Source organism: Oryza glaberrima, chromosome 10 (assembly GCF_000147395.1).
Source record: "Oryza glaberrima chromosome 10, OglaRS2, whole genome shotgun sequence".
Taxonomy (NCBI): domain Eukaryota; kingdom Viridiplantae; phylum Streptophyta; class Magnoliopsida; order Poales; family Poaceae; genus Oryza; species Oryza glaberrima.
Window position 1 is genome coordinate 17,072,494 of NC_068335.1, and position 124,008 is coordinate 17,196,501.

General features: G+C 43.3%; 7 protein-coding genes and 2 pseudogenes across 7 annotated transcripts; 4 read left to right on the top strand and 5 right to left on the bottom strand.

The window, feature by feature from the left end:
- Positions 1 to 4,787: 4,787 nt before the first annotated feature.
- LOC127752969 (3-ketoacyl-CoA synthase 12-like) lies at positions 4,788 to 12,214 on the top strand. The gene is made up of 3 exons (XM_052278420.1): positions 4,788 to 4,962; positions 5,847 to 7,760; positions 10,866 to 12,214. Exons 2-3 carry the CDS (start codon positions 7,189 to 7,191, stop codon positions 11,689 to 11,691), a joined length of 1,398 nt encoding a protein of 465 aa, XP_052134380.1. The 5' UTR covers positions 4,788 to 4,962; positions 5,847 to 7,188; the 3' UTR covers positions 11,692 to 12,214.
- A 10,253-nt stretch (positions 12,215 to 22,467) lies between these two features.
- Positions 22,468 to 23,996, top strand: LOC127785918 (uncharacterized; annotated as a pseudogene).
- Positions 23,997 to 25,933: 1,937 nt separating this feature from the next.
- Positions 25,934 to 34,078, bottom strand: LOC127786362 (uncharacterized). Its single transcript, XM_052313746.1, has 18 exons — positions 33,492 to 34,078; positions 33,296 to 33,406; positions 33,113 to 33,169; positions 32,906 to 32,982; positions 32,699 to 32,798; positions 31,955 to 32,028; positions 31,250 to 31,350; positions 30,917 to 31,020; positions 30,241 to 30,294; positions 29,903 to 29,958; positions 29,780 to 29,818; positions 29,548 to 29,689; positions 29,260 to 29,444; positions 28,627 to 28,694; positions 28,337 to 28,409; positions 28,136 to 28,197; positions 26,698 to 27,979; positions 25,934 to 26,460 (listed from the first exon to the last, which is right to left on the bottom strand). Exons 1-18 carry the CDS (start codon positions 33,570 to 33,572, stop codon positions 26,202 to 26,204), a joined length of 2,925 nt encoding a protein of 974 aa, XP_052169706.1. The 5' UTR covers positions 33,573 to 34,078; the 3' UTR covers positions 25,934 to 26,201.
- A 14,006-nt stretch (positions 34,079 to 48,084) lies between these two features.
- Positions 48,085 to 53,719, top strand: LOC127785605 (putative disease resistance protein RGA3). The gene is made up of 3 exons (XM_052313002.1): positions 48,085 to 48,478; positions 48,581 to 53,506; positions 53,596 to 53,719. Exons 1-2 carry the CDS (start codon positions 48,170 to 48,172, stop codon positions 53,162 to 53,164), a joined length of 4,893 nt encoding a protein of 1,630 aa, XP_052168962.1. The 5' UTR covers positions 48,085 to 48,169; the 3' UTR covers positions 53,165 to 53,506; positions 53,596 to 53,719.
- A 6,994-nt stretch (positions 53,720 to 60,713) lies between these two features.
- On the bottom strand, positions 60,714 to 65,529 carry LOC127786165 (long-chain-alcohol oxidase FAO1-like). The gene is made up of 4 exons (XM_052313495.1): positions 65,446 to 65,529; positions 65,084 to 65,367; positions 63,921 to 64,193; positions 60,714 to 62,634 (listed from the first exon to the last, which is right to left on the bottom strand). The coding sequence occupies exons 2-4, from the start codon at positions 65,354 to 65,356 to the stop codon at positions 60,796 to 60,798; spliced, it is 2,385 nt and encodes a 794-aa protein (XP_052169455.1). The 5' UTR covers positions 65,357 to 65,367; positions 65,446 to 65,529; the 3' UTR covers positions 60,714 to 60,795.
- Positions 65,530 to 74,476: 8,947 nt separating this feature from the next.
- LOC127753328 (uncharacterized) lies at positions 74,477 to 78,560 on the bottom strand. The gene is made up of 14 exons (XM_052278809.1): positions 78,423 to 78,560; positions 78,060 to 78,226; positions 77,739 to 77,960; positions 77,518 to 77,654; positions 77,146 to 77,388; positions 76,842 to 76,990; positions 76,215 to 76,279; positions 76,040 to 76,108; positions 75,784 to 75,957; positions 75,566 to 75,702; positions 75,210 to 75,494; positions 74,919 to 75,061; positions 74,774 to 74,827; positions 74,477 to 74,666 (listed from the first exon to the last, which is right to left on the bottom strand). Coding segments are annotated over exons 1-14 (1,938 nt in total). The 5' UTR covers positions 78,425 to 78,560; the 3' UTR covers positions 74,477 to 74,575.
- A 6,032-nt stretch (positions 78,561 to 84,592) lies between these two features.
- LOC127785919 (uncharacterized) lies at positions 84,593 to 89,638 on the top strand (annotated as a pseudogene).
- Positions 89,639 to 101,744: 12,106 nt separating this feature from the next.
- Positions 101,745 to 106,609, bottom strand: LOC127785674 (long-chain-alcohol oxidase FAO1-like). The gene is made up of 2 exons (XM_052313068.1): positions 105,997 to 106,609; positions 101,745 to 103,610 (listed from the first exon to the last, which is right to left on the bottom strand). Exons 1-2 carry the CDS (start codon positions 106,540 to 106,542, stop codon positions 101,874 to 101,876), a joined length of 2,283 nt encoding a protein of 760 aa, XP_052169028.1. The 5' UTR covers positions 106,543 to 106,609; the 3' UTR covers positions 101,745 to 101,873.
- A 4,578-nt stretch (positions 106,610 to 111,187) lies between these two features.
- Positions 111,188 to 118,062, bottom strand: LOC127752810 (long-chain-alcohol oxidase FAO1-like). Its single transcript, XM_052278227.1, has 3 exons — positions 117,606 to 118,062; positions 117,192 to 117,485; positions 111,188 to 113,101 (listed from the first exon to the last, which is right to left on the bottom strand). Exons 1-3 carry the CDS (start codon positions 117,825 to 117,827, stop codon positions 111,335 to 111,337), a joined length of 2,283 nt encoding a protein of 760 aa, XP_052134187.1. The 5' UTR covers positions 117,828 to 118,062; the 3' UTR covers positions 111,188 to 111,334.
- Between the last annotated feature and the right edge of the window lie 5,946 nt (positions 118,063 to 124,008).

Below are 124,008 nucleotides of genomic sequence, written 5' to 3' on the forward strand. Positions count from 1 at the left end.
TTATACTGATAGTTTGATACTGATTGTGACATGTGCGACAACTCAGGCTTTTTCCTCCTCTGTGCTACTGCATACTCCATATGCTTCAGCTGAATAAGCAAAAAAAAAAAAGTTGATCTTTTTCAGGTTAGTTAGCATGCAGATTGCAGAGCCAGCAGACCCTGATCTGTTGGTATTTAGAGCAAACCGACTATACAGTTCGACTGCAAACATCATGTGGCAGGGAAATTTGTATCATCTTCTGTACAACTACAGTAACAGTTGTAGTACAGTGTAGCTAGGTATGATGCTTTGCATGCATGCAGATGAGCTAAAAAGGTTTTATGATGTGATCCTTGATGATCCGGATGAGTCCTGATCACTCTGCTTTACACAACTTTTTTATTTAAAAGTTGATGTTGATTTTGAATTTAGAAAATTGATCTTTAAGAACTAGTAACAGTGATCATAAACTTGGAGCTGATTGAGCAGCAGAAGTGATGAAGATATCCCATAAATTTAACTATAAAATTCAAATAATACTTATCTAGTCAATAATATTTATTGCTTTCATGAAACACAATATAAACACATACGGTTATGTACAGACACATACACTTATCTCTATAACTAGCATGCACACCTTATCCTGGCTATGTCCCTAATTTCCTATGAGTACCTCCGATCCAGTTTATATGTGTTGAGATTGACAAAGTTGTCTTCTACCAGTTAAAAGATTTGTTAACTGAAAGGAGTAGATAGCTGCGCGCGCGCGCGCACATATACTCTCTCTATATATATATATATATATATATATATATATATATATATATATATATATATATATATATATATATATATATATATATATATATATATATATATATATGAGATATCCATATGGGACTCCATGTAGCACCATATTAATTTACATACACATATATATATATATGTGTGTGTGTCGATGTAATATGTATACATGCATCAATGGAATGGATGGCGATGAATCATATGATCGGTTCTGTTTAAATCTCTGAAGATGAAGATTAATATTAAGTGTTTTACGTAAAATGAGATAGTAATAATTTGTGATTATTACAAACTTAAAAAATGGATTAATCTGATACTTTAGAACAATTTTCATATAGAAAATTTTCACACGAAACGTACCGTTTAGCAGTTTGAAAAACGTGCCACGAAAATCCAAAACTTAATCCCCCCCTCTATTGGGTCCTCTAACAGGACCGATCGTTGCGCGTGAATTGATCGATCGATCGAACGGTAGGTGCGATCAAGTTACTGCACCCAACTTGGAGAGCGTAAGCCTGTACTACACTGCACATTGCCCTCTCTGCAAGCGAGAGCAAAGCGCGTGGTTCAGGCCGAGTTTAGTTTCAAACTTTTTCTTCAAATTTTAAACTTTTTTAACACATCAAAATTTTTCTACACACATAAATTTTCAACTTTTTCGTCACATCATTTCAATTTCAACCAAACTTTCAGTTTTAGTGTGAACTAAACACACCCTTACACTGTTTGTTGCCGGCCGGCCGCGTGATGCTCGTGCCGAGCATTGAAGCCGGCGGCGGCGTCGATCTCGCCGGCGAGACAGCTGCCGCCGCCGCATGTAGCCATAGCTAAGCTACGCCTTTCGCAGCAGCAACTAGCAAGTAGCCAAATTGCCAAGTTGTTGCTGCATCACTGCATGCATTATACTCTCTCCGTTTCAGAAAAAGACAAACCCTGATTTTCTATGTCAACATTTGACTGTCCGTCTTATATGAAATTTTTTTATAATTAGTATTTTCATTGTTGTTAGATGATAAAACATAATTAATACTTTATGCGTGACTTATCTTTTTAATTTTTTTCATAATTTTTTTCAAATAAGACGAACGGTCAAACGTTAGACACGAAAACTAGGGATTGTCTTTTTTTTTTTTCGGAGGGAGTATTACACATACCCAGCCTTTCTGTGAAGTCTGAACCTAGCTTTGCTTTTAGCTAGCAACGGGAGTGATGATGGCTATGCATTGCATATGGCTGCATGCGTACAATAGCTGGTCTGCGCCGGCCATTGAAACGGGACCAAAATGATGTCAGAGTATCAGAGCGACCAGTGGATCGGAGAGAAATTGAATCATCTATGCGTCTCTAGTGTAGTGTTGTGTAGTGTAGCATCTGCATCAGCTGCACGGATGCATTTGTTGGGGCCTTGTTGGAGATACTGCTATGATCGATGCAATTCAAACATCGTACACACACTTCAATTCGTTTTTCTTATCTGACAAATCTGACCGACTTGTCACAATACGATATGTATGTAGGCCGTGTTTAGTTTTCCCCCTATTTCTAATTTTCCATCACATCATATCACGTTAAAAACTTTCCCACACACATAAACTTCTAACTTTTTTTTTCCAAACTCCCAACTTTCTTCAAACTTTTAACTTTTCTCAGAAACTAAACACACCCTTAATTACTATCTTTTCTAGTACGACTACCCTTAAACCAGCGTTTTCACTTTCAATTTCAGGACCTGTTTGGATCCTCTGGCAAGTTTTTTCACTCTGTCACATCGAATGTTTGGGCACATGTATGAAGTATTAAATATAAAAAAACTAATTACACAGATTGCGTGTAAATTGCGAGATGAATCTTTTAAGCCTAATTGCTTCATGAGTTGACAACGTGGTGCTACTGTAAACATTTGCTAATGACGGATTAATTAGGCTTAATAAATTCATCTCGCAGTTTATAGGTGGAATCTGTAATTTATTTTGTTATTAGACTACGTTTAATACTTTAAATGTGTGTCCGTATATCTGACGTGACATGGGAAAAATTTTCACCACCAGATCAACACAGCCTTAGTTAAAATTTCGGTAGCACGGAAGTCTATGAAATTTTGAGATTTCCGGCACAAAATTATTTGAATTTTTTTTAAAAAAATTACTGAATCTGATAAGCTTTGACTAAATCATAAAGAAATTGAGAAAATCTGGAAATTTCGGGCTAGCTAATTACTTGCTGGGGTTGGGGGGGGGGGTTAGAAATTAGCGAAATTGCAATCACTTCCTTAAACTGTCCTGAATTGTTGATTAAGATGTGAATAAATACACGTACATATAATACATTTATACTTCCTTTGTCCAAAATAAGTTTATGTTTCATCCATCCACATGTACTAATCAATACAAAACCAAAAATATTAGAATATCCTTATTTTATCAAATCCTAATGTAATTATTCTCCACGTATTTTCTACTTAACAAACTTGAATACAATGAACATAAAAAGAAATAAACTTATTCTGCGAGGAAAGTCCATGACTTTGTGAAAGATGGTATGGTCGGCATCTCCATTGGTGGAAGAACATACGTACATGTGTGCAGGATCGGAACACACCATTGGTGCAAATTAAGCTGCGTGCACATGGGGAATACGTGCATACGTAATCAAGTTGACGGACACATGTACATAAAAAAACGATAATTAATTACTTTATTCTCTCAACGCCCATCCGTCTGTTCGTCTCCATGCTGTGCCATCGATTCGCACCATCCTCATCATCAATTTGGCCGTACTAGTGATCGAAGGAGGGTCAGCCGCTAAGCCAAATTGGCAATCAGTGACATACTACCTCCATATTTTAATCTCCATTTTTTAATATATAACGCCGTTGACTTTTTATCCAACGTTTAACCATTCGCTTTATTAATTATCATTTATTTTATTATGACTTGATTCGTTATCAAATATTCTTAAAGCATGATATAAATATGAAATATTTACATAAAATTTTTGAATAAAACGAATGGTCAAACATTGGTCGAAAAGTCAACGGCGTCGTACAGGTAGCCTAGTTTAGGATTAACGTGAAATTGGCAAGCAGTGACATAGTTTCCAGAAGTAAGGAGCTAAAGCTAGGCTGCTAAAACAGAGCAACGAATAGCTGGGCTATCCCATCCGGCCATCACCCTGCAATGCATTGAACAACAAAAGGATGATGGATTTCCTAAAGATAGGAAGGAAACGGGTAGATCTAGACTGTCAAATATTCTAGATACAATGAACAAAAAATTCGAATGATTTGAACCCAAAAACATATGAATGTTACACATGCAGTCTCAAAATTTAAATAAATTATCGGCTGTAGGCGGATAGGGAGAGGCACTCCTCGGTGGCAGGCGGAGAAATGAACCAGCACCGACACATATATACCCGATCACTACTGAAACAATTTTGTGAAATTTGCTTAAAAATGCTACTATATTTTCCTTAGCTCAATAGTAGGATTTTTTTTTTTCTGACTCCACTCCTGAACAGAGAGGAAGTGCTCTCCCATTTTCTATCATCAGAAAGGTATAGGCTACCAGAACAGAGCAACAGAAATGTAAACAAAGACTAAGCTGATCAGATACACAATCAGGCTGCCAGAACAACAAAAAATACAGACAAAAGCATCCAGCTCCCCAGCTGGGACATATCCAACATTTCCTTTGGTCTAGAACAGCATCAGCTCTGTACAAATGCATGATCACAAATAACAAAGAGTATGGGAACAGTCACCCTTGCTTCAGAGATATGATTTCTTATGGAATATAATCAAGTACGTACTTCTGTACTAATGATCAATGGTACACACGTTACATATAGGTGGTTGTACTAAGCTTTCGCGAAACCTGCATGGAGGCATGGAGACATAGAACAAAACACTGTTGTTCTCTAGCTTATAGAACCTCTCGATTGCAGATGGACACTCCAAATATGTCGATCGATCTAGCCCTATATATATGCAATGAGTGTTAATATATGCGCACAAACTATAAGGTAGCAGCACTGAATGCTATACTGCATGCTGAAGAACATGGCGAGCACCTGACTAAACACTGCAAGCGAGAGCAGCACAGAATTAACTTAGCTAGCTAGCCAAGCTCGATCAGTCAAGCTGGAGGACGAATTGTGGGTGCCATCACCCAAGTAAGTATATATATATATATATATATGTTCACTGCGTCGAGCTTATTCGGGTTAATTGATTGGGAATTGGGATTGAAACCTCAATTTTTGGCCTGAGCCCCCAAAAAATCCTGGAAATGGTATAGATATTAGGGACAATTATGTTCAGTTTCAACTCTAGTCGTAAATTTACCCCTACCTTTTTCAACTTTATAATTTTCTCCTCATTTTCTCAACTGAAGCTTGTGCGTGCCACTATTCCGTATTAGGATTTAACGGTGTGAAAATTCATGTCAGGATTGTGTTTGCACTCATTTGTTTAACCGAAAATGTGAAACTTCATGTCAAAACAGGGACAAAATTCATGTTAAAAGGCTTGATATCAAAATAAGGGTAAAAATACAAAGTCCTCAGAAAAGTAGGGGCAAATCTATAAATATAACGACTGTATGTCTTTGACACTGGAATAGGGTAAACACAAAGCTTTAGTTAAAAAAAATGAATACAATCACAAAATTGTAAAAGTAAATGTAAAATCACCATTGAAGTTTAATTTAAAACATGGATAAGAATATGATTGTCCCTATAATATCAACATGCTTTCTACATAATATTATTTGAAAATATTACTAGAATGGTACGTAGGTCTGGTTGAAAATGGTAAAATGTTAGTTTTTTTTTTCTTTGGGTCGGCTTGGCCTTGACAATTTAAATTGAGCCCGTGCATTTTCAAACTACCGTGCCCGGGGTTTAATGAAGGTTCCAAAAGCATTCAGTCACCAAATACCGCTCTCAAGCGGTTTTATTGATAACGGTGATAAATGCTCTGTTACAACAAAAACCGGTAAAATTTAGATAAATTTTGCTAGAATTTTAAATTTGAATTTGAATTTTGAAATTGGCAGGTTCACCAAGCAGTTTCTCAATTCTTCCAGATACTAAAGGGGCAGCAACAGCGATAATCGAGTGGTTACCATTGTATTTTCAAACCCTGCAGTGCATTGAACAAGTTTGCACCCCCAAGTGCTTTTTCCTCGACTTAAATTTGAGTATATATATATCGCAGTGGATCATGGAAATCATGTTTTGCTTGATTTTGTATGTTTGGTACCTAAAATAGTCCGCTGCCTTTCCCATTCGACACTAAGTTTGAAACATATATATTGTTGCTCGTAGGGTATATATATATATATGAAATTAATGTAGTGGGACACAAAAAAAAAGGTATTTTGTGTGACCTAATAAAACATTATTATCAAAATTAATATATTTTGTATATGTCCACAAATGAAGGAAGACTTAAGTCCCCGTTCTTTTATTATTACAGACACCAAATTATGCGAGGCACACTTCCCAAACACTCTCGATTTTTGAGAAAACTTTCTTCATCAGCATTTCTTGAAAAAAAATACCTTTTCTAAATCAACTTAAGTTATACGGTGGTTCTCTCAAACTCAGTTTCACCTATTACCATTTTTAAACATGCTCTTAGGTTAAGTTTGGTAGACAACAGCCCTGACCTGCATACCTTGTTGGTCTCTTCATCCTAAAAATCTAAAGATCAATCATAAATATTCATATTTTTTTAAAAAAATAGGTAAGGAGGAGTACTTAAGGGTAGTGGTGCAGTTACATATATATGACTATTCACCAATATTTAAATCCGTGTCTAAATTTTGCGCGCATGCACGTACATTTTCTATAGACTCTAATAACAATCTCCGTAAGGAAAGAAACATTGTGTTTGGTGTACACGTCGTCTTTCATTAAAAAATAATTTTGAAGACAAAAGGTTAAAAATAAACCTGCACTACTAATTTTAATTTAAATGAAAAAAAAGAATCTTCTCATGAGCCATGCATGATCCCTCTTTATTTTTTCAATAAAATAAAATAAAGATCCATGAGCCACTCCACCTTAGCTCCTATAAAGACTCCCCCCTCTCCCCTCCCCTTTCCTCTAAACCCCTTCCAATAATCCCTCACCAACCCATACCCCCACACTCCCTCTCACACTCCACTCTAGCTAGCTAAGCTACCTTCTTACTCCATTTGAGCAAACCAAAGCTCATCTAGAGAGAGAGAGAGAGATCTAGAGAGAGAAACCAGCAACCACTCTTCCTCCATCTCCATGAGCAAGAGACCAGATCGTTCGTTCTAGATTGTTCTAGCTAGATAGCTTCATCGTCAACCTTGGCAACGCCAAGAAAATTAACCAGCAAGAACACAAGAAGCGGCGGCGGCGGCGATGGAGGTGGCGACGATGCTGACGCTGACGCTGCTGGCGTACTCGGCGGCGATGCTGGCGCGGCTGCTGGTGGCGCGGTCCCGGCGGCGGCGGTGCTACCTCCTCGACTACGTGTGCTACAAGGCGACCGACGACCGGAAGCTCCCCACCGACCTGTGCGGCGAGATCATCCAGCGGAACAAGCTGCTGGGACTGGAGGAGTACAAGTTCCTCCTCAAGGTCATCGTCAACTCCGGCATCGGCGAGGAGACCTACGGGCCCCGGAACATCATCGGCGGCGGCGACGCCCGCCCCGACCGCCTCGCCGAGGGGATGGAGGAGATGGACGAGACGTTCCACGCCGTGCTCGACGAGCTGTTCGCGCGCTCGTCCGCGGCGGGCGGCGGCGGCGTCCGCCCCGCCGACGTCGACCTCCTCGTCGTCAACGTGTCCATGTTCTCGCCGGCGCCGTCGCTCTCCGCCCGCGTCGTGCGCCGCTACAACCTCCGGGAGGACGTGAAGGTGTACAACCTCACCGGCATGGGATGCAGCGCCACCCTCATCGCCCTCGACCTCGTCAACAACTTCCTCAGGTTTGATTTGATTATAATTAAATCTCTCCTCTTCTTCTCTCCAGGTTTAATTAATCTTGTTCTTGGTATTATGCTATGTTTTCAAATGCTTGTCAATATATAGTTTCTCATATTTAAATTTTAAATCATTTGTTTTTAAAAGATGTCGTATTATTAAAGCATACGTACGTTGTATACTTAAACATGAGACATCGTACACTCTGGCGATCTAAAAATTAATTACTAGTGACAGTGCTGGTCAACAGTGACGAGGATTATTTGGGAATTAAGGATGGTATAAAAATACCATTGTATTCTCTATTTGCAGCTGAAAAAAATCACAAAAGTACAATGCATTTAATTCTCAATTTACAAACTGAAAAAAAATCAAAATGAAAAAAATACCGGGATCATCATAAATTCGCTGCACCGCTGGATCGATCGTTCTTGATTGATCCAACGGCCGGTACACGTGTGGGGATGGTTTGAAGTACATGGTTAATGTTGTGCAGGTAGCTCAAGAAAGCCTTGAGTTGGGTTTACCTGTCAGTAAAAATGGTCCCTACAAACAAGTGATCATCAGTAATTTCTAGCGATGCTTTTGTCTACTGTGCATCATGTTCTCTGGTCACACGCCATTCAATCGATCCGAGCTACTACCACGATCAGATCGAAGAGTTATTGCATGCGTTTCCTTTTTTTTTATTTGTCATGGGTTTTTAATTTTTCTTTTCTGATTATATATATAGAATAACACAACAAATATATAGTACCAATTATATGCATGCACTTTATATGCTCACAAGTACACAACCATGGTTAGTCAGTGATACAGCTGTTTAGATAATGGAGCTAGTTAGTACTACTGCTTAATTAAGTTAGGTCTCTTTCTGTTACCTTTCTATTTTTTGTGCAGAAAAAAGAAAAGAGCTCCTGACCAATTTTAGCTATCACTTCCCCCAAAAAAGAGCAGTACTGAAATTAATTACCAGTGGTGGTTAGGAATTTAATTAAGAAACTGTGTGAAAGTAGGAATAAAATGAAGAAAGGAGCCGAGGTAAAAAAAAGAGTACACACCAAATTAATTAGATGTTCACAAACATTTTACAAATTAATCACAATTCTCAAATAAAAGGGAGTTATCCCAACTATCCTTATTAAATCTACTTCATATGGTGCATATTAGTAATCTATAAAGATGCTTGTGCATGTACCATTATCATTTATCATACAGCATGCTACCCTTATTAAATCTACTACAAGTAGTGCATATTAGTATACTATAAGGATGTACATGCATGTACCATTACCATTTAGGCATTGTTTAGTTCCAAACTTTTTCTTCAAACTTCCAACTTTTCTATCACATCAAAACTTTCCTACACATATAAACTTCCAACTTTTCCATCACATCGTTCCAATTTCAACCAAACTTCCAATTTTGACGTGAACTAAACACACCCTTATTAGAAGGCACGAATTTTGGTCCATTATATATATACATATAGAGAGATATTCGTTTTGAAAATATCGTATTAGACCGTTTCCGATCGTCAAAATATTAAGATTTAATTATGGGCAAATGCATAATAGATTTTCTTTTCAGGCTTTCAGTCTCTCCACCATGTTTTCATAAATTTCATAAAAACCTATAATAACATGAAGGAGAATACAGTGATGATTGTTGTAGTAGAACAGTAGAAGTACACACTCTTTGGTACTACACTCCAATACTCCATCGCTCATCGACAGAGAAGTAAATGGGATCGTGAAGCTAGAGCTGCACTGCACTGCACTGGACTGAGCTTTCAACCACACTGCATGTGAGCCAGCTGCTCTGCTCCATACTGCCCCCATAGCTTAATACTTACAGCTAGCTAGCTCCTTCTTCTTCCTCCTCCTCCATTAATGGCGGCTCAGCAAGTTTGGTTTGCCTTTATAAGAGCAGCTACCTTACCCCTAGCCTAGCCACCCTGTAAGCAGCAAGCATCAATATTGTACTGACGTGGATCATGTCTTCTTCTTCCTCCTATGGAACGTAGGAGTGGTACAGTACGTAGTAATGGTAGATAGACACTGCCTTTCACCGGTTTGGGCCTTTGGGATCCATGGTTGCCGGTTTCAGTGGTGAAAGCCAGTGGCTTTTCAGTTGGAGAAAAATCGGAGAGTATGGTTACCCCACCGACCGTAGTCCGACCTGACAGGTCAGCAAAAGCGGGCGGTGAGGTGGCGCATGCGTGGAAATGGTGTGCCCACGTGTATAAAGCATGGGCCGAGGTTTGGTCTAGGAATAACAACTGAGATCTATCAATTGACGGAGTAAAAAAAATATAGAGGTCAACAGTTTAGATCGATTGTCCGTTTGATCTAGTTGGTCAATATATTTAAGTTTCTAAGTAAATGCAAGGATTTTTATTTTTCTTGTGGAGAAGGCATTTTTCTAAATTTATTTACATTTAGACACCAATACATTATGTATTGGAATACTATTATGCCTCTATCCAGTCTCCATCTCTCCGATCAATTAACGGATCAACCGATATTGCAACAAAACATACATGGCTTGCATTTTAGGATTCATGGTGCATAATCTCCATGCATGGATGAAGTAGTAATTTGGAGTGTAAACTTTGAACATACTCTATCTATTCAGACATATTTGACATTTAGCATAAATTTCGGTTGAACTAACAATAACTTTTAAAATGCCTATTTTTTTTATTAAAAAAAGTATATGTAGATTCACCATAGAAATGTAAGCAGTAAGATTATTATAAGCTCATTAGATTTTGTAAACACATTGTAATAAAAAAATCCACAGTCAAATTCTTAAAAATCTGACTAATTAAATCTTATTCTAAACATGAGATTTGTTTTCTTGGGAACAAAATAAAAGGCCCACCCTTTTGCTTATTCATGGAATAAGCGAAACGAAGTGATCTTTGAATAAACTTTTATATACATGTTCTTAACGATCTAAAAGCAAAGGTTGAAGAATAAACTTCGATGAAAAAAAACCTTAAAATCACCTTCAAATTTAAGATTAAAAATTTAAATTTTGGCTTGTAAGTAGTATAAGCATAAGCGAAAAGACGAGGTCCTAAATTGTTGGAATGCATATGGCAGGACGCACGCGAACAAGGTGGCGCTGGTGATGACGTCGGAGTCGATCGCCCCAAACTGGTACGCCGGGAACAAGCGCAGCTTCATGCTGGGCAACTGCCTCTTCCGCTCCGGCGGCTGCGCCTACTTCCTCACCAACGACCCCCGCCACCGCCGCCACGCCAAGCTCCGCCTCCGCCACCTCGTCCGCACCCACACCGGCGCCTCCGATGACGCCTACTCCTGCGCCCTCCAGATGGAGGACGACGCCGGCCGCCCGGGATTCCACCTCGGCAAGGACCTCCCCCGCGCCGCCGTCCACGCCTTCGTCAAGAACCTCCGCCTCCTCGCCCCCCGCGTCCTCCCCCTCCCCGAGCTCCTCCGCCTCGCCTTCGCCACCTTCCTCTCCTCCGGCCGCCGCAGCGGCGGCAAGAAGACCTCGCCGTCGCAGCAGCCGCTCACCATCCGCATGAAGGCCGGCGTCGACCACTTCTGCGTGCACACCGGCGGCGCCGCGGTGATCGACGGCGTCGGCAAGGGGCTCACCCTGACGGAGCACGACCTCGAGCCGTCGCGGATGACGCTGCACAGGTTCGGGAACACGTCGGCGAGCAGCGTCTGGTACGTGCTCGGCTACATGGAGGCCAAGCGCCGCCTCCGCCCCGGCGACCGCGTCCTCATGCTCACCTTCGGCGCCGGCTTCAAGTGCAACAGCTGCGTCTGGACCGTCGAGAAGCCCGTCTCCGACGCCGGCGTCTGGAAGGACTGCATCGACCACTACCCTCCCAAGGAGCTCGCCAACCCCTTCATGGAGAAGTACGGCTTCGTCAAGGACATGATGAACTTGTGATCGATCCATCAAATTCCCCAATTAATTCCTCGATCGATCTCTCAAGAACCAATATAATCAATCGATATTGCATGTGCTTGCTTGCGTGCATGGATTAATTAAGCGATCGGTTAGTTAATTAATTTTATCGCCAGTTGCTGCAGCTCTGTTGATGATTAGGATGAACATTATATTTACAGGGAGGGGGAAGAAGAAGTAAGAACAATCAATGAGTTGAACAAAAAAAAAAACTAAGGATTCAATTCATAGGTACATATAGCAGCTTGTGATTCCATAATTTTCTTTTCAGCATGGTGGTAGTATATGGATTTTATTTATTTATCTTTTTTTTTTTTGTTGTTGTTTGTAACTCTCTGTATGTTGCTAGCTACGAGTGTCGTCCTAGCTGGTGGCAGGTGTTGTGTCTTTCATTAATTGTTCATGGTGATGGACTATTTCTATTCAAGGATCAAATTAAATTATTTATATTTTTTTTTTGAAAGGAGGATTATTTATCAGTTCATGGTCATGTGCAAGTCTCATGCTGCAATAAATATCATATACCCTGTAAAGATACAAATAGTATACTATGTACTAGCTACTATAAGGAGTATATGTTTTATTCATATCTTTTGAGAACCAATTCAGACTTGATTAAGGTTTATCCTTTTTTCATTCTAAGTATTTTTCCTAAAACACAATATACATATAGAGGCTCATATATAAACATTAGCACACTCTTATTCAGAGTTAGAGCATCCCAGCAACTCGTCCAAATTTGATCTTCCATATAGCTATATAGATGGTCATAAAAAAAGGAAAAAGTACGAATTACTTCCTCTCAACTATTGCACGCGTTCAATTTACCCCCCTAAATTACAATACCAGATATTTTTAACCCTAAACTTTTCAAATCGGACAAATTACCCCCCTAACTCACCTCGAAGCGGTTTTGATCCAACGTGGCGCACACGTGGCGGTCCAGTCAACCAAAAATAATACTCCTAAAAAATAGTGGCTCCCACTTGTCAGCATCTTCTCCTCTCTTCTACTTTCTTCCACCTTCCCCTCCCATCCATCTCTCTCTCTCTCTCTCTCTCTCACCAAGGAGCAAGGGCCGGGGAACGGCAGCAACGGCGTCACCAGCGTGGGAGGAGACGAGCAGCAGGCAGCGCGCGTCTCGCGACCGCAACGGCACGAGCTAGGGGTGGCGGAGGACGGCGCGACAGTCTAGGCTAGGGCGGCGGCAGCGTTCCCGGGGTGGAAACGGGTCGGCGGCGGGAGACGCTTGGCAGTGCGGCAGGCGGCAATGGTGTGCGAAACGAGGGCGGCAAGATGGGACGCGACCTTGGCTTCCATCGACGCACAGGAGGGCGGCCGGACGTTGTCGTCGTCGTCCTTGATGTGGCCGAGCTCCATCACCATGCCGAAGACTTCCTGCAACCTGCAGATGCTCCTGAGGACCACCTGCATCACGATCTGGACCACGCAGTACTCCATGGACGCCACCGACTCGATCCCTCATCAAACAGAAACTATCCTACCATGATCCATCCAGCCAGAGATCGGTCAAGAACCGAATCCAGTGCTATCAAAGTAAGATCGCAACAAGCAACCATGAATTGATTCTAGAATGCAAAGTACCGATTATCAGAAAAGAACGAGAGCAATGCAATAGATTAAAAGGGAGGCTAGCAGTGACGGCAAAGATGCCAGGTCGGCGGCTGCGGACGAGTGTGGCGCTGGAAGCGCAGGTGCTTCTGGTGGGGGAGGATGCCGCCACGGACGGCGCGGGGACGACACGGGGAGTCGGGGACATCACCACTCCGGCTCCGACGAGGTAGGCAGAATGGGCTACTGTTCCTCGACGTCGAGGCACTTGCACTTGCGGGCGGAGGGTGAGGGGTCAACGAGGACGAGGAGCGCGGCAGCGGCGGCGAGGTGGTGAGTGAGAAGGAGGAGGAGGAGGTGGATGGTGGGAGATGGAGCGGCGTCATCGGTGGCCGTGGCACATGGTGGTGGAGACTGGAGAGAGGTAGGAGGGGAGAGATCTGACGATGGGCCCCACCGACTTTTTTTTAATGAATTGCTGACTGGATTGCCACGTGTCTGCCACGTAGGACCAAAACCACTCCGGATTGACTCAAGGAGGTTATTTGTCTAGTTTTAATAGTTGAGGGTGTAAAATATCTGGTTTTCGAGTTTAAGGGGATAATTCGGTCGACCGTGATAGTTTAGGCGGGTAATTCGTACTTTTTCATAAAAAAAAATTTCCTCCTTTATATTTCTCTCCACTTCTACAGATCATCCATATTACATCATCTATATCACATCCTCAAATATTTTAAGAGTATCTTTTAACTACCATCAATTAATATTAATTTTTCTTTTTTTTCACCATTATCCTTCTCTTTCACTCCAGAAGTCCAGAGAGCTTGAGAGAATGGGAGGACGCGAGCGAAGGACGAAGGAGCGGAGGGGTACGAGCAGCTCGCCGCCGGTGGGAGCGGAGGGGCGGCGCGAGCGGCTCGCTGCCGGCCGGAGCAGAGGGGTGGCGCGGGTGAAGGGGCGGCGCGAGCAGCTCACCGACGGCCAAGCAAAGTGGCGGCGGGAGTGGAAGGGCGGCACGGCCGAAGGTGGTCGACGGCGGGAGCGGCCGACGAAGGTTTGCCTCATCCTCTCTCCTTGATCTACCTTCATTACTTCACCCTCTGCCTCGATCTCAATCCGGATGGGGGTGGGAGAACGGATGGGAGCGGTGGTTGCGGGATGGCGTGAGGAGAGAGAACTCTGGGAATAGCGCATGCGCCATCTATGGAGGCCTAGAGGGGGGTCTAATGGGCGATCGATCGCTAAAGCGATCGCCCAGCGATCGGTCCCCCCCCCCCAGCTCCTATAGACACTCCTCCCACTTCCCCCCTTCCTCCTCTCCTTCTTCTCTTCCTATCACAGTACACCACAAAAAAAATTTAAAAAAACAAAAAGTTAGAAAAATTTATGTATAAAAAATTTGAATTCAAATTCAAATTTGAATCGGGTATGTAAACTTTTGACTTATAGACTTTGGATCTATAAACTTTAGGTGTATAAATTTTAGATGTATAGAAATACTATATATAGAAAATATTTGAATTCAAATTCAAATTTGAATCGGGTCTATAAACTTTAGGTCTATAAACTTTAGGTGTATAAACTTTAGATGTATAGAAATACTATATATGAAAAATATTTGAATTCAAATTTAAATTTGACTCGGATATTTGAATTCAAATTCAAATTTGAATCAGATATAATTCAAATTCAAATTTGAATCGGATATATAAACTTTAGGTCTATAAACTTTAGATGTATAGAAATACTATATATATAAAATATTTGAATTCAAATTCAAATTTGAATCGGATATATAAATTTTTGACTTATAAACTTTTGGTCTCAACTTTAGATGTGTAAACTTGAGGTGTATAAACTTTAGGTGCATAAATTTACTAAAATAGGAAAGTAATACGGTGCCAAAAAAGGAAACCAGGTGGAGGAAGGGAGGGGGAGGAGGGAGGGAATCGATCGCTCGCTCGCTCGCCCAGTAGCATTCCCGAGGCCCAGATGGCGTATCTGTTGGAGCCGTATTTTCTCCCCCCATACACTATTTTCTGGATGGAAGATGGGATGCCGGAATTGATGGGAATGCTCTTAGATCGCAAGTTTTATTTTTTATTCTAGTATTAAGTAAGTGATGCATCATTGGTTGATAGAGATGCAACTCAATATGAATCATTGTGGGCAGCACCCATCAGGGTTTCCCAAACCGCCGGGGCCAGGGTTACCGCGCCCCGGCGGTAAGCACGGTTACCGCGTAGTAACCGCGGTAACCGCGAAAAACCATACAAAACCGTGCAAAATTTATCAAAAATTCAAATTATTTTTTAAATTTATTTGAATTTAAGGAGGTTACAGCGGTATTTATATTACCGTACCCTCGCGGTAAGCCCGGTAACCACGATACGACCTAACCATGTCACGATTCGATCGGTTTTTCCCTTTTAAAAAAAAGTAAGAGATCAACTACACTTCATTTCATTAAGAAAGAAAACAAACCGCCCATATTTCATTTTTTAAAAAAACAAACCGCCCATATAACCAAGGCCTCACGAGCCATTCATTAAAAAAAAAGGCTCACAAGCACTTCGTCAAGAACTTATCCACAATGAGCACACAAGACGACACATAATTATTTTCTTTTTTTAGAAACAACGCAGACACTCACCTTACCCCTATAAGCATCTTCGAAGACTGCGCCTCACTGTTGACAGGTACGTCGCCTATCACTGAAAACACATCGCCATTAAATCCTATAAAATTCGCTCTTATGGGGAGTCGAACCTAAGACCTCATGTGCTACTGAGACTCTTGTAACTATTAGGCTATTAGGCTACAGTACGGTTGTCTCCGCTATAGACCCGCTCTCAATCCTCTGGGCTATGATAAATTGATAATGGGAACAGCTAGCGCCGCCGGACCGGCTGGCCTGCATCTTATGATAGATGTTCCATGATCCAAGCACATCTACCTGTAGTTACTGTACAAACGAAATCATTAGGTTATATAGCTCATTGCCAACTAGCCAAATCCCTACTCATCTTAAATACACAATTACTCCACTAATTAGGACCATCTAAAAATATCTTGAGCTAGCCGCAATGCCAACTCACACACAGAGAATATAGTCCCTCTGATATTTAGAAGGGCTGAATCAGATGTTCCTAATGAGACTGCATCCGCATTATTAACTAATAATACAGCAAATTAATACAAGTACAGTGCGACGTCCCATTCGCAAACAAACAGCAGTGCTCTGATCAATCAATTAACGAAAAAGGGGATATATGATCCCAAATTGATGTGCTGTTGATATGTGCTGCTGTGATGCCACGTGGAGAGGGAGAGCCAGACGGATGGTGATGGTGACACATTCATTTCAAGCCTAATCCTCATTCATTTCGTATCATATATAATCACAATTGCTGATTGATGACAAGTTAATTAACTGTACTATTTATGTTGCCAGCATCGATCGTAGACATGCGGATCGACGCGGTCCCCGAGTGGATGCAAATTAATGCCTGCGCCATTTTCTTTCTGCTATGGTCATCGTCGCTACTTCGTGTTTTAGGTGTAGTTGAGAGGAGTGGAAATTAGACAATTGAGAGTGTCATTAACATATAATTAACTAAGTATTAGTTATTTCTTAAAAGATAATTAATATGAATATTTAAAACATTTTTCTAGAGATTTTTTAAAAATATCATTTAATAATTTAGTAAGCGTGTGAACGGCAATGGGTAAGTTTTTCCTATTTTTGTGCTATTGGCGAAAGCAGCCCTATAGTTTTGTCTGAAAAGTTAAATAACTATAGCTGGTAAGTCTATACAAAATCGTGACAAACATATCAAATTAGTTTAATTAAAATCAACGATAACAATACCTATTTCTTGATATATAGTGTATTAACTTAAGTACAGTAGATGTTAACTATATATTTATAAATTTGCTCCAAGTTAATTTTTTTTTGACGTAGTTCAAGACTAGAACAACTTGCATTTTGGAATGAAGTATCCGGTTTCTTACTGACATTCGTCTCTCTAATTAAGCATGTGCGAAGGAGCACATTTTTTTGTACATATTAATTTGATGTACTTTCTCTGTCATAAAATAACTTTATTTTTCACATACCCTCTATATATATATATATATATATATATATTAATACAAATAAAACAAAAAATCCTAATACAATTTTCTTATGTTTAGTTTTTTGGTTTTTTTGGACGGATGGAGTAAGTTGCTGATGCGCACGCGCCCTGCTCATGTGCGGGTTCACCTGGCCCTAGCCCTGGAGGGAGGAACGGGGCAAAACTTGTAACGAAGAAACTGCTTATCCATATATTATAACACCATAATTTAAGTATAATTAGTATACTATGACATTAATAATAGACACGTTATGACACCAACGAAACGATTTTCTGATCCGCCAATGGCAACGAGACAGCACGGCGACGAGCCAACGACTGACTAGGTAGCGACGAATCAACGACCAACGATGGCAGTGCGGAGACGATGCGGTGCGGCCGCGAGGCAGCATGCCGACGAGGCGCGCGGCCGGCGACGAGACAACACGATGATGAGGGGGACCAGCGACGAGGCGAGCGGGAGGGAGACTGACGCCGTCGTCGTGTTGTGGTGAGGAGGCCACACAACGACGCAGACGAGCGAGCGAGGGGAGTGGACGGGAGGTTGGCTACGGCGCGGGTGGCGCACAACGACGCGGATGAGCGAGGGGATTTCGCTGGATATGCACCATTGAGCATGTATCGATGTATAAGATTGATTGATGATAAGGCATGTGATTGATTTTAAATCATAAGGCATAGGTTTCCTTATATGTGTACATCCCTTCATCCGTTTGGGCCTATGGAGTAACGGGCCATATTAACATAGACATAAACTTTTGGGGCCTCGTAGGGTCACCTGCGGGTCAGCTTTCATCCCCGCCCCGGCCCCGGTTATGTTCGGGGCCCCGACCCGATCGACCCGCGGGGTAAAAATTGTCCCCGGCCCGGTCCGCCCCCACCGGCACGCTAGCACATCTGCAGTTTGCTGTGCCACATGGGGGTTATTATCAGGTCCCGTGTTTAGTTGTTTTGGCAAAAAAAAAAAATAACATATACGGACACATATTTGAAATATTAAACGTAAACTAATAACAAAACAAAATACAGATTCCGCCTATAAACTGTGAGATGAATCTATTAAACCTAATTAATCTGTCATTAGCAAATGTTTACTGTAGCACCACATTGTCAAATCATGGTGTAATTAGGCTCAAAAGATTTTTCTCTCGCAATTTATATACAAAAACTGTGCAATTGGTTTTTTTCATCTGTATTTAATACTCTATAAATATGTTTAAACATTTAATATGTAACGGAAAAGTTGGAAGTTTAAAGGGTAGCCGCGCCGCGTCTTGTCCGTTAACGGCCACGGCACTGAGGCTTTTTGCAGCTATAGCTGTCGTGGCGGCCGTACATATAGGAGACGGACAAGGGGAATAATGGATGCGCCGGCCAGTGGGGAGTGACCGGCGCAAGGACAGCAATGGCCAATGGTTTTGATGGATCACTCCACTGTCCGTCACTTCATGCCCATTGTTTCTTTTGCGACGGACGGCGAAAAGGTCACCAAGCAAGTACGCTAGCTAATTAAAGTCTCAAGATGGAAAAGGTAGTAAAAAAAACAGAGACCTCCAATTAATGATCATTCTGAGCAAAGCTCGATCCAGTAGAATTGAGCGTGCAATTAAAATTTTACAAGTATTTTTATAAACTAATTATTCTTTTATTGATATAAGATTAACATACCTATCAACAACGATAAGCATGTGATGAGACTTCGCCGGTATTAAGATCGATATATCGGCAAAGTCTGTCGAGTATGATCATAAGGGTAAAGTGTATATTTATGTGTTTACAGTAGTGAGTGTATCCTTGTGTTAATAATTATTACGTTTATATTGCGTTCCAAAAAAATAAAAGAAGAAGCGTTTGACGTCTTTGTTTCCGTCTCTTAATTTGAAGAGGAATATATTCGTCGGTATGTGGTTGTGGTGTACTGATATATTAGTGCATTTGTGTCAGGGTTATTGATACCACATACCTAATAGTAGTTGACTAAATATCGGTAGGACCCACCATATACCATGTGTTATATGGAAACAACCTTCGGATGCATAAGAAAGGATGAATAGAGTTCTACATGGAAACGACAAGGACTACTCAGATTGTATCCATATTGTTTTCCCTAGTTCTACTTAGACAAAGGGATATCTATGGGTATAAATACAAGGCCCCCTAGGAGGAGAGGGGACACGGAACAATAGATCAAGATACAAGATCAACATACAAGCCAACATGCGCCAAGACAAGACGCCGGATATCGACTTCAGAGATAAGTATGGCTAGTCCCCTACGGTATCTACGGATACTGTCAGGAGAGACATAGCGCTGTCTTTGATCTCGCCGGATGCGGATTCGAGGAGAAATGCTACCTTGTTGTCGACTACGAGTCACACTTCAGACCGCCAAATCAACAACAGTTAGATAGGCTACCCCAAATACTGTACTGGTGTGATTATGGTGAATAAGAGCAACGACCGGCTTCGGCCAACAGGAGTAGGGTTATTACCTGACAATTCAGGGGGCCCGAACCTGTATAAAAATCCTCGTCCACATCTCTTTTATTACAATCTCGTATATATCCTAGTACTAACGATCCCTATACTATGCAAATGAAATCGCGACATCAAACGTCGGCAATATGAATCCAAAAAAAAAAAGGAGGGTTTGGCTTACTTATCTGGACTGTTTAATTAGCTCATGCGTTGAGATATATGATATCATGATCCAACAAGAGAGGCGGGGCTAGCTGTAGGCATGTATGGATGCACGTTATCTATGGTACTGTTTACTGATATGTAAGTCTCACTTGCACTCTCTCTCTCTCTCGACTGCATGTACCAAGATGCATGCATTCCCTTCATGAGTTGATCATATCAAAATTTGGTCCTGCCAAATGATTGTTACTGTTCAGTAGTTAGCTGTTGATTTGAGCTGGAATTGGAGCTTATGTACGTCGAATTGAATGTGAAGAGGCGGCCGGCGTCGCGTGTGTATATATGCTCACTGCTCAACACCGTCTCTTTTAATTTCGTTCTGCTGTACTAGAGTTACGAGAGACTGTACACCGTACTCGTACATAGGCTGTGTTTAGTTCACGTCAAAATTAAAAATTTGGTTGTAATTAAAATGATGTGACGAAAAAATTAGAAGTTTGTGTGTAGGAAAGTTTTGATGTGACAAAAAAAAAGTTATAAGTTTAAAAAAAAAGTTTAGAACTAAACACAGTCATATTCCCGTAATGGGCAGCTATGATGGGCGTGGCCGTATTTGGTTATGAGGTTGATCAGTAATCAGGCTTAAGACAATTGTCATTAAAATTTTTTTTGGTCAGCATTCGAATATTTTGGAGTAATCACGAGACAGAGCATCACCGAGTTCGATCTTCACGTACCTAAATTGCAACAAGGAAACTTTGAAAAAGACGTGCCATCAACAATCCCATAGCCCCATACTCTCGATTCATAGCCCCCACAACCCACTCCATCTTCTTCCTCTCGTCGCTGCCCCATGCCGTCTTCTCCCGGTTTGTGATAGCTCATGCCGTGTTTTTTTCATTGAGTTGAAAACTTATCTTCCGCGCATATAAAATAGAGCGACTCACTGACACATGATTGATTAAGTATTATCTGGAGTAACTTTTTAAAAAATAAAATATATTAATATGATTTTTAAAACAACTTTCCTATATAAAATTTCTTAAAAAACACAATGCTTAATAGTTTGGAAGGCATGTATGAAGTTGAGAACATTGAGAAAAAAAAAACACATCCGTCACCATCTAACCAGTTCTTTCTTTTATTACTTATTTCTGCCATCACCAAGGCCGTGTTTAGTTTCCTCCCTATTCTCAATTTTCCATCACATCGTATCATATCAAAAACTTTTCTACACACATAAACTTTTAACTTTTTTTTCAAACTCCCAACTTTCTTTCAAACTTTCAACTTTTTTCAGGATCTAAACACGGACTTTTAGGTACATTCTACTGCTAGTATATACTACTAGTATATTTGATCTAATGGTGTAAATTCATCTGATCTTTCTCTCAAATATCCTTCAGTATAAATTATTTAGAGTATATTTATCTTTTTATCTAAAACTCTGAAAAGGGTTGTTTAGTAATTTGAAATTGAGATTTATTTCTTGCGATTTAATTCAATCGGGAGTTCCTGGATCTCGTCGTCCGGGTGTTGTAGCGCTCCCATCGCGCGTGGCGACGGCGCGAGTGGAGGCATAGCGATTCCTTCGACGATCGGATTTAATCTAGTAGATTGAGTTTGCAATGGGCATGATTTGCATAAGAACACTAGGGAAAAAACTGGTCAGGGATAAAACCACATAATAGTGTAAATAGATTTGATCTGTTCACAGCAATGAAGTGGATTATCTCATACATTCTTGGTTCGATCAGTTTCTAAGTGTCTGAATCCCTAACACATACAGTCCTTAATTCATTGAACTTAATTAAGAAAGAACGGCGGCGCGGCGGCACAGATTGTGGTCGTCGGCAGCTCGCAGAAGAAATTAGCGGCGATGATCGCCCATGCGCGCAGCATCGAGAAAGAAAAGGGCTTCGACTAGGTGGGCGGCTATCGACCGGATCTGACCAAGTGAGGAAACACGAATTTAAAAAATTTACTCGGGATATTTGAGAGATAGATCAGATGAATTTACACCATTAGATCAAATATACTACTAGTATATACTAGCAGTGGAATGTACTGTAAAAGTCCTCTTCGTAAATACGAGGAATCAATCGAACAAACCCTTAGAAAGAACATTTTCTCACTTTGCCTGCTCTCTCTGCTTAGGATGTGTTTGGATGGAGGGTTTTGGGTGTATAGGACATGGCGGCCTATTTTTTTAGGTGTTTAGTTGCTGGGCAAAAGTGGGATAGGGCGGCCCGGAGAAGAATATTCCCCCAGATGCAGCCGCCCAATGCTCGGGCGAGCCGGGCGAGCGACCAAAGAGGGTCGCGTCACCCCTCTCCAAGCGAGAACGAAGGCGACGCAGCGGCTGGTGCGTGCGGCGAGGGCGGCGACCAACGCGAGACACGAGAGCCATGACGGCGGGAGGTGAGCTCGACGGCGGTGGGAAGAGGGGTCGACGGTGTGCCCGGAGGCGGCGGCGGCAGGAGGCGAGCTCGGCAGCGGCACGGGATGTGAGCTCGGCGGCGGTGGGAGGAGAGCGAGGCAGCCAAGGCGGAAGAGGGGGCGACGACGAGCGGGAAGAGGGGTGACGGCGAGCCGGCGGCGGCGGCAGGATGCGAGGGCGGCGGCGGCGAGCTCGGCATAGGCCCGGGATGCGAGCTTGGCGGCGGCGGAAGGCGAGCTTGGCGGCCGACGCGGAAGAGGGGGCGACGGCGAGCCCAGGGGCGACGGCGGCAAGAAGCGAGGGCAGCGGCGGCGTGCTTGGAGGCTTTCTCTTTTTTTCCCCTTTTTTCTTTGTTATTTTTCTTTTTTTTTCTGTGTGGATTTGTAATCGGGTTTTGGGTCTCGCCCCACTCACGTTAGGAGAGAAGGTATCCACTAACCCACCGTGGCAGAAAATCAAATATTGATTTTTCTTATTTTGCAAAATATGTTCACTGCGCGGTCTTGGTGGCGCTATGTTCTGCATGCAAGGCTATTTGAAAGTTCTGCATGCAAGGCTTGCTAATCCGCACGCATACAAGGCCGTTTGATCAGGAAGTTGTTAGTGTTCAGGTTGTTACCAAGATATTTATTTAAAACGGCGGCGAGGTAGGTCAGAAGAGGAGGAATTTGTGAGCAGAAGCAGATCAGTTCTGCGGAAATTTGATGGAGCATAATCTTTTGGGGTAGAGGGCAGAAACTCGTCAGCAAGTTCTGTTGCGTCGCCTTCTGCGGCGACAGAAGGCGGAACCTTGTCGACACATGATGTCGCATGCAGAAGGCGGCGATAGCCGTTGGTGCGTCCTTGCCGGCGAGTTCAGGCGAGCACCACAAGCCGACGGTGGAAGAAGGTGGAACCGCGTCGGCGTCTCGGCGAGTGGTGACATGCAGCAGAAGCCGGCGGTGGCGAAAGGCTAATCCTTGCCGACGAGTTCTTTTGCTCAGCACAAGCGGGCGGTGCGGGAGGACGGAGGTCTGTTGAATGGACACGAGTGTGTGCAGAACTCATCAACTGATTGGTACATATCGAAGATTAAAATTGGTTGATGTCTGTTTATAATTTTCCTCTTGTTTGTGTGTTTGGTTCTGACTGTGTGTTGCGTTCTTTGGTCAGGAATGGTTTTGTGCAACTGTGCATTGCATGGCTACTGGTGATAGGAGTGAAGTGATGAATCGCTCTCTCCAGAAATATGACATCCATTTCCAGAAATAGTCACACAGCTTGCAACATGAATTTCAGAAGCTGCGGAGAACCCCCGGCGCCGCAGAAGTTGTTCCGATCAAACATCTAACCAAGGAGAACATTTAGCCAGTTGTTTAATGAGCAGATCATATGGAATAATGGCTTGCTTTCTGCATGACCGTTGATTAGTAGTACGAACTATCTATAGTTATGTATGATATTTTCTATGAGAGAAACGCGACTAATATTTGAGTTGAGTTTTCTGTAACTTCTACTCGTTGGAGTGAAATAAAAATAAGAAGTTTTCCTTCGTTTTTTTTGGCTATTTTAGCTTATTGTGTTATCCAAATTCTCTGTTGTCATCTTTGTCCGCTATGCCCCATCTTTTTGTTTCGTAGTTGCTGACTGTCGTGTGAATTGGAGCAGTACAAGTTCTTCTGCTTCTTCTGCGGATGTAGCAGAACATGGATCGTAGTTTTCTGCTTGTGTTTGTATTTGGGTTTAGAGATGTAGCAGAACATGGCGAACAGCAGAACTGGGAGCAGAACATGACTTATTATCGTCCAGCGTGTTCGTTTCTGGTGAAAACATAAACGAGAGCCACCACCACCTAATACATTCGCACCTGCTGCAGGACTGCAAATGCAAAATATAAAGAAAACGAATTAGGAACAGAAACGATCAAGAAAAGAATCCAAAAGATGAAAAAATAAGCAGCAAACCTTAGAACTGGAATTCTCCATATGCTAGAGCTTTCATCGTTATCTGCTACACAGCCGCCGGTGAGGCTACTAATCTGAGCTCAGTTCGGTTATGAACCATCCAAACGTAGAGAACGATTTTAGATCGATAATGTTCTGCTCTTCCTTCACGACGGGAGAAATATCCTGCTTTCTCGCTGTGGATAAACAAACATAAGTGCAAAAAAACCACCCGGATATATCTCTTGTTAGCTCGTCTCCGATCAAATCTCATATCTACAAACTAGGGAGGCTACGTTCAATTTTTGAATCTGCTGTAGAAGATAAGTTAACCACCGAGAAAACTAAAAACGGGTGGGAATATTCGATTCATTAGACCCGTTAACAGTCATTAGCATTATCTAGTGCTAGCGATCAAATTGAGGGAGGATAGGGAGGGAGTAGCTACTCCCGGTAGTAGTTTCTAATTTTCATATATATATGAATTTGTGATTTGTTGGGAAATTTGTGAATTGTAGTATATATATGAATTTGATGGGGGTATACTCACCCTCTCTAAGTGAGAGGTGACCACACCTGCTCATCCACCCTACTCCCTCGAACCAAACAAAAAATTTAGATCACCAAATCCACCTTCATCAATGCAACCAAACGAAAAACTGTATCGCCACATTCACCCAACCAAACAAAAAACTGGATTGCCATATCCAACAAAATATGGATCGCCATATTCCATCCTGCCTTGACCGTGAACCAAACACACCCTTACTTACTGCAACCGCCGCTCTGATCACTCTCTTCCCCTGTTGCTGGTTCTACCCGTGGCTCAATTATGTTTTTTTACCCAACTTGTCATTATTGTGGATTATTATTATAAATTGTACATGGCGCGTTATTTATGATCTTTATCGTCTATTTATATGTGTTTAGATAATTAACATATATATAAATGTAGTCTATTTATGTGTTTAGATGCTTAACATATATATAAATGTGGGCAATGCTAGAAAGTCTTATAATATGAAACGGAATAAGTACTATTTTGTAATGTTCAAATTACAGCAAACGTCACACCAATTATTTTCCCTCTGCTACAAAATTTTTCACACTTCCTAACTTTCCAAATTTTGTTTGCAATTTTTCAATCCTAAAAATACCTTCTTTGTGCGAACATATGAAATAGATCGATATTTGTTTGGCTACTGTCATTGCTAATTTGCTTTGAAATTTTTTTTTTTGGGTCCAAACCGTGTAGTTTTCGCCAGAAACCAAGCATTTGCACGGCTTCGTCATATTTCAAATTGAATTGGATCTCTTCAACAACGAAAACCACAATTCAGACAGCCAGTTCTTCCCTCACTGAACCGAAAATGACACTGCCGTAGAATAAATCCCTCGCTTAACGATTATATTACGGAATGTCCATCGTAAAATCTATATACACTGTGTTTCTCGGAATTGATACCCGCAAAGGGAAGCTCAGACATCAGTTAAAGAGTCTGTAAACAAAACTTTTTGACGCAGAGCAAAGATGATGATGCTGACGATATGATTTTGTAGTTTACTGTACAATTATACAACAAGAGCTCTTTTCGAGCTGTGAGAGTGTGAGCTACTGAGCTTAGTGGTTCCGTAGATTTATATGCCCTCTGATTTCAAGGAAAACCCCATGAACCCCACTGAAACTTGTAAGGGGCCAAGGAAAAGCCGAAAAGGAAAGTATATATATGTATGTTACTACTCAGTTGTTGCATTTTGCTTCTCTTTTTTTTTTTTGTGGTCAGCATTCACAACGAAATGCAGAGCTAGGGAAACATCTATTGTCGGGTGCTATCTTTCTAACATTAATCTCGTTCATTGCCCGGATCATTTGTGGGGATAGGTGTATCCTGTCCATCAGGTTTACCTTGGGGGCATCAAGGATTGCCTTGGGTGGAGAACGTGCCCATTGCATTGCCCAAATGGCGAGAGGCCGCATGTAGATGAGCGACCTGTAGTGCCCGTCTATGGTCCAGCCTTCCGGTGTTTGGAACCAATACCTGCAACACAGCAAGAAACCCCATGTTATCTATATCACAAAGCAAACGGTGGTTGAAACAAGAGAGCATCAACAATATCTAATTAGTATTTTTAATGAAATTGTCAGTGAGAAGTAGAACGGTATTCATAAGGGAGTGGTTTAAGAGAGGTGCGCCAGAACAAAATCGATGCGAAGCAAGTTGCATTGTTGTGAATTGCGAAATATGAGATTATTCGAAGAACAAGGTAGTGCTTACCCATATCCTTCTTCTGACCAACCAGCAATAAAAATTCCTTCGGCAGTGGTGAATCCTTGATGCTCCATTCCATGGAGCAGCATGTTTGCAGCAACACCGTATGTAACACCGGTCCAGATTTCCCGAGATTGCATGCATGTCTCATCCACTTTCCCATTAGGAGTCATACCATTTACAGCTCCCAATCGTCCTCCTTTAACCTTCATTACATTGAATTCAAATATTTTCTGCAGAGCACTTCTTATTTTATTCTCATCGAAAAGCGGGGGCAAGCCTGAAGAAGCAGCATACCACTGCCCTGCCAGCTGATCCGCCTGAATAGATCGGCTATTACTGCTTGTGCCACTGTCATAATTGAAGTAAGACCCATTCCATAACTTAGCCTCATATACTGCTTTCGCTTGTATGAATTTGAGCTTGTATTTTTCAGCAAATGGCCGATCACCAAGCCGATGAGCCATTGTAGCTGCAGCCTGAAGTGCAGCAAGCCAGAGACCGCCACAGTAAGCACTAATTCCGTGTACAGTCCAAGCATCATAGGTTTGATCAGGAAACCCATCATTCTCAATGAGACCATCACCGTCACGGTCAAATTGATTCATATAGTCCATCGCTGCACAGACGGCAGGCCAAACATCTCTACCAAATGACATATCACCTGTAGCAGCGAAGTCTCTGTATACCTGGAGCACAAACTTTGGATTTAGATCTTTCCATTTGCTTGTATCATGTATGTTGTACGCATTCATTTCATGCCATGGATCATGTGTTCCTAGGTCATGCGGAACGGCACCTTTGACCTTGCGAATTCCAGAAGTACCATCAGCCAAAAATTTCATTCTTCGTCTGTCTTCATAGAGAACAGCATTGGCAAAATCACGTTGGATACTCAACTCTATTTTGGGAAACAGATCAAGCAGAGCAAAAGAAGCGTAGAAATGCACATCATAGGTGCACCACATGATGTATTCCACTCCTTCCAGGTACAAAAATTTGCCAACATTTTCAGGGCCATTCTTGGAAAGCAAGTATGGAATTGGCTCTTGTGACCCAAGTCCGTTGGTTGCCTTAGCCATTTGTGGTCCATGTACTGCTGCATACTTTGACACACTTTGCTCTTCGCCATTAGCCAGGTCACCACCATTAGTGACTTGCTCTGCTGTCAGTTTGACATGGTTATCTTTAACTGATTCCTGTTTAGTGTCTCTAGTGCCCCTTTTTGAAGATTTCTGTTGATTAGAACCAGGACTTGGTTTTCCATCGATAACTGGTGGTTGGCCATCTACAAAGGTGATGCTAAACTCAGGTACCGCAAAGAAGTTTCAAGAGTAAAAGGTGCAATTTTAAAAATTATCCTAACGACATCCAGATTGTAATTTATGATGTACAACTGAACAAGCACAAAAACCACACCATTACAAAGTTGAATGAAGCATACCTGTCCAAACAGTACCCCCAGCTACCAGAAAGTAAAGCTCATTAAAAAGTGTGAACTTGTACCTGCAAGCACCATGAAACCCCAAATATTCTAGTTAAGATTTTGTTTTTCTTTGGGAGATTTAGATGTTTACTGCCATAATTCTTTACTGAAGAAGTAGAACACATCAGTTCAGAAAGAAATATAGAACTAAGGTTGTACCATTCTGGAAGTTTTTCATTCTTGAGTATGGGGTTTTGCCACTTCTCAATCTCCTCTTCCCAAATCCTATATTCTGCAAAAAAACATAGAAGGAACATCCAACAGCATAAGGTCAGAAACCAAGGACCAACATTGCACATCTGTCCCTATCACAGCATCATTTAACTTTGTTGAGAATGTGTGAATTACGACAGAAACAAGTAATTACTGCATTGTGTGTGAATGTGTACAAGATTAAGATGTCTAAGTGACTAGAGAAGATTTATGAAGAGCTGGACAAAAAGACATACTTGTCAAGGCATCGTGTACCAAATTAACAGCTGATCTTTCAGAAGTTCCATAAAATTCAGTGTACCTCCTGCAATATAAGATAGAATATCAATCGATTAGAAGGTATTGTAATGCACACTAATTTTAAGTTTGACATGTGGAATTCACTTGCTAAGTACTCTTAACAGATAGCAGTGAATATATTTTTGTGATATAAAAAAGAAGCTACCATGGGGAAAAGGCTAATTATGTATAAGCAATGTGATAGATAACTAAATAAAACAAGCCACCACAATTGGTCAATGTGAGATATTTAACCATGTTGTAAGATATACTGGTATTTCTGGTATTTCTCTACTAACTAAAAACAATAGGTGTTCATGATGCATTCCCAGCTCTTCACTTCAAGAGATCTTTTCTGAACAGATCTATGAGAACTTGTGCTATTATATGACTTTTTTTGCCCAAGGATTAACAGAACGTATGGTACATTTATTTGGGATCAATTACATGTCATAGCACATGGGGCTATGCCGGTCTAAGATGAATTTGCAGATAGGTCATATAGGTGATCCGGAGTTCAGAAACAAAGAATAACTCACTGTAGATATAAACAAAATCAGCAAAGGTACCCAAACCAAGAGTGTGCTGACCTGTTGTATGTGCAGCCCTTCTGAAACTTTATTTTAGGAGAGGACCAAGCCAAACCAAATACAACAGTACATCTACCATGTGGCTCTACCCAGGTTGATGCTGAGACAGCTGCACAAAGTGTCTCCCCTGAAGATGAAGGCATACTGGTACCAGCTTCGAAATTTTCACGGTCAAAGTGGCCGTTCTGAAGATAAAGTAAAAGGTGAATGAGAGGAATATTTAGTTATGTCAGGAACGTAGAATTGCTGCACTGAACCACTGTTGAAAGAAAGGCTGCCATCAATCACCTGTTTCATTCTATCCCACATTTGCTTGGCTGAATCATGGCCTTCTCCAGAGAGGCCAAATACAGGCAAGACTGTCACATTCACATTCTGAGTTTCACAGGCAGCAATAGCAAAAGTAACCGGAGGATTATCCTTTGCTGTTCTGCAACAAATGCTAGTCTGTTAGCTCGTGCAGGCAACACATGATGCAAGAATATGTGGAACAAGGGAGAAGGTTTGGTTTGACACTTGCTTGTGATGCAGAAGAACTCCTGAAACTCCATCCTCCGCACTGACCATGTTATGAAATCAAGCCATGAGCACCACTGATCTAAAAGTATGAACAGGTATAAAAAAGAATCTACAAATTACTTACATGAAGGGCTCATTAAAATGGCCTCCAGAGTGATGAGAAAAACCTCCGATAGAATTCTGCGTTTAATGAGAGAAAATCATTAATTAGGCACTTGAAGCAGCAACAATAATTTTTCAAGTAAATATCAAGTAAGGATGAGAGTTATACTAATGAAAATGTCCAACATTTTTCATGGGTGTTTTGCCATCATGGTACTATTGTTGCACTAGTATATATAAACTATAAAAACTTATGTGAGCCACAAAGTCTAAAGCACAGTAATGCATAAGTAAACATAAATGGTGATATACTGATAGATGCAGAAAATATATTGTTAGAGAAGATTTAGATGTCCTTACCGCCCATGTCATTAACAGGCTCACTTTCGCACGGTCTTTCCCAGTGTTCACTAGCTATAATAAACACAGAAAACAAAAGGAAGGATGGTCATGTAATTTCATCAGGTTGAGAAGATTAAGAGCATCTCTTCATGTAAATACATATGAAAACTTAATGGGAACATTCAATTCAGTAGAATATTCATTAATCAGTAACTCCTCAAGTAAACAGCATGTCCCATGATCTAAGAACAATCACTGTAATTAAACATTTTTCTATATAACTGTATTCTGAAATGTTTTGACATATATGTTCGCACCAACAATATTATTTTAACAGTGACCATGTTAAAATTCTCCTGTCGACATAAAAAGGCAGGGCTCTCTCTACCTTATGATCCATGTCAGAACTGTTACATGTGGAATATCTTGGCTGAAGTTGCCAGAACATATTTCTTAATATAAATGTTATTGAACCAGTATCAGATTCAAGCAAGAATTAGAGCGAGACATGGTTAATCCCCTAGTTCCACAAACCTAATCCCAACTGTTATCAACACCGATCCACATGTATATTCCATGATATTATCTAAAGGAATATACTTATCAGGAAATATGAAATAAAAAAAGATGAGGGAAATATACCAGCTGAAGAACCTGCCAGCCTAGCATAAAACTAACTTTATGAGTCACTTACAGTGTACACAAAGACAGAAGTTGGGAGGCTGCTATCTTTGTAATCATGAGGAATGAATGGTGATATCTGACGACATGAGATTTTAAGGTCTGGATCCGGTTCACCTGAATACACGGAAAAATTCATAAGATTCTTAAGTTCAAAACATGTCTACTGCTACTAAAAAAAGATATCCATCAAGTTCATAACTCCATATAATAGTATTGAAAATTAATTATGTAATCAACATATAAGCTGGCTTGGCATAAAGCATATCCATCTCTTGGTAGAAAAGAGAAGTGTTTGTGCCATCACAAGATGCAAGCAATGTTCCACAGCTCCATGATGGCATACCATCATAAACAGTCCATGCCCTAGGAAATAAAGCATGATAGGTAGAATGTTGACCGCTCAAGTTCCAGTCCCATGAAGAAATTCCAGAGTCATTACATTTCCTGAAATCAGGTAAGGCATCAAACAAGTGCACTCTATATCAAATTTGTTGAGTCATAACTGAAGCGTGATTGCAACATATATATAGGTACAATAAACTAGAATTCTGTTCACATTATGCACAGCGATGTTTGACTCTTGAGTCACAAATGTACAAGAAAGAATTTGGTATATATCTCACACTCTCTCTGCTATATAATATGCAAGTCGATATTTGAAATAAATTTCTACGCACAGCGCCGTTGGCTTTTGAATCACAAATTAAAATTAAAATTGAAGCGCAAGTCACTTATATAAAGTATGCAAAGTGGATCTGCATTTCAAAAGGCCACATACTATATGGGAAACAAGGCACATCAGAAGAACAAATACAAGGTAACAATGTATGCACTATACAATTGGCTGTGAATACCATTCAATCAACAATAAAGAACTTCTGCAAGTTTTAACTTCAGAAAAGCAATGCAAAATTACAAATCTACTTGTTGAAGCTTACCCTTGTGCAAGATACAGGATTGCAGAATGACGAGCTCAGAAGCTCAGACTTAGTAAATTTGGATAAACTAAAGAAAGACTGTTATTTGCAATATAAATGAAGAAACTTACTTTAAACCTTCATGGTGTCCGGGAGACAATACCGATGAGTACTTTTTGTTCCCCCCATCGCGAGATACAAATATCTAGAACAGCAGGGTACTATGTGTCAGTTCAAGACTCTCACCTTAGTTGTGAGAAAAAAAATAAACAAGCATAGTGACTCGGGAGTACTAAGTCAAAAGATTCAAGATTTTATAAACAGTTGCTGTCATAAATCTTGTATGGAGCCCCTGATGGGCTTGATTGGGTGGCCCATATCCATGGAAGTTTATATACATCGATAGGAAAAATAAGTGTGTAATAACTGGCGAATTGACAAGAACTTGCTAACTGATTACAACAGTCATCAAAAAGTGTCACAAGCAGCAGATGGAACTCGTCCATCCACAAACATTAAACAGTGGAAACAGTCATGCCTTTTTATCTCAACAAAAGTCCCCAAAAACACTCCACTCAACAGTTGATTTCACACTTGAGCACAGCCGCAACAACAAAGATAGCACTTAAAAGATTCTTTTTGACGCATATTTAGTGAATTGCCGTAATATGAGTATGTGAGACACCAGTGATGGGTAGATGTCATAAGACTTTCCCCAAAAATAATACTAGTGACTAGTGAGGGGCTAGGAGCATTTTCAGCAGTCAGAAGAAAATCCTTCAGATAAGCTAGCTATTGGTCCAAAAATTCAATTATGCATCACCATAAACCAAGTTGATTAACCAGCAACAGCAGAAAGAAGAAGAAAGCATTACTGAAAACTGGTTCTCCATGACCGGGGAAGTCTCACATAAACCAGGAATGATATGCCAATTCTTGAACTCTCCCCTGAAACCTCTTGAAATGCTACCACTCCTGCAAAACCAGTGTATTGGTATCAAAATTACAGCATCCATAGTGCAAATAAACAAGCATAAACATGAGATTATTGGAGGTTAAAACATCAATTCAGGCGGACACACCCCATCCCACCAAGCGGTACGCCCTGCGAAGCAGACGGCTTACATTTCTCTTTGGTAAACGGATCAATTGGAGCTTTCTGCAAGCATAGCAGACCCCATTTTATCACCACACACAATTTATATTCATAGATGTTCGGTATAATTTTAGATAAAAGGAAATTCCATTAAGTAATGAAATATAAATAGCATAAGAACAGCCGATGGTACCCTTCCATGAGAAGCCTCCTCTCGGACATACGACCATAGCCTCAGGCCAAGGCTCATCTGAAATTTTTCACATTCCAAAAAACAAATGATTAGCAGATAGCAGCATTAAAAAGGAAACGACGCAGGTGTTACAGAAATCAAACTGCTTGAACAACATGCAGAGAACCAAGCGTTGTAACATACCATCCTCATTGCTTCCATGAAGGTGACGCTGAATTCCTTGAGTAAGTTGGCGTGGCTGTTCAGACGCCGCCGCCATGCCTGCTCCGGAGGCGACCCGCCGTCGAAGTCCAACTGCGAAATCCAAAGCATCCCCAGCAAAATCAAACACGCACCCACAGGAAGCACAAGCCCAAAAGGAACAAGAAATTGGACTCACCAACTGCAGGGCGGTTCGGCCGACGTACTCCTCGGCCGGCCACGAGTTCCTCCGGCAGTGGAAGAGGTTGCCGCTCACCATCCCGTCTCACCCCCAATGCCACCACGCCCCCGATCCAACTCCCGCCGATCGGAGGCACGATCCACGAACAAATCCCCTCCCGCGCCGCGCCGCAATCATGCGCGCGGATCCGATCCCCCAGCGCCGCCCCTCCTCCTCATCGCGCCCTCCTCCGATCCGATGCCGCCCTCTGCTCCCCTCCCCTCCCCACCTCTCGATCGATTCAACCAAACCAGATCAAAACCAAACCGAAGCGGGCAGCCTCTCGCGGAGAGGACTCTCCAGTCTCCACCCACCCGCGCGCGCCGCCGCGGGAGGCAGTTGCTCCACGCGGAGACGAGAAGACCGCGAGGAGGTCAGCGGAGGAGGAGGCTGGACTCCGAAGCGAAGCGAAGCGAGGCGAGGCGAGGCGAGGCGAAGCCGCGGGAGCGGAGGAAGGAAGAGGGTGGAGAAAAGGAAGGTGGTTGCGGTTGCGGCGGTGGCGGTCGGCAAGGGCGGCTGTGTAGGCAGAACGCAGGCAAAGCACGGACGCGCGTGGGGGAAGAAGAAATCAAACGGGCGTGTGCGATTTATAGCGTGGCCGTACCAATTTCCGGGGAGTCCGTCCGTTGCCCATGTTTCGTCGTCAGGTGGTAAAATTGTTGGCGATACCCCGGTAGTTATCCTGCACGGTTCTTTATTACTCACTCTATCCCAAAACAATAGTTTTGAGTTTTTTTTGTCTATAATTACCATTCATCTTATTTAAAAGGTTATGAAATTATTATTTATTTTATCTGTGATTTGTTTTATTATCAAAAGTATTTTAAGTATGACTTATCTATTTTTATATTTACACTATTTTTTAAATAAGACGAATGGTCAAACATTATCAGAAAAAATCAAAACTACACCTAATTTATGATGGGTTATTATTATTATTATTACGAATCTGTGCTGAAGGGTGAAGGTTACGGATGAAGAGGATTGGAATATTTGCATCTTTTCTTTGCGAGGGAATGGGAGTGGGAGGGGGGGAATAATTTCGTGTGGATAGTATTTTGCGTCAATAAACCCGTGGTGACAAGGGTTATGTGTGGTTATACATCAATAAAGTATGAGGGAATATGTTCATATTTAATTGATATTTTAAGTTTGCGTATGCTCGCTTGATGTTAGCCTTAGACACACGAGCATAATGATGGTGAAAAGGGTTTCAAAAGGATGCCTTTTCCTTTTATTTGCTCTACGCTTCGAAAAATTAATTAATACATTTCCTAGAAGAAAAGGTAGCTCATTATTTACACCTCTTATTTAAAATTATGTTTATTTCTTAAAATATTTAATTTATTCATATAATAGGTAGAAATTCACACCAATAATCTAAAATAAACATGACGTTACGTCGTTGGCGACGTAACGGCACATATTCTTAACGTTAATATATGTTCAACATAGTTTATTTTTTAATACTAATTTTTAAGTTATAAGGATAGATATATAAAAGTTTTGGTCTCCAACAACTGTTTTAGTACATAACTAGCTTATAGTCAACCGATAGACCCTTCTATCTTTTGTGGACACGTGATTCCATTTTATTTACGATCAATAACTAAATTAAACGTAACTGTGCTTGGCTATATGCTCTATATCCAAAATCATTATGCAATCACATTATTGCATATAATACTGTACTCATTTTCCAAATTTGGAGAAGTTCCCTTCATACAACAAAAACCAGAGCTATTGGAAAAAACAACTGCTAGGGTCGTTTGAGCATTTTCTCATCTATACCACTTGCTATACACTGCCTATTTTCAACTTCACAAGTCACTGTTCTAGCATCAGTGTGAAAAAAAAAGGGTATTTGTGCATGCTTGTGCAATCTCAAGTTAAAAGTCAATTGCTAACATCTACATATAACTAAACCAACCCACAAATAGTCAACTGATCATCCAAATTATTATTTCTAGTATAGGCTGTCCCTAATTTTATTTCCCTTATATATAGAGTTCCTTCAGAATATGTCCCTGTTGCGAAGACACATCTACTCCTATCAGAAGAGAACCAGTGCGTGCTCTTTGGCTTGCCCTTTTTCCTTTTCTTTTCTTTTTTTTTTTTTGGAGAGAACTCACTTTCGGTTAGTTTCATGATCTTGACAGCGAACTTATTTATCAACCGACATTTTATCTTTTTCTTACTCACATGAATTTATCCTGTGCTTGGTAGAACGACGCGTCTGGGTCAGAGCAAGGATAATAGTGGGCTATAAGCAAGCTATATGCTTATGTGGAAGAGAGAGATAAAGAAAAGTGGGGAGTGTTGGCTCTCATGCAAGAGCTAACTGCACACAAACTCCAAGAAATATGCATTAAATTTATAGTGAGAGAAAGAGAGAGGATGAAGAAAATAAAGATAACCTTATAGCCAACCTACTATACATGTTAGCTTTAACATTGACTAATAATAAGTAGTGAGCTCTACTATTAAACTTGCTCTTAGAAAGGATTATCCCGAAACAGTGACGGTAAGAGCAAGTATAATAGTGAGCTATAAGCTTACTATAAGCTTAGGTGGAGGAGAGAGGTAGTGAAAAATTAAGGATGTTGGCTCTCATGCAAGAGCTAGCTTATCACAAGTTCCAAGACAAATACATTAAATGTATAAGTAAGAGATAAAGAGATGAGAAGAAAATTGTAGCTAATCTTATAGCTAATCTATTATTTGTATATATGTTGGTTTTAAGGTAGGGTAATAGTAAGAAGTGGGCTCTATTATTATCCTTCCTCTAAGTTGCTTTGTTTTCGAGCAAAGTAGCCTTGATGGATACGCATCTCTGACGTTCGATAATTAAAGGATGATATGTACTTTCTTAAAGACTGAATGATACTAGTATGTAGGAGTACTTAATGGGACACTGACATGTGAAATTGAGCCCAAATTTCATTTATCTATATGGAGATAAAGGCTACGTTTAGTTCATACGCAAAAAACTTTTCACATTGTTATATCAAATGTTTGGATATATGTATAGAGTATTAAATATAGAAAAGAATTAATTACATAGATTGCGTGTAAAATAAGAGACATATTTTTTTCTAATTGCTCCATGATTTCACAATGTGGTGCTACAATAAACATTTGCTAATGACGAATTAATTATGCTTAATAAATTCGTCTAGCAGTTTACAAGTATTAGTCTATGTTTTATACTTTAAATATGTGTCCGTATATCCGATGTGACACGCCAAAACTTTTCACCCATATTATATATTCCTCTGTTCCAAAATACAAGTATTTGTAATATTAAAAAATTTGTATAGATCAATCTAAGTATTTCTCTAATACTAATTTAAATGCAAAGAAATCCAAACATTTTCAAGCAATCAGAAGGTTAGGAATGAAACATAAGGCGATTCAAAATTTGACAAACTGTGACTAAAAAGGAATCCCCCCCCCCCTACAACTTTAATATTCAAACAGCCTAAAAATTAGTACTGATGCACTATATTTTAGATTAAAAAATATATATATTCCATTTTAGACTTGAAATTTATACCAGGGATTTATCCAGGAGTTTCAATGGTCGGAAGTTGTCCCGTTCAGCTGGCTCGACCGAGACCAGCCAAAAAGAAAAAAGAAAAAGTACTACTAGTGGTACGAAAAGTACACCAGGAAAAGGTTGGGTGAACCGGGGCGCCGTCCGGTGTCCAGCCATGCAGCCATCCACACCCTTCCCTTCCGTGCACGTCGCCGCGCGTGGCCGCTGCCACGCCACGCCTCGTCACGGGCGGGTGCCGACGCGCCGCCGCCACCCGCCGCGCATGCGCGCCACGGCGGCGGCGTCGTCGCCAGCTCGATCGCTCAGTACTTTGCCGGCAGGCAAGCGAGCAAACGGCCGGATTGACCCCTGTGGTGTTCACTGTTCAGTAAATAATGCCGGCGTTTTGCGATCGGTGGTGGCCATCAATCCCTCATTTTCTGGATTAGATATGGATCTTTGTATAAAGTCGATGAGAAATGAGTAGGAGAGGGGAGAGCTACATACTCGTACTGCTTATTATTCAGTCATGTAAAGGGATTTCGATATATATATATGGCAAAACAAAACTTGTTATTTGGGTTAAACGATCGTACGTAGGGCTGATTTACGGCTTACGGGGAAGGAAGAACGCGGGCGCACAACGTCGGCGTTGTTGACGCAAGAAACCCTGGTGGTGATGGTGGTGGTTGGAATAGCTGACCAAGCGGTAACTAGTACTCTACCAAGTCGACCGCTAAGTCCATCGGTAATTGTTTTCTAGATTGAAATCAGCAGAAAAGTACTGCTACTATTCAAACGACAGCGACACCTGGGACCTCTCGGATCTCCCCCGGCCCTCTTCCAAACGTCATTTTCGAGCTTTTCCTCCTCAAAACGACCGCGCGGCTTTGCACTTTCCGATCATTTTTTTTACCATTTTATCTAGGGACGGTCTATACGTCATTCAACGGAGAACATATTTAAAAATCTTACGAATTTTATATCACAAGATAATATTAAGATTCGTGCGAGCAAGCAAACCTTAACAATCTCCTCATTCTCTCGACTCCGGTTCACTAACACCAACACATTCCACGTCGCCGCCGCCGCCCGGCCTTGCCGACTAGCCGGAAGACGTCAACGGCGCCAGCGAGACCCCACTGACCAGCCTCCTCTCGCTCCTCCCTCTCCTTCCTCGAGCCATCAGTGGCAAGATGCCCTCGCCCTCGTCGTCTTCCGCTTTTCCGGTGGCTCTTTTGTTATCGGATCTGCCACCACCGAGCTCTACAAGCTCGCTATGCCCCCGCCACCAACACCGGCCTCGTGGCACCGTCACCTCCCACGACCATTCCTCTAAGTCGACGACCTCCCATTCTTCCCCTTCCCCTTCTCCTCCCACCTCCACTTCAACCCCCTAATTCATTGGTCCTCCATCGAAATTTCGGGTTATTATGTAGGCAAAATTTGCTACATGGCATCTAAAATTTGTGTAATTGGTCATAGGAGACCGTAAAATTGTGTGATTGCTAAAGGACATCACAAAAATGGTGTAATTGGCTACAGGACACCGAACACATTATTTTATAATTTTCAAGGCAAAGTAGAGAGAGAATTTTTTAAAAAGACAAGTTTACCCCTGATTACCCTTTCTCCCCATGGCTATGAGGAGGCGACGGCAGCTTCAACGGTGGCGAGTGGCAGTGCAAGCAAAGCAGTGACCTGCTGCGATGGGCGGCCCGCACAGGTGGACGTCAGCCACTAGAGTAACGGTCCGGCGCTGGGCCTGTCCCTCGGCAGCGGTGGAGGAGACCAACGCGACGGCACACTGTGGTGGCTGCCGGTGGCCGTATTGCTGCGCTGGAGCCATCGCTGATCCTGAGCATGCTTGACAAACGCGGCAGATGCAGCTGCGACGGTGACCGTGGCCCTACGCATTGCGTCATTATATAGCTGTCCGTCGGCGTGGCGGTGAAGAGGGAGTGTGTGGAGGAGATCAACGGTGAGATGGTGTCGTCGGCGGACGGTCAGGCGAGCAGGACGGCAACGACTATGGTAGCATCCGCAAGAAGCTCCAGTATTGATTTGTATTTGTTCATCCACACAGCACGGCCAACCTGGTACATCACGTATGTCCACGCGTTTTTTTACATTGTATTGATTGGTATTTGATCATCTTTTGTTGGTTGAATACGTGCGGATCACTAAACCAGCGCTTTGTTTATTCGAGCAGAAGCAGAAAGTCCCTTTAGAAAACCAACTGATGCTCAGGCCAAGGCAGGGGCAAACTTGTCTTTTTTTTAATTTCTCTCTCCCCTTTTTACTCGAAAATTATAAAATAATGTTCCTATAACCAATTACACTATTTTATGGTGTCTCTCGGCAATAACACGATCTTACGGTGTCCTCCAGCCAATTACATAAATTTTAGATATCCTATAGCAAAAGAAGGTTGTTGGAGTTGGATAAGAAGTACATGTAACATAAATCACAAAATATATTTAATAAATCAAAATTTATATGGACTTTCTGTTGAAAGAAGGGTTAAGTTAACAACTCCATTTTCTTTTTTAATGGAAAACTCCATTTTCTTCGTCACACAACTAGCAGACACAAGCACCCAATTAGTGGACCCCCTCCGCTTGTGGGTAAAAAAAACGCCGTGAGTTTCCCTCGCACCGTGTGGCCACCCCGCTCGCCCAATGCCGACCAGGTTTCACACCGCGATCTCTCCAGAGGGAGAGAGGAAAAAAAAAAACTACCCGCACACCGAGACGCTCGTGAGTCATGTCGTGTCGCGCGACGCGCCGTGCCGTGACGTCTCTTCATCGGCGCGCCGACCCCGCGAGCGCCGCGCCGCCGGAAAAACGACGTCGTCACGTACGCGCGCGCGGAGTACTCTCTCACAAAAGCGAGTGCTTCTTTTTTTCTTTTTCTTTTGGGGGGCGTAGTGGCATCTGCGTCGTCTCGTCCACACAGCAGATGACGGGACGAGTGGTGGTGTGGTGTGGTGTGGTGTGGTGGCGTCCAGGTCCATCGCGTGCACCGTCGACAACGACGACGACGAGTTCTTTTCTTCTTTATTACTACCTCCATATTTTAATATATGTCGCCGTTAATTTTTTATTCTATGTTTGACTATTCGTCTTATTTAAAAAATTTATGTAATTATCATTTATTTTATTATGACTTAATTTATCATCAAATGTTCTTTAAACATGACATAAATATTTTCATATTTGTACACAAATTTTAAATAAAACGAATGATTAAACGTTAGTTGTGAAGTTAACGGCGTTATACATTAAAATACGGAGGAAGTATCTCGCACAGTAGTATAATTGTAGCTTTTTTTTGGTTTATCTCCTGGCTGAGCTCTCCCGGTTTTTGCGCCCCTCGTCAGCGCCAGAGGACACGGGCCACTACATTTCAGCGTCTTAGCCCTTTATTTCTTTTTTCTCTCTTTTCAATTTGTTCTATATTACACTGTACTTGAGTGAAGAACATACGTAAAATTGCAAAATTGCAATCCACTCAGAAATGGCACGGAGGAACGGACAGAAGAAGCGACGTTGATGTGCGGCTGTTTCTCTATGTCCGGGGACTACAAGTGATAATTGGGGGGTGAGGTTATAATGCATTGCTCGACTGACATTGACAAGTCCCGAAAAAGAAACGGTTACATGTTCGTTATTGCGCACGTCCACATTCGGGAACTGATCGATCGATTTATTATACGTATGTAGCCACGAATACCTCACGACTCCACTCCCTTCCTTCCTTTTAACGCCATCTATCGGATAAACAGGGAAGAGCAAGCTAGAAGCTAATGATAGATTTTTTCTTTCTTTCTTTTCCTCCCATTTGGAGCGGCGGCCAAGAGAATACACATACTGTAACAACATCTTTTTCGTCGAATACTACATATGTAGTGTATAGAGCATCAACGTGGGTACAAAAAGGAAAGGAAGCGGTGCGGCATTGGAAGCAAGCAAGGATCGGAAGCATCCCGTGATCATGCCATCTTCCTAACCTATATATTCGCTATTATATACTCTCTCCGTTTTAAAATGTTTGACACCGTTGACTTTTTAGCACATGTTTAACCATTCGTCTTATTCAAACAAAATTGTGAAATATGTAAAACTATACATGTACATAAAAATATATTTAACAATGAATCAAATGATATGAAAAGAATAAATAACTATTTAAATTTTTTGAATAAGACGAATGGTCAAACACGTACTTAAAAGTCAATGGTGTCAAACATTTTAAAACGGAGTGAGTATATTTTTTATTCCTAATGAGTGGATCGCTGATTAATCTATAATCGTGGCTCAATTAGCCTCCATGAGAGATGACAGCGTCACGGTCGATCGATCTCCGTATCATTCAAGCAGGCATCGCACGTGGAGGAGTGGAAGCTAGTGTGGAACCTTCCCTCCCCTGCCGCCTGCCTGTACACGCCGGCGCTTACAGTACACCCTACAAGCGAAAGAAACCCAAACAAACCAAAAAAAAAAAAAAAAAAGTTGCAGGCAGCGAATGCCCCTCAGCACCCGTGCGCGATCCTGCCGGTGGGTCTCGCGCCCGTGCCGTCCCTGCAGCCGCGCGTACGTACGCACGCCGCGATCGACGAAACACGGGCGCAGTCGTCGTCGTCGTCGTCCCGTTGGTGTTTCAAGCGCGTGCTGTGCGTGCGGCGGCGGCGACACCGTGCGCCCGCGTACGTATCCGCGGGGGACAAGCAGCGGACGGGCCGAGCAAAATCCGGTGTTGTACGCGGGCCGGGCGCGGTGAGGCCGTCCGCTCGATGTAGGCCGTTCCGTTGCGGAATAAGTTCACCGGAGGTCCCTCAATTTAACAGCGAGATTTTTTGAGGTCCCTCAAGGCCTCAACCACAAAACCAGAAATGTTCGCCCCTAAAATTTCACAAACCGTTCACCAGAGGTCCCTTGGCAGTATAGGTGGGTGGTTTCGCTTACGTGGCATCCTAGTCAACAAAAGAAAAAAATTCGTGGGACCCACATGTCAGCTGCAGTTTATTTTTTCTTCTCTTTTCTCTCCTCTTCTCTTTCCTCTCCTCTCTCTTTGCCGGCGGCGGGCGGTGATGGGCAAACACGCAGCTGGAGTAGGTGGAGGGGCGGCGTCAGTGCGCTAGAGCAGGCGGAGCGGCGGTGTCTCCGGGCAAGCGTGGCTGCGGCGGCGGCAAGCGGCGGGCGAGCGCGACGGCGGGCAAGCGGCGGCTCGGGTGGTGCGTGGCCGGAGCAGGCGGAAGCGGCGACATCTCCGGGCGCGGGCGGAGCAGAGGGGCGGGGGACGCGGGGGGCACGGCGGGCGAGCGGCAGCGAGGCGTCGCCTCTTTCGCCCTCTCCCGCCGGCCTCATCTCCCCCCACTCCGTCCGCTCCCGCCGCTGCGGCGCGCCACCTCGCTGGGCTCCTCCGATGAGTGCGACGGCAGCGGCGGCAACTAGCGGCGAGAACGACGTGCTCGTTCGCTCTGTCCGCTTTGCGCGCCGCTCTCGCCGCCGACAACGACGCGACTGGCGGAGTAGGCCGCCACGCTCCTCCTTCGGCCACCTCCGCCGTTGCGGCCCCTTCCTCCACCTGTCGTGCTCGTCCGCTCTGCCTGCAGCCCGCCGCGCTTGCCTTCTGCTCGCTCGCCGCCGTCCAACGTCGCTACGCGTGCCGCCGCGCCGCCCGCCTCCGTTCTGCCCACAGGGCGCGCTCGGTGGATAGCGGGCTCAAGGACGACCTCGTGTTCGGGGACCCCAACGCGCCGCGGTTTGTGCTGTGGGAGGGGAAGCTAAGGCCGGTGCCGTCCAAGCCCGGCGACATGCCGTTCTTCAACCTCATGAGCATCCCCGGCAAGCTCAGGGCCGGCCTCGGCGTGCTCGGCATTCGACCACCACCCCCTTCTGATTCCTCCGCCACCGGCGGCAACATCTCCGTCGGCCGCAAGGATCCCCTCCCGGAGCAGGAGCCCGTCCCGGAACCCGCCCCCACCTCCCGCCGTGGTCGCCTGCAGTCTGCCGGCCATCGCCCCGCCCGTCTCGGTCGTTGAAGAAGACGAGAGAAGAGAAGAAAGGGAAAAAAGAAGGGATGTGGGGCCCGCACCGTTTTCTCTCACTTACATGTGAGCCCCATATACTTTATTTATTTATTTTTGCTGACTAGGATGCCACGTAAGCGAAACCACCCCCTATACTGCCAAGGGACCTCCGGTGAACGGTTTGTGAAATTTTAGGGGCGAACATTTCTGGTTTTGTGGTTGAAGGACCTTAAAAAATCTCGCTGTTAAATTGAGGGACCTCCGGTGAACTTATTCCTTCCGTTGCATCCCGCACGGCTTATGCCGGCCGGCCCAGGGAGGCGACACATAAACCGTTCGGCCTTTTTATTTATATGTAAATAAGGTCCATTTTATATGGATCCATCTAGGGATCGGGCGCCCGATCTTTTAATCAAAAAAATCGGGCGCCTCTTCTAGTCCTCCCAGCTTTTTTACTGCCACCACATAGACGCAAACCACTGCATCAGAAGAAGCCATGCATTCATAGCACTAAACAATAGTAGGATGGTTACAGTATTTTTTACAAACTTCAAACTATTTTTTCTTTTAAGTTACTTATCCAATTCACGATCCGATTACACCGTTGTATTCGTTATAATTAAATCTTTATAACAAGACCACGCATGATTATATTTCGACAAAAAATATTTTAGCTTTTTTATTGATATTTTTTTTGAATGTTACATATGGTCTCTTTTGATATTTCAACCAGTAGTTTTATGATGTTTCAGCTAGTGTACTTGTGATGTTTCACTATGTACGGATCAAATGTTGCAGTAGATTTTGATCTTATAGAAGACGCCCTTGCAACAAATCACGCGCATATTATGGAAACCTTCTATTAAGGAAATCCGTTTTATATTTTGTTCCACCAAAAATGTTTCACATAGTGTACTCATAATGTTTCACTATGTATAGATCTAATGTTGCACTGAACGAAACATTCCATTGCAACAAAAAGCCCACATATTTTGGACACTTCCTATTAAGGGAATTTGGTTTATTTTTTTGTTCCACCGAAAAATGTTTAACCTAGTATACTCACAATGTTTCACTATGTATAGATCTAATGTTGCCGTGAACTGAAACATTCTTTCGCTATTTGCTGAAACATTGTTTTTATACAAGTTGAAACAACATACGATTTAAACGAGTGAAACATTTTCGATCTACTTAGTGAAACCATTCCGATATATCTGGTGGAACATCGTAAAACATTTTAAAAAAATTCAATAATAAGCTAATTTTTTTTCGTCGGAATATATCCATGTGTGGTCTTGTTTTGAAGATTTGATTGCAATGAATTTAATGGTGCAATTGAATTATGATTTGGATAAGTAATTTAAGAGAAAAATCAGTTTAAAGTTCGCTTAAAAAGTTTAACATGCATGCATGATGACGTCACCCCGATTCCTAGTTGCTTCCTGCTCCTCAGTCACTTGCATGTATGTCAGGTAGGCATGACTGAGGATGGGATAACAGCCTAATAACTTTTCCCTTCTATCGGGCGACTGACATCAAGCATTTTCGATTTTATATCCCTCAACTATAATCCGAGTTCCATTTGTCCATTACTAAATTTCAACAGAACTGCTCGTTGGCTTGACTAAATTAGCGTAAAACTATAAATTTAAGGTGTTGCAGTTGCATAACGAAAACTACATATTTAACGTGAAATTTCTCTAAAATATATAGATTTAAGATAGAGTGTCAAAAAATAATAAAGGTTAAGTAGCAATCATCACAAAAAAAAACTACAGGTCCGTAACTTACATAGCTCCTACACAATGGCAGTGCTAAGGATTTAAACTCTACAATCCATAGTTTTGTGATAGCTTCAATATTAAATATGTAGGAGTGAAATACATGGGATGGCGTCACTTAGGTCCGTGTGAAAATTGCACGTTTAGATCCGTGAACTTGGTTTAATATAACCCCGGTCCAATGGTCCTTTGACCACGATTAACCACCAACGTGGCAAGCAACACTGTTGTGCTCAGCTCCCTCCACATATACCTTCGCACATAATTTGCCCTGACTAGTGCATTTCATATACCTTCTCACATAATTTGCCCTGACCAGTGCATTTCACCTAAATCCCTCAAAATATCCCTAAATCGGCTAGGGTTTCGACGGTGAGGTTAGCGGAAGGAGGCCGAGAGGTAGCGGTTGTGGTGGCCTCGGCGGTGAGATTAGCGGCAGGAGGCAGCGCAGTGTAGCGGGGTTAGCGGTGGCATAGTGCGGCCGGATTAGCGGCGGAGACAGCGCAATGCGGCTTGCACTCTAGGCATCTCCATGGATTCTCCAAGCTTATCCTCGCCTTGAAGTCGCTGGAAGAAGGTGTTGTTGATCAAGTGTCCGCTGTGCAAGGATAAGGTTATTTTGGAGCGTAGAGCAATTTTCTATACATGTAAGGAGAAGAATGAGAGGAAAGAACGATTTGAGGATTTTTTTTTGGGATTCTGGTGTCACTATATAGCACCAAGGAGATATATACGACGTGTTGTGATGTGGAGGGGGCTGAGAGTAAAAGTGATGCCTACGTGGCATGCCACGTTGGTGGTCAAATGTAGTCAAAGGACGTTTGGACCGGGGGTGGTACATTAAACCAAGTTCACGGACCTAAGTGACACCACCACATAAGTTTAGGGGCCAGCCATATATTTCACTCAATACGTAGTTTTGTGATACTTGTTCTTTAATATGTATTTTTTTATAACTTTTCCACTCAATCTTTAGTTTGCGATATAGCATTTAAAATTTTTAGTTTTGCAATAGTTTGGTTGACGTATCTATAGTTTTGTGAAATTTAACTGCAAAAGCCGATATTGAGTGTTCCTCAACTTTTAAAACCAGTGCAAATCGAGTCTCTAGTTAGTTTTGTCCTACGACCTGTTGACTTGGTTCTAAGAGGCACATACGTGATGCTTACGTGTCACTGGAAGGAGAATACATGTTAGTGCGCTCTCAACCTTTCCTACTACGGAGTACTTCCTTTGTTTCACAACATAAGACTTTCTAGTATTGCTCATATTCATTTAAATGTTAATGAATCTAGATATATATATATATGTTTAGATTTATTAACATTTATATGTATATAGGCAATGCTAGAAAGTCTTACATTCTGAAACGGAGGGAGCAGGAGTAGGTGAGTGATGGCGCGGCAAGAAGCAACGGCGAGTGACAAAGGAGCAACATTGGCTGTGGTGTGGGAATAAGCAAAGGGAAGTGCATGGCAGTTCTCTAATCACCCTCGCTGCCACCCCCTCCTTCCGACAACCGTGTCTGAGGCATCGCCGCCATGCCAAATCCGATCGAGTATTAATTAGGGACAACAGTGGTGGCCAAAGTGAGAGCAGTGAGGGTCATGCCATCTAGGATGAAATTGGCATCCAAATCATCGAGGAGCTTGATTCGGACTAGTTTTGATAATTGGAGAATACTCCTACTTTACACTCGATTATACGGTTGAAGGATACAAATGAAACTTGATATCCTTCTGGTGAGCAACCGGGAACCGGTCTGCCGGTTTCGGCTGCGTTATATACTGTGAGGAATGTAAAGTGGACTTTTTCCCTTCCGGTGAACACACACGAGGAGTGGTTGCTGGTGGCGGCCCAGGGCGTCACACAAACGTGTGGCCTTTTTATGTTTCACTCAAGTTAGATGATGTGAGCGTTGTTATTATGTATAAACACGATTAATCAGTATTATTTTCATTATTTATGTTGGTCAAGTATGATGTTTGTGATGACCGTGGCACGGAGAAGCCGTACACAATGAGACTCTACAGATGCTTTCCATCGGATGTCAACTCTTGTACTTTGCAATGCTAACAACTAGTGCTAGCTATAGCCTATAGCTCCGGTAGATCATCTTATTTTTTTTAGCGTCTTGGTCTTAATTTCCTGACAACTACCGGAATCATGTAATCGTGACGCATAATATATCACGTTATTGGGACTACGCATCTTGTTAGCTACTTAATTAATTTCGATGGAATCAATTGGTTGACAGACCTTCATTTTGCAATGCAAAATATATTTTTCTCGCAATAAGCAGTTATAAAATTACCTCTACCAAACAGCACATTGGTCGTTGACAATAGCTACTCCCATCTCTATTTAATGTAACGTGCTAATTAAATTAAAAATATTAACCACGAGATACACCTGTATCTACGCGTATAATACAGTCCTATACCAATCCATACCGTACCTTCCCAGTAAAGGAATATTGCAATACGTATATCTCTCTCTGTGTTGCAGTTAATTTTCTTTTCTTTAAATATACTTGTTAATTTGAAGATCATTTCCTAATGTAACCTGCTCGAAATCTTCAACCACAAAATACACCTATTCCAGCTCAGACGCATACCTTCCCATTAAAGATATATTACATACTTATTCTCTCTGCGTTTCAGAGAACAATTCCAAATATAATTGTTTCTTTGAAGATCATTTCCTATCTAATCTAACCTAGTAGTGAAAAAAAATTCCAGCCATAAAATATCTGTATTATACGCATCCTCAGTTCTATGCATCTCAGCCACAAACCTTCCCATCAATTGAAAAACAATTTTTTTATATGTAAATGAAGTAGGAGGTCTGTCCCTTTTATTTTATACCTAGAAGGGAACAATAAAGAACAAACTATTCTAAGATATACCATCACAATACCAGTAGTAAATATTTATCTCTGTATTTCACGGAATTATACTTCCAAATACACACATGTTACTATCGAGTTAATTTCATAATGCGTTGCAGCCTTATCCTGCGATCAATTGATTACACGATTAATTTAGACCTAAACGCAGCATTTGTCGCATCGGGTCATGAGTCATGACGCGAGGCCAGCGACGTAATTACATTCTAAACTTTGTGGTATTTTCACCAATATATTTTCCGTCTGACCTTCGCGCGGCCTGATCCCCTCACGGTCGTCGTCGTCTTCTTCCCAACGACCGATCGATCGATCGATCGTCGCGGCGAGAAGGGGAGATCGCGATCGGAGCCGATTTGATCGGCGGCGGCGGCCATGGCCGTGGTGCTCGGCGCGTTCGTGCCGGACACCGCGGCGCAGTGGCGCAGCGTGGTGAAGGGGGAGGTGGCGCGGCAGCTGGGCGTGGAGGCGGAGGCGAGGAAGCTGGGGGCGAGGCTGGAGAAGGTGGGCGCCGCGGTGCGCGACGCCGAGGCGCGGGTGGCGCGCGGGAGCGACGCCGCGGCGCGGTGGCTCGCCAGGGTGCGCGCCGCGGCGTACGAGGCCGACGTCGCCGTAGACCGGTGCAGGGCCACGGCGCGCCGCCTGACGAGGGGCCGGGAGCAGCAGCTGCAGCAGCATAACCAGGTGAGATCACTAGCCTTGAATTCCGACAAAAGCAAGAACACCTTGGTGGCAATGGCGTCGCAGAGCAGCTAATTTTGCTTCGTGTTGTTCTCCGGCGTGAAGGCGCTCCCATGGCTGCTGTCCACCTGCTGCGACGTGGCCGAGCCGCGCCGTGACATCGCCGCCGACCTCAAGAACGTCAGCCAGAAGCTCAAGTCCATCATCAAGGAGCAGCGGCAGCTGCAGCTCCAGGCATCCGTCGCCGATCACACTGACGACCATCCACGGAAGATCCTGAGGCACCGGAAATCCGAACCCACCGACATCGACATCGTCGGCACGGCAATGGAGGACGACGCGCGCCGCCTCGTGCGCCGGCTGACGCAGCCAGACAGCGGCGGCGTCGTGGCCATCTACGGCCCCGACGGCATTGGCAAGACCACACTGGCGAAGGTGGTGTTCGACAGCGAGAGGGTGAAGCGAAGATTCGAGACGAGGTCATGGGTTCACGTCTCCAGGGGTTGCGTCGAGGACGGCAAGCGAGAGGCCGCGCTGCTCTCGCAGGTCGTCGAGGCCGTCGTCGACGGCGGCAGCGCCACGACGGGCGCCGAGACCGTCGCCGAGCTGGAGAGAATGCTGGCCGCCCTGGTGGCGAACAGGAGGTTCTTGCTCGTGCTCGACGAGGTGAGGAACGGCGGCGAGTGGGAGGAGTTGGTGAGGCGGCTACTCGAGCGCGGCGGCCGCGGCAGCAAGGTGCTGGTCACCGCGGTCACCGCCGGCGTCGCTCGGGACATGGGCGCCGGCCACGTCCACCGCGTGAACAGGCTCAGCGAGGACGACGGCTGGGCGCTGCTCCGCGTGGCGGCGTGCGTCGCTGACGACGGCGCCGCGGCGCTGAGGGGCGTCGGCCGGAGGATCGTCGGCAAGTGCGGCGGCGTCCCTCTGGCGATCAGGGCGGTCGCCGGCGTTCTGAGGACGCGGGAGGCGATCGCCGAGGAGTGGGCGGTGGTGGACGCGAGCCCGGCGTGGAAGGTGAAGGGGCTCCCCGACGACGCCATGAAGCCGCTGTACCTCTGTTACGATGACATGCCGTGCCACCTGAAGCAGTGCTTCCTCTACTGCTCGCTGTTCCTCTCGGACTTCGCCGTCGACAGGAGATCGCTGGTGCAGCAGTGGATCGCCGAGGGCTTCGTGCAGATCAGGGGAGACGCCGGCGTCGAGGAGGTGGCCGAGGAGTACTACGACGAGCTCATCGGAAGGAACCTCCTCCAGCCGGCGGAGGCCGACCGGCACGGCTGCGTCGAGCGGTGCACGATGCACGACACGCTGCGGTCCATGGCGCAGGTGCTCTCCCATGGCGAGAACCTCACCGGCGACGCGCAGGCGCAGCGGCTGCCCAGCGACGGCGACGCCCCCTTCGCGCCACGGCACGTCTCGTTTCCGAGGAACCACCTTGCTGCAATACCAGAGGAGGTTCTGAAGCTTGAGGGTGTAAGAACGCTGCTGCTCCAGAGAAATCCACTGACAATTGGGAGCAACATCTTTACAAGGCTGCTATACCTGAAAGTCTTGGACCTTACTGAAACTGCAATGGAGGTCATTCCAGAGACTTTGGGGAATCTGTTATACCTGAGGTTCTTGAACCTGTCCCAGACAAGGATCAAGGCGCTTCCAGAAACCATTTGCAATCTGTGGAGCCTCAAATTCTTGCTGCTAAGAGAGTGCAAGGCATTGCATGTGTTGCCAAAAGGGATAGAGCATCTGAAGGGGCTCAGAGACCTTGATCTTACAGGTACTGTGATCAAAGACGCGGCATTCAGAGTAGGCCATCTCAGAAACCTCACATCATTCCGATGCTTCACCGTGACGAGCAAAGAGGCGCGTACCGTACAGGATACCGCACAGGATAGGAGTGGGTGGCCTCTGGATGAGCTCAAGAACTTGTGTCAGCTAAGGACACTCCATGTTAAGAGGCTTGAGAAGGCCACTAGTCAGTCCAAGGCAGCTGAAGTAGCTCTTCATGCCAAGACAGGACTCAGAGAGCTTGAACTGTCGTGCAGCGGCACCGTCAAGACATTACAGATACCGACAGTGGTCCGAAATATAGAGGATATCTTCCAAGAGCTGAAACCGCCACGAGGCCTCGAGTCGCTGAAGATTGAAAACTACTTTGGGACAAAGTTCCTGACATGGCTGTCATCGACCTGCCTGCCAAATCTCCTCCGACTGAATATAACCGGATGCAATTTCTGCCAATCTTTTCCTCTATTAGGTCGTCTGCCAGAGTTGAGATCTTTGTGCATTGCCGATTCTTCGGCGCTGAAGGATATCGATGCTCAGCTTATGGACACAGACAACTCCCATCAGGTACCATTTCCAAAGCTGGAAGACCTGCACCTGCAAGGTTTGCATAATCTGGAGACGTGGACGAGCATTGAGGCAGGGGCGTTGCCATCTCTGCAGGCTCTGCAGCTTGAAAGCTGCCCCAAGCTGAGATGCTTACCAGATGGCCTCAGGCATGTGACATCCATGACTGAGCTGCGCATTGTGGACATGGAGAGCCTTGAGGCTGTTGAGAACATTGCTGCACTGAGGGAACTGAGTGTTTGGAACACCCCCAATCTGAAGAAAATATGCAACTTGCCTTCCCTCGAAGATCTTGACATATGCCATTGTCCGTCGCTGGAGACTGTGGACAACATCAACAGGCTGCAAGAGGTGCACATCTTCGATCATGAATTGCAGGAGATGCCGAGATGGATCCAGGCACATGCATCGAAGCTCTGCTCACTGGAATTCATGAGCACAACTGAACTGTTGAAGAGGTGCTTGATTGATGGTCCTGACTGGCCCGTGATCAAGGACATTGCACAAGTTCATGGATACTCGAATGACTCTAGTTACATATACTATTCCAAGAGTCTCAAGATCTTTGAGGGCAGCGCGAGTATTCGAGAAAGCCGTGATGCAGAAAGGAGTGTGGCAGATTCTGATAAAGTTGACGATGCATCAATAGAGAGCAGAAACGTTGATCGAGATGCAGAAATCGATGGCTTCTTCAGCTCAAAATTAGTGGAGACAGGAACTGCCAGGAGTGAAGACAATGTACCGGATAGGAATATGGAGAGGTTCATGACAAGATCCACTGGCCGCCGATTGCATAAGCTGGAAGAAGTCCCCGAAGGAGATGAGGATGAGGAAGAGGAAGGTGCAGATCCAGTAGTTCTGATTCCTGATGATACAACTAAATCTGACACCGTACTGGAGAAACTTCATCCTGTTGTTACTCATGATCATAATGATAAAGCGGGATCCAAGATGAAAAGGGATCCTCCTGCAAAAACTGCTCCGGGTACTTCTGTTATTCAATCTGCTGCCACAATGTGTCATAAGTTGGTCCGAGAAGGGTCTCAAGCAATCAGCATTACTGAAACTGATCAAGATCTGAGCCTCGATTCATTTCGAAGCAAAGAACATGCATCTAGTAAGCAGAAAGTTGACACATCTGGTTCTGTCATAGAAAAAGTAAAGGAAGGAAGATATAAATCTGCAAATATCAATGACCGTAAGCACATTGAGAGAGTTCATGACTCTGCAAAAAAGATGTCAACTACTTCTGTGGAGAAAAGCATTCCCGAAACAGTCAAACCTATGAAAGCAACAAAGAATAATTCTAAAGCAACAGACTATCATGGAACTGAGAATAAGTCACCTGATAGTTTGGCTTGTTCCAGGCAAACAATAAGCCAGATAGAAAAGGATGTTTCTGATGCTGATAAGGCTGCAAATCATCCATCCAGCGCGATCACAGAGAATCGTCTACACAAAGCAAATGAGATCGATGCTTCTGCTACTGCAATAAAAACTGAAGTATCAAAGAAATCTGCTGGTGCCAATATTTGTAATACCTTAAACCCTGCAGATTCACAAACAGTACATGCTACTGACACTGCTCAAGATTTGCCTTCCAGTTTACTCCATGATGACCCACATTTACCAGATGTTGGCAGCAGTACTTCTACTTCTATCAGTGACAATTGCATTCAGACAGAAAGCAGCAACACAAGTTTGTCGGCCAACTTAAATAATGAAGAACCTAAAGCGAAAGGTGTTACCAAAACTACTTGCGCATCAGGGCCTTGCAAACTGACTGCCACCTTAGACTGCAAACAACAGACTACTAATCCAAGTGACGACACAGATGCATCCATGAAGAAGATGGCGAGCAACATCTCTGAGAAAGTTGTCAAAACATTGAAACGCCCACATGCTGAAACAGTGAATATTACTCGCTCTTCATCACTGCCAATTGACCCTAAATCTCATGTCATTGATACCACTGCAGCAACGAAGAAACTAGAAGCTACCCTGAAAAATAGATCCTCAAGAAATGCAGCAGCTGGCCTTGCCGATGACAAAACCCCAGTATACAACGACTCCCATCAGGCACCAAAGGTGTATACCGCCATCTGGGCCGACACCGACACGGACACCCTGAAAGCCCGGTTCCTCAGCACGATGCAGCACTACCGCAGGATGGCTTCGCACCGTCGCCGACGCCATAGAAAGCATGGCTCCAGGACCAAGTGGAGCATCTGGCCAGTGCTGGTGGCCATCCTCCTGATCATCTCAGTGGCACAGCTGCTGTTCACCTTCTGGATGTACCGCAAGCTCATGAATCAAAACTCAAAAGTAGACGAACAATGAATTCTACACTGCGAATTTCATACTTTGGATGAAGTAGACTGCGCGTGCCTTGTGCGTTCATATGTTGTGTTGTGTAGCTACTAGCTACCGAGTACTGACTAGTGAGAGCAATAGCCCAAAACTTTGGCGGGAGATCGTGAATTTTGAAGCAGTTTGGCGCCAACCATTTTCAAATGGCGCTTTGCTCCCCGCTAAAGCCTAGTAGCTCTGAGATCTGGGAAGCGAAAATTTGGGGGGAATGAAAGGGGACAGAATGAGGAAGAAGCAGACCAAGAATTACCCGAGCAGAATCCGATCGACCGGCGGCCAGACCACCCTCCAATCTTTCCTCTTCAAATCCAGGTAGGGAAAGAAGCTACCTCGAATTCAGATTGTCCCCAATTTTTTTCCCCATCCTTTTCGCTTCTTACATTTGCCCTTGAATCCTTCAGCGTTGTCGATGAGGAAGTGAAGCCGATCTCGCCGCCGCCGGAGAAGGAGGAGGAGGAGGCCATCTCGCCGCCGCAACCGCCGAAGCGGGAGATCATCCGAGTCACCACCAAGGCGATCGTCAAGGTAACCAATCGACCAAACCAATCCGATGCTTCCCCTTCCTTCGCGGTGTAACTCTGGAAATGCTTCGGGATCTGGCAGGAGAAGGCGAGCGCATTCTCGTCGGTGGGCTCCTCCTCCTCGGGGAAGAGCGGCGCCGGCGGCGGCGCCCTCAACGCGGCGGCGCTGTTCAGGCGGTTCAACAGCTCAGCCCCCGTGCCGAGAGCGGAGGCCGCGGGAGACGGCGATGGCGGCGTCCGGCTGGAGATCGAGGACATCGCGGCGGGGGATCGCCGCCGCGAGACCAGGAAGCGGAAGAGCCCCCTCGGTGCGCGCCTCGCCTCTCGAATCCCATCTCCCCCTTTCAGGCTTTCACCACTCATCCGTGACGCGATGTCGATCTCCCTCGCAGGTGGTGGCGGCGGCGGCGACGACCACCACAGCGGCGGAAGCGGCAAGCGCGTGGTGGTGCTCGGCGACGACCCGAAGCCGAGGCCCGCGGCGAGGACGATGACGACGACGGCGACGACGAGAAGGCAGCGGCGGGGGCGGTGGCATGCGGGGCCCACCGGCCGCGGCGAGGAGGGCGGCGACCAAGCTGCGTACAACCACTGTAATCTCTCTCCCCTCTCTCGTTCGCTCTCTCGATTTTGTGACGGAAATTTGAACGGCGTGGTGGCTTGGTTTCAGACGCGAGCGGCGGCGGGTGGTGGCACGGCGAGATGGAGGGCGTCGACGGCGAGGAGGTGGGGTGGACCGACGACATGTGGGAGGGGATGGGGTCCATCACGCTCGGAGGCTTGGAGTGGCACTAGCAGCAGCCGCCGCCGCCGCCGCCAGTCGCGAGCTCCGCCGGTCGCCGCGGCGGCACAGCTCGCCGGTTTTGGGTTTCGGGTTTGGAAGGTGACATGCGTTGTTAGCCACGGCGAGCTGCGGGTCAGATTATGCTATGTCTAATGAGATTATTATATGATATGTTACTCCCTCTGGTGTTTGACCATTCGTCTTATTCAAAAAATTTATGTAAATATAAAAAATAAAAAGTTATACTTAAAATACTTTAGATAATAAAGCAAGTCAAAAAAAAATAATTCTAAAATTTTTAAATAAGACGAGTGATAAAAAGTGCAAATAAAAACTTAAAATCCCTTATATTATGGGACAGAGGGAGTAGATATCAGTGAAAAACAAAAGGGGTTAAAATGCTGCTGTGCTAACGGTATAGGAGTATTTTGAAGTACTAATAGAATTTATACGCTTTATATGTGAGAAATGATCAATTAGTACATCCCAGCTTAATCAAACTCTGCTACGGCAGGCAGACCAATGTATCTCTACAAACCACAACAAAAACTATTGTTAAAAATTTACAAATGGATAACAAGCAATAATAGTATACTCCCGCTCTCTGTTTTATATTATAAGTCATTTAATTTTTGTTAGTTAAACTAGTTTGTAGAAAATATAATTATATTTCCAATACTAAAAAATCTCAAACGACTTATAATATAAAATATAGTTAAATTTAATAAATCTAATTCGGTGTTGCAGTTGTTGCTATTTTTTTATAAATTTAGTTAAATACTAAGAAAAAATCAAACGACTTATATAAGTATAAAATGGAGGAAATACCATTTAGCAAATAATAGCATGAAGAGAGAGGTGAGGACAAATACATAGCAAAATAATAAATATTTTTTATTCAGTGTTCTTCTTAGTACTCCACGATGCTTACTATACCTGATAGAACATATAAATCAAAAAAATTTACTTATAAATTACTTCATATTAATAAGCCGTTACAGATTATAATTGTAAGCCAAAAGGTGGGGTTGTTTCTAAAAAATCCTGATCTTTTCTTCAATAAGAGTTGGATGAACATTAAGATTTTCGTGGCACGTTTTTCAAACTGTTAAACGGTACGTTTCGTGCGAAAACTTTCTATATGAAAGTTGCCCTAAAATATCATATTAATCTATTTTTCAAGTTTGTAATAATTAAAATTCAATCAATCATACATTAATACCATATAGTTTTGCGTAAAAAACTTAATCTTTATCTTCATTTCCAGGAGAAAAGAACACCACCTAAAATCTACAAGCTAGACCCCCTTCATCTACCTATTTTCGGCAGTCAACCCTACATGATGGCATGATGCAAAATGCCACCACGATTCATTATTGATCATAGTTCATACTCCCTCCGCCGCTCCGCCCCCTAATATAAACGAATTTAATATTTTAATTGTAAGGTTTGATCACTTGTCTTATTAAAAAAATTATGTAAATATAAAAAATAAAAAGTTGTGCTTAAAGTACTGTAGATAATAAATTAAGTCATAAATAAAATAAATAATAATTCTAAAATTTTTTTAAGTAATAATGGTCAAACAGTGTAAGCAAAATGTTAAAATCTCTTATATTAGAGGACGAAAGGAGTACTTCGTAAACTTAAATTCGTGTCATATGGTATCTGCACTTCACTTCACTAACCCCTGAGCCAGCAATTTGATTTGAACTGCTCTCTCGGAGATGATGAAGCCAAGGAAACAGTTGGTGCTCAAACCTCATCTTTTCAAATCTTGGTTTGCGGCTTTTTCATCTGGCTTTGGTGTACCAGATGGTAAGGAAGTGACTCCGGATTATCTCCAAAGATTCGTAAGGTGGACTGTCTTGCTTCCCTCTGAGACCAACCCATTAGGCGCCATGATTCTTTTCAGCTATTGGCTATATTAAATTATTGCGATCACGCTTTTTAAAATTACTAAATGTTGTGATTTTTGAAAAGTAAAATTTTATATAGAAGTTTCTTTGAGGAAAATAAATAATTTTATTTTTAATTTTGTCATAGTTAATATTTAACTAATTTCTCAATTAAGTGCCTTTTGCGATAAGTCAATTGCTCCTTCCTCCAACCTCTGAAACGAACAGTGCTAAGCACTACTCCCTCCGTTTCACAATCCCTCCGTTTCACAATGTAAGTCATTCTAGTATTTTCCACATTTATATTGATGATAATGAATCTAGACATATATATCTATCTAGATTCATTAACTTTAATATAAATATAGAAAATACTAGAATGACTTACATTGAAAAACGGAGGAAGTATTTGTGATTTGTGAACATCCAAAGGACATTGTGGTGACTCGAACCACCATTCAGTTGATCTGTAAAGCACTAATAAAGCGTAGAAAAACCACTCTTTGGCAAAGAAACAACGTGCAAAGTTCAATCACGCATAATTAGAAGGCCCAAATGCTAATCAACCGCCAAGTGTAGCAAAATTCCTCATTTGCGTCTTCTCGAATTAATTAGTCGATGTCAGTGACAGATGACACAAAAGCAAAAGTCAGGCAGCTCATGTACTCCCTCGGTCCCTATATATAAAAATTTTAGTTGAATATAATACATCATAATATAACGAGTTGAATGTAATACATCATAATACAACGAATCTAGATGATCATTAGTCCATTTGGATGGGATAGTGCGCCAACAGCGAGAAATAAATTTCTTGTTTGGGCCTTGAATGGAAATTAGAAAACAGAAACCTGGAAGGAATCTTTTCAAATTGAATTATTTCACATAATCACATGGAAGGCTCCGTTGCTCCAAACAGAAGTAAAACTGCAATGCACCTTCGAACATCTAATATTCACTCAATTTAAAACGTACTCCGTCTGTAAAAAAAATAAGAGATTTTAAACGAATGTGATATATTTTGAGACGGATGGAGTTCTATGAGTTTGTTGATTTTTCCAATAACATCTGACCATTAATCTCATTTAAAATTTTAGTGCAGATATAAAAAAAATATAACATATACTTAACATACCTTTAATAATAAAAACAAGCTGTAACAAAATAAACAATACGACCAATCATATGTTCAAAAGTCAATAATATCCTATAAATTCCAATTTAAGCTTAAAAACGCAGTGTGCTCATAGACAAAAAAAAAAGTCTTTATTTCCATGAAAGAGATAGTAAAACATTACAACATTTCAATACAAATTCATAAAAAACAACAACATTGCAGCATTTCTACTGTCAGATCAGATCCTCTAAAACGCGGTTAACCTGGACATGTTGCAAAACAAGAACTGCTATTAGTAACACACACAAACTCCTCCCGCTCCTCCTAATGTTGCCAATTTCACACGATCGCCGCAATTTCGCAGAGGGGAAGATGAACTCATCATCATCATCATCTTTCTCGCCATGAACTCGATCTCATCCTTCACCTCCTGAATCTCGTTCAGCTCCCAGAAGATGAGCTCGCCGGCGAGCTTCCGCCGGAGCTCGTGCACGTCGTCCATGGTGAACCCCCGCTCCAGCTTCTCCCCGTCCCAGAGCTCCATGCACTTGATCGCGAAGAGCCCGCACGACGACTCGTCGGTCTGCGCCGGGAGGCCGGCGACCATCCGCAGCTTCCATCCGCCGGCGTCCGCCTCCGCCCCCGCCCGCCCGGCCGCCGCCACGCACCGCGCAACGCCGCCCCGTATCTTGGACATGGCGGCGTCGTAGAATCTGGGGCCGAAGCGGCGGCCGTAGTTGGAGGAGTCGAGGATCCGGTACTCGCCGGCGGCGACGTCGAGCGCCGCCACGAAGAAGTGGGACTGGTGGTTCACCGGGAAGAGCACCGTGTCGTGGGCGAGGTACCTGGCGCCCGTGGCCGACATGTCCGCGTCGTGCCCCGCCGCCGCCGCCGTTCTTGGCGGGAGGGAGCTGACGTACTCCAGCCAGTCCTGCTCCTCGACGGAGCCGAGGAGCACGCGGCGGCCGTTGCGGCGGCGGCGGCGGCCGGCTTGGCGGCGGCGGAGGAGGTCGAGGGCGGCGTCGAGGAGCACCCCGGTGATCTGCCTCTCCGGGCCGTCGCGGGACAGGGGCACGGCGAGGCAGCGCAGCGCGTCGGCGCGGACGCGGACGCGCGGCCGCTCCGACGAGACCAGCAGCTTGTCCTTGCGCCCGCCGTGCGCCTCGACGTACGCCATCGTCGCCTCCTCCCGCGCGGCGTCGACGGCCGTGCTGCTCGCCGCCTCCGAGCGGCGGCGCGCGTTCTTGGTCTCCGCAATCCCGATGTTCGACGCCATGGCTAGCTGACGCACGCACGCCGCGCTCTCACGTGTTCGTGGTTCGTACTCGCCGGAGTTCGATCGTAGCGGCGGCGGAAGCGCGAGTTCTGAGCTCCGACGGGGTCTTGAGAGGCGAATTCGCGGCGTGCAAAGGAAGAATCTCGTTGCTTCGACGCGACGGCGACGAGATAAATGGAGGTCGGGGAGGCAAAGGCGGTGGAATGGTGGGGATGGTCGGTGGCGCGGCTGCACCGACCGACCGAGCAAAAGTCGGTTTCCGGAATTGACTTGTCTGGAGAAGCGGGCTGTACTTGCAACGGCGACCGGTGGGCCGAGGTGTATATCTATCTACTGCTGGCCCACTGTAAGCCCATGTTAATGAGGCCCAATTAGATGGGCCGCATCAATGTGGTTTCCGGCCCAACAGTGGCCTCATTCCCGGCCTCTTCAGGCCCAGAATGTATGCGTCAGACGTAGGCCGATTCCTCTTCAGGCCCAGAATGCATGCGTCAGACGTAGGCCGATTCCTTTTCAGCCCCAGCATTAGGCCTTGTTCATTTAATCCCAAAAAAGGGATTTGGGGGAGAATACATCACAATCCCTTCCAAATCCCACCAATTCTCTTGTGGAAGGGATTAACCGAATAAGATCTTAATGGGACCCAAGAAGGATGCCTTCCATTTCCCTTCAGCATTAATTATACTCCAATCTTTTATCGACGACTTTTTCTTCCTAACGAAATGCGAGAGGGCGAAAGGGGTGAATGGGAAGTACTCCGTGCTACCCGTTGCCACACCATCTCCAGCTATACGGATCACAACCACTATCGGCTGCCAACTATTTGTGTCTATTGTTCGTCATCGCCTTCCAAATCACCTTACGTCGCCACCACATTCTGAACACTTCTAGTGTGTCGTAAAGCCACTCTGCCATGCTATCACTGTCTTCCGCAGATCGTCAAAGTCCTCGATGCTCCTAGAGCATCACGAAGCCATCCACCATGGCATGGACTTGCCTTTACTGTTATGAGTTCATCGGAGATGCTCCACCGCCATCCACATCTATCCGTAATAAGACTTTGGCGTCGATGCTTGCCCGAGAGCTGATCATTTGTTCTACTCCTTCCCTTTTCAGAATATTTTTGTACCCCTTAATTTGAAATCTCAGTGTTAAAAGTTGTCAGCTAGTGGTTCGATGCTCTTACGACTGATTTTTGGAATCAACACATGACCAACAACACATCTTCACCAGTGATTTATGAAGAGGAGTTAGGGTGTGTTTAGTTCACGCTAAAGTTAAAAGTTTGGTTGAAATTGGAACGATGTGACGGAAAAGTTGAAAGTTTGTGTGTGTAGAAAAGTTTTGATGTGATAAAAAAGTTGAAGCTTGAAGAAAAAGTTTAGAACTAAACTCAGCCCTAATCAATTGCTTCCTCCGTTTCAAACTGCAGGTCGTTTCACATTTTCCTATTCAATCTTCCTGAAGTTTAACCATACTTGTGAAGAAAAATAGCAACACATATAACACCAAATTAATTTTGTTAAATCTAACATTAAATATATTTTGATAATATATTTGTCTTGTGTTAAAAATATTATTATATTTTTATACATATTTGATTAAAACGAATTACAATATTAAATATAGAAATTAATAAACAATACTCCCTCTGTCCTTAAAAAAAGATAAACTGTGGGTTCCCATGCCAACGTTTGACTGTCCGTTTTATATGAATTTTTTTTATAATTAGTATTTGCATTGTTGTTAGATGATAAAACATGATTAATACTTTATGCGTGACTTATCTTTTTAATTTTTTCATAATTTTTTTAAATAAGACGGACGGTCAAACGTTAACACAGAAACAATAGTTTGTCCTTTTTTTTTTTTTTGATGGAGGGAGTATGAATTAGAGAAAGTAATAAACAGTTAAATTGCCCGGAAGCTCGTGAGCTAAACGCTGAGATTTATTTTCATTATCTTAAAAAAAAGCACAGTATTAATTAAGAAGTTAATAATCGTATTACGATTCACAAGCTAGAGGAGGATTCGTGGACACATCACGGTTTTCCACTGAGCGCGCTGCGCGCGACGCGAGCGACTCGGCGATGCCCTTGGCGACGCAATACGCCACGGACTCGATGGTGATCATCGGGTTGACGCCGACGGCCGTCGGGAGCAAGCTGCCGTCGCAGACGTACAGCCCCTCCGCCTCCCAGCTCTCGCCGCCGCCGTCGACGCCGCCGTGCTTGGCGCTCCTCCCCATCCGGCAGCTCCCCATCTGGTGCGCCGAGGCAAGGAGCGCCCACTTGTCCGACCCCGGGTGCATCGGCCCCTTCTCCACGCTCACCTCGTCCAGGAACGCCTCCACGTCCTCGTCGCGCGCGCCCTTGCACCGGAGGCGCAGCCCGTCGCTGCGGTTCGTGCCCACCTCGGCGGCGCCGGCGGCCACCAGGATGCGCAGCGCGCGCCGCAGGCCGGCGCGGAGCTCGCCGGCGTCGCCGCGGCTCGGGGTGAAGCGGACGCGGCCCTCGCCGCCGACGGTGCCCGCGGCGCGGTCGCGGACGAGCACCACCGCGTGCGCCGTGCGCGCGTACCGCCGCATCCGCTCCTTCATGTCGCGGCCGGACTCCCACGGCACCACGGCGGCGAACGCGCCCGGGCCGAGCGCCGGCGTCTCGATGATGGTGCGGTCGGTGACGCGGTGCATGCTGGTGATGATGCCGCCCTCGTAGGACTTGCCCGGGAGCTCCGCCGTGCTGTCCGGGAAGTAGCCCCACGCCATGGACACCGGGTGGAGGTGAAGGTTCCGGCCGATGTGGCGGTTCTTGAGCCCGCTGTTGCGCAGCAGCGGCGGCGTCATGAGCGCGCCGCACGCCGAGACGGACACCTTCGCCTCGATCCGGAGCTTCTTGGTGATGCCGTTGCCCAAGCACTTCGCCACGACGCCGACGCACTTCTTGCGCCGGCCGCCGCCGCCGCCGGTGTTCGTCTCGAGGATGAACCGTTCGGCCTTGCACCCGGTCAGGATGACGGCGCCGCGGCCGACGGCGTCGACGAGCCACGTCGTGTCGGTGCCGCGCTTCTCGCCGGTGGGGCACCCGAGGTTGCAGCTGCCGCAGAAGTGCCCCTCCGACGAGTTGCGCGACACGGCCTCGACGCGCAGCCCAAGCGCCTCGCAGCCGCGGCGCATCGCCTTGTTCTGGAACCCCTCCTCCCGGCACCGGCCGGTGACGCCGAGCCGAGCGCACACGGCGTCCATGGCCTGCACGTAGCCTTGCCCCCCGAACAGAGGGAGCCCATGGTCGTTCGACCACTCCTGCAACACGTTCGCCGGCGTGCGGATGCAGGCCGACCAGTTCACCGCCGAGCCGCCGCCGACCGTCGCGCCGGCGAACATGGTGGTCGTCACGTTCGCCGTGCTGAACATGCCGCCATTCTCGTAGAGGCGCTCCATGGTCGGGCCCTCCAGCGAGCTGTAGTCCCTGGCGGCGAAGTAGTCCCCCTTCTCGACGACGACGACCTTGTACCCGGCCGACGCGAGCACGGCGGCGGCCACGCCGCCGCCGCAGCCGGACCCGACGACGACGGCGTCGCACAGCACCGTGTGGTGGTGCGCGCTCGGCGACGACGCGCCCGTCTTCAGCGCGAGGCCCTTCTCCGCGAGCGACATGAGCAAGGCGTTGTCGTCCAGCTGCTTGGTCTCCACGACGCCATTGTCCAGAGGCCGGCACGGCGGCGCCGTCGCCGGCGCCGGCATCGGCGTTGCTTCTGTAGGTTCTTCTTTCCGTGGCTCTTCCTCGGCCGCCGGGACGCTGTACCCGATTGCCTTCCAACTTGGGTTCTCCAAGTTCTCGTCCACCTACATATGTTGGGAAAGAAGGTTAAATCGTTGATAATTCGAATTTTCTGTGAAAATGTGTATGCTTGCATTTCTTTTATGATTTTTATAATGGTCAGATTTTTCATGAACCAAAGAAAAAAAAGTACAATTCTTAATAAGGTATGGTAACATACTACCAAAACTATAGTAAGTTAACTTGTGGTAATTTCATTATGTAAAAATTACAGTATTTTACCATTCTTAATAAGGTTCCAAGTGTCAATATATTCTATAGTAAGTTTACACTGTGAAGTACTACATCCGTCCCATAATAATTGCATTTTTAGAAAATTAGAGACGGATTAATAGTAAACACAATTTACCACAATAAGGGCATGTACAAAGATAGAGTTAGATATGAGCTCTACGTTATCTAGAGACTAGCATCCTACAACAGTTAGAGACAATATGGTCTCTAATCATTAATGTATCAAAATATTTTTTCTTACTTTTCTTTCCTTTCTTTCACCACCATGCAACAAAATTTGCTCTAATAAATACTAAGAGTCGACTCTGAGCTGTTGTCATGCATAACAACCATACTCATTTCTCTTTCTTCCATGTCATCAAATTTACTTGCATGGCAATAGAGAGAGACCACTAATAAACACCGTTGTACGTGCCTAAGACGGATTCTTAATAATGCAATTATTATGGGATGGAAGTAGTTCACAGTCTAAACTTACTATATGATATATTGACATTTGGAACCTACCAATTATATGATATATTAACACTTGGAACCTACCAAACCAGGAGTAGATTTTTTAGGGGCTATCTAAAAAAAACTCCACAAGTTTATTATGTAAAAACTTTCAAATGTAACTATATTGTAATATAATTATACCGTAAGTATATTTTAATTACATTGTAATTTTTATGTAATTTCTGTATAAGTATTAAAAAATATATGTAGCTTGAATCATAGAGATTACTATTTAAGTTAAAGAGTGATTACATATAGTTGCACTACATGCTTATATTTGAAAGTTTTTTTTACCCAAACTTTTTTTAGCAATATCCTTTTTTTTTACTATGCAAAGTTCAAATCGAAACAAATTCGGAAAGTACGACTAGTTGTAAGGTGGTGGAGTTGTGGCCTCGTTGGTGTATGACTCGACTCCACCCGTTAGGGTTATCGATGAATATACGTGAGTGAGCTTTCAATAAAAAATTACTAGTTAAGCTAGGGATATATCACCCGTTCATGTTTTATATGTCTTACGCGTAATAAAAAAAACCATTTTCGTTAGAATTAACATTACCGCGGTGTAGAAGACGAAGTGGCAGAGGACCTTGATGAGGGCGAAGATGATCTTGAGCGGGACCAGCCACCGCGTGGCGTTCCACCGCTTCAGCGCCGCCTCCCGCCGCTCCACCGGCATGTCGGCGAACCGGCGCACGTAGGGGAACTCGCCGGAGACGCACCGCCGGCCGCACAGCGCCAGCGTGCCGACCCTCGTGGCCAGGATCCACAGGATGATCCTCACCAGCACCCCTGCCTCCCAGATGCACCGTGTCATGGTCAGCTCAGCAACCTTTTCTTGCAAGAGATTAGAGACAAAGAGAAAAAAAAAAGTTAAGTTAAACACAACTTGTTGTATATCAAAGTTATCTGAAATAATTAGAAGAATCAGAGATTTTTCAGTAGTTATTAAAAGACAATTGTTCGAGAGTTGACTTGAATAGTTGGGACTGAAATGTGCAAATAATAATAATAATAATAATAATAATAATAATAATAATAATAATAATAATAATTTCGGGCCTATTGTCCGAAGTTTCTTTTTTCGAAAGAAGGGGGCAAAGTTGGTTAGTTGGTTAGTGTAGCTATCATAATTAGCACGAGAAAACTACGTCTACGAAGATTAGATCATGATAAAAATGCACTGCATCTAATGTTTCAGTTAACTGACTGATCAAATGCCAACTAATCAACTCGAAGAATTGGAGTAGCTAGGGTGAAGACAGATGGAATTTCTGTTAGATTGCTACAGCTTATCAGGGCTTGGGTCGAGCTGTGTTAGTTTCCTGTTAGTCTGTAATGGGCAGGCTGGATGTTTCTTTTGTGGTTATCGGCTAGGGACCTGGTCTTCCTATCGATAGCTATCTCTCTTTTTTTTTCAAGACTTGCTGTAGTTTATTTTCATTTTTAGTAATGAAAATGGGGGTGCTTGGCGCCCTAGTTCTAAAAACACTAATCAACTCGACACTGGCAAAAAGTATTTTTTAACAAAATAATAAATGGACATATATTGAAGTTTTCAAAAGTTTTAAAATGAACACATGGAGAAACAAAAATTGAGTCATCAGGTTGATGAGTTGATTATCGTCTCTGACAGCGCTGATCAGTCGCGACGAAATCATCTCAATCAAATCAATACCATATGCGTCGTCAACACTGATCGATGACGGCGCATGCGCTCACCTCGTCGGGGACGGTGGACTCGGCGGCGGTGGCGAGGTAGAACCGCTCGACGTCCATGTCGCCGCCGCCGCGGGCGCCGTCCTCCTCCTCCGCCGGCAGCGCCGGGATGAGCGCGCCGCACATGGCCCTGAGCGCTCCCATCTGCGCCGCCCCGAGCCCGTGCGTGTACCGCTCCCGCCTCGCCGGGCCCCGCAGCGCCGGGTGCCCCCTCGCCGCCGGCGCCGCCTCCTTCGCCTTCTGATCCATGGCCTCCTCCCGCGGCGGCGACGCCATTAACCAATTCCCTGCAGCTCGCGCAAGCTCAGCTGCTAGCTATAGCACACGTAGGTGTGTAGATATAGAGTAAGTACCGAAGTACGTACCGGAGCTTGCGGGGCACAGCACGCACTGGCCTCGCAGCGACGTCGACGTCGATCTCTCTCTCTCCGATTTTGTGTAGCTGACATGTTTGTACACACGTACGTTAGAGTACAGTATACCAGAGAAATCTTGTGTAGCTGTGTTTGAGACTTTGAGGAGAAGGAGATAGAGAAGATTGGAAAGATACGTAAAACGAGGTGAGCCATTAGCGTATTATTAATTGAGTATTAATTATTTTAGACTTTGAAAATGGATTAATATGATTTTTTAAAGCAACTTTCATATTTTTTTTTTGTAAAAAACGCATCGTTTAGTAGTTTAGAAAACGTGCGTGTGGAAAATGAAACAAACAAACTCCCTTTGTTCTCCGAACAAACGCATACATTATATCAGAAATCTCTTACGTGACCTAGATCGCTGACACGTTAATTAGAGGAAGTAAATTCTCGGATTTACTGTTCTCTACAGCGGGTCGCTGATACGTGGGGCGTCACGAGCCGTGAAACCCCACACGTCAATCGTTCAAAGTCAGATGATAGTAAATCGGAGGATTTACAACTTTCGTGACGGGGTCACGTAACCGAGACTTATCTGATGCACTCACTGTTCTCTAACATGTAGATAAACATATCAGTTACTTAAAGTTAGAGAGAGATGGACATCGATATTGAGGTCGTAGTCGTACGCCTCACGTCGATGTCGCCGTTTTAAAAACGAGGGCGCTCGCCAACTACCTGGATCGTCTGCTCTGCTGGCGTGGTGGATTCATACCGCAAATGGAGTGGTCGATCGAGATGAGATCGTGTACGTGTGGCGTACGTGCTTGGGCCATTGTGGCACTCATGCTGCGTGTGCATGCAAATGCTTTGCTTTGCCGTGCTAGTGCTATACATGTTGGTTAATTGTGCATAGTGTGGTGGTGGACTACGTACTAATGGTAGCTATAGAGTGTGGTTGAAATTAATGAGGAGCTGTTGATTTCGGAGAGGGAAAGGTTTATTACTGTATCCATATCCAGAAAAACAGTTTATCATCACTACACACTTGAAAAAAAATTAGGAAAAAATTATTCATCTAATAAATAAGTGTTTTTATTCCTCAAGAATATTTTCACTTTCTTATACGTTACCTAAATAATTATAAAAATATATACTAAATATTATGCGGTATATCACTACACAAACATATAAGTTTAAATTTGACTTTTATAAGTTGTATACTAGTCTTAATTTATTTTTTATATGTTATAAAAGTTGAATTTTACCTTACATGTTTGCGGGATGATATTATATATATATATATATATATATATATATATATATATATATATATATATATATATATATATATATATATATATATATATATATTCTTTTTATTGGCTATTTAAGTACTTCCTCCGTTTCACAATGTAAGACTTTCTAGAATTGCCCATATTTATTTAGATGTTGATGAATCTAGACATATGTATGTGTTTAGATTTATTAACATCTATATGTATGTGGGCAATGCTAGAAAATCTTACATTGTGAAACGGAGAGAGTAACATGTAAATTTCCTCGATAAATGAAATACATCCAGTGGTTGAAACGAAGTTGTTGATTTCAGAGAGAGAGAGGTTTATCACTGTATCCATATCCAAAAAGAAAAAAAAACAGTTTAAAACTGCACTTAATGCGAAAGAGGGACAGTTTCTCTATTTGCCAAATTAATGCGAAACTTACTGGTATTTTAGACGGTCAACTCGGATGATGGTGATCTAGTGGGAATCGCGCACACAACAGTTATGGACGCTTCTTGCGCCGTTAGTTCGACATGGATGGCTCACCTAAGTGAGCCTGAGGTAAAAAATCCAGGTCCTTTGCATTACTGTAGATGGATATAAATATGGTAAAATTTGCTACAGTGCATCGAAACAATGTGTAATTAGCTCGTAGACACCGCAAGAACGATAATTTACCGTCGGACATCAAAAAACATGTAATTAGCTCATGGACACTCGGGACCTTATTTTAATATTTCCTGTGAACTTGGAGAGAGAAACACTGGTGAGAGTACGATTTTGCCCCTGCCCTCACAACGGCCAGAGCACCGCTGCCACCTACTCCGCGCGGCGGCCGGCGCGACGAGCGCGTTGGGCAGAGGGGGAGAAAGGCGAGCCCTCACTGCGCCGCCCGCTACCGCGCCCACGCATGCCATTGCATGCACATCCGCGCCACCGCCGCCGCCGGCGGTGGCAACCGACGCACGCGCGCGCCGCTGCCTTCCCCCCATCTGCGCCGCCGCGCTGGAAGACGAGGAAGACAACAGCGACAAGGACGATAGGAAGGAGGAGGCCGTGGAGCTCAAGATGCTGCGCATCGACCGCACGTGGAAGTCCGTGAAGCCGACGAGCTCCGCCGGTGGCCGCCGCGGGCTGATGCAGGTGGAGCTGCTCCGGCCCGTGGCCACGGCCGAGGAGGAGGCATGCTCTTGTCGACGGGAACCGAGAAGCACTCTGGTCGCTGGCGACGAGCACCGCCACGCAGTCGCGCCGCCGAGCCAGCTGGAAAGAGCTAGCTCAGCGCCATATGCGAAAGGGAATTCACGAGTATGTGCATGTGCTCTCTCCCTCCCGATCAAAATTTCCCCTCCTTTTTTTTGTGATCTCTCCATCTCTATACGCAAATTGTTGTTTGATCCTCTCCCTTGCAATTGCGAAGCAGCTGCCATTGACACGGCAGGAGAACGGGACACCGACGTCGAGGCTGGCGAGGAGCAGCTCCGCGACATCACAACTCTCCACCGTCGCCCACGCGCCGGGCACCGTGTTCTCCGGTCGCCGGACATTGTCGTCGATGTCAGTGTCGTCAATCAACACGTGCATTAGCTCCACGCCAAAGGGGTCGTCGGCGGCGAGCCCACGCACGTTGGCCACAGCGCGGAGCATCCCAGCGATGGCCGCCGCCGCTCGGACCCATCACAGGGACAGAACACAAGCGCATTGTCATCGGCATCGGTGTCGTCAGTCAACACGTCCGTTAGCTCAACGCCAAAGGGGTCATCGGCGGCGACGAGCCCACACACACCGGCCACAGCGCGGAGCATCCCGGCGATGGCCACCGCCCTCGGACCCGTCACGGAGACAAAACACAAGCGCTGCACGTGTTCGGCTCCGTCGCCGCCGCCGGCCAACCCAATGCTTTGTCGCTATCCAGGTCGAGACCCAAGGGCAAACTTGCCTTTATTTATTGCTTCTCTCTCTAAATTCACGGGAAATAATAAAATAAGGCCCTGAGTGTCCAGGAGCTAATTACACGTTTTTTGCGATGCCCGTTAGCAAATTCTCGTTCTTGCGGTGTCCACAAGCTAATTACACGTTTTTTCGATGCCCTGTAGCAAATTTTGCCTATAAATATAGTACTCCTAGTACGTATGTAATCTAGAGTCTGCTATGGTGTTCTACTTCCTCCGTTTATGTTGTAAGACTTTCTAGCATTGCGCACATTCATGTATGTATGTATGTATGTATATATATATATATATATATATATATATAGTAGCTCTATTATACACCCCTCCCCTAGAATAACTATTCTACACCCCCCTCCCACCTCCCATCGGTCCCCACCTCCCTCCCTCCCTCCCGCGCCCCCTCCGTCCCCACCTCCCTCCCTCCCCGTCGCTCCTCTCTCCCTCCCGCCCCCCCTCTTCTGTCGCTCCTCCCTCCGATTCCCCCTCCTCCCGATTTCTCATCCTCCCCCCAATCTCAACTTTTCTTCTTTTGTTTTTCTCTCTCTCCTTCTTCTCTCTTCCTCCTCCCGATTTCTCATCCTCCCCCCCAATCTCAACTTTTCTTCTTTTTTTTTCTCTCCCTCCTTCTTCTCTCTTCCTCCTCCCAATTTCTCATCCTCCCCCCAATCTCAACTTTTCTTCTTCTTTTTTTCTCTCCCTCCTTCTTCTCTCTTTTTTAGAAAAATTAAAAATACCCCCTCTCCCGTCGCTCCTCCCTCCTCCCAATTTCTCATCCTCCCCCAATCTCAACTTCAAGACTTGAACCCATGATCTCATGGCGAGCACTTCTAACCAAATCACCATATGATGATTTGTGAACAAATCAGTTATATACCTGTAACAATCATACTTTGTTACTATGATTCGGTAGTAACATTATCTTAGAAGGGTAGTAACATCATATGTTACTGCAAAAATGTATAGGTTGTTACTGTAAACTTTATAGGTTGTTACTGCACTTTTGGCAGTAATAATATAACGAAATTTGCAGTAACAGAGAACATACATAGTAACAGTGGCCCTATAGTAGTAATGTTTTTTAAATCTCAATCTTTAGAGAGTACTAATGTACACGTCATGTCTTATTTTTCTAACCCATTTGCATCGTGGCGTTCGTAAAAAAAGTGCTTAACGAAACTAGAACCATCGTAACTATTTTTTAACGTTGTTACTGCATATTGGCCATCGTGTTACTACGCTGTTCCAGTGAGACGAGAACTAAAAAAGAGGTAAATCACAATCTTTAGAGAGCAATATCTCTCACATCATATCTTGTATTTCCAATCCGTTTGCACCATGAAGTTCATAAAAAAACGCTTAATGAAACTAGATCCATCATGGCTACTTTTTGACGTTGTTACTGCGATAATGCTGTCTTGTTACTGCAGGATGACCGTCCTGTTACTGCACGATTCTTGCAAGACGAGAGCAGCAAAGTGGTGGGCGGGTTTGACCGACGGGAGGACGCTTTGACCGAGGTGGGAGGGGGGTTTTGGGCCCTAGGGAGGGTGGGGGAGGTGGGTTTGACCCATGGGAGAGGGGGTGTAGAATAGTTATTCTAGGGGAGGGGTGTAGAATAGATTCACTATATATATGTGTGTAGATTAATTAATATTTATATGAATATGAATAATATTAGAAAGTCTTATATTATGAAATGGAGGAAGTACCACCGAAAATAGTGTGCCTGAAGACCATAGCAAAACAGTGCTTCTTTGTACTGTGTCCATGAGGATTTTTACTGTGGGCGGCGAAGCACTGATTGAAGTAAATGGATTTAATTTGTTCGGGGATCTATGAACGAGTAGTGGAAGGCTGGAAGCTATGGGCTAATGCCCATTACTGTTGCCATCCGTTTAGTTGGAGACAGCCCTAACGGTTGTGATAAACCATATATCCACACCACATCAAAGGTATCCACACAACTTCACGGGAGAGGTGTCTCAAACTCCACCAGTTATTGAGGATCAGGATCCTCTGCAGTCACTACACCGTACCTTTGTCATTGATATGTGGGTCCGATGTGGCGTTGGGTCCATATGTCAGTGATAAAGGTATGCTGAAGTCGACTGCATAGGATCTCAATCCATCATTGGGAGGTATGCTTTCATATATATTTTTTTATCACATGACAGACAGACATATATATGCCCACATATCACTGCACATGTAACACATGCTCAAATATATGCAAACCAGCGGCACATTCATGACCTTACTAAATTCTTGTTGGAAACCTATTTACATGTATGTAATATTCATAGACCCCAATATTTGGATGTGATGAGTGGAGTCATGCGTCTACAACTTCGTCATAATATATACCACTTGTGTTTTCCTCGGTATCTTTCCATCTTGTTTTCAAGGTTCCTCTTTATTTTCATCTTTCATATATTATTTTCTGTTTTTAGTTTATTATCTAGTTTTATATCTTTTTCCTTTTCTCTAACTATATTTTACACCTTTTCAGTTCATTTTGATTTTCTGAAATTTCATGGTGGGATCAAACAGGAGGGAGTGTGATCAACCCCACTATAAATATTACTACTTATGTTAATTCTCTCCCTTTTTTATCATCTAAGCATGCATAAGATTGATAATAAATGAGGTTCCTTTCCAAAAAAGTTGATAAATAAGGGGAAGAGTAGCATTTGTTATACAAAAAGAGACAGATAACCAACATATTAGTGTCTATATGTGATTTAGAATGAAACAGACTTATGGCTTTAAATTGACAAAAAAATTATCAGAAAGAAATGGAATTTGATAGAGGCTTCAGACATATGGGGCTAAACTAGCCTTAATATCGGTAGAGGTCGAAACTGGTCGCTGTTAATAGATATAGGGTTACCCTTTGTCCATTGTTCCCATGCAACTTTTTTGATACTGATCGATCATTTTGCTAGTCATCAATATAATCTTTTATGCTTATAGAGATGGTTACCTGAACTTTGACTGATAATATATATTTCATTGGAAAAAGATACGAAGCTGCATGAAAATGATATGTAAGATTTGCTCATAACAGTATTGATCAAAGGGAGGTTCTGGACTTCAGGTGATCTATCAACAACAGCTAGTTTGTTGCTCAACTATATCGAACAAAATACTTCTTTCATTCCATAGTGTGTAACTATTGTCTTAGGAGTATCCATATTAAAACATTGTTAGTTGAGGACAGGACAAAATATTTACAAAATTTGACCCTAACTGAATGCTTTTGAAAGAGACACTACTCCTCACTCCGTTTCATATTATAAGTCGTTTGACTTTTTTTTCTAATCAAACATTATTAAGTTTGACCAAGTTTATAGATAAAATTAGGAACACTTAAAATATCAATTTACTTTCATTAAATCTAATTTTGAATATATTTTGATAATATATTTGTTTTGTTTTAAAAAAAATGATACTATATTTTTCTATAAATTTAGTCAAATTTAAATAAGTTTGACTAGTAAAAAAGTCAAACAACTTATAATATGAAACGGAGGGAGTACATGGCTAGTGGTCAAAATCAATCTTACAGGCGGCTGGCCTGCTGCCTGTAACCAAAGGTTAGATAAAATCGTGGATTTTGACAAGCGGAAAACCAACCTAGCAAAAATCGACTTTTGCTAGCGGATCTCATAAGTCACTGCCAACGAAGAGATATTTGGGGCCAAAAAAGAAATAAAAACATTTTCCACAACAACATGATTTGATTCAAATCCATATTTTTCACATGGACATGCAAGCATCAACATCGTCATAATCATCACCACACACAAAGCCACCGCGGTCATCATCTTGTCGAGCTTCATCGGCAAAGGCGTATGCGGTCCTTCTTTCTTGACTACGGATCCGGGCCATGCCGAGGCCTTCACGCTCGTCGCCGAGCCATCTGTCGTCGAGGCCCGCCGGCGCATGATCTGGCCGCCCCGAGGTCCGTCGTCGCCAGATCTAGTGGTTTTGAGGCTGGCTCACCACTGCCATCATCGTCCCAAGGCTATTGCCATCTCTGTTTGCCGTACGTCGTTGAGGCCCGTCGACACCAGATCTGGTGGCCCCGAGACTCACCATTGCGCCATTGTTGTCCCGAGGCCGCCCCGTCGTCGTCGTCCCATCAGCTGCTCATGGAGCTGCTGGGGGAGAGAGTGGAGCAGGAGAATGAGTGGAGACCGACCGCCTTTGCCGCCCCGTGGCCGTCTCGCCATCGCAGGTGATAGGGGAGAGAGTGGAGAGGGACAACTAGTGGAGAGGAGTGAGGGAGAGGGATGAGAACCGGTGAGGATGAGTATAGGTGAGGGATGAGAATGAGTATAGGAGAGTGTCTCCTAAACTTGTATATTTTACTTGTTGATATCCCACGCTTTGATGTGGGATATGTGGATGAATGCATGCTATAAATTGCAGAAAGGATAGATGTATATGTTTAATAATGTTTAAAATTTATTTTTTAGTAGTGAGATATGTATAGTAGTTGTACTATGTATTTCCTTTTTTGTCTTGAAAAAAAAGGTGTACTATGCCTTTGTGGGTATACTGATGGTCGCTTTGTCATTAAATTTTTCTCCTTTTCTGCTCACTTAGCTCGGTCTATCAATTACAGAATGGATCGTGGTGGTTGAATAATGCGAAATACATCATGATCTGTAAAGTTCATACATACACTTGTTTATGATGTTTAGCCCCCATCAGGATTTGATCTCCAAAGCTCAGATGCACATGTTTACTTGTACACATTCTTTTAGTTCTAAATTTCAGTTCTTATCTCTTCACGCCTAGTATAATTTACCTAAATAAAAAATGATCTTTCACTGCTGGAGAAACTTTTTTTAATCCCGGTTCACAACCCCCTATAGTCCCGTTTATACAACTGGGATAACGAATCCGAGACTAAAGATATGTATTTTTAGTCCGGTTGAAATAAACAACCGGGACTAACAAATTACTCGTATACGGTACATAACAAATCTAATCATAGCTATTTTCTTACATTTCGACAGACCTCCTGGTCTCCTAAGGAAGAGCGAGCTTCCCTTTACAGTGAAAATATCACCAATCAAAAGATATGTTGTACAAATACAAAAAAATTGGGAAATACAAGAAGTGGAAACTCAGAACAATAATGTTAGCAGCAGCTTAGCACTTGCTAATAATTTTACAGTCCTGTCAAGTAATAAGTAATGCCTCTTAGTAGGAACTTAAAACTGTCATCTTTGCTACCGACTAAATTCAGCTGTAGTTGCAATTTGTAATCAAGTGATAGGTCACACTAGGCCTCAAGCTGTGTAATAGTTCATAAATCTAGGCAATACTTAAACAAATATATGAGTCAGGAAATCTGCTTGCCTAAATATCGTTCTGGGACACATTTTAAATGCATTTTAACCTTGCTACAGTCAACTAATGGTCCACAGAGTTGACACATTCTGAAATTATTTTTAGTTCTGTAAATAAATAAATCGTCAATCTCATATACTCAAACTAAAAGAAGCTGATAAAAACAGATGTGACTTGAAGTCTTGAACAACAGAGCTCATTCAGCCCAAGTCAAATCTTGAGCAAACTTATATACAGTCAGTCCCATTGGGGATCCCTATGGCCCTACCCACTGGATGAACACATCAAGGACATGATATGAATAATATATCGGTTAGCTAATTGCTTGATCAACATAACTTCATAACTACTCCAACAGTGGAACTACTTTTGACACACCAAAAAAATGAGATAACTCGTAAATTGCTACAGTCAAGTCACATAGATAATCCCTGGACACCAGTCGTTAAACTTACATATATTTTAGACAAGTCTGTCAAATAAGTATTACTTGCTAAATGAGCAGAACAAGGTCCGCCAAATACCAACATGAGTTTACTGGAGACGCCTTCCAATACACTTGGGTACATAAGACCTATCTACATCAAGCGAACCATGATACCAGTATGGCTCGGGCACAGGCCACCTGTCATCCAAGATAACTTTTCCTATGTAAATTGATCGTTGAATACAACAATCTAAGATGCCAGAAACAAGTGGCAATGAAGAATCCAAAAATAAATAAATAAATACCTGTTTTTCTTCGTTCCCTCACCAATATCTATGGGCATAGGATTGTTACATCCACTGCGAATAAAAAAAATTTCAGTCTAAATTCTTAGAATAAGCATTATGCCTACTAGCTATCATCAAGATATAACAAGGAAAAAAATCATACCTTTCTGATGGTAAATCATTCACTCTGCTTAAAACTTCGACAATCTTATGCCTTGGTAGGAAAGGAGTTGCTTCACTTCCATCATAGAAGTTCATGCCAACAAAACTCCCATCAAAATTAATAAGAGGGCCTCCAATCCCAGCCTAATACAAAAGAAAGGACCCAATGTTACTGGAAAAGTTGAAATTCCTGAGAAGTCATGTGCTGTGATTATAGAGATAACTCAGATTCTCATGCAACTATCTATATGGGCTACTACGTAACAAAAAAAGTAAGAGAAATTCACCACACCTTCTTGATTTTACATGTGGACAGCTTAAGATCTTTGCAGTCAAGTTTGCATCCCTTTTTACCACGCTTCACATTACCAATTGTGGCCATCAATGGTCCAAGTCTAGTGTCACGCCCTATAGCTACTACTTTTTCAGATGGCTCTTGCACTGTTTTACTAAAAATATCTTCTGGGCGAACAGCATTGAAATTCTTCTTGAGACTGACAATAGCAATATTATAGTTTAAATTATAGAATTCCAATGTCCCACAACAACGTTGGTTCGGTGGGAGAAACACCTCAATCTGCAAACATAAAGTGAGTTCAGCTAGCAATCATATAATAAAGATAAAGATAAATGACTAGGAGAACCAACCGTCAGGTTACTATCAATCTTGTCGTCATAATTACAACGATTGACCAAACTTGCTGAAGTCAAGATGACAGTGCGCGTAGCTTTGCTTCCATGCCACTTTATAATCAAGCCTGTGCATGCAAAAAACCTCACGAAACCTATACATTACAACTTTAATCATTAGTTAGTGAAGGTAAAATTGCATAGAAAAGTAATGAACATATTGCTGTCAAAATCACCATTGAATGATGCAAGGGAGACAACACGACGAGATATATTTGTCACAACTTCTTTCGGAAGTTGATACCAGACACGATTCCTACAAGACTTGGCTGGATCACCATAAGGGTACCCTTTCCATGCAAGTAATTCACCAAAGCGTTCTTCAAAATGATTAAGCAATTCCCCATTCACTGGTTAAAGAAACAAGATCAGAAATTAACTACAAAGAAGTGCACAAGGGAGATGAAAGCAATATCAAAAGCAACGACTTACATTCAAGCACAAGTGGTGGTGGCATGGGATACCCATAGGATTTTAACCGGTAAATAGTTTTCATAAATCCTGATGCAATTAGGAGATCATTATTAGTACTCAGACGATATGTGACATTGGCATAATAAAGAACATAGGTAACATTTAGAATGATGATTCGCAGTATTGTTCACACCTGAAGGTATTATGCTTGATACACCTTTAGGCAACGAATATCCTCGGAAGTGGAGATGTTTAGGACTGAGAGAACACAGTATACTTGTTATGACAAACAAATAAATACAAACGAACTAGCCCAACCGCAAAAACAGTCATACCAACACAGGAACCAAACTGTATGAAAGGAACCAAGGTATGAAAAATGTACTAAAAAAATCAGGATATTAAATATTCAACATAAGACATGAGAGGACTGAGCATATTCAAATGTAAGAAATATAAGTTGCACTATCCATATGGCCAAAATGAATTGTTTTGAGTTTAAACACTTCCTCATTTAGGAAATACATTAAGCATGGGCACTAATTTAGTAAAGGACATGTGGCACCGATGTTGGTAACCATAAGGTAGAGGTATCAAGAATCCAAATTGTTTCAATCCAAAGATTACAGTGTGAAAACTCTGAAGGCTCCAATGCTGCTAGAATCAAAAGATAACCATGTGAAAACTCCTAAGGTCCCAATGTTGTTAGTATAAAAATGGCTTACCTTAAACAAAGGGAATAGGAGACGAATTTGGAACAGCTATCAATAAGCTAAGTGGGGAAGAAAAAACTCAAATAAAGGATGTGTAAAAGACATACTTCAATATCCCAAAATGCTCCAAACGCTTCCGAAGCAATTTTGTTGGTAGGAAAGCATATGTCAAAGTTCCATCATCATCATGGCAAATGCTAAAGTTCATCCCAATAAATCCCTTATCCTTTCCAAGAAGCGGCCCTCCAAGTACAGCCTAACAAAAGCAAATTGGTAGGATAAAGGAAAAAATGTATTGTTTTTTTTACTTCGTTGCAAACAATGATACCTTAAGACCACCAATATTAATGCAATTATTTAATTCAAGTTTTCCATCATGCCAAAAGTAACAAACAGATTATAACAACATACCTTAGAGATATCTTGATTATCAGGAACCCAGGTGTTGTTGCAGCGAACAAAACCATCCATGGCCATTAAATTGCCTGACTCGAAGGCACGCCCAGCAACTAGTGCTTGAATACCATCAGGACAGGCCTTAAAACTTATAGGACGGACCTCTATGAGCCCAAAGCACGTGACAATAGCAATATCATGGTCATATAGTCCTAAGAACCCATCAGTAATTCTATTATTAGGAAGGCGCACTGCAACCTATAGTGATAAAAGCAGTACATCAGCTTACAATGGCCACAATTAGTTTGGATAAATAAAGCAAAATGGAGGGCGTAATGAAGGCCAAATAAACCAGCAAAATGGAGGACAATGATTTGCAGCACCAACCCTCAATTTATCATCTCTATTTCTCTTCTCGTCGAATACTCTAACCAAAGCAGCTGATGTCACAAATCTCGTTAGGTGTTCTCTAGTTGTCCCATCTGGTAGAGGTATGCCCGAGCATGCAAATAACATCTTATCTCCTGGACAAGATCATGGTTTAAATAATTAAGAAGTGACAACTAAATACAAATTACGAAAATCCATAAGCATCGGAGTGCACTCACCATCAAACAAAGCAAGGGAGACAACAATGGTAGACAAATCTACATCAACATTAGCACTGATTCGATAAGTTTGTTGACCGGGATTGACAACATGGCCAAATGATTTCTCTTCAAAAGCAATGCTCGAAACTTCTCGATCACGAAGATCTTTGCCGAATCGTTCCTCCTCTATAGCACACAGATTGTTGTAATAATTAGCCACTGCCTTCCGAATCTCTTGATCTGATTAACGAACATGATGTATACACAACTATGAGTGTTTTATTAGAGCAACATATACCAGAAAAACAAGAACCAAAAAATTCAAAATCAATGACACACATTTTCTCATATTTTTTAAGCCGCGGCTTGGCTTGTCTTTCTTGCCATCACCCCTACTTGAAAGCAATGAGGAATCAAGTTTGTTCCTTCTTTTTATGGCTCTTTGCTCCCTACTCACACCTCTTGTGCAATCAATCTGCGCCTCGTTTCTCAGGGTCTTTGCAGTCCTGAAGAAGAAAGGAAATGCAAATGGTTAGTCAAGGTTTGATCATAATGCATGTGTGTCACGCCCGAAAATTCACAAGTAATTTCCAAACTAATTTGTGTATTAAAAATCCTCGTCCAGGAATCACCCGAGGTATACAAACTGACAATTTATAATATATAGATTCATCATAATAACTAAAGTGATTAAATACTTACATATGAGGCACTTAGTCCTCACCACGAAGAAAACTGTAGCGGAAAAGAAAATCTAGCGAAGCTTCAACTCCACTCCACCGGACAACTCACTGGGATCTAAGCCAAAAGTCTTCTCCTTATGGATCCTTTTTCTCCAACTGAGGTTTGATGATTATTGCACGGTGAGTATATGAATACTCCGCAGGCCACACAACAAGTATGCAAGTGCACAGGGATAACAAAGGATGACATAATATAGGGTTCATTTGCGAAAGAAACATTTGACAAAGAGTTGAGAATATGTAAAACAGTAGAGTAATTAATTAAATAGTATTAATCCAACACTATACAACATAACCGTTGCATAGGCCCAACCATATCTGAACAACCATGCCCGGTTGATAGACCCAATCTCCAAAACCAGGGACTAACCATTTCATTCCAGGAGCTAAACCAAAGTATCATCATTTATCACATTATTATTAATGAGTAGTGTGGAACTAATCAAGAAAAACATTGTTAGGCTCACCCTATAACCGCGGACACGGCTACTTGAATAGTTTTACTCTGGCTAGATGTGTACAAATTTACCTACAAGACATAGAACCATAACATGTTGCCATGCCCTCAGTACCACCACGGTACCTCGAAACATGACTGTGACAAGAGACCTCGCATAACACAATTCAAAGCAGTGCACCTTCCGGGATCATAAACTCCCCTTTAGACCAAGGTATAAACTCCCCAGCGAATCCCGTGGGCTTATCTCCGCAACTTCTCACTCTGGCACTCCATAATGAACCATGCTATATAATGTATCCAGCCGTTGCCCACGCTGGCTTGTGGTTAGTACAGTTAATGCTTCACAATAGTAGCTCGTGAACTGGCCCTTAATTGTCATGTGCACGACCATCAAAACCATGTGCTCACAACCCACCATTATTAGGTTTTAATTGGCATTTAACTAATTAACCAATCATGATTGACCATCGTGAGCTACCATTAAATATCCATCATTAAATAATAGTGAAGCATTAGTTATCCCCATAGTGTGCTAATGTTTCAAAGCACGGGTAAGCAATTACATCTAAATATCTAACTAAACCAGTATATAAGGCCCAGCTAGTCAAACTACCCATAGGATAATAAAGTTACCTTCAGCCATAATATGGGGAAAAGGCTCAGACAACCCAATGACATTCAAAAATAAAAGCATATTTAAATGAAATAAAGAATTTAAACATAGATTCAACATGCTCAAAGGGTATTTTGAGATCTATGTGACTTGCCTTGCAAACAAGCGTCTTCAATTCGTCTTCAGGAGCTTCTCCAAAGAACGAACGATCATCCGAAATGACGGAAAACTAAACCTAGAACGTAAAATGAGAAAAAAAACACTAATAAAACCAAATAAACAATACAAATAAAGTTTATAAATGGGTAGAGGTTGAATTTATATGAATTATGTGATTTGAACGATCTCATTTCGAGTTCGTATGAATTACTTATGAATTAATGAAATTTTAATTAATTAAAACATGTAAAGAAAACATCATATTTGATTATTTTAGAACTGAAAAGGAGGAATATGACGTAAGCCCTAGGATAGGAGAGAGAAAGGGCTTGTGATAGGTGGAAACCATTCGTCATAGAGACAAACGGTAGACCGGTTTTACCATGAATCACGTCCACAGAGGTGGTCAACGGGTCCACGGGATGGATGGCTCAGATTGGTTTGACTTGAGATCCGACGGATGAGATCAATCCCGAAATAGGATTTAGGATAGCAGCCACGTGACATACAACAAGCAGCCATGGGGATGGAAACGACCACGTGGCACTGACGCGAATGCCACGCGGGATAACCAGCCGGCCGGCTTAGGACGACGGCGGCGGAAAGCGAGAGCACGGGGAGGAAGAGGGGACCGAGGCGAACCTTGCCACTACTTACACGACGATGAACGACGACGGGAGACACCGGCGGGGAGCTCCGAAGGGCAGCGAGGTCGGGTCGGCGGTGGCGGCGGTTTTCCGGCGACGGACGGCGGCAACGGAAGGGTAGTCGGGCTTCTCCTCGGCGCTGCGATGCGGAGGAGAGCGACGGCGAAGCTCGGCGATGGTGGGAACAACGGTGAGTGGCGGCTGGAGGTCGATGGGAGGCAGCGGCGCTAGGGTTCGCGTCGGCGAGCAGCTTCCGGTGGTCTTCGGCGCAAGGGAACCGGCGGCCGAGGTAGCCCTCGTCCTTGCGGAGCCAACGAAGAGTTAGGCAAAGAGGGAGGAGATCGGCTCGGACACGGCGGGGATTGGCCGCGGAAGAGTTAGGGTTCGCCGGCAAGATAGGAGATCAAAACCGCTCCGATTCGGGGAGATAAACCACGGGATTTCTTCGATTACTCGAGGGGAAGGCAAGATTAAGAATAACGGCAACAAATCCCCTCAATCAATTTCGGAAACGGAACAACGAGACGGCCGAATTTGGAGGGGGAGGGCAGGCGGCACAGGCTCGGTTCGGCCGACTGAAGCTTGAAGAAGACACTGTAGCGAAGGGACACAAACGGACTTCTTCGGTTCCAGACTTCCAGCCCAAAAGGAGAGAGACGCAGAATGAACTTCTCTGGAAAAGGGACCTGCAGCTTGGGCTGCGGCTTGGGGAGGGGAAGAGAGGAGTCGGGCCAGATTCAGCCCAAGACTAGGAACTGCAGCTCGGCTGCGGCTTGGGCAGGAGGAAGAGGGGAGTTAGCCCAAGACTAGGAAGAGGATTTTGTTTTCTTTTTAATTTAAATAAATTGCTGAGATGATGTTTCATTTATTAAAATACTTCCAATGCTCAAATAAATACAAGAAAAATCCTGAAAATACTTGGTCACACAAATTATTTAAGAAAATGTTTATCTAGCCTAATTTCATGTTCGATTTTTTCACAATTTTATTCAAACGCTTACTTTAATTATTAAATAATTTCTAAAAATTTCTTTTTCACAACAATTTATAATTTAGCGATTTTTAGGGTGTGAAAATGCGCCAACACCAATTGGAAAATTACCTCACTTTCGGTTTCACTAACAATACTGACAATCATAACGCCATGAATTGAATCAGCTTGTGCTCAAAATCAATACCTAATTGACTTGATTATTAATATTTGCATATAGATCTGATACAATGAAAAGGTTCAGTTTGCCCAAATTTACTTTCCGTTGTATGGCGAATTTGCAAGTGGTTACTAAAAAATAAAGGTAGAAAGTTCCTAGCTAGCAACTAGTGGTGAACCAACATGCACATGGATTTTATTTGCAGCAACGAAAAAAATCTAAAATATACGTACTACATGTAACATATGGCAGAATAGATTGAGGAAAGTGCAGGTGTTTTCTGTCGACAGAAGAAGGTTAGCAGCAATATTCCCCAGTAAATAACAACTTACATGGTGCAACTTGGTTAGATCAATATGATGGCGTCCGCCGGCCGGTGTCGCCGCCAACCGTGATTTAATTTCGCCGCCGCGTCCGCGCGCGAGATGCCGATCGAGATGGGTTTTTTTAGGGTTCGCGTTTATGCGCCGTAGCGCATGCAGATGCGGGGCGTTTGTTTTGTGGAGAATCATCATCTTATATATGTGGCCGGCCCACCAGTTGCAACGGCAAATTCCTGCAGTACTTTCCTCAATCTCAAACACCTCCTTTTTTTCTCTTTTTTTTTTTACGTGCGCCATCTGCCTCAAGCACTTGTTACTATTCCGCAGGAAATACTTCCATATATTATTCTCGGTGACCTCCTATAATTAATTTGCTCCTCTCGATCAATTAATCTGCAGATTAGTCGTTCTGCTGAGATGATGCTGTCCATCTTCGTCTTTGTCTCTCACCATTGACATACAACCACAAGGCAGAGGTAAATCGTCTTTGTTCCATTAGTACATGAGGCCGGGTCGAGGTGTACGCATCTATATTCTCAGAAGAGGCGCCGCATATAAACACAAACCATCATCTCCGGCGCAGGCATCTCGCAGACCGGCGACACGTATTCTCCGACGGGCGGGGGCATCGCGGTCGGCGGCGATTCCGGCGGCGAATCTGACGGGCGGGGGTGATCTAGGACGCGTCTCACGGCTAGTGATTCCTTCCAACCCTATATATACATCTCTGGTTCGATCGCCTGCTTCATCTCATCGGGGACAGGTTGCGCCATGTAAGTGTCGTCTATTTACAATATCTTCGTGGTCCAGCGGTTTTTCTTTCTTTGTTTTTGTTTTTTTTTTTTTTGCTCATTGAGTAGTTCCAACTGTGTGTGTTTCTACTCTGCATGGGCTACGTTCTCTTCGATTTTATGTATTTTTTTTTGGTTGTTTATCCATGTGCACACTACTGGAAAAACGTTTTTCTCTCCCAGTTCGTAACCCCTTTACTCCCGGGTAGCAAACCGGGAGAAATAATCCATCTTTAGTCCTGGTTGGTTACTCCCGGGAGTAACCAACTGGGACTAAAGATGGCTGTGCCCCGTCCCGGTTGGTCCCCTTTTCTTTTTTTTTTATTGTTTCTTTGCTGCCACGTCCCGGTTGGTCCCCTTTTATTTTTTTTCATCGTTTCTTTGCTACTTACCAGTGTTAATCCCTGTATTTCCTCCCAAATCAAGTGGGATGTATATCCCAAATCAAACCTCAAATCTCCAAATCAAAGTAACATCCCAAATCATTCACATCACAAATCCCAAATCATTCACATCACAAATCCTAAGTTACTTATAAAAAAAACTCAAATATACATCACAAATCCTTAAAAAAAATACACACAAATCAAATATATCACAGATTATACATCTCAGATCCATGCAATGAATCACAAATTCTAAAAAGAAACTATACATCTTAGTGAATCACAATTTTTTTAAAAAAGAAGGGACGCCCCCCGGCCGCCTCCATGCATGCGCTCCGGCCATCGCTCGCCACGGCCGGCCCCGCCGGATGCCACCGCGCGTGGCCCCGTCGGCCGCCGCCTGATGTCGCTCGCCACGGCCGGCCTCGCCACCTGCTGCCGCTGGCCGCCTGCCCACGTGCGGCCGCACCGGCCGCCGGATAGGAGGGGAGGAGGGGGAGGAGAGGGGAGAGGAGGAGGAGGAGGAAGGGGAGGAGGGGGAGGAGAGAGGAGTGGAGAAGGAAGGGGATCGGATCTGAGAGGAGGAGAAGGGATGATCCGATCTTATCTAAATATCTCGTTGGGACTTAACCGATCAGATCCAATCTTATCTAAATATCTCGTTGGGACTTAACCGATCAAAGATGGGAGAAAATATTTACTCCCGGTTGATACTAACAACCGGGACTAAAGATTACCATCTGGATGGTAGATGTAAATGATCTTAATCTTTAATCTGGTTGGTAGTATCAACCGGTAATAAAGATCATCGGCCCCCTGACATACCTCTAACATGGGATGAATCGGGACTAAAAATGATCTTTAGTCAAGCGGGACTAAAGATCAAACTTTTTTAATCAGGACTAAAAACAATCTTTAGTACCGGTTCTTATTTGAACCGGGACTATTGTGGAAATCAGCCGATCCAGCAAAGATCACTTCTCCAGTAGTGGCATGTTTATTTTAAGAAAAAAATTCTCCATGTGCATGTTGGTCCATTGAATAGTGTTTGGGCCGTTTCCCCTATTTTATTCCCACTTCACTTCTATCGAACTATAGTCCCGGTTCTTTAGTTTGGTTCAATTGGATTCTGCTGTATGTTGAATCTTTTCTGTTGTGCCGTACCCTTTGTGGCTGGCAATCTTACTATATTTTCACCACTTGCTGATTTGCCAAACAACGCAAAGATTTGGGTAAACTGAAGTTATTATATTAGTAAAAGTGCCCGTGCGTTGCAACGGGCGAAGACAACATCAAAAGAACTAGACAAATTCACTTATTTTGTTCATAAATATTTAACATTTACAATATGATTTGATTAAACTTTAGAAATTTTGATCACCAATAATTTTTTAATTGTTTTGTTTGAAAGTAGAAGAAAATATATACATAGCTGAAGAATCACAAAGAAAATCCAGTTCTGAAATGAAGGGGACAACATTTCATACCTTAAGATACTATTCCGATTAGAATTTAGAACTGTCGGTAGTGTCACGTTTGCGTGTGTTGGAGAGCTGCCTTGCTTGGGGGTTGGCGCAGCAGGACCATCTGATGGGAACGATGGACAGAAAGCCCAGGTGGCCAGGGAAGAACAAGGAGGCAGATGCACGAGTCCGATTGTATATTCGTATGCACGTCACCGTCCGCTTGCTGCTCGCATGATTGCACGAGTCCGACTCGATGACAAGGCGACGTACTGCCCGACAAAAATATCTTTATTTTTTAAATAGTAGAGATAGAGATCTATACCCAAATAATCAAGTCAATTTGGTATTGATTTTGAGCACATGCTGCTTCATAGTGTTACGATTACTAGCATTATCAGTGAACCCGAAAATAAATGGTTACAAGGTAGTAAGGTGCTCTATTGTTTTAGTTTTCCAATTGGTGTTGCTACATTATGATCAAACCTTGACCAACCATTTGCATTTACTTTCTTCTTCAGGACTGCAAAGACCCTGAGAAACAGGGGGCAGATTGACTGCACCAGGGGTGTGAGTAGGGAGCAAAGAGCCATAAATAGAAGGAAAAAACTTGAGTCGAGTTCTGGTTATGTCAAGTCCCGCAAGAGGCTCCCAAAAGTTTACATTGAATGTGAGTAATTGATTTGAATTTTCAGGTTCTTCTTTTTCTGTTACATATTGCTATAATAAAATACTCATAGTTGTGATGTATCATATTCGTTAATCAGATCAAAAGAGACTGAAGGCATTGGATGCTTTTGAAAAAAATCAATGTGCTATTGAGGAGGAACGATTTGGTGAAGGTCTTTGTGATCGAGAAGTTTCGACCATTGCTTTTGAAGAGGAATCATTTGGCCATATTGTCGAACCCAGCCAACAAACTTAACGAACCAGTGCTAGTGATGATCTTGATTTGTCTGACATTGTCGTCTCCCTTGCTTTGTTTGATGGTGGATGCACTACAATGCTTATGAATTTTCCTTATTTGTGTTTAGTTGTCACTTAATTATTTAAATCGTGATCTTGTCCAGGAGATAAGATGTTATTTGCGTGCTCGGGCATACCTCTACCATCCAGAAGATCTAGAGAAGAACTAACAAGTTTTGTGACATCAGCTGATTTGGCTAGAGCATTTAATGAGCACAGAAATAGGGATGATAATTTGACGGTTGGTGCTGCAAATCATTGTGCCCTTCGTTTTGCTTGTTTATTTGGGCTTTACTACGTCCACCATTTCACTTTATTTATTCAGATGAATTGTGGCCATTGTACGATGATGTGCTGCTTTTATCACTATAGGTTGCAGTGCGCCTTCCTGATAATACAACTACTGATGGGTTCTTAGGACTATATGATCATGATATTGTTATTGTCACATGCTTGGGTCTCGAAGAGGTCAGTCCTATAGATTTTAATGGAACACCTGCCTGTCCTGATGGTAGTCCTCTTCTAGCTGCTGGGCGTGCCTTCAAGTCGGGCAATTTAATGGCCATGAGTGGGTCTGTTTATAGTGGCAACACCTGGGTTCCTGATAGTCAAGATATCTCTAAGGTATGCTTTGATCTGTTTTCTACTTTTTGCATTGATGGAAAACTTGAATTAGATAATTGTATGATGATATCGGTGATCTTATAAGCCTTAAGGCACCACTGTTTGCTGCAAAGTAATATATATATAGTGTGGATAGACATATACAGATGTCTAAGAAAATCAACCACACGATAGCAGTGGAAAAGATTTGAGTAGTTTAGAATCAAACTGCAAATATGAAACTATTACAAACATGAAGCAAGTAAAAGCGGGATGTTGGCACTCTGAAACTGCAAACCTAAAACGCTTCTATTATGTGCTTGTTGACTGCAAACCTGAAACGGTGGAGATCGACCGAGAGGCGACGTTGCCGGTGGAGACAAGCGGATCCAGACACGGCATCGATTGTTGGCTGCTGTCGTGCATGTATTTCACCTAGGATGGCAACAAAATCATGACAACAATTCCAGCAGAACAAAATAACGACAGTAAAAATTATTTGGGATGGACGCTCTCAGCCGGCGCCCGGCGGATGTGCAGACGCGATGCCGAAGGTCTGACGCTCTGGGGCGGAGCTCGTGGAGACTGGATCTTGGGGCGTCGTCGAGCCTGAAGCCTGACGGGCAGAGTAGTGGCGTCAAGACGGGGCCGCGGGGAGGGGTGGAGGGGAGGGAGCCGAGGGGCGCGGAGGTAGCAGTGAGACTGGACTGGAGGCGGACGGCCACGACCCTGACGACGACCCCGGGCGGCGCACCACGAACAAAGGTTGAGAGAGGGCGGGACTAAGGTCGGCCGGCAACGATGGAGCTCCATGGGGATCTTGAGCCGCCAAGCCACAGCGCGCCTGCCTTCACCCGAGCAAGACCCACGTGGGAGGGAGGGGACGTCGGATCCGCCATCGCGCCGCCTTCAGCCGTGCCGGATCCGCCTCGCTGCGACCAGATCTGTCGCCGCCTCACCGAGCCTCCAGTCACCCACCACCACCGCACCCGCCCCCGTTCAGCGGTGGAGGAGGTGGAGCCGCCGCGCCTCCCGCCCGCCGACGCCGCGCCCGCAGTCACTTGTCGCCCCGAACCACTATCGCCGCCGCTCCGCCACATGAGAAACTGCATGCCTCCGCCGGATCCGTAAAAAGTGGAGAGGGAGGGAAAAATGGGTGGACGGCTTCTACGATGGAAGAATAGCATGTAGATTCAATAGTAAGCAATTTACTCCATAAAAGTGGGAGGGGGAGGGGGCGCAGGTGGGCTGGGGTGCACGGGAGTGGGGGTGGGGGTGGGTAGGATGTGATGGGGAGCGTTATGCGGTATAGTATGTGTGTATGTAATTTTTCTTTATAAATAAATCCTACCACTTTGATTTGTTAGGTTGTACTTGGAGGGCCACTTCTTGGAAAGGATAACATATTTCTTGGGATGAACTTTAGTATTTATGATGATGATGATCGGACTGTGAAATATGCTTTCCTACCAATGGAATTACTTCATGAGCGCTTGAAGCATTTTGGGATACTCGAGTATGTCTTCTACGCATCCTGTATTTGAGTTTTTTTCTTCCCCGCTTAGCTTATTCTAAGTTGTTCCAAACCTATCTCTTATTCCCCTTCCTCATTTAATAAGGTAAGCCATTTTTTATACTAACAGCATTAGGACCTTGGGAGTTTTCACACAATAATCTTTTGATACTAGCTGCATAAGAGTAATCTGGATAGTGCAATATGGATAGTGCAACTTATATTTGTGACATTTGAATATTCTCAGTCCTCTCATGTGTTATATTGAATATTTAATATTCTGATTTTCTAGTCCTTTATTCATACCTTGGTTCCTTTCATACAATTCGGTTCATGTGTTGGTATGTCAGTTTTTGCTGTTGGGCTAGTTCCTGTACTTTTGTTTATTTTTATAACAAGTCTACTTTGTTTGCAGTCCTAAACATCTCCACTTCCGGGGATATTCGTTGCCTAAAGGTGTAAAAAGCATAGTACCTTCAGGTGTGAACAATAATGCTACCTATGTTCATTACTATGTTAATGTTATCGTACATATGATCTGAGTACTAATAATGATCTCCTAATTGCATCAGGGTTTATGAAAACTATTTACCGGTTAAAATCCTTTGGCTATCCCATGCCGCCACCACTTGTGCTTGAACGTAAGTCGTTGCTTTTGATATTACTTTCAACTCCCTTGTGCACTTTATAATTAATTTTTTATCTTGTTTCTTTAACCAGTCAATGGGGAATTGCTTAATCAATTTGAAGATTGCTTCGGTGAATCACTTGGTTGGAGAGAGTACCCTTACGTTGATCCGGCCATTGGTTGCAGGGAGCGTGTCTGGAAGCATCTTCGGAAAGAAGTTGTGACAGACATATCTCGTCGTGTTGTCTCACTTGCATCATTCAATGGTAATTTTTACAATGATCATTACTTCCGTGCAATTTTTATATTCACTAACTAATGATTAAAGTTGTAATGTATAGGTCTTGTGAGATCATTTGCATGCACAGGTTTGATTATAAATTGGCATGGAAGCAAAGCTTTGCGCCCTGTCATCCTGACTTCAGCCAGTTTGATCAGTCATAATGAAGACAAGATTGATAGTAACCTGAAGGTTGGATCTCATAATCATTTATCTTGATCTTTACATTATATGATGACTTGCTGAACTCACTTTATCTTTGCATATTGAGGTTTTTCTCCCACTGAATCAACGTGGTAGTGGGATATTGGAATTCTATAGTCTAAACTATAATATTGCTATTGTCAGTCTCAAGCGGAATTTCAATGCTGTTCGCCCAGAAAACATTTTCAATGGAACAGTGGAAATGCCATCTGAAAAAGTAGTAGCTATAGGACGAGACGTTACTCTTGGACCATTGATGGCCACAATTGGTAAAGTGATTCAGCATGGTAAAAACGATTGCAAACTTGATTGCAAAGATCTTAAGGTTTCCACATGTAAAATCACAAAGGTACCGTGGTGAATTTCTCTTGCTGTTTTATTACATGGTAACCCATATAGATAGTTTGCATTGGAATTTGAGTTATCTCTGTAATCACATGACACATCCGCTGAAATCTCAGGATTCACAACTTATACAGTAACATGGGTCTTTTATTTTTATTTTGTACTAGGCTGGGATCGGAGGCCCTCTTATTAAGTTTGATGGGAGTTTTGTTGGCATGAACTTTTATGATGGAAGTAGAGTAACTCCTTTCCTACCAAAGGATAAGATTGTTAAAGTTTTAAGCACAGTGAATGATTTACCATCGGAAAGGTACTTTTTCAGTTATATCTCGATGATAGCTGGTAGGGATAATGCTTATTTATGAACTTATATTGTATAAAAATATTTGATGACAGTGGGCATAACCATCCTATGCCCATAGATGTTGACGATGGCACAAAGAAAAATAGCTATTCATTTATTCTTTTTGTTTCTTCGTTGCTACTTGTTTCTGGCAGCTTAGATTATTATATTCAACAATCAACTTATATGGGAAATATTATATTGGATGACAGGTGGCCTGTGCCAGAGCCATACTGGTATCATGGCTCCCTTGATGTTGATATGCATTATATACCCAAGCTTATTGGAAGGGTTCTCTAGTAGACTCATGCTAGTATTTGGTGTACCTTGTTCTTCTCATTTAGCAAGTAGTAATATCCAAGGGACCTTTAGTGCTATTGTTAATCTGTTTATCTAGCGAGTATTTGATTGACTTGCCTAAAATATATCTTAAGACTGGCTTCCAGGGATTGTCTATATGACTTGCCTGTTGCAATTTACAAGTTGGCTCAACTTTTGATGTAACAGTACACTGTCGGAGTATTTATGAACTTGTGCAATCTACTCCCTCCGTTAAAAAAAAACTCAATTCCTGAGTTTCCATGTCACTGTCCGTCTTATTTGAAAAAATTATAAAAAAATTTTAAAAAATAAGTCATGCATAAAGTATTATTCATTTTTTATCATCTAACTATAATGAAAATACTAATCATTAAAAAATTCATATAAGACGGACGGTCAAACGTTGGACACAGAAATCGAAGAATTGAGTCTTTGGGGCGGAGGGATATATGCCTTGTTTAGTTCTCGAAAAAAATTTCCCAAAAATATCACATCGAATATTTAGACACATACGTAGAGCATTAAATATAGATAAAATGAAAAACTAATTGCACAGTTTGCATGCAAATCGCGAGACGAATCTTTTAAACCTAATTAGTCCATGATTAGCCATAAGTGCTACAGTAATCTACATATACTAATGACGGATTAATTAGGCTTAACAAATTCGTCTTGCGGTTTCCACGCGAGTTATGAAATTAGTTTTTCATTGTATACAAAAACCCCTTCTGACATCCAGTCAAATGTCTGATGTGACATCTAAACATTTTCTTTTCGCAAACTAAACGAGGCCATATACGTGTTATTTTCCACCATATACGTGTTATTTTCCATGTCCTTGCTGTGTTGATCTGGCAAGTTCGCTCAAGGTTCAAGGTCCATCTGCTTTGTTGGCTTTGTTTAGTTTGAATATTTAAGATGCACGATTTCTTTATTTATAAATCTAAAAATGTTTTTCAGAATGTGTCAACGCTGTGGACCATTAGTTGACTGTAGCAAGCTTAAAAAGGAACATTTAAAAAGCATCCCAAAACGATGGTTAGATACTGATGAGCGTAATGTTGTATTTTCCTCCTATTGATTTACAGCTAGGATGCTTATGTACGTGTGTACTTATATGAGTATGTTTTCCCTTTTAGTAGATTTAGGGCAAAGGATGTTCTTGGCCGTGTTTAGTTGTTTTGCTAAAAAAATTGATGTATACGGACACACATTTAAAATATTAAACGTAAACTAATAGCAAAACAAATTACAAATTTCGTGTGTAAACTGCGAGACGAATCTATTAAGCCTAATTAATCCATCATTAGCAAATGTACATAGCGTAATTAGGTTTAAAAGATTCGTCTCATAATTTACATGCAAACTGTGTAATTGATTTTTTTTCCACATTTAATGCTCCATGCATATGCCTAAACATTTAATGTGACGAAAAAGTTTTAAGTTTGAAGTGAACTAAACACACAGCCGTTGTATGGCGCGTTAGACGAAGAAAAAGCGAGAGCTTGAATGGAATTTGTCAAGAATAGATAATTAAATTATTCTGCCCGATTGTGCTTGTAGGACGCGTTGTATAGTAAATTGCTAGCAACTATTGTAATTGTAGGTCTTGTCCGATCGAGTAATCCCATCTTTAGGCCTAGTTCAGTTAGCAAGGATTACCCTAAGGGGGAACCTCTCCATAATCCATATATCCATGGAGGGATTGAGTGAATCCCTTGCTTTCTCCTAATCACTGACTAGAAACCTGTGCTTTGTTTTGGCTGGGATTTTATAAGTTTGTTGCTGTTGATGAAAATGAACAGCTGAGCCATAAAAGTTTGCCTCCCTAATAAGTTGATTTTTGCTACTGAACAATATCTGAATACATAAAGTAATAAACTAATCAACAGAAATGATTTGAAGTATGAGCCCATGAGCATTGAAACACACCCCGCAAATTAAACAAGTCGCATCAGCTGATGAGCAGGAGACATGAGCTGATGCCTTGACTTTCACCAAGAAGTCTGGACATTCGCTCTATTTAGGCCTTTTTAGTTTCCAAAACAAATAATTTTTATAATGTCACATCGAATTTTCAGACACATGTATGGAGTATTAAATGTAGGAAAAAAAACAATTACACAAATTGCGTGTAAATTATGAGACGAATCTTTTATGACTAATTGTGCCATGATTTGACAATGTGGTGCTACAGTAAACATTTACTAATAGCGGGTTAATTAGGCTTAATAAATTCGTCTCGCAGTTTTCTGGCGGAATCTTTTTATTATTAAACTACGTTTAATACTTCAAATGTGGGTCCGTATATCCGATGTGACGACCAAACCCAAAAATTTTTCCTAACTAAATAAGGCCTCAAGGTTTACATTAGTAATACACTCCCGGTTTAGTTTCCATACAAAATCTTTACACTCTGTCACATCGAACATTTGAACATCTGCAGGAATCGTTAAATATAGGCTAAAAAATAACTGACGGATTATGTAATTAAGTTTTTTTATTAGTGCCCGAAAACCTCATACGACACCCTACATAATATCCGATGTGACACGCCAAAACTTTACATCCTTGGACATGATTGATTTGTGTGAACTCCTTCCATATATGTAATATTTCCTTAACTTCTCCCCATGTACTCCTATATATATTTGCCCCCTGAGGCCCAATATAATCGATCCACGTTACATATGGTATTCCTCTCTCAATCTACTATCCAACAAGAGGAGCACTTGCGCGGGGGGGGGGGGAGGGGGGGATCGGAGCGGATCCGGATTCGGACGCCGGAAGTGAGAGTTTTTTTCGCTTAATTCTCTTATTTGGTTCCCGTTCGATCTAACTTGATTCTCATGTTTGTTTGGTTTTAGTTCGATCTACTTCTTTCTATATTCTCCTTGCGACTGTGTCCTGGTCTCTTTTCTCCCTGCACCTGCTTTTAATTCATGGATCAGGTCGGTGTATTATATCCTTCATGTGTTCTACTATTTTATAACACATTTTTTACTCTAGTTTTCTGATTTTATATCCCTTATTATTATTCAGGTTCGTAGTTCAATTGTTCGTTTACGTTTTAATTGGGAAAAGGAGGAAAAACAAGATGACTCTACGGTTATTATCAAGACACAGCATATGGTTATTCCTGGGATCATAATCTCAATCAGTGGTAGAGAAGAGGCTGTTATGATAGCAAACGCCACTTTCTTTAATAACAAGAAGAGTCAACTTAACTTTTGGGTGAGCTTTCCAAATTCTACCGGATATGAACAAGAACGTTCTGTTCCCTTTAGTGAAGTGGTTCTTGAGGATGAGTTCTTCTGCACATTTACTCTTAAGCCAATTGAAGGCGGTTTTATAAAACCGATCCAATTTGAAATTCAGCCTGTTAAAAGGATGGATGAAGTTCATTCATTTGTTTTTCCTAGAGAAGAATATATTACACCAACAAGCTATCCAAATGGTTTTATTACGTAAGTTCTCACACAAATATCCCAAACTTTTAGTATTTTGGCTTAAATAACATTAATAATATATCTTTTCATCTCCAATAAACAGATGTGTGACCCCAAAAGTTATACTCCCTCCTTCCCTAAATGTTTGACGCCGTTGACTTTTTTAAACATGTTTGACCGTTCGTCTTATTCAAAAACTTTTGTGAAATGTGTAAAACTATATGTATACGTAAAACTATACTTAACAATAAATCAAATGATAGGAAAAAAATTAATAATTACTTAAATTTTTTAAATAAGACGAATGGTCAAATATTTTTTAAAAAATCAACGGCGTCAAATATTTTGGGGTGGAGGGAGTATTTCATAATTGCAAGATGCATGAGTATGGGTACTTGGGATCACCGGTGTTCAATTTCCGTGGTGATCTTGTTGCGATTACATACCTTGATAAAGGGCAACTGCAAGCATGGACCGTGAAGTCACTTCTATCTGGTATCCTCCGTAGAAAGACTAGGTAACATGTTTCATATTCGTTTGTCCTCCATAACAGAGTCACTCTACACATAGATTTAGGTTAATTATATTTCGTTTGTTTAAGCAACAATTGCATTAATTTTTCTTACTGTTATTTCAATTTTGTATTTGTAGAACTCTTGTCTCCAACGGAGAGCATTGCTGAAGACAAACTTAGACAGTTAGACGCTCCAACTGAAGAATAAACCCATTTTGGAGCATTTTCTGTCTGATTGCAGTGCAGAGATTCCATGTTCATTGATGTTGCTGCTCAGCGAACCAAACAAACTAACTACCACAGTGTTTACACGATCATTCATCGCTGCTTCGTGCAATCGTGTGGCATCAACGCAAAGAATGATGTTATGTTATCTTAATTGTTAGACTATGAACTAGACTAGATGGAAAGAATATCCTTTTGTGCATCAAGTCCAGAACATCATGAAACTTGATGCTTTTGTATTCTTAAGTTGATGATCTTAATTTGATGGCTTGTAGAGACTCTTGAACTGGATGCTTTGGTAATCTTAATTGTTGATCTGATATTGATTGGATGTTGCTGCTGAAAACTACTGATTATGTTTATGGGTACACCTTACCATTTTTTTCCTATTATGTGTGTACAACTGTACACTATGCCAAATTGGTACAAAACTAGAAAATCAGCGCGCCATTAGCGCGCTTGTTAGTTAGCCCATTAGAAAGAATGATTATACTCCATCCAAAACAACGTTTGATTGAGATTTTAAAAAGCAGGCCAAGAAGATGTATATGCAGCCGAAGAGCACATACATAGCAAAGAGGCATGCTCAACGCTTCAACCTGTACATGCAGCAGAACTGACAAATGTTAACTTTGTGAGAGCACAACCAAATCTCATGTATCATATCCTGCAGCCAGTAGTTGCTGCAGATGTAATAGTTATTCATCTCTTATTCTTGTTCCATCCAGTCTGTTGTAGCTGTTCCCTCGTGAACCTCCACAATTTTGTAGTTCATTCATGTGTAATACAAAACTCATTCTGTAGTTGTCGTCTTTCCTGCATCAATATGGGCCATGATACCAATATTGCCATAATCTGTTAATTCAGTAAAAGCTAATTTAGTGACTGTTAGCTGATTGAACAGATTATTACTCTATTAGCAATAACAAGGCTAACTGTAGAAACTCATTTAGTTTAATTTTGCCCAGCTGTTCAAAAGCAAAGCTTAAAATCACACTCAAACACCGAGATCATGCACTGCACAAGATTTTCAAGAGATGATCTTTTGAAAGACTGGTAAGATGAAAGTGCTCAAACGTAAATAATTTATTTTGAAAGTACTCAAACTTTGCAATAATGTAGGAAAGAAATGCAGTACAACGTCAAGGATAAGCAAAACAGGGCAGATGAATTTATATTCTCCAAGATTTGTAAATCAGAAGACTGATACCTTACAACAAATATGACCAATTGTAGAATGTCTGGATGAGAAGTATGATCAAAAGTCCTTACTTGTTAACGACCAAATTTGGTAAATCATAAATCGGATTTGAAGTTAAAGTCGAAGCAGATTTGGAAGGAGTTCGTTTCTCGGAAACAGAGTGCGCATCGGCTACCGTCTGCATCGGCTGATACTGGATCGGACAAGGAGAAGCCGGTGTAGCCGATTTTAGTGAGATGTTTCTAGAATCATTGTTGGGATAGGTTGAGGTGCTGGACAAAGTATTGCCACGTATGGATTGAGTCCAAAGAAGGCAATTGTATCTATTAATTAGGATATTCTAGTAGTTTTCTTAGAGATATTTTCGGTAAGAGTCCGCCTAAGGGACTTGTTCGTATTTTGAGTTGTAATAGAGATAGAGTCGTGTCCAGCAAGGACATATCATGTATTTTGGGTATAAATATAACCTGATACCTTGTAAACAGATAACATCGGTTCAATAATAATTTCAGCGCATCACCACTTTTTTCTACTTTCATTCTTTTCGACGAGTTCTTGCTTTCGAATTGGGATGCATCGGTTTCGATCTCCGACGAAAAGGTAAAGCTTGTTATGGTGGATTGTGTTCTCGGGATTAGTGCTTATATCTTTATGACACTCTAATCATATTTATGTGAATCGTCGAGTTATCATATATGCTATATAATCTAGATCGATATTACTATCTAACTTCATCAGCTAGCCTCTATCATTGAAAACTGTCGATAGGGTTAGATATTGACATTGAGGTAGATTATATAGTATATTTACCATCTTGAAAAGGCTATCATCAACATGTTTAAATCTTATGTTTCTCTTCATGCTTAATGCTGCATCAATTAAGTTTGATCTTAAGTAATACCTTGGACTATAATATCTAGCTTATCTTACGAGTGCTAATAGAGATAGCATCGGAGTTTTAGCCGGTCTTACCTGGTTTAGTAATCTTGTTCTTTATATATTTACTTGATATACTAAATATGCCCTTTATATTAAGATCTTACTTGGTTAAAATATATTAAGTTATGCTATCAGTCTGTTAGGTTATCCTGAAATTAGATTGATTCATGTTTGGTATATATTCCATCTATGTGCTGTTATTTAGTTGCTGTGCAAATGGTAGGGTATACCTTCAAATGATGTATTTTAACTTTTATATAGCAAAATACTGCAGCACTCTAAAATTTCGGCAAATAAACGGAGACCGAAAATTGAGTACTTTTAAAAACTTTTGGATAAATTGCATCGTGCCGATGTTATTATTCTCTTTTACAAATATCTTGTGCCAAATAAAATAGTTGTAAGAAACCGATATGTTGGGAAAACAAAAGAATACCAAAACCCCAAAATTTAGGAAATAATAAAATCTATTTATATAACCCATTATAGTCCAAATATTGGTCACTATTGATTTTGGACAAAATTCACATTTTTGGAATACCCATGATAGACAAATACTTTGGTGAGTACACAAAATTAAATGAATCATCTTTCTCAACTTTCAAAACACCTGTTTATTGCGCTCTTGGTGCCCGATTCGGGCCAGTCGAACACCCAGTGCCGCGGAGCCCTACACCCGCGCCGCGCGAACGTCCCGTCGCGCCCGGTGGGTAAATGGTTTCCCCTCCTAGCCGTCTAACCGTAGGCCTGCATACCTAAGCCATGCCATTAACACCGGCCGATTTGCGAATCCGTAATGTGAGAGAGGGGTAGTAGAGCTCTAGCAGCGTTACCTCTCTCTCGTTCACCCCATCCGAGCTCCATTAATTAGGGCACGCACTCGCCCTCCCTCTCTACACCAAAAACACGTGCGCCCGCCGTAGTTCAGCCGGTTGGATCGGCCATAGGGAGATTCTCCATTGCTGAAAAATTGAGGCCTTTAGGGACCCTAGCACGCGTACGACGAACTGAACACGCCTAGGATTAATTGCCTCTGTCGCGCCATGACCGAGCTCGCCGAGAACTAGCTCGGTGCCGCTCCGCTCCGCCGTACCTTGTCGTCGCCGGAGGTGAACCTCCGCCGCGTCGCCCCACCGCGACTGAGCCGTCCCGGCTCGGGCTGGTCGCGCCAACCGCGTGGTGCCGCGCCTGCTCCCTTCGGCTGCGAGCGCGAGGAGGAAGAAGAGAGAATAGAGAGAGAGAGAGGTGGGACCCACCCATATATATTAGATGATTAGATCACAGTAATCACCTTACTAGTTGCGGTTACGTTAGACAATGGCACGTGGGTCCGGGTGATTAAAAATCTAACTGACTCAATTAGTATATGTGTGGTGCAATGATATACGGGACCCACCGGTGATTAAATGGCCGGATTTGACCCTCGGTCAACCAGGGCCGGTCCCATATGACAGTGGCACCACGAATTCTCTGTAGGAAATAAAACCGAGAAAAATCATAGAGGGGGATCCACCTGTCAGGCGCTGTTAATATTGGGCCGGTCGGCCGCATTGAACTCGGTCAAACCCGCACAGTCGCTTTTCACAATTTCCCGCATTATTTCAAATTTGAATCTTTAAACTAGCATAACTCAATCATTTTAACTCCGATTTAAATGAAACTTAGAACTAAATTTATATAAAATCCAGATTTATATTTTGGAACTGCTTTTGCAATTTATTTTGTACTGTATGAATTTTGGCAATTTTATTTGGATTCTAATTGAATTCAAATTAAATCTTTCGCATGTAAAATTAGATTATAAGGGAGTTGCTGAGTTGCTGACTGAGGATCAGGAACAGAAAGGCTGTGAGCAAGACAAGTCATCACTATTTTTGAGAATGTTGAATCTATTGTGAACTTGTGTTATTTCAAATAAAATTACATGCTATAAGAATCTCCTACTTATTATATGCCATACCTTGATTATTTAATACTTGTAATTCCTTTGTACTTTATATGACAAATGCTTAGCGAATGCTAATTTAGATTTATACATCCTCATATCTCTACTATTATAAAAATTCAAGATATTTTTGCCTAGCGTTTTGTACGTCAATAAATTCCGAGTCGGTGAACATCCTTAGGTATTTTGCCTTGTGTTTTACGTTTCCCTGGAATCAGCTTGCTATCCGATTACGGTTAATTTCCATCTTCGTAACTGCGCTCGCGTATGAAATAGCCCTGCCTGGACCAAGCTACCAACTGGGCAGCCCATGAATTGCTTCTGTCAGGCACAAGTTTGCAGTCCACACAACACAGCCCACGTGCATATGCAAATCTACCTCTTGAGCTAATCTGCTGTTGTCCTCATGTCAGCCCGTGCATGCATGTTGACCAAGTCATTAGGATAAGCACCAGTCACCTAGACCAAGCCATTCTCATGTTTATATATATGGGTGGACCCAGCACAATCGTTACTGAGAATTTTTTATATTTAATTATATAAATATTTTAAAAAATAAATTCCCGATTCAAATTTTTTCCAAAAAATATATTTTCTTCTCTATCTCTATCTCTACTATTATAAAAATTAAAAATGTTTTTGCCGGTATTTTGATACGTCGTCCGTGTATGAGTCGGTTTTTAATATTGTTCGCTTTTGAAAATACATATCCGTATTTGAGTCTGTTTTTATGTTCATTCGCTTTTGGAAATACAGAAGGATTCGTATACAAAATTTCTTTAAAAAACTCGCATGCTAACTTAAGACAATCAAACTCCTAATTGCAGCTCATGATTTTATAAAAAATATATATATCCATGCGAATTCCCACAGTAAATTTCACCTTAACTAAACCGTATAATAATAATAAGATTAAAATGGCCTTCACCCGTTGCAATGCACGGACATTTTTTTCTAGTTTATCAAATGCTAAATCCTTGGGCGATTACCTTAGGGAAGGTAATTGACATACGACATGTGGAGACATGAGCACCACATTGCCATGATATATATTAAGGAGATAATTTGTGAAAGAAAAATAAACTAAACTAATATTTTCGACTAAGTCAGCTGGATGGCTTGGGTGGTTTCCGGCTAAGGCTAGTGCCGTTCCTATTAAGAACCAAACCATAAAGCTACGCATGAAACGATCCCAGTACAACCGTACTTCTCGCATGGGGCATACACATAGCGGAGTAAATAGTTGAGCGGAGGCGGTACCCAAGATGCGGTGGATTCACTTAGGTGTATGAATAGGCGGCGAGCCTACAGGTGGATAACCATCGGTGGGTAACCGAAATAAAGTTGACTTTATTATAATTTAACGAATGTGTGAGTTTCCCTCCCGGGAACTCATTGCAAGAAATTGTATACGCCTAGAGTGCATGAGGGCTCAAGTTCATGAAACATGTACGATCAAAGTGAGGTTATTGAAAGGCTTTACCGATGTGTCTCATTCGTTGGAGTAGAATGACTTCCCAAACGTTGTGTAGTCTCTGGACTAATATCTTGTTAAAAAAAGGGTACGAATTTACCATGTCTGCATCATTTTTTTTTTAAAAAAAAATCGAAATCTCTCATCTGTGTGGTCTCGGGTGCATGTGGCAGCCTTTCTTCACATTTTTGTGTAGCCCAGTGCTTAGGTGCTAAACTTTTCTTCTTTTAGCAGTAGCTACCCAACTTATCCAGAGTGCATCATGATTTTTCCTGGGATTTTTGCATTCCTATAATTTGAACTGAAAATTTCGGGAGTACAGTACCGCTACCTGTTTCAAGACTGCACTGTTCAATTTGTATAGGCAAAATCTTTTTAAAAAAGAAATTTTGGGGAAAAGAATCATGGAAAAAAAAGATTCATCCTACGTATTGTAACATACTCCATAGTAGTAGTAGTAATAAGCACCTAGATACTAAGGTTTATTTTGTTCACAATATCGGTTTATTTTGTTCTTTTTATGCTTCACCTAAGGTTGCTGACTAGTTCTTATTGTTGATACTTTTGTACAGTTCATCAATTGGCAGCCATTGGGGTATTCTGGAGGTTTTGAAGAAGGAACCTTGTCCCACACATTATGGTTTATGTTACAACACCTTGGTCATACCCACTAACTGGAGTACCATTTCTTTTCGGCTGAACGAAGCTCTTCACTTAGAATTTACAAGTCAGAATTATATATCCAAGGGAGATTGTCCCATGAAACAACTCTTTGTTTTCATGGTTATGGATGGGATGCACCCTCAGCTATGCTTGAAGTTGCATATCAAGCTATCGTGTATTTTCGGCACCATAGATCGGGAATATCTAGGCATTTTCATTTCTTCCTAGCACGAACAAATAATACCACCTTTAGTTACTATCCAGGTTTAGAGGGACAATCAGGGGACCTTAACACACCACACCTTCATCTTGCAGGGTACGGTTAGTCCAATCATTAGATAGGTACCTCGCTTTGGCATTAAGTGAACTTGATAGACTTCAAACTAGAGTTGCTACACTTGATAGGTGAGTAGAACCATTGGGTCATCGAGGGTATTTTGATAATGCCTTTATCTATGGGAGCACCATTATGCAACCACTTGCTGAAACACTACCACCTCCTATGGGTATATATCAACACTTTAATCATAGAGCACACATGAGAGTGAGATATCATCGTAACAATTACACTATGGCTGACCTTGCACTTTTTGGTAATCCGAAGTTACTTGGACCGTCATATATTTATGTGAGGAATTGTCAATACTACCGTCTAACCATGGCGATCCCTACTAATGTGGTACCAAATCCTCCAGCTGGATTTTCGGAAGACACTTATATCTTGTAATAGGGATCCTCGAACAAATGCAACCCTCCTATAATGCTATATAATATTATTTAAATCTAAACCTTCTGGTAGTCAATTTCTGTAACACCATGTCTTATACGTGGTTCTATGTGATTACCATCCATCCTTATGTATGCAAACCTATCATAAATCAATATGAAGTTATGTGATCTCTTGTGATTTCCTTTTCACCAACAAAAACTATGTCTATCAAATTACAAAGTAACAGTTCAAGTTCATGAAAAAATTTAAGAAACATAATTTGAATCAAGTTTCTCCTAGTAGATTAAACTTTCACGAAAATATAAGCACTAATAACTACTACCTCCATATTTTAATGTATGACACCGTTGAACGTTGGACCATTCGTCTTATTTAAAAATTTTATGCAATTATCATTTATTTTATTATGACTTGATTTTTCATCAAATGTTCTTTAAGCATGACATAAATATTTTCATATTTTCACAAAAAATTTAAATAAAACGAATGATCAAACATTGGTTAAAAAGTTAACAGCGTCATACGTTAAAATACGGAGGGAGTAATTGACACACCAGCAAAGTCTCTAGCAAACGAGTCGTACTAGTTTAACGGAAAAACGAACCTTAAACGTTAAATTCTTAAACGACTGCGTTCGATCGTTGCCGTTAAAGCCTTAAACGTTAGTTTTTCTGGCATGTGGAATGAGACACATGGTTAACGCATGATTAATCTAATATTAATTATTACAAACTTTAAAAAATAAATTTATTTGATTTTTTAAAGAACTTACATCTGATTAGTTTTTTTATAAAAAAAACATTGTTTAGCCGTTCAAAAAGTGAGTTGACGAAAACAAGTAAGTTCAAAAAGTGAGGATAGAACGGGCCTAGTGCAAATTTGTCTCTCGTCCCAACCAGTAATCAACACGTTACAACCACGTTATTTTGGAAAAGAAAAAAAAGATTCCACTAAATCATCTGCACAGTAGAAAAGCACATCAACTGAGGTCCGTCTGAGGAAAGAAAGATACAACTTCTGTTACAGAATTGGCGACAAATACGAAGATATAGTAACAAATCGATCGATGGATCACTAGTACGACAGGGTGTCGGCGATGCCGTTCGAGAGGCAGTAGGCGATGGACTGAATGGTGATCATCGGGTTCACGCCCACCGCCGTCGGGAGCAGGCTGCCGTCGCAGACGTAGAGCCCCTCGGCCTCCCAGCTCTCGCCGGCACCGTCGACGGCGCCGTCGCGTGGGCTCGCGCCCATCCGGCAGCTGCCCATCTGGTGGGCCGAGCAGAAGATGGCCCACTTGTCGGAGCCCGGGTACATGGGGCCCTTCTCGATGGTCACCTCGTCGAGGAACGCCTCCACGTCCGCGTCGCGCACGCCCTTGCACCGGAGGCGGAGCCCGTCGCTGCGGTGGGTGCCCACCTCGGCGGCGCCGGCGGCCACCAGGATGCGCAGCGCGCGGCGGAGGCCGGCGCGGAGCTCCTCGGCGTCGTCGCGGCTCGGGGAGAAGCGGACGCGGCCCTCGCCGTCGACGGCGCCGGCGCCGCGGTCGCGCACCAGCGCGAACGCGTGCGCCGTGCGCGCGTACCGGCGCATCCGCTCCTTCATGTCGCGGCCGGACTCCCACGGCACCACGGCGGAGAACGCGCCCGGGCCGAGCGCCGGCGTCTCGATGATGGTGCGGTCGGTGACGCGGTGCATGCTGGTGATGATGCCGCCCTCGTAGCACTTGCCCGGGAGCTCCGCCGTGCTGTCCGGGAAGTAGCCCCACGCCATGGACACCGGGTGGAGGTGAAGGTTCCGGCCGATGTGGCGATTCTTGAGCCCGCTGTTGCGCAGCAGCGGCGGCGTCATGAGCGCGCCGCACGCCGAGATGGACACCTTCGCCTCGATGCGGAGCTTCTTGGTGATGCCGCTGCTCGTGCACGTCGCCATCAGGCCGACGCACCTCTTGCTCCGGCCGCCCCTCCCGCCGGCGTTCCTCTCGAGGATGAAGTGCTCGGCCTTGCACCCGGTCAGGATGACCGCGCCGCGCTCGACGGCGTCGACGAGCCACGTCGTGTCGGTGCCCTTCTTGTCCCCCGTGGGGCACCCGAGGTTGCAGCTGCCGCAGAAGTGCCCCTCCGACGAGTTGCGCGGCACGGCGTCGGCGCGCATCCCGAGCGCGTCGCAGCCGCGGCGGAGCACCCTGTTCTGGAACCCCTCCTCCTCGCACCCGCCGGTCACCCTGATCCGGTCGCACACCGCGTCCATGGCCTGCGCGTACGCCGTGCTCGCGAACACCGGCAGCCCGTGCTCGCGCGACCACTCCTCCCTGATCTCCGCCGGCGTGCGGATGCACGCCGACCAGTTCACCGCCGAGCCGCCGCCGACCGTGGCGCCGGTGAACAGTATGGTCGTGACGTTGGACGTGCCGAACACGCCGCCCTTCTCGTAGAGCCGCTCCATGGACGGGCCCTCGAGGGAGGTGTAATCCTCCGTGGCGAAGTAGTCCCCCTTCTCGACGACGACCACCTTGTACCCCTTCGACGCGAGCACGGCGGCGGCCACGCCGCCGCCGCAGCCGGACCCGACGACCACGGCGTCGCACTGCACCGTGTGGTGCGCGGCCGTTCCCGTCTTCACGGCGAGGCCCTTCTCCACGAGCGACCTGAGCAGGGCGTTGTCGTCCATCCGCCTCGTCTCCACCACGCCATCCTCGAGCGGCCGCCGCGACGGCGACGCCGGTCTGCGTTGCTCCACCGCGGCGGCGGCGGCGGCAGGCGCGGCGTACCCGATCGCCTTCCAGCTTGGGTTCCTCGATTTCTCGTCCAGCTGCATCCAAACCGGGTTACACTCAAATTAAACGAATTATAAAAAATGAGAAATTTTATGATCATTGAGAAAACCTCTAGATATCTAAATTCTAGATATCTAAATTTTACGTTAAAGTTTTTGTAACCTCAAAATACTACTTGAAAGTATTAAATTTTACAATAGAAAATACAATATATTTTCAAGAATGGTACTGAAATCTACAAAATTCATAACCCAAAGTAGAATTTGTCCAGACTCCTTTTTACTTTTTTGAGTGGGAATTTGTCCAAATTCGAATCAATGATTGGAGTGCTGGACCGGACAAGACGGTCGTGGTCCAAAGGCCTAACTAGAACCAAACAGTGGCCGGGCCGGCCTGGAATCTGGGTTGAATTCCTCACAGTGCACACTGTGAGAGTAGAATCTCTCTGCTCACAACCAGTAAGAGGAGGTCCCGGCACAGCTAGCCGGCGGCGGCGCGACGCGGGCGTCGCATCGGCCAGCCTGAACAACGACGTGACGGGTAGAGGTCGCCGCGCACAGTGGCCGGGATGTCGCGACCTTGCAACCGCCGCCATTGCCGCCGGCCAGCGAACTTTACTAGTCCGTGTACTTACCCCGGCATGTGTTGTAGGGCTAGCTGCTTTCTGCTTGCCGCCGCATGCGTCCAGTTTCGTAGCTAGTGGTACAGTATACTTTATGCGTAAGGTATAAATGGCTAACCGGCCGCAAAATCCTAAAATAAACCCGAACTTATTTCTCATGTTTCCGATGGATCATGCCGCTAGATTCACCTGCTCGCTCTTAATACAGCTTTTCTAACAAGACGGCTTAGATTGTTTTCCGTCTTTTGTTCTATCAACTACCATTAATGTTCTTCCCTATGGCCGAGGCAATATCGCCATCTCTTCGCAGCCTATGCATCCTTTTAAGTCCATATTTCGTGCACCACAACTCCATCACATCTATCCAATCACGGATTAGAATCCTCTGCAGTCGAAGTCACGTGACATGTGAGCCCGATGATCCCTGGACCCAAATGTCAGTGACAAAGGCACCATGCATTTGACTGCAGAGGATCTCAATCCTCCAATCGCACATGCTCTGGTACCATTTATAGGTTCTCTCTACAACCTCTCTTGGTGGCACATAGTTGTCTTTTCAACTCCATAATAATGGCCCAAAAAAATACCAAAATAGTACAGCTATAGACTCACACCAATAACTTTATGTTGTCAAATATAAGCAATCCTATGATTTAAATTCTCTATACAATATAAACATTTTTATGATACCGATTCAAATGCACAGAAATTCAAGCATTTTCAGCCAATCAGGTGATTAGAAGGGGAATCTAAACAATTCAAAATTCCCAATTTAACCAATAAGATAATTGAAAAGGATTTTTTTCATTATTTTTAATCTTTGCTAAATAAACTAGAAATGTTTATATTTAGGAATGGAGAGAGTAATTGATCTCTTCGCATATCCTAATGCTATTTGTTTGTCCAGATGCAGAAAATTAATGCCATTAATCAAAGCAAAAATATGTGACGGGACCATAGCCATCTACACAAGATTCCCAATAAAACAGCAGCGCTAGCGACATGATTTCGGCTGGAGAACGTCCTTTTTAGATGAGAACGAACCATGACTCTGAGCTTCCAAAAGGGACCTCTAGCAGCAGAAGAAGACACAGTTGAGAAAGTATTATTGCCAAAATGCATGTCTTTATGCTAACAATGTGAAAGAGACCTACACGCTCTCAAGCTAAGATTTGCAAAGGTTCAAGCAGCAATGGCAACTCATCCAGTTTAAGCATCAAACCGGGAAAATATCATTAGGAAAAACTATACACTAGTTGTAAAGAAAAAACTATACACTGTTAGCAAAAAGTAGAAATAAATAAATTTTCAGTTAGGCCTCCAATTCTAAGCATTTTTTTAATAAAAGATTGATAGTATTTTTTTGGGGAAAGTATGTTCCTCCTAAAATATATTGTTGTTTTTACCATCTAAATATAAATTGTTGATTTATTTTGGGATGAATAGAGTATCCAATATCAAACATACACTCTCTCCATCTATTTACAAGATTTCCCCGTTCAAAATAAACAAATCTAATAAATCACATTTCATATCAATTTTATCTATCTAATGTACTATCAAAATTTTAAGATGAATGGAGTACCTATAAATTTATTCTAAGATCACGCAATAACTACGGAAGAATAGGAGAAATCTGGCAAGACCAGACATTCATTATTCATAGTCAGAATGTCAGATTGTTTTTTTCTCTTCACGTGACATGTTGGGGTTGACTGCCAATATTAAATTAATAACAACAACAAAAGAAAAAAAGAAAAATCAAACCAGATAATTCAGCGTGCGCTGTGCGTGCTTACCTTGGTGTAGAAGACGAAGTGGCAGATGATCTTGATGACGGTGAAGGTGATCTTGAGCGGGAACAGCCACCGCGCCGAGCTCCACCGCCTCAGCGCCGCCTCCCGCCGCTCCGGCGGCAGGTCGGCGAACCTGCGCACGGACGGGAGCCACCCGCCGGCGGCGGAGGAGGCGACGCACGCGGCGGCGCCGCACAGCGCGAGCGTGCCGGCCCTGGTGGCGAGCAGCCAGAGCACGACGGTGACCAGCGCCACCGCCTCCCACGCGCACCGGTTCACCATCAGCTCCGCCACCTCGTCGGGGACGGCGGCGTCGGCGGCGGACGCGAGGTAGAACCGCTCGAGGTCCTTGTCGCCGCCGCCGCGGCCCTCGTCGTCCGCCTCCGCCAGCGCCGCCGCCGCCTCGGGCAGTGACGGGATGAACGCGCCGCAGATGGCGCGGAGCGCCTCCATCTGCGCGGCCCCCAGCCCGTGCGTGTACCGCTCCCGCCTCTCCCCGCCCCTCAGCAGCGGGTGCCCCCTCGCCGCCTCCGCCGCCGCCGCCGCCATTTCTGCCGAGCTCGAGCTCTCTCTCTCTCTCTCTCTCTCTCCCCGGTGGCTTCGTGTGAGCGAGTGAGCTGTGTGTGTGTGTGTGCACGTGTTTTGGGTCGCACGTGAGTATATATAGAAGGTCGTGTCAATATATTGTGGTTATTTTTTCTGAGAGAAAAGAATAATTATACTAGTATTTAGTTGTATTTAAGACTCAGCAACCCAACTCTGTTTCTGTCTGTGTGTGTGATGACGAATTTTGGGTCTCGTGAGAGGACAGACTACAGAGAGATGGTGCGATGCTGTTGCCGAACAGAAGAGTGCAGCATTGAAAAGACTACGACGTTGGGAGAAGAAGAAGTGCTCGCTCGTTGGTTATCTGTAACGTTACGTTTGATCATTCGTCTTATTTATAAAATTTATAAAAAATAAAAAAAGTCACACAATAAAATATTATTTATATTTTATTATTTAATAACAACAAAAATACTAATTATAAAAAATAAATAAAATGAACAGTCTTAAACGTTAGAGATAAATAGTGCAAAGAAACGGAAGGAGTAAGTTCCTTTTCCTCCACCATTCATCAAATATATACTATCTTCTTATCTTTTCTAGGTCCACGGATAGATAAATTTCATTCATTCAATACTCTTACCAAACTCTTATTAAAAATTATTATATTTTAAGATGGATGGATTATCTTTTAATGAGATACGCCTTATTCTCTCTATGTTTTTCCACACCCAAGATATTTATTTTATGATGGATGGAATATTAACAAACTTACAAACATTGCAAAGGACATGAGCTGACAAATATTTAAATTACAGGGATTTAGGGAGTTTTTATTTGAGCACTGCAACACATACTAAATTTTTAGGTAGTACCAAATTTATACTAACAATCATTTTAACCGTTTCATTTATTTAGATGAAAGTTATAAAAAAATCTATATGCACTCATAGAATGGCACATCAGTGTAACACAATAATTTATAGTAAGAAAAAGTTAGGCTCTAGAAATTTTTTTTATTTCGTCCAAAAAATTATGGCCGAATTAGGGGCCTACTGGAGTTAACATAGGTCATATCCATTCCCAATCAACTCGGACTCTCGTAATAATAGAGAACAGCACTTTGATCAACTATATTCTTTTGTATTCTTTTTCATTTAAGAAAAGCATGTGTGTTCGCCCTGATTGCGCCCGTACATCCAATTCCACTGTTTGGTGGTTCACAAAGCGGCATAACGTCTAATGAAGTCTTTTGGAGCAGACAAAAGACTGAACGAGAATCTAACGCAAATTTGTTTATGGGGCCATACATGAGTTCTGGCATAAAAAAATGTGTAATTAATATGATACGTACAAGAACAACAGCTTCTCTGTTTGTAACTGTTCCGATTGCACCCATAACCACTATCCAACTACCCAGTTAAACTAACTTTTTTATAATTTGTGGTTGATGATCACAGTCTGAGGTCAGCCATAAACAGTACATCTAGTAGGTTTCAGTCCACTTCAGTTCCACATATATCCCTCGGTATCATATTATAAGTTTTGTGATTTTTTTTCCTTAGTTAAACTTGATTAGATTTAACCAAATTTATAGAAAAATATAGTAATATTTTCAATACAAATAAAACATATTAAAAAAATATTTAATATTAAATTTAATAAAACTAATTTAGTATTATAGATATTGCTAATTTTTCGATAGAGTTGACCAAATCTAAAGGATATTTTGATTAAAGAAAAGTTAAATAATTTATAATTAATATGAAGCGGAGGGAGTTCTGTACTGGCTAGTTACTCTACCCTTGTTACTCGGCGTTTCTGGCAGTAGAGGCTGAAATGTAAAATATTTCTATCATCCATAACAGTTGTTGTACCATGTTGCTATACTGATGTGTTGTTATATTTGGATTTGCCACCCTAATTAGTTATTAATTAAGATTTTTAAGGACTTAATTGACACTTAGATGTGCCATTGCCATTGCCATTGCCATTGCCATTTGCCAATGTGAGAAAACCTTGAGGTGTGTGTAACCTCTCAGATTTGCACCCATAACCACTAACCAGCTACATAGCAGTTAGTCATTCATGCTTTGAAGTTTGTGGGTGACGAACTTAATTTGAGTTCAACCAACAATGTATTATTGTCGTCTCATCTACTCGACATGCCCGGAATTTGGTATATATCCCTCGATTTGGAATAATCCATCGGGCTCATATTTTCACTTATGCTTATGATTAGCCAAAATTTAAATTTTAAACCTTAAATTTAATAGTTGATTTTAGGTTTTTTTATCAAAATTTATTTTGCAGCCTTTGCTTTTAGAACACTAAGGACACATATATATAAAAAGTTTTATCCACAAATTATTTTCCGTCTACAAATATGCCGAAACAATGGGCCGTATATCTATCTATCTATTTTATTATATTATTAAAACAATCTTGAAATTTTTATAGGTTTGATGGTGTATATACTGGTGCTAAGTGTAACCTATTTCAAGGGGACATGGTATAAATTGAAAGTGTGTGCTAAACCTGGTATAAAGTGAAATTAGGTGCGTTTTACCTTGTGTAAAGTGCAATTTACTCGTAAAAATCCTCTCTAAGGCCTTGTTTGGATTCTCCGAGCTATTAAATAGCCCTCCGAAATCTTGCTATTTAGGAGTATTATACGTAGATTACTGACAAAAGCGATTCCATAACCCCTAGGCTATTTTGCGAGACGAATCTAACGATGTATATTAATCCATGATTAGTGGCTGATTACTGTAGCATCACTGTAGCAAATCATAGATTAATATACCTCGTTAGATTCGTCTCGCAAAATAGCCTAGGGGTTATGGAATGGGTTTTGTCAGTAATCTACGTTTAATACTCCTAAATAGCAAGATTACAGAGGGCTATTTAATAGCCCTCCGGATCCAAACATGGCCTAAGACTCTAAAACTCTACCATCTCTTGATTTCTTTGAGATAAACAACTAATCGCCTAACTTTGTTGCAGCGAATTGAACCATCAGTAGATTTTCATGAAGGGAGAAGCACCATGGTTTGCAAATAAGTAAACTATTTTTAACACAAAAAAATGCCATTTATGTGTGTTTATGTTTTTAGAATATCAACGGGTAAAAAAGTGGTAGTCACTAGTCAGTATGCGTTGCTATTGAAACTAGATAGATGTCATTTTTGTGTAGATGTAGCGGACAACCCATCATGATCATGTAGATAGGTATACATCATCGAAATAACGATCGATGGACTATTGCGATCACTGTTCAAACAACAGCCAATCCCCAAAATAAATACTTGCATGCCCCCACATGCCTTTTTACATAATGATCCTTTTTAGAAAAAAAAACTAATTGTAAATATACCCTAAGCAAAATTTATTTTAGAAATAAACATAACCCTCGGTGCCAAAACCATTGACACCAACACCCAAAGTTCTTGAGCCTGCATACATACATTCCCCCGATTAACCCTACATTTGCTTATGGGATGTTGTCTTCGTTTGTCCATAAGAATTTTCTTCTGTTTTGTCAAAACTTTGGGGATCCTCGGGGCGGTTAGACGATGGATGTGCAAAAGCTGTAAGTATAGATGGCCAAAAGGCCCGAGGCCCGACGGCCTGGCCCATGGCACGGCGTTTAGGCCCGGCCCAAGCATGGCATGCCCCGTCAAGGGTTGGGCCTGTGCCGGCCCAGCCCGACCACCGGGTCGTGCCTGGGCCTCTCCGCCGGCACGGCACGATGGGCCGCATGCCAGGCCCGACACATAAACAATAGGGAGTAAAAATAGACATATTATATGCCACGGTCGAAAGAATAGGAACGTAAAATAGACTTATTTTACCTATATATATGTCAGCCCAAAGAGGAGGGACAGAAAATAGACTTATTTTCACTATATATATATATATATATATATATATATATATATATATATATATATATATATATATATATATATATATATATATATATATATATATATGTCACAGCCCAAAGTGGAGGGACGGAAAATAGACTTATTTTCGCTATATCGTGTCACAGCCCAAAGAGGAGGGACGAAAAATAGACTTATTTAAAAAAAAGGCACGATGGGCTACCCGCGCCTTCGGGCCGGCGGCACGGCCCGATGGCTAGTGGGCCGTGCCTGGCCGTGCCTGGGCCGGGCCGGGCCGGGCGGGCCTTTTGGCCATCTATAGCTGTAAGGAGAAGGGTTTAAAATTGTAGAACGAAATTTCGGTCATATCGGACCCCCCGGACAAAAATGATATTATTTCGGCCAAAGTTTTTAATTTTTTAAATTTTTGGCAATATTTTGTTCAGTTTAACTAAAATTTGTTTAAAATTTTGGTATATCGGCCAAAACATTAAACCTTGGTAAGGGATAATTTTACAAGCGTTGCTCGTTCAGCTGAGTTGATGAACTTGCCTTGTTAATGAGGCAGCCGAGCAAATGCTTTATCCACCAGTGGTTGGAAATGCAATTTTCGAAGTTCCGATAGTGACCGTGGTAACTACAAGTATTTCATTGGAAAGGTTGGGTTAATACGGGCAGACATTTCAGCTTCTCATTGCGGCCATTTGAACCTTTACCATATTTATCTTGAGGCCCATGTCGTCTCTGAAAGACTCTAAACAGATCTCTAAATCCCTTAGAATTATTTTCCCATATGAATCATCTGCTGAAATATGCTCGTGATTTATCATCACTATTACAGTTGATTAACAAGCAGGGACATTGCAAATTTGCAATTTATGCATGAACAAAAGAGGAAAAAGATTTTACTAGCGCTGCTCCTTGCCGTGTGCCATCGAGTCGGCTATGCCCTTGGCGACGCAGTAGGCGATGGACTGTATGGTGATCATCGGGTTCACGCCCACCGCCGTCGGGAGCAGGCTGCCGTCGCAGACGTAGAGCCCCTCCGCCTCCCAGCTCTCGCCGGCGACGTCGACGGCGCCGTCGCGGGGGCTCGCGCCCATCCGGCAGCTCCCCATCTGGTGCGCCGAGCAGAGCACCGACCACTTGTCCGTCGTCGAGTGCATCGGCCCCTTCTCCACGGTCACCTCGTCGAGGAACGCCTCCACGTCCGCGTCGCGCGCGCCCTTGCATCGGAGGCGGGCCCCGTCGCTGCGGTGCGTGCCCACCTCGGCGGCGCCGGCGGCCACCAGGATGCGCAGCGCGCGGCGGAGGCCGGCGCGGAGCTCCTCGGCGTCGTCGCGGCTCGGGGCGTAGCGGACGCGGCCCTCGCCGTCGACGGACCCGGCGCCGCGGTCGCGCACCAGCGCGAACGCGTGCGCCGTGCGCGCGTACCGGCGCATCCGCTCCTTCATGTCGCGGCCGGACTCCCAGGGCACCAGGGCGGCGAAGGCGCCCGGGCCGAGCGCTGGCGTCTCGATGATGGTGCGCTCCGTGACGCGGTGCATGCTAGTGATGATGCCGCCCTCGTAGCACTTCCCCGGGATGTGCGGCTCCGGCGTGTTGTCCGGGAAGTAGCCCCACGCCATGGACACCGGGTGGAGGTGCAGGTTCCGGCCGATGTGGCGGTTCTTGAGCCCGCTGTTGCGCAGCAGCGGCGGCGTCAAGAGCGCGCCGCTCGCCGAGATGGACACCTTCGCCTCGACGCGGAGCTTCTTGGTGATGCCGTTGCTCATGCACGTCGCCACCAGGCCGACGCACCTCTTGCTCCGGCCGCCGCCACCGCCGTTGCTCTCGACGATGAAGTGTTCGGCCTTGCACCCGGTCAGGATGACCGCACCGCGCTCGACGGCGTCGACGAGCCACGTCGTGTCGGTGCCCTTCTTGTCGCCGGTGGGGCACCCGAAGTTGCAGCTGCCGCAGAAGTGCCCCTCCGACGAGTTGCGCGGCACGGCGTCGGCGCGCAGCCCGAGCGCGTCGCACCCGCGGCGCACCACCTTGTTCTGGAACCCTTCCTCCCGGCACGCGTCGGTCACGCCGAGGCGCTCGCACACCGCGTCCATGGCCCGCGCGTACCCGGGGCTCGCGAACACCGCCAGCCCGTGCTCGCGCGACCACTCCTGCATCACGCCCGCCGGCGTGCGGATGCTCGCCGACCAGTTCACCGCCGACCCGCCGCCGACCGTCGCGCCGGTGAATATCATCGTCGTGACGTTGGACGTGCAGAAGACGCCGCCCCTCTCGAAGAGGCGCTCCATGGACGGGCCCTCGATCGAGCTGTAATCCTCCTTGGTGAAGTAGTCGCCCTTCTCGACGACGACCACCTTGTACCCGGCGGACGCGAGCACCGCGGCGGCCACGCCGCCGCCGCAGCCGGAGCCGACGATGATGGCGTCGCACCGCACCGTGTGGTGCTCGTCCGACGCGCCGGGCCTCACGGCGAGGCCCTTCGCCGCGAGCGACCGGAGGAGGGTGGTGTCCGTCAGCGCCCTCGTCTCCACGACGCCGTTGTCCAGTGGCCGCCACGATGCCGGCGATGGCGACGGCGACGGCATCGACTCTGCTCGATCACGTCGGGGCTCTTCCACTCTGTATCCTATTGCTTTCCAGTATGGATTCTCCGAGTTCTCGTTCACCTGCATGATGGACAAAGGAAATTTGCAAGTTACAGAAATGATCGTTTGATTTGCAGATACATTTGTTCTTTGATCATTCATTCAGATATTAATCGGTCTTTTTTTTTGTTATTAATTTAGAGTTTGCACAGTTGTTTCATTAAGGAAGAAGTATTTTCTCTGTTTCATATTATAAGATATTATTCCCTCCGTCTCAAAATATAAGAATTTAGAACCGGATGGGACATTTCCGGTCTTTAAGTTCCTAATGTCCCTTATGGTCAAGTTCTTATATTTTGAGACGGAGAGAGTAGTTAGTACTCCTACAAGACGACTTATAATGTGAAATGGAGAGAGTACTAACGTAGTGTGTAAATTTGTTTAATCACACAAATTACCATGCTTGCACTTCCAACCATGTTTGGCAATGCTACGGACTATAATCAGGAGCTGATTTTGAATTTCAGAATTTTATATTTGATCAATTTCAGAGTTTTTGCCACTATCATTACTTAACTCTCTTTTTATGATTGTTAATGATAAAAACTAAAAATATTCACAAAATATAATTTTCAAAAGAATCATCTTCAAAACTTAAAATTGCTCTGTATTATTATCTTCATCTCAAACAATAAGATAAGGGCTCCGTTGGAAGTTGGAACAAAGGAAAAGTAAAGAAATTTTGGGTGATTCAAATCCATTGAACTTTTTTTCCTAGATGGTCCTTTGGAATATACAAATTTGCTTCGCTAAAATTCTTTGAAATTCCTATGGAATTTCTCATAGGAATTTTAGAGGAAAACTAACATCAGGTCCCTCATCCTTGTGACATAAAGGGCCCGTTCTTTTTTCTGTCAAGAGTTGGATTAACATTAAGATTTTCGTAGCACACTTTTCAAACTGCTAAATGGTGCACTTTGTACGAAAACCTTTTATATGAAAGTTGCTCTAAAATATCATATTAATCTATTTTTGAAGTTTGTAATAATTAAAACTCAATCAATTATACGTTAATATCATATCGTTTTATGTAAAAAAACTTAATCTACATGTTCAGAAGAAAAGACACCACCAAAGTTCCATTGATTTTTCAATGGTGCTAGCAAACAATACTTTTTGTAAAATCCTATGAATGTATTTTCGGTAGGATTTATAGGATTCGTTGTAGCATGACATCATATTTCTCTGATTTTCTCATTCTTGTATTTTTATAATCATGCGTTTCAATAAGAGGCCCTTTAAGACATTCACAGTGCGCCACACAAATTTGCCGCGCCTCCCCTGCCACATAGACCCAAACACACCAAAGAAGCATACTAGCCACCTGCTCCACAGGGCATCAGAAATACTAGCCACTTGCTCCACCCACATCCTACTTTATTGTGGGTCCCACCAGTGTTCTTCTCTCACTTTTCAACTGCCTTTCTCTCTCCTTCCTCTCACTTCTCGACTTCTCACAATCTCATCTCTTCTGAGACCGACCGGGACCGAGCGGCGTCAGGCGGCAGTGGGGTGGCCCACGCGACGACGGCGGCGAAGCGGCCCGCGCGACGACGGCCGCGGGGCGGCCCGCACGGCGACGGCGGGGCGGCTCGCGCGGCAACGGCGGTGGGTGTAGGGGCCGCTCGAGTGCCGACGGCGCCGGGCGGCGGCGCGTCCCGAGCACCGACGGCGCCGGCTCCGAATCGACGACGAGCTCCGGATTGAGGACATGCGCGGCGTCGGCTCTTCCCCCTCCGGCGTCCCCTCCCCGCCTCCGGCCTCTCCCTCCGGCGTCCCCTCCCCGCCTCCGGCCTCTCTCTCCACCGAGCTCTCCAGATCCAGCCCATGGCTCGTCGGATCTGGACTGCCGAGGCGGCAATGGGGAAGGTGGCGGCGGCTCGACGACAGCTCCATGGTAGGCCCGCGGCGGAGAGGAGAACGACGAGCAACGAGGTTCCCTCTCCGACGAGGAGCTCTCTCCAGCGTCGCACGGGGCCACGAAGCGTGAGGCCACGACCCGCACAGTGCGGCCGCGTCGTTCTTCCCCGCGTCGATGGCAGCTTTTCTGATGAGGTTCGTGTGTCCAATTTTGGCTACGAAGCTCTTTTGGTCACGCTGCAAGCCAAGTTGGCAAGGAATCTTGGGTTTGCCACGGGTTGGCCGAATGCCGCGCACGCGGACTGTGAATGCCCTTACAAACCCGACCCTAGTTACCATCACGTTAGAAGATCACATCACTAGTACCAGTAGTACCCTGTTTGAGTTGATTGAACTGGGGGGGCAGAGGTGCTTTCACAAATGCAGAAGACGTTTCAGGTTTTCCTAATGAACCTAGTCACCACCACGACAAGATCGACTTTGATTTCGCACATTTTTGAAGCAAAAGCAGCTCAAAACCTGGACGCGGGTGATTGACAGAAAGACAGCCATGTCCTACCCGTGAATTTGCGATTGTCTGAAAGTCTAACCACCCAAATGTTCAGTCGATTCACAAATCCCCAACCACTGTCCTATACTATACACAAGATGACAAGAAACGCCTCCTTAATCAGTTTTTGGCGACAACAGAGGCTTAATTAGTTTGCAGACAACCCAGTGATCGTCGCCTGTGAGGCTGTGAGAGTCAGATGATAGAGTACAGCTGGAAAATCTCTTCTATTAACAAGCTGGAAAATCTCTTCTATTAACAGATAAGCATGGAACGAGTGTGAGTTTTAGTGGTAGAAAATCAAACAAATTTCGCACCTTAGCCCTGCAGTGGCAACAAACAGCAGATGGTTTCTAATTAAAATATTGATTTTATTTTGGTTTTCACTAGTACATATAAGTTGCTTTAAAATATTAAATAAAACTATATTTTAAGTTTGTAACAATTAAAATTAATTAATTATGTGCTAATGGTTTTCTCATTTTTTATATGCTAACTATCTCAATAAGGCCCTGTTTAGTTCTAATTTTTTTTTCAAACTTCCAGCTTTTCATCGCATCGAACCTTTCATACACACAACTTTTCTATCGCATCGTATCAATTTCAACCAAACTTCCAAACTTTAGTGTGAACTGAACACAGCCTAAGGTTTGAACCGGACCAGAGAGATATCTCTTACTAAATTTGTGTGAGAGTTGTGTCATGTGTGAATTCTTGGCGCATGAGGATGTTTTCTTCACTCCTGCTGATGCAGGTCCATTCTCAGTGACTGAGCTGTCATATTAATTCCAACCATCTAACCCTCTGAATAGGCAGTAAGTACGGCATTTTTTGCACCATATATACACACGACCAAGTAGCAGTACGCAGTAGGACCAAACAGCCATTCAGTGCTGTTTTTACAGCCTCACCAGTCATGTTGCCAGTGCCCACTGGAATGTAATCCAATCCATCCAGGTTGGGACCGTGGAAAAGAGCCCGAAGAAAATATGTATCTTAATTGGAGGGGACGTTACTCGATTGTATACATCTTAATTGGATTCAAACGGAGATTTAGGCTGATACGAGTATCTGAATTTGAACAAATGCAGAATACGCATATGCTGAAAACAGACGAATTATAAATAAAAAATTCTCTAAACCGGTTCCTAGGTAGCTCCAAGAACAAGAAGTCTACGGTGCAGCTGCTGCGAGTGACTGGCTGGTGTTTGTACTGTTGTTCAGGGTTTGAAATTTTGGTGATTTCACCCCCCACCAGCATGCTCAAATCTCGTCCGAAATTTTTGGTTTTTTGCAACTTTTTGTGAATTTGATCAAATTTTATTCAAATTCATTCAAAATAGTCAAAATTTCAAATAATTTTGGCAAAAAAAAAACGAAATTACTGATATTTCCGAAATTTCGGTAATTTCGGTCCCCCCTTGCCAAAAAATCCAATTTCGAAATTAAAAACCCTGCTGTTGTTTGTTAACATGGTGCACCTGCGTGCTTCGGTGTAGGACTGTTGTATACTTGTATGGAAATTCGATCTCTGCTAAATTTTGACGATAATTGATCGATTTCTTACAGAATTTTAGATTTGTCAGATATTTATGTGGTTGAAATTTGAAAAGCACGGGGTATGTGATGCCGTGCTGCTGCATGGTGATTCTGATTCGTGAATCGGTCGAGAGGAGGAGGAGGAAGAGGAGACGTACGTACCATGGAGTAGAAGACGTAGTGGCAGAGGATCTTGGCGATGGCGAAGGCGATGCGGAGCGGGAAGAAGAGCCACCGCGCGCCGCTCCACCGCCGCAGCGCCGCCTCCCGCCTCGCCGCCGGCATGTCGGCGAAGCGGCGCACGGACACGAACGGGAACCCGCCGCCGTCGACGGCGGCGACGCTGTCCCGGCCGCACAGCAGCAGCGTGCCCGCCCGCGTGCTCAGCGCCCACAGCACCACCCACGTCAGCGCCACCGCCTCCCATATGCAACGCGTCACCAGCAGCTCCGCCACCTGCACGCCACGCCACGCCGCGCCGCACCGCGGTCGCCGCGGCCGCCGCCAGATTAGAGATTATAAACAAGAAAGAACTCGCGCGCATGGGGTGTTCGACCGATCGACCGACCGACCGACCTCGTCGGGGATGGAGGAGTCGGCGGCGGAGGCGAGGTAGAACCGCTCGAGGTCCTTGTCGCCGGGGCGGCGCCCGCCGTCGCCGCCGTCCGCGTCCACGGGCAGCGACGGGATGAGCGCGCCGCACATGGCGCGCAGCGCCTCCATCTGCGCGGGGTGCATCCCGTGCGCGTACTTCCTCCCCCGCCTCGCCCCTCCCCTCAGCAGCGGGTGCGGCGCCATTGCCGCCGACGACGAAGCTAAGAGTATCTCGCGCAGAGACGACAGCGATGTCGACGACGGTGCGTGCAGCGTGCGTGCGTGTCCGTGCGCGGCGCGCGAGGGTATATATAGAGAGAGGAGGAGCTGAGGCTGAGCTGAGCTGAGCTCGCGGCGCGCGCGCGCGCGCGATCTGGGCGGCGTGCGTGCGTTGGCGCGATCGGGTGGTGACGAGAGGAGGGAGAGTAGATGGAAGTGTGCGTGGCATTAATCCGCGTCTCTGCTGCGGCTGTGTCCGTCCCTATTCAATACGGCTCACCAAACAATATATATCCACGGAGAGATGACATATGAGACGAGCGCTAGCGTTCCGTAGCAGCCATGGAGGCTAGCTCGTTCATGTCAATGAATCTAAACATTCATATGTGTCTAGATTCATTAACATCTATATAAATATAGACAATACTTAAAGATATTATAAGTAGTAATAATGTATTTCATCCGTAAAAAAAAAACTTAACCTGATCCCTTCTAAAACAATGAATGTGGATCATAGCCCTTCCTCTTCTAGGTTGAGTTTTTTTTTTATGGCAGGAGTACTTCATATGTCTCGTAAAGTACAGATCTAATACTTCAAATTTGTTCTTTTGTATTAGGCTCGTCTTTTAAGAGACGGGAGAATTACGGTGCTAGAAATGCTTCTAGCACAGAAACGTCAGTCCATTAATTTCACACAAAAATATTTCTCTCTTTTCATGGGGACTTCACGTTTCACCTATTTTTTATCGGGCCGATGAAATATTCGCGTATCTAATCGTAGTTGGTCCTAGAAGTAGTTTAGATCGACATACGCCCTGAATTCTCCAAAATCAGAAAATGGAGTTATCCAACTTTTCCATATTCTTCAGAATCTTCGGCTTCACGAATAGACATTTAAGGGTAATAAAGTAATATGAAGTTCTAATAACAGTGGCTAAATTTTCACCTAATGCCTTGCGTTTTCTTTCTATTTTGCTACATAGAAGTCATTTATCTTTTCTGAATAAGTTTGATAGGTGAGCCCCAACGGAACAAGTGTGCTGACTCACTTCTAGTTATTGTGATAGCTAGGCACCATATAAAATGTTGCCCTTAACGAGAGCTCAACTTCATCACATAGTGACATAGACAGTGACTCCTTGTTTTATGCATATCCTTTTTAAGTAAGGACTGCCTACTTATATCGTTTTAGAAAAAAAAAAAAGCACCTCTAAAATCATGCAAAATTTTGACAATCCCACCTCCTCCTCTCTTCTCGTTCACGCCACCACAATTGCCAAGCGCCTCATCGATCCTCTGCATGCCTCCCCCACCGCCACTGCAACAACGCTGCCACCTACAAGGCCTATTGGATCCTAAAGCCTAAGGTCGGAAATTTGTAAATTTTGGTCCTATTTTTTACTATGTCATCTAAAATTTAGACTTTTTGTTAGGGCCTGTTTAGTTCGCGAAATAAAAATTTTTGGGTGTCACATCGGACGTTTGACTGGATGTCGGAAGGGGTTTTTAGACACGAATGAAAAAACTAATTTCATAACTCGCCTGTAAACCGCGAGACGAATCTTTTAAGCCTAATTAATCCGTCATTAGCACATGTGGGTTACTGTAACACTTATGGCTAATCATGGACTAATTATGCTCAAAAGATTCGTCTCGCGATTTCCCCCTAACGGTACAATTAGTTTATCTTTTAATCTATATTTAATGCTCTATGCATGTATCTAAAATTTGATGTGATGTTTTTGGGAAAAAATTTTGGGGAACTAAACGGGGCCTAATAGTTGCACCATTAGACAGCTACAATTAACATACAGAACTATATTTTCCTAAAGCTCTTGGCTATGCATGTGATATATATATATATATAGAGGTAAATTAACTGGTGCTACATGAAGTATGGGCTCTAAGATTCAAATTGAGTATATACCCAATTTAAATGAATATGAATTTTTTTTAAAATGTTTAGGTATGAACATTAACTTCTTTACTAACAAGTTCAAACAAGTTTGAACTGAGTTTGAACTTTTTTTTTTGGTTAGATTTTGGTTCTAGGTATATAACATCCAAACATATAATTCGCTAGGTATGTAATAATGAATTGTGAAATAAAGTTGAGTTTGAGTTATTTTGTTGTTAGGTATTGGTATGAATCAAATTCATATACCTAGGTATATACTCACAATTTAATTTTTCTAAAAAATTTGAGAGATTTTGTGTGTTTTATACCTTGGAACCCGGGCACCATGAAGTCCCATATGAGTATCATATATATATATTATATATATATATATGTGTGTGTGTGTGACTATATGAGTAAAATATTTCTCCTTCTATCTGGCGCACGTGCCTTCCCAGAATCCCAACACACACTACTTTTTGTCACACGAAAGTTTTCATTAAAAAAACATTTTCAATATTTTTTCTGAAAAATGTTTTTCTGATGAAAGTCTTTCGGAGGGAAATTTTTTAGATGAATATTTTTCAGATGAAAGCATAAATAGAAAATGTGCGCTGAAAATACTGTGCCAAATAGCAATATCGTCAAACAAGACCATATTTTTTTTGCCGAAACCTTAGCCTTTGTGAAGGAGGTCAGTTTCATATAGGAATTGAGGTGGTTGTACCAACCTAGCTAGCACAGACAAGTCGTCTCTCTAATAAAACTCCTTTTTTCCTCTTCCACAGGAGTCGCATCGATAGCTATCCAAAGTAAATAGGAGTACCGGCCTGTAGCCATCCTGATGTGGCGAAAAAGAAGTAAACGTTCGTACTCAATCCAATTTATTAGTTTGTCCCTAGTTAATAAGACATCTTAGGATTGATTCGACACAGCAGATCGATACTTCGATTAATCTTACACCCTCCATCCCATAAAAAATAAATCTATGATTAGATGAGACATATTCTAGTATTATAAATTTGGACATATATATATTCATTCGTAGCACTAAAATGTATCATATTGATATTAGCTTGATTTTTTATGAGACGGAGAGAGTACTCACAAGTCTTATATGTCGGTTGAATGCACGCACTGACGCACTGAACTAGGGCACTAAGATCGGAACAACCTTTTGTTGGGAGCATTGCAACACATAAATCAGGCAGGGGTCTTTTGCCTGTATAAAAATTAAAAATTAAAAGAGTAAATTTCAGAAAACTGTAATTTCAGTAGTGACAGCAGTATATAACGTAAAAGTTATAGTTTTATAATAATTTATCACGCTATTGTTGTAGCAAACTGAAACATATCGTTAATGTTACAGTAAACTAATAGTTTTGTTACTAAAGTTGCAGTTTTCTGAAATTTACTCAAATTAAAAAGAAGTATATATATCATGTTGGTATATAGAGTGAAGCTTTACTTCTTACTAGCTAGTAATATATATATATATATATATCCGTAAGTTAAAACTGGTTAGATCCATACAATTGAGGGTACGTTACAAGGATTATTGAGAATAAAACATTGGACCTAGTAATTACTCATGCAAAGCGTATGGAATACATTGCAACACTGGGATGTGAGGAGATCTGCAGTAGTAGAGGTATAAGGGTGAACAAGGGTAAGACATGCATGCCACCATCTAAAATAGATGGCATGTTGAAATTTCAATATGTAGACGAAAGATATGTAGACGAAAGGAAAAGAGAGAAAAGAATGTTGTTGTGTTAGTTAGTTAGTTAATTAATTAACACGGTTCTAATAGACTGCGTACTACTATCTATATTATAATTTTACATTATCTATATATTGTACTTATTTAAATCTATTTGAAATAAGGTACATGGGTAATGGGTTGTCTATATGTTATATATATGGATGTGATGTACAAATAGTTTATAGATATAAGTCATCTATGTTCCTGTACTAACTAGTGAAAAATGAACAATATCATTTTCCATTGATAACAAGTCAAAATATAGATTTAGTTAGTATTTAAAACTTACTTGACTGTGTCACTTAGATCCCTATACTTTCAAAATAAAAAAGAACTTGACCTTTGAAGGCAAAATTAAGTTCAATTTTTAGAATTACTATTTTTTGTCAAAAGAAATTCAGGTGGATAGCTTGTGATTCGTAGACTGTGCGATGTGCTTTAAGATCCATGCCAGTAGAAAGTAAAAATGTTTTCCTCACAAGCGGAGCGGAGGATCGAACCCGTGCTAGAGAGTTTTATCTCATATGTGCGTAAGTTACATACTAGTATAGTACATTCTAGTTACACTCTCGTTACACCCATGTTACAATAATAATCACATCATAATTATATAATTATAGTTATATTTGAAAGTTTTTTACCAAAAATATAGAGTTATATAGGTACTCCTTTTAATGTTTTAAAAAAGGAAAAGTAATTTTACGATAATTTATAATAATCAATACGATATTGTTATTCTTTATATGAAGCTGGCTAGCTTGCTGCGGTTAGTTGGATGCAGATCGATGAGTCGCTGCACTATTAATTTCGTCTACTGTAGCTTGATGGAGAGCCTTCGTTGAGAATATAGGCATATAATGATTTAATATATTCCATAAATAAATCATGACATTACAGATGTATACTAGCATTAACGTATCATTAGATTTACACATGTAAACTAAGCAGTAAAATATGAATAGATCAAATATGCGCAACATATCGAACACGTACCGAGGTGTCGGAAAGACTTGCTCTCCCGATCGCCGGTGCACGCTGGCGAGCGGGATGGAGTAGTCCACGAGCGACGGCGCAACACAGAGGAGGAGGCAAACCCTAAATTGATTTCATGTATTTTGCGTGAAGGCGGCGGCTCGGTTTATATAGAGATAGGTCACTTGATCAGGGCGCCCGCACGATCTCCACTCCGCGTAACGAATTTTCCTGCAGCACAACAAAACTGCAAAAGGAGGCTGCATCTGCGCAAGGGTGAGGAGCCAATTTTGCGGACCATTCGACGCGTACGTCGTGCACGCGCGCCGCCTGCCCTGCCCTGCCCTGCCAGGCGAGGCGAGGCGAGCGAGCGCGCGCGTGTTCCCCCTCTTCTCTCCACCACATATGCTTCAAGTGGCTAGGAGGGCATCCTCCCTTTTAAGGAGGTCCCCCTCTCCTAGAATAAGTAAGGTGGTACTAAACTCCACATGTATGCCATCCCATGAGATGAGCTTTTGTGATTTTCCAAATAATTAATCTTCGAATGGGCCTTAGCCCATCTATTAATTCCAACAATCCCCCACCAAATCTCAAAATCCCACTGAGATTTGCCTTTTCCAATGTACTGTTTATATACCAGCGGTTCGATGGAGACCGATCAAGGTTGAACATCCACCTAGAACTCTAAGCTACACTTACTCACAACTTGAACAATGGACTACGCCTTGAATTGCAAGTCTTGTGCAAGAAAGTTTCACTCAGAGTCTTATCTGGTACTAGACCGTCTGTAGACTACCCCTCGGGTGGAGCGTATAAGTCATACTCCTAGGTCTTTAGTAAGCTTCCTAAAAGATTCACCCAAAATGTTCATAGACTGCGACCAATAGTCAAGCTTACAAAGGTGAGTTCTTTCAAGAATGCTCTGCAGGTCAGCATCTTCGCTAATTAAAGCCAGCAGAACTCATTAAGGCATAGCCAACCTGCCTTGCAGCTCACGAGAGTACATGCATCTTCACTTAGAGACGGTATAGATTGGTACTCTCTTCTAGTTTACTAATGGTTTGTTCTTCCTAGGTTCTAATTCACAGGATCTCCGATCACATAGACTGGGTTACCACCATAGTATAACTCACATGGGTCTCAAACCCATCTCCTTCGATGCATTATCTATCACATTTCGTGATAGTCCCTTCGTGAAAGGATCTGCCAGGTTTCTAGCTGTTTGGATGTAATCCAACATTATAACTCCGAAGTTTCTCAATTTTCTGACAGACTTCAATCGTCTTTTCACATGTCTAGACGATTTCATATTATCCTTAGAACTATTCACTTTTACAATTACCGTTTGATTGTCACAGTTCATAAGGATAGCCGGCACCGGTTTTTCAACAATAGGCAGATCCATTAATAGATCACGCAGCCATTCTGCCTCAACAGTAGCAGTATCCAGTGCCGTCAGTTTTGCTTCCATGGTTGACCTCGTCAAAATAGTCTGTTTGCAAGACCTCCACGAAACAGCACCACCACCCAGT

What these genes read in the sequence shown, in the direction of transcription:
- LOC127753328 (XM_052278809.1), bottom strand. An exon ending in ATAGAGATGATAAATTGAGG is followed by an intron (nt 77,389 to 77,517) that starts GTTGGTGCTGCA and finishes TTATCACTATAG; the next exon opens with GTTGCAGTGCGCCTTCCTAA. An exon ending in ATAATCAAGATATCTCTAAG is followed by an intron (nt 76,991 to 77,145) that starts GTATGTTGTTAT and finishes TGCTTTTGTTAG; the next exon opens with GCTGTACTTGGAGGGCCGCT.
- LOC127785605 (XM_052313002.1), top strand. Translation starts at nt 48,170, where the DNA reads ATGGCCGTGGTGCTCGGCGCGTTCGTGCCGGACACCGCGGCGCAGTGG. An exon ending in AGCTGCAGCAGCATAACCAG is followed by an intron (nt 48,479 to 48,580) that starts GTGAGATCACTA and finishes TCCGGCGTGAAG; the next exon opens with GCGCTCCCATGGCTGCTGTC.
- LOC127752969 (XM_052278420.1), top strand. Translation starts at nt 7,189, where the DNA reads ATGGAGGTGGCGACGATGCTGACGCTGACGCTGCTGGCGTACTCGGCG. An exon ending in CTCGTCAACAACTTCCTCAG is followed by an intron (nt 7,761 to 10,865) that starts GTTTGATTTGAT and finishes TGCATATGGCAG; the next exon opens with GACGCACGCGAACAAGGTGG.
- LOC127752810 (XM_052278227.1), bottom strand. Translation starts at nt 117,827, where the DNA reads ATGGCGCCGCACCCGCTGCTGAGGGGAGGGGCGAGGCGGGGGAGGAAG. An exon ending in ACTCCTCCATCCCCGACGAG is followed by an intron (nt 117,486 to 117,605) that starts GTCGGTCGGTCG and finishes CGTGGCGTGCAG; the next exon opens with GTGGCGGAGCTGCTGGTGAC. An exon ending in ACTACGTCTTCTACTCCATG is followed by an intron (nt 113,102 to 117,191) that starts GTACGTACGTCT and finishes TCCATCATGCAG; the next exon opens with GTGAACGAGAACTCGGAGAA.
- LOC127786362 (XM_052313746.1), bottom strand. Translation starts at nt 33,572, where the DNA reads ATGGTGAGCGGCAACCTCTTCCACTGCCGGAGGAACTCGTGGCCGGCC. An exon ending in GTACCGCTTGGTGGGATGGG is followed by an intron (nt 32,799 to 32,905) that starts GTGTGTCCGCCT and finishes CTGGTTTTGCAG; the next exon opens with GAGTGGTAGCATTTCAAGAG. An exon ending in GGAGTTCTTCTGCATCACAA is followed by an intron (nt 29,690 to 29,779) that starts GCAAGTGTCAAA and finishes CATTTGTTGCAG; the next exon opens with AACAGCAAAGGATAATCCTC.
- LOC127786165 (XM_052313495.1), bottom strand. Translation starts at nt 65,356, where the DNA reads ATGGCGTCGCCGCCGCGGGAGGAGGCCATGGATCAGAAGGCGAAGGAG. An exon ending in AGTCCACCGTCCCCGACGAG is followed by an intron (nt 64,194 to 65,083) that starts GTGAGCGCATGC and finishes TTGCAAGAAAAG; the next exon opens with GTTGCTGAGCTGACCATGAC. An exon ending in ACTTCGTCTTCTACACCGCG is followed by an intron (nt 62,635 to 63,920) that starts GTAATGTTAATT and finishes CAACATATGTAG; the next exon opens with GTGGACGAGAACTTGGAGAA.
- LOC127785674 (XM_052313068.1), bottom strand. Translation starts at nt 106,542, where the DNA reads ATGGCGGCGGCGGCGGCGGAGGCGGCGAGGGGGCACCCGCTGCTGAGG. An exon ending in ACTTCGTCTTCTACACCAAG is followed by an intron (nt 103,611 to 105,996) that starts GTAAGCACGCAC and finishes GTTTGGATGCAG; the next exon opens with CTGGACGAGAAATCGAGGAA.